Source organism: Porites lutea, chromosome 12 (genome assembly GCF_958299795.1).
Source record: "Porites lutea chromosome 12, jaPorLute2.1, whole genome shotgun sequence".
NCBI classification, from domain to species: domain Eukaryota; kingdom Metazoa; phylum Cnidaria; class Anthozoa; order Scleractinia; family Poritidae; genus Porites; species Porites lutea.
Window position 1 is genome coordinate 16577021 of NC_133212.1, and position 143824 is coordinate 16720844.

At 38.2% G+C, this 143824-nt stretch overlaps 8 protein-coding genes and 3 pseudogenes across 9 annotated transcripts; 5 read left to right on the plus strand and 6 right to left on the minus strand.

Moving 5' to 3' along the window:
- Positions 1 to 12666: 12666 nt before the first annotated feature.
- LOC140953781 (uncharacterized) lies at positions 12667 to 16385 on the minus strand. Its single transcript, XM_073403168.1, has 3 exons — positions 16363 to 16385; positions 14122 to 14176; positions 12667 to 13488 (listed from the first exon to the last, which is right to left on the minus strand). The coding sequence occupies exons 1-3, from the start codon at positions 16383 to 16385 to the stop codon at positions 12667 to 12669; spliced, it is 900 nt and encodes a 299-aa protein (XP_073259269.1).
- A 530-nt stretch (positions 16386 to 16915) lies between these two features.
- LOC140953782 (uncharacterized) lies at positions 16916 to 19354 on the plus strand (annotated as a pseudogene).
- Positions 19355 to 26187: 6833 nt separating this feature from the next.
- LOC140953783 (uncharacterized) lies at positions 26188 to 29685 on the plus strand (annotated as a pseudogene).
- A 1679-nt stretch (positions 29686 to 31364) lies between these two features.
- On the minus strand, positions 31365 to 33794 carry LOC140953784 (uncharacterized). Its single transcript, XM_073403170.1, has 2 exons — positions 33567 to 33794; positions 31365 to 32171 (listed from the first exon to the last, which is right to left on the minus strand). The coding sequence occupies exons 1-2, from the start codon at positions 33792 to 33794 to the stop codon at positions 31365 to 31367; spliced, it is 1035 nt and encodes a 344-aa protein (XP_073259271.1).
- A 5832-nt stretch (positions 33795 to 39626) lies between these two features.
- On the minus strand, positions 39627 to 44364 carry LOC140953785 (basic phospholipase A2 PA-9C-like). Its single transcript, XM_073403171.1, has 4 exons — positions 44274 to 44364; positions 43121 to 43268; positions 40826 to 40932; positions 39627 to 39739 (listed from the first exon to the last, which is right to left on the minus strand). The coding sequence occupies exons 1-4, from the start codon at positions 44362 to 44364 to the stop codon at positions 39627 to 39629; spliced, it is 459 nt and encodes a 152-aa protein (XP_073259272.1).
- Positions 44365 to 50406: 6042 nt separating this feature from the next.
- On the plus strand, positions 50407 to 58310 carry LOC140921652 (inaD-like protein). The gene is made up of 11 exons (XM_073371658.1): positions 50407 to 50473; positions 51219 to 51322; positions 52035 to 52118; positions 52432 to 52558; positions 52769 to 52844; positions 53308 to 53338; positions 53492 to 53608; positions 54173 to 54287; positions 55673 to 55867; positions 57289 to 57423; positions 57876 to 58310. The coding sequence occupies exons 1-11, from the start codon at positions 50407 to 50409 to the stop codon at positions 57884 to 57886; spliced, it is 1062 nt and encodes a 353-aa protein (XP_073227759.1). The 3' UTR covers positions 57887 to 58310.
- A 1002-nt stretch (positions 58311 to 59312) lies between these two features.
- On the minus strand, positions 59313 to 65426 carry LOC140922039 (gamma-aminobutyric acid receptor subunit gamma-2-like). 2 transcript variants are annotated; one of them, XM_073372069.1, is made up of 6 exons: positions 65363 to 65426; positions 63187 to 63398; positions 62616 to 62698; positions 60967 to 61089; positions 60343 to 60710; positions 59313 to 59624 (listed from the first exon to the last, which is right to left on the minus strand). In XM_073372069.1, exons 1-6 carry the CDS (start codon positions 65363 to 65365, stop codon positions 59313 to 59315), a joined length of 1101 nt encoding a protein of 366 aa, XP_073228170.1. In that variant the 5' UTR covers positions 65366 to 65426. The 2 variants fall into 2 exon arrangements, with proteins under 2 accessions (XP_073228170.1, XP_073228169.1); XM_073372068.1 differs by having other exon boundaries at positions 60958 to 61089.
- Positions 65427 to 74308: 8882 nt separating this feature from the next.
- On the minus strand, positions 74309 to 87335 carry LOC140921504 (tetratricopeptide repeat protein 28-like; annotated as a pseudogene).
- A 13197-nt stretch (positions 87336 to 100532) lies between these two features.
- On the plus strand, positions 100533 to 112470 carry LOC140921609 (pre-mRNA-splicing factor 38A-like). Its single transcript, XM_073371614.1, has 9 exons — positions 100533 to 100666; positions 104492 to 104651; positions 105585 to 105706; positions 106718 to 106803; positions 108314 to 108355; positions 108726 to 108791; positions 109492 to 109592; positions 111197 to 111235; positions 111850 to 112470. The coding sequence occupies exons 1-9, from the start codon at positions 100537 to 100539 to the stop codon at positions 112136 to 112138; spliced, it is 1035 nt and encodes a 344-aa protein (XP_073227715.1). The 5' UTR covers positions 100533 to 100536; the 3' UTR covers positions 112139 to 112470.
- Positions 112471 to 115457: 2987 nt separating this feature from the next.
- LOC140921138 (serine/threonine-protein kinase STK11-like) lies at positions 115458 to 125208 on the plus strand. The gene is made up of 10 exons (XM_073371102.1): positions 115458 to 115939; positions 116094 to 116177; positions 117413 to 117502; positions 118253 to 118314; positions 119172 to 119242; positions 119679 to 119815; positions 120418 to 120545; positions 121573 to 121630; positions 122492 to 122667; positions 124931 to 125208. Exons 1-10 carry the CDS (start codon positions 115599 to 115601, stop codon positions 125023 to 125025), a joined length of 1242 nt encoding a protein of 413 aa, XP_073227203.1. The 5' UTR covers positions 115458 to 115598; the 3' UTR covers positions 125026 to 125208.
- Positions 125209 to 134682: 9474 nt separating this feature from the next.
- Positions 134683 to 141530, minus strand: LOC140921704 (uncharacterized). The gene is made up of 5 exons (XM_073371716.1): positions 141436 to 141530; positions 140310 to 140508; positions 137476 to 137647; positions 136725 to 136757; positions 134683 to 136061 (listed from the first exon to the last, which is right to left on the minus strand). Exons 2-5 carry the CDS (start codon positions 140496 to 140498, stop codon positions 135835 to 135837), a joined length of 621 nt encoding a protein of 206 aa, XP_073227817.1. The 5' UTR covers positions 140499 to 140508; positions 141436 to 141530; the 3' UTR covers positions 134683 to 135834.
- Positions 141531 to 143824: the final 2294 nt, after the last annotated feature.

Below are 143824 nucleotides of genomic sequence, written 5' to 3' on the forward strand. Positions count from 1 at the left end.
TCCCAAATAAAGCAGGAGACCCCGCCTTAAACCTTCCCGAACTTTTCAATGCGTGTGATTTCAAGCTAGTGTTTTAAGCTTATGCCTTGCATTAGAAGCACCAGCATTTATCTTAACTCCTCTTCTGTTAATTCTTGTTGAACCTGTTTTGTTGCTGCCACTTGTTTATTGACGACTCTGGGCTGATTTCTGCGTATTGTATTGTAAATATCCAAAAAAAAAAAGCCTTAAAAAATTTGGCGTCTTTCGGCAGATTTATTTAAAATCTCGAGCGACAGGTGTATATATAATCATATTCATTGGTTAATCTTCTGCTGCTTTGGGTTTTGGCAAACACGTTATCGTTATAGCTAGAATGAATTATGATTCATTGACATTTCGCTAGACAGAAACAGCTATTTTAGTAAAACTTATCTCGTAAATCAATGCAAAGGCGCGTTCTAATTACTACACTGCCTTCGATATTGAATGTTGTTCGATTGGTAAAATTTAGAAATGCACCAATAAAAACTCTCCTCTTCATTTCAAAGAAAGGTTTTTTTTTGTTTTGTTGTTTTCGTTTCTTATTTTGTGGAAAAGAAGCAACAACACCAACAAAACAGACATGGAAAGGAAAAACTATCTTGCCTCTTGTCATTTCATGGCGTATCATTTCATCTAGCTCATCCTATAACAGTTCAAGTAAAAGGTGTAACCTTTGCCTCAAAGAGAAATTTTTAATTATCTGTCGTCCCAATCTATCATCACTTAACAAACGTAACGAACTTGTATCTTCTTGCCGCCACAGAAAGAAAGCGTTGCTATGTAACAATTAAACATTTAAATTTAAATTTTCCCCAACAATGTAATCTCAAAGTATATAGTCGATGGTTATGAATATTCTTATCATTAAAATCCCCTGAGGAGTGAGAGATCACGAAACAGGCTTGTCGGGATGAAAGTGTAGTAGTAGTACTTCCAATATTTATATATATATATATCTAGCCGGATTTATGAAAACCGTACCATCGGACACCAGGAGCCCACACACCTTAAACTGACTCAACTAAAGTAAATATGGCCAAAAAACTCAGCTCTTACCCATGGTTCTCTTAAGGTGACCCTCTTCTTGGTTCCTGATTAGCCAAAGAAACATTCAAGCATTCCATCAAAAAGACACTCTGGACTTGTCCATACACTCTAGCTGCTTAAAGGTCCTGAATGACGGAGGACGCTTGAGACTTAAGCAAGTTCTAAGCAGAGAATTCAAGGTTAAATCACCCCCCCTGACTTCCTACACCCCCCCCCCAGCCTAGCACGTGCTTGAGGAGAATGCTTCCATTGGCCAATGGGCCTCAAACGTTACAAGAATTTGACATGACAAACTAAAGGCAGACATGACCATTGCACTGACTCTCCCAGACCAGGACTAACGGAAGGTACAACGCTTTTGCAGCACCCTCCCCCCCTAGGGATTGACATGGAGGCCCCTTTCCAACCCATGGCGAGTTAGCTCAGGGACTGAACTTGTCTATGAGACCAACCAGGACAGCAAGCCTCCTATGTTTTTTCTCACCGCAGTGACCAGAAAGCTGGCTATCGCCAGCTTTCTGTGCGAATATTCTGGTCCATTTTGAGGTATGTTTTCAAAAATTCGGCTATATATATATATATATATATATTGGAAGTAGGAAAAAAACTACACTTTCATCCCGACAATCCTGTTTCGTGATCTCTCACTCCTCAGGGGATTTTAATGATAAGAATATTCATAACCATCGACTATATACTTTGAGATTACAATGTTGGGGAAAATTTAAATTTAAATGTTTAATTGTTACATAGCAACGCTTTCTTTCTGTGGCGGCAAGAAGATACAAGTTCGTTACGTTTGTTAAGTGATGATAGATTGGGACGACAGATAATTAAAAATTTCTCTTTGAGGCAAAGGTTACACCTTTTACTTGAACTGTTATAGGATGAGCTAGATGAAATGATACGCCATGAAATATAGTAGTCAATGATGAGTAGTCGGGATGAAAGTGTAGTTTTTTCCTACTTCCAATATTTATATCACGCTCTACTTTAACGTATCGAGCACTCTACTACGGAAATATCGAAACACAGACTTCCTATATATATATATATATAGAGAGAGAGACGAGATACAGAGATAAGATACTTTTTCCTTTTTTGTTATTTCAAATTGCATCTCCGCAATAACTAGTGCGTGAAGCACTGAAGTCTTATCCAACTTCACCTGAGTCATCTGAATATTGAACGGCATTTTCCACCGCGGGCCAATTCACTCAAAGCAAATGTAGAATAGGTCGATGGGCAGATATAAAATAGGATTTTGAAAATAACCGCTGCGGGATAAGTTTAGAGGATTGACTTAATTTATGACAAAATATTCTGGTCTATTTGCCAGCTACGAAGAGCGCCGTGGTAGACTAAGATATGTTCAATTTACCTTACAATGAGTATGCCCACCTAGTAAATAAAACAAAAACATAACATTTGTTATATTCAATTTTCATGAGCGTAGCCTTATTACATTTTTAATGTGGAATAACACAATATCAAATTTTTACTTAGAACTTTAAAGTTTAAGGCACTCTGCGGGAAGCTAAGCCTGGCCTGTTATTTACCCATTAGGATCCTGTTAAATATTTCAATTTCCGATGAAAAGCTGCCTTTATTACAGATTGTCTTACTACCAGACATCTTGGAGTGAAATTGAACATTAAATATCAATATCCTTTTTTATCACACCAGAAGTAAAATATGAATAGTAGGGCGAGGATCCCGCGTAGCGATTCTGGTCTTGAAATTTGATTTTCATTTTTAAGTTTCTACCATCTTAAATTCTGCTTCCGGCCATATCGCTGAGTGGATTTCAACCTACTTTTCCTAAATAACTTTATATTATTTCCACAGGAGTTGAATCTTGGTATTTTCTTCCCTTTCGCAACTTTAATTTACCCATAAAATAGGGAATGATGGCTTCACAAAATTGAGTATAAGTATATACCCAAAGTGCGTTGCAGGTCAAATCATTGACTAAAGCCCCGTTGTTGGGTTCTGGGAAATAAATTTTCAATTTGCATGGATGAAAGTCAACCACTCTTTGCGGGGCAAAATATTGTCCTGGTGCAGTTTTGATTGGCCATTTCCGAGTTCCAAAAACTGTCACTTTCAAAGTGACGCTAGGAGGAAAACCTTTGTTGTGACAATGAGTTGTATAATATATCCTAAATACTGGTCACTTGAAAGCCGACTGAGGCCGGTAAACAACAAGCAGAAACTGAGTTCAATCAGTTTGTCAACCTGCTGGATAATTGACAATTTTGATAAGATTTTACTCATATACTCTTATATATACTGAACACCTGTTATGTACGAAAACTCTCCATTTAACAAAAATTCAACTCTTAAGGAAAATCACGTTAAATCTATGGCACTAGCGAAGTACTTTCTTTTCATATCTTTATTTTTTGATATCTCCAGATTGACATCGACTGCATACTGCCAGACTGCGAACTGAGCACGCGTAGTAATGGAGAAATGGGTATGAAAAATCGTGGTATAAAAGGACACAGCTTTAAAAATTATACGCTGTCCAATGCATATGACGGCCATGTAAAATGCTTCCTTGAAAGATGTAAATGCCAAGCGTTCTAAATGAAACAAAATCTGTGCGAGTTGCTGGATGAAGACAGATTTTCTTCTCCTGAAGACTTTCTCGAGGAAGAAGGATACGAATATTTTGATATGAACAGAGAATACGTCGACCAGGTAACCAATGAATCTTGCCTTTTAATACCCGCTAAAATGACAAAAAATTGAATTGGAAGCCCAGAATTTGAAGCTTCTTGACGTTTTGACCTTCATCAACGGAAATAAAAGAACTGCTTTTTTTTAATCCGGTGGAGGTTAAGACCAATGATTGCATTTTACCTTTCCACTTTTATCGGCGCTGATGGTGAAGTACAGGATGGCATTGTTCTTACTGGTCTTTAACATTCCGGGGTTGAAATGCATTTGTGAGTTTTTATTTTCTCTTTAAGAATACGCCAAAGTTAATTTTTAAAAAAATATATACATCAGCCTTATATTAGTTTTTATTTCAAAAAAAAAAAAAAACGTTTTGCAATTTACCTGAAGACGGAGAACGGTTGATTCAGCGAAAGAAAAACTCAAAGGTAAGTTTTTGAAAAACATACAACATGATTTGTTTACACGCGGGCAGATGGCAGCGTACATGAACTCGGACCGATGACTCAACAGAAGGCAAATGGAAAATAATGTTTTTCTCTTTTGATTATGTTATAAAAGAAACGGTAAACGTTGCAGCTGTGCAACCATCGAGTTATGGATGCACTTGGGAGGTTTGCTAAGCACTCAAGAAGCTAGAGTCGCACTCGGCTATCGCTTCGTGCGACTCTTACGCTTTTTTCGTGCTTGGTAACCTCCCGCGTGCATCCATAACTCTATGGTTGCACGCTACACGTTTACCGTTTCTTAAATTTCATTCCATTTAGGAAACAAAATTTCAAAACGCAGAGCAACAATTTCACAAATCATGTATTTCGTTCAAATCGCTCAAACTCGACGCGGCGCAAACTTGACTCGCCTTGCCACGGCACTTGAAGCTCTGATTTTTGTCAAATAAGATTTTGATGTGAAACTCACAGAAATGTGAACACCAAAAATATTTAAGGAATGCTATTATGTTGCGGGGAAATAGCCAATAAGGTGTGAGAAAACTCAACTGCGAACAGCCACGGTTATAAGTTTGTGGTTTTGTGGTTTGCTTGCGCGTCCTGAACTATGATTGGTCACCACACAATCAACATTCCTGAAATTTTTTGGGGTGTTCACGGTTTTCTGAGTTTGACAGTAAAATCGATCGATTGTGTGGGTTGATGTTATGAACTGTTGCCCAGCAGCCTCGAAAAAGGCAAAAGTTACAAGGCGATTAGGGTTCTTTGATCCGCGTACAAAGGGATCTGGCGGTCTTACCAACGTAGTTGCCGAACGGTTAATCGATTACTAGCCAATTCTCACCTTTCGTGCATTTAATCTAAAATAACTTCAGAAACCAGTATGAAAGTGTACCTATCAAATTATAACTGTGATTTTGTAGCTATTCCCACGTGCACTTTTAACAGAATTTTTATTGGTGTTTATACTCTATAGGCAACTGCAGAAAAAGCTTGCGAAGAGCAACCGTGCAACCTTGACCGGTTTTACCGGCCATATAGCCACAGCGTAAATTATAACTCTGGGCGCAGCTGGAATTGACTGATGCATAACAATTTCAAGGTTAGAATAGTGAGACTTTTGGTTCAAACAAGACTTTCTTTTTGGTCACATGCACATCCGGTGTCTAAACAATTTACTTCTTTCATTTCTGTTCTGATCAAGGTCATGACCCTTGTATGGCTTTCCCCGAGTGAATCCGTTCGTCGAAGAAACTGATTTGTCGCTTGAAAAAAAGGATCGTCATGCCCATCAAACATCATTTCGGTAAAAGTGAATGGCTAAAAATAAACTTAACAAAGACCATGCACAGCTTCTGTCACATTGTGTTCCGCAAAGCTTATATTTCTTACATCATGATCAACTTGAACTGTAATCGCGGCTCTGTCTGACTGTGCCCCAGCACACAACAACGAAACAATGATTATTTCGCTTTAGTAGAAAGTAATCTACAATAAACAAGCACTACTTAAGAATGATTAAAAACAAAACTCACCTAAAATCGTTTCCGAATCCAGCCGATGATCTGATATCAGCGGTGCGAAGTTTTCGTTACATGTTACTCAAAAAAGCGATCGATTATGCTTCCTCAAAGTCGCGCAACAAGTGACGTTTCTTAAACTTTTGCGCTAAAGGTTAAAACATCTTTAGAATCCGAAGATTCTTCCTAAAATTACAATCAGAGCTAACAAAACCCAACACTAGCCAAGCCGTTAGTTTCAATTTGAACCGCCCTCAAACCGGTTTGCCTTGCGACCGCGCCTGTAATTCGAACATCACTGCTGACCATTTTTACAGCGTGAGCGCTAAAAAACGTTGCTCGCACGTGCGTTGAGCGGTTTTCTGTGGCTATCATACGTGGCAAAGATAAGCGAAACTTGCTCCATGTAAAAGTGCCGTGGTCTATCGGCTATCCCTTTCAAAATGGTTAGTTCACGACTTTCGTCCACACATACCGAAGAAAACGAACAATGAAAACAAAACTTTTCCCGAAAACGTTCTCCAGGGTGGAACGTTTTGAAAACGCTGTTTTTGCGTGCACGTGTGGACAGACGAAAACGGAACTCTTTGAAAACGTTGAGGACACACTATCAGTTCCAATCCACTCCGCGCAATATTAGAAACTTATTCAAGATGGCGGACGGGCGCTTCCCTTTCTTGTCTTTTATACTTGGGCTTATTTCTAACCTAACTGCTAGTTTCTCAAGCCAATTTTGCTTTGTTAATTCTTCAAGCTGATTATACCAGGTGGCAGAAGAGCATTATCAGGTTGTTTTCGCTACCTCTTTCAAGAGGCGGAAGTTTAGATCTCCCTTTAGCATGAGCCCATCAAATGGAGCCTCCATCTCCATTAATTTCTTGAGTCAACCCTTTCCCGAGTACATTTATAAATAGAACGACTTGTTTCCAGGCGCGAAACGTGTCATATTTCCTTGAGTCTCGTATGTCACTGGAAAAAATAAAGTTGGATGAAGACGAACTCGGGAGCCCGTCCTTCGACCGTTTTCCTTTTATACTATACGTCCATTTTTACGATTTTACAGCCGCTAGGATCTGGGTACTATGAACTGAAAGTTAATGAATTACCCGACTGAGACTGAGCATGAAGCGATGGGACAAAGGCAGCGACCTGAGGATCACTGAAAGGTTATCTTTGCGAGTTTTTTTTTTTTTTTTTCGCCGTCACACATTCCACATGTAAGCATGCACTTCGAAAAGAGTCGACGATTAAGCGTTCTGTGGACGATTTGGAACTTTCTGATGATCAGCGCCGACAAAGGGCCAGGATCATTTGATTTTTGTCATCACCTTGGTGTGGATTTCGCCAGTTAAGCACCGCGTGGTAAAAAGCGGTGACCTAAGTAGCAACTAACGAGGAATGCTTCAGCTGCGAAATTTGGGAGATTGCAGTCGTTCTTTCAACTGACAAATGAACTGACTTGTATTGCCATGATTATTGCCTGATAAAACTGGCACTTGAAAAGTGGAACAGAACAGAAGAGTTGCTCGACTGTGTAACGGAGAAATTTGTGACATCGCGCTCCAGTTCAAAGACCCACTTATCTCGAGAAAAACAAAATGGATTGTATCTGCGCCTAAAGAATTATGACTGACTAACAGCGGACGATTCTCAGCAGTTAATGTAGGTTAAGTTTAAGCTCAATTCTTCCTTCGAATTCGCATCTGTAGATCGCCTTTCGTGAGAAAACAATGTTAAATAGCTGGGCCCGGCGTTGCAAAACATAGCTGGGAATCATCACACTGACGGACAAAACAGCTACAAAGACTACAAGTATTTATTCAGATAAACGCATTTCGGAAAAAAACCTTTAAAAACTAGAAATTTGATTAATATTGAGTCATTTAGCCGAAATAAGAACCTTAACGCTTAAAAAACATTAGCTAAAGAAAACCGGTACTAGAATCGAATCCTGTCAGAACTACAGACTGTAGAAAGTAGTTAGTCATTGTACATGGAACAGACCAGCTTCATCGCCTCTTAATTTAAGACAAGCAGCCAAAATAAAGATTAACAAAGTCAAAGTTTAAAATTCTCCACAATATAATCTCCCCGCTAGAAAGAAAAGAAAGAAAATCTCTGAGGGATGAAAACGCTAAAGTCACGTTTCACTAGCTTATGATTGTGTTTGGCCTGTCAACACCGTATTCCCTGCTGTATGATGAAGTACAATAGCACTTTCATTTCGTCGTTGTGATTGGCTCTTTCCACTGTCGGCGCGCGAAGTCTCCTCTGGGAACTGTTCCAATTATAAATCTACTCGGGAAAGGGTTGTCTCCAAGGGCTTGTATGGGAGATGGAGGTTCCACTTGATGGGCTCCTGCCTTTGGTTTGTCTTTGTTTTTGCCCTGGTTCTGACATTTTAAACTGTTTCTGTGACTTTCAAGAACGTCCCAACAATATAAACCCACGCCAAAGAATTTCAAAAAGGTGGCGCCAATTTGTTATTTCGTGGGCTCGTAATAGCGAACACGTATGCGTTAAGCATGAGCAGTTGGGTAAGTTATCGTTTTCAAGTCGATTCATCGTATACGTGTGGACGGGCGAAAACGATGCGAAAAGGTTTGAGTGGACGCGAATTTGTTTTGAAAAGGGAAAAAAAAGTTGCGTTTTCAAACGAATACGGATACGAGTGGACAGAGCCTAAGTCGCATTCTTTCATTCACGAACCGCGAAAGCGGCAAATTCCAAAGCTTTCACGTGCAAACTGCTTGACAATACAAGTAACAGTAAGGGCCTGATCACATGAACCTGGGAAGCAATGCGCATGAACAGTGTGTTACCCGCTGTCCTGTTTCTTGCTTGGTTTATTCTCTGGGCCGCCCGGCAAGCGTGATTACTTGGAAAATTGCTGCCCGGGAACCCGGTATCACAATACAGGTATTCCAGCGAACCGGGCTGGCTGGGTTGTCATATAATGGCAAAGTTGATTTTTGTTTCGTTTAACCAAGGTGCCGGGATCTCTGCATGTAATCAGTCCCTTAGTTCTAATCATGTAATCACTCCCTTAGTTCTATAGCCAGATTTTACGCCCTCCCCTTGACCTCACCGATTTTTTATAGCCCCTGAGCACACACACAAAATTTCAGCTCCCCCTTCTCAACATCGTCATACCCCCCCCCCCCTCTCTATATTAAATGAACTTTTGGCCTTATCCATGTTCCCTCCATACAAATATTATCAAAATTAAGCGAAAAACAACCCTTACAGAAAGCCTAACAACGTCTCAAATAAGTACATGACAAGACATAAGTATGTTTTCGACTATTGATAAGACTTTTCACAACTGCCACTTCATTTCAACACACTGTAACTACATTATCCCATCATAACCAAATTATCACTTCCACAACTACCTCACTAAAACACCTAAAATCACTTTTACCTCCCACAATAATTATTTTTTGTTGCTTCATATTAAATTCTACGAGAAATAATTTTCACTGATTAACGAACTACAGTCATTATATTATTAATTCACGTCTAATATGACTCCACGCCTTCCACTTCACGCATCTCAACCAACCCCTAAAAATACAACGCTACTGCACTACTCTCACATCCCTATTAAATACACATGAAAAAAACTTCACACAGGCGTAGTACATCGACGCCCAAATATACGCTCCCACAGCGTCTTGTTTTACTTGTTACGATTTCTAGGGTCAGTACTTCTGTCCTTAAGGACGAATCAAGACGACTTTTATGCTCCCGTAAGCTTATTCTGTGCATCTTATCGGGCAAAGACGAACAGTTATGTGTAGCATTTAGATTTATACCTCACATTATCTGATAGGACATTTTTCTGTAAGGTGTTTATTTTCTTTGAGGGCAGACAGGAAAGCAAATAACCTTTTTCACTACAGGTAACTATAATTCTTTAACCTACACAAACTGTGCAGTACGCGTTAAGGTTTTGTGCAGTGCATTCACTCCAGGGTGGATTCACTGAGAAACGTGCGGTAGATTTTAATGCACTACAAATTATAAACGTTACAAAAACTTAAAACTTTTTGTTCAAAAAGCCAGACTCGGGCTCGAAAAGGCGACGAGTGTCGTTAGATGAAAGGAGAACTCTTTCATATTTTATGTAATTTTTTTCAACGAGGATAGAAAGTGTAAATAAACGCGTCAAACTTCATTCAAGCAGTAGTCCGGCCCCGAGTTATGGGAAAGAAAGTAGCTCACTGCAAAATTCTTGAATGGCAATGAAACATGTACTGAACAACAACACTTTAGTTATTGAAGAAATGCGAGTAGCCCGTCTGAACCGGTTCTAAAAATCTCACGAGCTGTAGTCTTACAACCGTGTTCGCATGAATGAACAATAGACAGATCAATTATTTCATGAAATCGTTTATTCAAAATCCCATAATTTAATGATCAATTGCAATTCGCCTATTACTATCTGGATCGTTGATCCCTTCACACAAGTAAAATCGGCTGAGTACATGGCAAAATTCAACATGAAACCAATCTCAAATCGGAGCACATTTTGTAGTTTTTCTTACACGCAGATGTCAAAATGTACAAAACGTCTATGAAACCCTATTAAGGTGGCTCGCTAGAGTATTTAGTAAAAACCTTTGCTATCTAGCATACGCTACAGAACGAAATCTAGTCACTTTGTCTTTGCGATTTTATTCACGAGATTCACCGCTAAGGTTACCCATACAAGAAGGCTCCTTTATCAAGTTTCATTTTCTGGATTAAGGTTGTTGCCATGGCAATATCGCATCCTTAGACAGGCAATAATTTTGTCAATTTTGATTATTTTTTCTTAATATTTCTTATTTCCCTCGGTGAAATGTCCTTAAACTTTGCCACTTTATATTAAGGATATTGCTTAACATTTTAAAGTGGAAAAAACATGGGGTCGTTAAGACGGTTTTGCCAATATTTTGAAATTTGTAATTTTTCTTAATTGAGGAATTTAGCTCTTGCAGATTTTAACAAAAAAAGGACGGTACAAAGGTACTGCAACTGTTAAGAAATGAGGTGATTTAAAAAAAAAATTACCGAAGGAAACGCGAGAAATTCACGGTTAATTGACTACGTTGACGTCACAAAAATCCGAAAAACACGCGTGGTTCGGGGTCGTATGAGCAAAATACGCGCGCGAGCCATCACGCCCGCATGCGCATAATGCACAAAGCTACTGAAAACATGTGGTTTTTTTGAAAAGTACGAAAGCCATTGCTTTGAAGCCGTTTATTAGTATTATTGTGGTGATATCTGGCCAGTTGAAAAAGGAGAGACAGCGGATTCAATTTTATACCTAACACAGGATGTTTTCTTCGAAGTACTTGACTATTGTAGCTATAATTTGAACCGTGGTGGTCACTAGTGAGAATGGGGATCGTCGGAGATGAAGACGGTGGTTGTGCAAGGATCGCAATAAGCCCTTCATTTCCTAATCTGCTGTACACTGTTTGCAGATCTTCAAACGTCAGCCCACTTCCGGATACTTTTTCAACCTTGTTCTTCTTTAGGGATAATTTCGACTGACTTTTCTTTAAAAGTTTGCTGTAAAAGATGGCGCCGATCTATAAATCGTACATCATGTCCTCAGTTACACGTACAAGACCGTAGGTCTCGACGGACAACTATTGCTTTCGTCAAGTGTCAATCTGTGAGTAAAAATTATTTCCCGTTGTGCAAAAACATTTTCTAGAGCATCTTGACGTGCGTTGGAGGACGTTTGAAACAAGAAAAAATACAAGGATCGATGTTGGTTCGTCGATGGAAAGGTTGCTTTGATTAGGATGCAAGTTAAGTGGTAAACCGTTTTTCTGATAAGTTTTTTAAACGATGTGATAGAGTCGGCAAAGCGGAAAAAAACAAATTTACACTCCATGTAATCTTGTCTTAAAGCCACTTCTAGAATTACTTAAATCAAATCAAATGTAAGAGAAATAAAGTGACCGAGGAGCTCCGCCAGTGAAGACAATTTTCAGTGTTTGTTCGGAAATTAGCTCGATCTTTCAGATCTTTCCGCTGACCGTGAATTGCTTCCTTCCGGGTTAGTGTACTTACTTCTTTGTTTTCTTAGTAAAGTTTCCACTCACCATTTACTTCGACTATTTAACGTTCATCTACTTTTGAAGCGAAAGAATTGATGTCTTTGGAAAATTTCTGCTTTGTTTTTACATACAATTTACTCTTATGGCGGAGATCGATAGTGACTTGTAACCGGTGTAACATTGTCTCCTCTCATAAATGTTTGACCTGCACTAATCAAACTTTTTGCACAATGAGCTTCAACAGAAAGTTAATAACTTTTTGTCGGGGGAATATTTCGAAACTGCGAGGCCATTTTTGTTTTGATTTTAGCGTGCACGTCGCGCAGATTTTAAAGCTCGCGCCATACTAGTGCTCAGGCTGCGCACGGCCAATTTACTCTAGGGAGCCACCTTAAATAAAAAAAAAAATTCTCTTTTTTAAACTTACTAATAGTTAATACTTCTCATGACCATAGAGTACAAAATGTACCTGAAATTTCTCCAGAAACTTCTCTGCCTTGGTTGGTTTCTAATTCTCTCAAAATTTCATAACATGCCGCTTTTTTTGCTTCCTAAGCATTCTATTATACGCAGATTAAATTTGCTATGAAGTAAGATTACTCCTAGATTACCTCGATTTATACCGTTTTAAGTATACGTAAAATGGACGACATTTAATTAATACAAAGTCGCGGACCCCAGGAGGTCATTAAATGCCGTCAAAATACAGTGCACGTCATTACGTCAGTCACGTTTTTCTTAGATTTTGGAAATGATGAGTGCATTATTCTGAGGAATTTTAGAGCCCGTATCGCGAGCGCTTTTGAAGTTATAGAGACTCCGCCCCGGATCACACTTAGCATAAAAAAATATCGGTCTGAATAGGGTCCAGCAAAGAGACTAGTAACGCACTCCAAACCACCACTGAGTGGTCGAATCATCACTCGATACACATTTGTGAACCGGATTGACTGTTTGATAGCATCCGAAGTCATCTTCGCCTCCTGGGGACTTAACTGCATCTGCAGATGCGCTGGTAAACTGACACTTTACCACCGGAGCCCAATACGAATCAGTATGCACATGGTAACCGTCCTTTTGGAAGAAGAAAGCCGTGCAGCCAGTGCAGTTATATCCTCTGATGCTGATGAATTCGACCGTTTTGCATCCTTCAGACCTCAGGCGCAGGACATTGATATCACTCAACTTGGCCCTAAAGTAATCTTTATATTGAAGTTCTTCAGTGTTAAAGTTGCACGTTGCTCGCACATGCGTTGACCGGTTTGCTGTGGCTGTCATACGTAGTAGAGATAGACGAAACTTGCCCCATGTAAAAGCTTCTTGATTTTTCGGATAGTCTTTGAAAAATACTTTGTCCTCAAATTCATTTTTATTGCGACGGCTGAAAGATTCGATAAGCGTCCAAATGAATCCTTCTTCAGAGATGGCATCACAGAAGACCTCGTACATGGTCTTAATCGTTGGGTCAAACAGTTGATACAAGCCAGACTTGCTCCCTTCGTTTTTCCATAGTTGCTCTTTGCAAGATGTTGCTCTTCGTTTTTGACAAAATCTGCCGTAATATCCCACTGCGCATGTACAGTTGAACTTGTGATCGGCGTCTGCACATATTTCAGTGCAGGTGCCTCCGTGAGCACATGGGTTCTGATTGCAGCACTGGTTAATGCATGGTTCCTCTTTTTCAGCATTCTTTGCAAATGCCTAATAGTGCGAGGGGAGAATATCTTAAAAGTGTACATATTGATAATATTATGATTTACGCGACCCTCTCTTTTGTATGTGTACAATTAATATTTTACATATTTTCAGATGGAAGCTCCCCTTTTAGGTTTTCCTATTCTCACACGCATGCAAACTCCAAAATATTTGCTTTACTAAACTAAATTCACTGCATTGTAAACCATGAAGAATATATGCATAGGTTGTGAAGACTGTTCGACCCTAAGAGTTCCTCTTTAATTCATTCCATGCTTCAACCAAAATAAAAATGACGAAAGATTCTTTTTCCTTCTTTTTTGTTTTGTAGAAACAAGAAGCCTCTTTTCCCGAAATAAGAAAGTGAACAGAGGAGTTATTTAAGTGAGTACCAGATATTGTTCATACATCCAAAATTTTTCAGACTGGAATCTTGTTTTATTGACAAGGTAAAAATGAATAAAGCCGAAATGAAATCTCGACGGAAAACGCCACTATGTTACTGTCTCCCTCTTTACGCTTTGCATTTGGATCTCTCTTCGAAGCATTTTACATGACAGTCATACTTTTTGGAAAGTGTATAATTTTTAAAGCTGTGTCCTTGCATAGCATGATGTTTGAAATTCATTTCAGCAATACGTCCTCTGCTTTGTTCGCATCTTCTATGACAGTCTGCGTCCACAATGATTTTAAACTGTAGATATCAAAAAATATAGAAACAATAAGGAAATAGTTCGCTAGTAACATAGTTGTAACGTTAACTATGGAACTGAATATTCTTCCAAGAGGTAAATTTGCTATCAAATAAACAATCTGTTTAGAATAAAAGGGAGTTTTGACAAATGAAATATGATTTGTATAAGAAAGGGAAATGTCATGTTATACAAGCATATATCAGTTATGAAGTAGTCTTCCCCAGCTTAATGGTAAACTGTTTGAACAAACCACTAACTCAGTTTGCGCTTGTCATTTCTCCCAGTCGGCGTTCTAGTGATTGGGATTCCAGGATAAAGAATCATTATCAGATTTTTCAGATTGCATTTATTAAAAAGGCACTAAGACATTAATTTATGAGATACGCTGAACATAATTAGCGAACGTTGAGCGAAAAGTCAATATCCTTGACATTAATAAAAAATTTGTCTACTTACACCCATTAACAAAACATTAACCAATGACTCCACCTGTCGCAGGATAAATGAAACATATACGTTACCTTGTAAAGCCATTTCAAATGTGGTAAAATGATCAAGAGCGCGAAAAGAGAGCGCAATTATTGCTGAAATGACAGTTTAAGAAATATTTTCAGCCGTATTTGATGTTTGGCAATTTTTTTAATGTTAAATAGAAATATAATTATATTTATTAAAAACACATTTCAATAATTCAGTAAATAAATAATCAAATTGAAAGTACTCGAAGTACCTCTAGGAAAAAAATTAATTCGAATGGCACACGAAGATATCAATTTTATTACCTTCCAGAAAGACGCGGCAGAAACTAGTCAGAGTAAATATTAAATTTTACGACTGGGGGACAGTGTTAGCCACGCAGGAGCTCCTGTTATCAATATTTCACTTCTGCGTTTGATTTCTCCTGCTGAGTTAATTAACTTTAATTTTAAAAATTATACAAAGGATATTGATATAAGCCGTGTCACAGCAACATAACTGGTTGTAATTTATCCTGTGATACGTCCGCCCCGTAAAATACAGTGTAAGCAGAGATGTTTCATCAAGGATCGTATGCGGAACAGGGTGAATTCCTTGCGCGGTGCTTCAAAATTCAGTACTATATCAGCTTATATTAGATTTAATAATTTGCTTGCTATTTATTATTTATACAATGTTTAAAACACGAACAGCAGTGTTTTATCACTAGTTAGAAATTCGAGCGCTTGGAGATCGAATTGTCAAACCGGTGATAAAATGAGTACGGTGGGTGTTTTCAACAGCTTCAAGAACGGCCCCGGAGTATTTCCTTTCTGTACAATTCGAGAAAATGTCAAACAAAAGCAACCAAAATAGAACTGAAATACTAGTCGGGTATATAGCCGTGCAAAAATTTAATAACGATGAGGCAATTCCTTTAAGCCTAATCGATATTGCTTTCTCCATTTCTGTATCTTTGTTTGTTGTTCTTATTATCCGTGTGGCAAATAAAGAAAACTAAGAGACAAATCTCGTTAACCTTTAAAGGTTAAACTTGAGTTTAAGCCAAAACGGTCTGGTCTATTTGACTAAAAAATACTTTAAAAATGGTTACAAATAATCTAATAATCTAATTTCGATTGGTTAAAACAGTTTTTTTTTTCGAAGAAGTTCTTATAATAGCAATGTGTTCTTGCAGTAAATAAAATAAAACCTTAAGGTTATTGTTTGAATCTAATTTGAAGCCCCCTGCATGAAATTTATAGACCCCGTTGCCCATACGATCTAGAGAAACAACGCTTTTTACTAGATTTGATTAGAGTATTACAAGCAGGATTTTGTAACCAGATATTTTGGCGTGAAATTGAATTATTTTGATATAATTTGCATTTTTATTTAATGTAAAGGTAGTTTACACAGCCGATATTGATAACCGGAGTACCTGGTTGGCTAAGATAGTAGTAAAATTTAATTTAATTTACCTTTGGTTCCTACCACGATCTTTAGTTATATGGCAAATAATTGATATCGTTGATAGAGGAGTTAAATTTGTACCTTTTCCAAAAAAGATGATTATATTTTCCTAACACTGGTGGTGAGTACAATCAAGGTTATTCGGTATTTATTTTGCTTGTTTTTTATAAATATATGTATATTTTGTATTTAAAAATTGCCAAATGTGCAAGACAGCTACAAAGTATGTCGTTAACTCTCACTCAACTAATCGTACCTTCTTATCGCGTCCTTGACCATGTTATCACACGTGAAATGACTTACCAAAATTAGGCATATGTTAATAAAGAGACAGATGAAGTCAATTGTTAATGTTCTGCCGTTGGTTGTTCAGTAGCAATCAAATTTTTAATAAGCGTGAGCAAAATTGACATTTGGAACAACACTCGCTTTATAATTATATTTAGCGTATCTCATAAATTAATGTCTGGGTTTTTAATTACGTGCAGTAGCCGGCAAATAAGCATTAAATGCATAGTGAAAATTAATCTGGGTGATGAGGATTCCCTATCCTAGAATCCCAGTCGCTAGAAAGCTGATTAAGAGAAATGACAAACACAACTGACAAAACTGATTTATTGAAACAATTTGTCACTAGCTAAGCTGTTTAAATGCTTATTTCCATAAATATCTTCACGTACATTAAATCTCCTTTCCATATACAAAGCAAGTTTCATTTGCGAAAACTTTCTTCATTTTGAACAGATCGCTTAATTGAAAGGAAACTTCAACTCTCGTTAGAAGTATTCTAACCCTTATCTTAAGTTAGTATGACACTGGCGAACTATTTTCTTTTCGTTTCGATTTTTTTTTATGTCTGCTGTTTGAAATTGGCCACAGAGAGACGGTGCGAAGAAAGTAGAGGAAGCATTAGTAAAGCGGGTATAAATCATCGTGCTATGCAAGGACACAGCTTTAAAAATTATACACCGTCGAAAGCGTACGACTGTCATGTAAAGTGCTTTGAGGAGAAATGTAAATGCCAGGCGTACCAAATAACACAAAATCAATGTGAGTTGCTGGAAGAAGACAGATTTTCTGCTCCTGAAGACTTTCTGGAGGAAAAGGGTTACACGTACTATGATATGAATAGAGAATACGTCAACCAGGTAACCGTTGAATCTAATATGTCTCCCACTTTGCCAAAGGTAGACATGAGAGTAATCATTGCATTTCGGCTTTCATCAGTTTTCCCTAGTCAAATAGTCAATAAAACAGGTTCCAATATTTTGATAGATCGAAATGGCTTTGCACGGTTTTGGAAGGTTGACGTTTTGAAATACTGGTAAATTAATGCATCTCAACGAGATATTCTGTTTTCTTGTTGCTCTCTTTTAAGAATGTGGTGATTTAAACAGGGGCACCCAACGAGAATATAGTTCAAAACCACTTAAACATAGCATTGTTAAACGTATTTTAGTATTTAAATGGTAGATATAGGGATATTTTTATCCCCTAAAAATTTTTCATCCGTTCGGATTTCCTAGCTGAAAGTTTATTGATCCGAAACTTATAGGGATCAAAATTTACCTTTTCGAAAATTTCAGCCAGAAAAAAGGCTCCCCAAAGTTCTAGGTGACCTTTTTAGGGTAAAAATCCGTTAAAGATGGGCAATTATACCTTTTTTTTAGATATTCGAAGAACCTAGGAGAGGCAGGCAAGCAAGAAATTTTACAACAAATGTTCCGAAAACTCTAGATCTCAAATCGTCTTCCGAACATATATTTTCCGAAAATTGACGTTGGGTACCCCTGATTTAAAGTCTTTGCCCTTTAATTTAAGCATCCTTTTTTCTTCCCATACTATGGTCTCTCGTTTGAAATTAAGAACTTTTGGTTACCCTTCCCCTTATAGGTGCAGTCTGTTCGAATCCTAGAAATTTTGCATGGATGAACAATATCTGTAACTCATTTCAAATGGCTCCCGTGTTTCCTTTCATATTGCGAGACAAGAGGCTTGTTTACGCAAAACAATAACGCTCTAAGCACTGAGCTCTTTACAAAACATGCCCATATTGTTGACAGTTTATAAGGCAAGGAATTGGTTTAATAGAGTAAATATTTTGGAGTTTGCTTGAGAGTTGGCAAGCCTAAAAGCGCAGCTCCATTAAAAAATAAGTGGGAAATATTCATAAAGCACACTATAAAAAGAGAGGTTCTAGCAAATAACATTATTTTATAATGCATAACGATTATTTCAACATGCACTTTCAACATGCTCTCCCGTTGTACTATATTAGGCATGTGCAAAGAAGGCTGAAAAACAGCAACCACTCATTAACCAGTGTTGTAATCAGAATCCATGCGCCAATGGAGGCACCTGCACTGAGCTGTTTAAAGACGCTAAAAACAAGTTCAACTGCACATGTGCTGTGGGATATTACGGCAGATTTTGTCAAAAACGAAGTGCAACATCATGCAAAGAGCAGCTACAGAAAAACGGAGGAAGCCAATCTGGAGTCTATGAACTGTTTAACCCAGCGAATATGTCCATGTACGAGGTCTTCTGTGATGCCATCTCTGAAAAGGGGTTTGTTTGGACTTTGATCGAATCTTTCAGCTTTCGAAATAATAATGAATTTGCGGATAAAGCATTTTACAAAGACTTTCCGGTAAATCAGGACGCCTTTTCTTGGAACAAGTTTCGTTTATCTTGGCCGCTTAGCAAACCGCTCAACGCACGTGCGAGCAACGTGCAATTTTAATACTGACGAACTTAAATACAGCGATTACTTGAGGGCCAAGTTAACCGATATCGATGTTATGCGCCTGAGTTTTGATGGATGCAAAAAATATGAATTTATTAGCGTCCGAGGATATAACTGTACTAGCTGCACTGCTGACTTTGTCCAAAGGGATATTTGGCATGCGCACGTTGATTCGTATTACGGTCCACGGAAAGGATGTCAGTGTACCAGGATATCCGCAGGTGCAGTGGAGAAACCGGGAGGCGAAGACGACTTCGGAATGTATGACACGGTTAATACGAATCACAGTTGTGTATCGAGCGATGATTCGACAACTCAGTGGTGGTTTGGAGTGCTTTACTAAGCTTTTTGATTAAGATAGTCTAAGTCAGACATTCTTGGAACATATTTTTTTTTATTAACCTAATAATCATTATATATTAAATGTGAACTTTCTAGTTAATTCATTTAGACTTTATTACCAAAACAGTAAGACAGTGAAAGTTCCCAAATAAATCAGGTGACCCCGTCTTGAACCTTCCCGAACTTTTTAATGCGTATGATTTCAAGCTAGTGTTTTAAGATTATGCCTTGCATTACAAGCAGTAGGATTATGTTAACTCCTCTTCTATTAATTCTTGTTGAACGTGTTTTGTTGCTGCCACTTGTGTATTCACGACTCTGGGTTGATTTCTGCGTATTGTATTGTAAACATCAGAAAAAAAAAGCCTTAAAAAATTTGGCGTCTTTTAGGAGATTTATTTAAAATCTCGAGCGACAGGTGTATATATAATCATATTCCTTTTGGGTTTTGGCAAACACATTATCGTTATAGCTAGCATGAATTATGATTCATTGACATTTCGCTAGACAGAAACAGCTATTTTATTTAAACTTATCTCGTAAATCAATGCAAAGGCGCGTTCTAATTACTACACTGCCTTGGATATTGAATGTTGTTGTTCGATTGGTAAAATTTAGAAATGCACCACTGAACACTCTCCACTTCATTTCAAACAACGGTTTTTTTTTTCGTTTCTTATTTTGCGGAAAAGAAGCAACAACAACAACAAAACAGACATGGAAAGGAAAAACTATCTCTGTAGATTATTTTTTAATTTGACACTTGCCGATTATAATAAGTTAAGGCAAGGATTAGTTAATAAGAGTAAATACAAAATTGACAAGAAAAATTACGTATATAGCTTCACCTATCCTAGAAGTGCTCAATGCATCAACATATGCAGAGCGAAATACAGATGAAAAGAATAGAAGTTAATGGAGTTGTAACTCGGAGTTTCACCCACTAAGTGTTCATCACACTAAAAATTCTGAAAACAGATTTCGGTTTTAAGGTGGAAATTTGAAATTCATGAACGGTTGGAGAAGCGTGTTCTGTGAGTTCTGTGATTGATAGATTGCTTAGTGCGTGAAACTCCGAGTTACAACTCTATTAACTTCTATCCTGTTCATTTGTTAGAGTAAATATATACATATCTTTTTTTTAATTTCAAATTGCATCTCCGCAATAATTAGTGCGTGAAGCACTGAAGTCTTGTCCAACTTAACCTGAGTCATCTGAATATTGAACGGCCTTTGCCACCGGGGGCCAATTCACTCAAAGCAAATATAGGATAGGTCGATGGGCAGATATAAAATAGGATTTTGAAAATAACCGCAACGGAATAAAATGTATATTAGAGCCAGGAAAAAAACACACCCACAATAGCTTGACCAAAGTGACTAAGTAAAAGTTGTGGAAAGGACGGCCAAGCCACAAGGAATTTGTGTCTTCCTTCATCCAGGAAAATTATTCCTTACTTGTGCTGAAGAAACTTCCATTGTTCCTTATTCAGACCGGGCATTTTTTGCTTCCTGCGACCGGGAAGGGGGTTCTGAGCCAACCTCTCTATAACTTCAAAATTGCTCATATTACGGCTACCAAAATTACACAGAATATAATTATACGGTAAAATTCCGTAAATTAGCCCGGGGTTATATTTTTCAACGGCCCTTTTTAAGGGGTTATTTTGGGAGAGGCTTATATTCGGACGGGCTTATCTACGGAGGGAAATTTGCGTCTCAAAATCGATTGGGCTAGCCTTCATATGTTCAACTGTTCTACAAACTGTCTTTGTCCTATTGCACTCTAAAGCCTGAATATCTTATTTTAAGAACAAAATTTCTCAAATTAAACTACAGATTAAGAGTTTTTTTTTTTTCAGAAATGAAATTCTTTTTTTTAAGAAAAAACAATCTTATGTCAAGGGAAAATTATTAAAATACGAAACAGGCCTTATTTTAAGTAAAAGCATTCTAAATCTTACTTTAAGAAAAATAATTCTTATTATGAGCAGGTAGTTTCTTAAATTAAAAAACTATTTAAGAATTTAATTTTCTTAAGTTAAATTTCTGCTTTTAACAAAAAATTTCTTTTTTCAAGAAGAAAAACTAGTCTTTATTTGAAGAAAAAGGATTCTGAAAGCTCAGAGCCAATCAAAGGCCCTGTTCAAACATCAAACTACTAAACTTGTGACAACATTGTTATGCACCAAATCAATGTTCTCTTTTATTCCTCCACATTTGAAGTTTGACATAATTACAAAACATCTAAAACCTTCTATTGTGGTTGCTCATGATCGATAGGCATATCACACCATCTTTGATTCTGTTTGTTTTATTTTTGGGAAAAAAAATAGGACTAAAAAGGAAAGAATGGTAATCCTACTTTGGGCATGGTAAAACAAAATAAATATATTTTTTCACAAAAAAAACCACCTGCCACAGGATAAGTTATATTACTACAAAACTAACACTTATTACAACAAAGATTGCACTGGGAATAGAACATCTGAATTTAAATATACTTATTCACAGTCCAAGCTCTCATAAGTGACCACCTTGGAAACTTGAAAAAGTGGTTGTGACTGCATGTTAAAATTCATTAATGATTCATTAAGAAAAATAAAGCAACCAATGGTTAATTAGTGTCTTTACATCTGATATAGCCACGGCTATGTCCTTTGAGCAAAGACACCCAGATTTAATAAGTTTAGAGGATTGACTTAATTTATGCCAAAATATTCTGGTCTATTTGCCAGATGCGAAGAGCGCCGTGGTAGACTAAGATATGTTCAGTTTACCTTACAATGAGTATGCCCACAGTAAATAAAACAAAAACATAACATTTATTATATTCAATTTTGATGAGCGTAGCCTTATTACATTTTTAATGTGGAATAACACAATATCGAATTTTTACTTAGAACTTTGGAGTTTAAGGCACTCTGCGGGAAGCTAAGCCTGTTATTTACCCATTAGGATCCTGTTAAATATTTCAATTTCCAATGAAAAGCTGCCTTTATTACAGATTGTTTCACTACCAGACATGTTGGAGTGAAATTGAACATTAGATATCAATATCCTTTTTTATTTTCATTCAAACTGAAGATAATTATCACAACCGAAGTAAAATATGAATAATAGGGCGAGGATCCCGCGTAGCGATTCTAGTCTTGAAATTTGATTTTCATTTTTAACTTTCTACCATCTTTAATTCTGCTTCCGGCCATATATATCGCTGAGTGGATTTCAACCTAAGTTTCCTAAATAACTTTATATCATTTCCACAGGGGTTGAGTCCTGGTATTTTCCTCCCTTTCTCAACCGTACCTATAAAATAGGGAATGATGGCTTTACAAAATTTGAGTATACGTGTTTACCCAAAGTGCGTTGAGGTCAAATCATTGACTAAAGCTCCGTTGTTGGGTTCTTGGAAATAAATTTCCAATTTGCATAGATGAAAGTCAACCACTCTTTGCGGGGCATTCGCTAAAATTAAAAAAGTATTCTCCGGTAAAATCTTGTCCTGGTGCGGTTTTGATTGGTCATTTCCGAGTTCCAAAAACTCTCACTTTCAAAATGACGCTAGGGGGAAAACCTTTTTTGTGACAATGAGTTGTATAATATATCCTAAATACTGGTCACTAGAAAGCCGACTGGGGCCGGTAAATAACAAGCAGAAACTGAGTTCAATCAGTTTGTCAACCTGCTGGATAACTGACAATTTTGATAAGATTTTACTCATATACTAAATTATATTTTCTTATATATACTGAACACCTGTTATGTAGGAAAACTCTCCATTTAACAAAAATTCAAGTCTTAAGGAAAATAGCCTGTGTACAGACGTCCCCCCTCCCTTAGGAAAAATCCCGATATTTCCTGAGGGAGAGGGGATGTCTGTACACAGGCTAAAGGAAAATCACATTCAATCTATGGCGCTAGCGAAGTACTTTCTTTTCATATCTTTACTTTTTGATATCTCCAGATTGACATCGACTGCAAACTGCCAGACTGCGAACTGAGCACGCGTAGTAATGGTGAAATGGGTATGAAAAATCGTGGTATAAAAGGACACAGCTTTAAAAATCATACACTGTCCAATGCATATGACTGCCATGTAAAATGCTTCCTTGAAAGATGTAAATGCCAAGCGTTCCAAATGAAACAAAATCTGTGCGAGTTGCTGGATGAAGACAGATTTTCTTCTCCTGAAGACTTTCTCGAAGAAGAAGGATACGAATATTTTGATATGAACCGAGAATACGTCGACCAGGTAACCAATGAATCTTGCCTTTTAATACCCGTTAAAATGAAAAAAAATTGAATTGGAAGCTCAAAATTCGAAGCTGCTTGACGTTTTTACCTTCATCAACAAAAATAAAAGAACTGCTTTTTTCTAATTCCGTCCGGGTTTAGACCAATGATTCCATTTTACCTTTCCACATTTATCGGCGATGATGATAAAGTTCACGACGGCATCGTTCTTACCGGTCTTTAACAATCCGGGCTTGAAATGCATTTGTTAGCGTTTTCATTTTCTCTTTAAGAATACGCCAAAGTTATTACTTCCTAATTCATTTTTTTAAAAATATACATCAGCTTTATATTACTTTTTATTTCGTTTTTTTTTTCTGAAAAAACAAATTGAAAGGAATACTTAAAGTTGGTTTGGTGAAAGTGCCTGTGAAAGTGAAACTCCTCATAAAAAAGGAAAAAAAACATAGAACATATTTGAAGTTTAGATGGTGAAACGAAAAAGAATTAGACAAAAAACTGATTATTTCATTCCATTTAGCAAACAAAATTTCAAAACTTAGAGCAACAATTCCACAAATCATGTATTTCGTTCAGATCGCTCAAACTCGACGCCGCGCAAACTTGACTCGCCTTGCCACGGCACTTGAGGCTATGATTTTTGTCAAATAAAATTTTGATGTGAAACTCACAGAATTGTGAACACCAAAAATGTTTAAGGAATCCTATTATGTTGCGGGGAAATAGCCAATAAGCTGTGAGAAAACTCAACTGCAAACAGCAACGGTGATAAGTTTGTGGTTTTGTGGTTTGCTTGCGCGTCCTGAACTTTATTGTGATTGGTCACTACAAAATCAACATTCCTGAACGGTTTTCTAAGTTTGACAGTAAAATCGATCGATTGTGTGGGTTGATGTTATGAACTGTTGCCCAGCAGCCTCGAAATAGGCAAAAGTTACAAGGCGGTTAGTGTTCTTTGATCCGCGTACAAAGGGATCTGGCGGTCTTACCAACGTATTTGCCGAACGGTTAATCGATTACTAGCCAATTCTCACCTTTCGTGTATTTAATCTAAAATAACTTCAGAAACCAGTATGAAAGTGTACCTATCAAATTATAACTGTGATTTTGTCGTTATTCCCACGTGCACTTTTAACAGAATTTTTATTGGTGTTTATACTGTATAGGCAACTGCAGAAAAAGTTTGCGAAGAGCAACTGTGCATTTACCAGTGCTGTAATCAGAGTCCTTGCGCTTACGGAGGCACCTGCATTGAACTGTGTGAAAACGCTAAATACAAGTTCAACTGCACATGCGCCATGGGGTATTTCGGAAGAGCAACATCTTGTAAAGAATTCCTGCAGTGAGACGATGGAACTGACCCGTCCGGAGTTTATCAACTCTTTGACCCACAAACGATTCCATCAATGATGTCTTCTGTGATTTCACCCCTGAAAAGGGATTCGTTTGGACTCTGATCGAATCTTTCAGCTTTTGCTATAATGATGAATTTAAGGATAAAGCATTTTACGAAGACTATCACTTAAACCAGGAAGCATTTACATGGAGCAAGTTTCGTTTATCTTTGCCACGTATGAATGCCACAGTAAAACGCTCGACGTACGTGCGAGCAACCTGCACCTTCAACACTGAAGAACTTAAATACGAAGATTACTTAAGGGCCAAGTTAAGCGATATCGATCTTATGCGCTTCAGTTTAAGTACTTGCAAAAAATTCGAATTTATTAGCGTCCGCGGAAATAACTGTACTAACGACACGGCTCATTTCGTCCAAAGGGATTTTTGGCATGCGCATAGTGATTCGAATAACCAAGAATGTTCCTGTACCAGCTTATCCGAAGGTGCAGTGAAGTTCCCGGGAGGCGAAGATAACTTCGGATGGTATAAAACAAGAAATCCGGTTCACAGATGTGTAGCAAGTAATGATTCTACGACACAGTGGTTGTTCGGGGTACAATACTAGGCTCTTTGATGAAGATCAATCCAGCGCAGACATTCTCTGAACATTTTCAACTATCTTAAATGTGGACCTTGGAACTTTTGCGTATTTTCTTTATTACCAGAACTGTAAAGGAGTAATAGTTCCCGGATAATGCAAGGCTTTCCAGGTGGTCCCTCCTTTATCCCACCTGACTTATGCATGTTGCACTGGATTCCAAGCTTACGTTCTCAGTGCTCTGGCCTTGCTGTGCAGCACCCGGAAACCTTGAGGCTATTCTTAGATTAGACGAGTTTTAATGCGCCTGCCACTTATGGATTCACCAATATGGGTTTATTTTTGCGTATTTTATTGTAAAACAAGGTTTAAATGAATTGGCGTCTTTCGACAGATCTTATCATTTGCGACAGGTGTTTCACGATATTAATTCAATTTTTTGCTGGATTGGGTGTTGGCAAACACATCTTGGGTTAGCGTAAATTAAAATCAGTATCATTGACATTCGTGAAACATGTAATTAAAAAGCCCTTCTTGTACATCTATGTCGATGAGTGTTTCAGTCACATACTGTAAGTAAAACGGTAAAGAAACATTAAAAGAAAAAGGAAGCATCCCGATTCCGTATCCTAGATTCCCAGTTACGAGGACTTTCCTAGAAGTAACAAGTGCAAACTGAGTAGTGAGTTGTGTAAATAATTTGGCACTCGGCATTTGGTAGAACTAATGCCATTTTCTAGTAAATGTAAACATTCATCATATAAATTTTTTCGTTTTTAAATACCAAGCATATATGGTATATGTCCCTGGAAGGAACACTCGATCCTATACCTTACGTTGGAACAATGACGCTGATGAACAACTTTCTTTTCGTTTTAATAGTATTTGATGTCTGCAGTTTGAAATTAACAGTCACAGGCTGTCAGAGAAGATGCGAACAAAGCAGAGGAAGTATTGCTGAAACGGGTATGAAACATCGTGCTATACAGGGACACAGCTTCAAAAATTATACGCTGTCGAAAGCGTATGACTGTCATGTAAAATGCTTCGAAAAGAAATGTAAATGCAAGGTGTACCAAATAGGAAAAAATCAGTGCGAATTGCTGGATGAAGACAGATTTTCTGCCCCTGAAGACTTTGTCGAAGAAGATGGATACGTTTATTTTGATATGAGTAGAGAATACGTCAACCAGGTAACCAATAAATAGTACCGACTTTCATTAAAGTCAGTAAAAACAAGTAAATTAGGGGCCTCAGGCTACTAGCGTTTCCATCTTTGACAAAACAAATGAAAGAATCGGGAGTCGCCTTGAGGTTGTCATAATCGCGTTTTGTCAGGACCTCATTGTTTTGATCGGCTAACACTTAATTGTTTAACACGCACCTCAGTTCTCATACTCATCTTTTTCCCATCTAAAAGGACATGTTTTCAAATTTTGTGTGTCCCTCTTAAAAAATCCGTTCAATTTGTTAATTATTAATTAAATCGTCCTCGTTTTAAACATAAGAGGCTTACAGTTCTTCACATGGTGCATGTTTTCCGAATTGCCAAATTTTGTAATCACCAACTATCTCAGTCATTTCAAGAACTCCTTGTTTAGCCTCTTCTCGTATTTTATAAACAAGAAAAACCAACGGAAAGGAAACAATACTTTCATAGATATTTTTTTTATTCTTGGCATTGTCAGTTTATTAATAAACGGATTTTTTTAGGCCGAAGAGTAAAATATTTCGGATTTGCATGTGTGTGTGTGTGTGACTGTTTGTTTGTGCGTGTCTATATTTATTAGTTATAAGAAGCTGTCTAACAGCTACATCTTCTTTGGGGACACATATGTTAGGTGGATTCATGCGTGAGAATTTTCTTCCACTCTTTTACAAAATTTTTTATCGACAGTTGACGGGAGCGAAAGCCGATTGCCTCTGTTTACAGTGCAAGATTTTTAGTTTGCTTCCATTTTTTCTCAGGCGTACAAGAAAATATATCCCACCATCAAACATGTGGTGCTTGTGATTATGTGGGAGGAGTGGGCGCATTTTGATTTTGCTATGTTAAAAAATCAAGATTTTGGCAAACCTTAAAGTTGAGCTCCCATAATGATACTGATAATAAAGAAACAAATTTAGACCGTCGCAGAAATGAGTGCCTGTAAACTAGCATGGATAAGCTAAGTGCACTTTCCACAATAAAAAAAGCCGTTAAACCTTTTTAAACCTTTGACTAGAGATTTTATGAATGAGATGAGCGAAAATTATCAAACTATTCATATCATTTACCATAGTAATTATAGTTTCTACCTGCACTTTTAACACACCTTTCCCTTGTTGTACGTCTAATAGACATCTGCAAAAGAGGCGTGCAAAGGGCAACTTTGCATTAACCAGTGTATGCAATCAAAATCCATGTGCTCACGGAGGGATCTGCACACACCTATGTGATGTAGCCAAACAAAAGTTCAGCTGTACATGCTCTGAGCGATATTTTGGCAGATATTGTGAAAGGCAGAGAGCAATATCTTGCAAAGGGCAACGGCAGAAAAAGGAAGGGAGCAAGTCAGGAGTCTATCCATCAACTGTTTGACCCATCAACTAACTCCATGTACGAGGTCTTCTGTGATATCGACTCTGAAAAGTGATTCGTTTGGACTCTGATCGAATCTTTCAGCCTTCGCAATAATAATGAATTTTGGGATAAAGCATTCTACAAAAACTATCCGATAAATCAGAAAGAATTTACTTGGAGCAAGATTCGTTTATCTCGCGCTCTTATGATGGCCACAGCAAACTCACGTTCAACTCACGTTCGAGCAACGTGCAACTTTGATTGTGAAAAACGCAACTACAGAGATTACTTAAGAGCCAAGTTAAGTGAACTCAATGTTATGCATTTTAATTCTATCGAATGCAAAAAATTTGAATTCGTTAGCGTTCGAGGATATAACTGTAGCAACTGCACAGCCCTTTTTGGCCAATCTAACCATATGCATGTTCACACCGATTCTTATTGGGGTTCGCAACAATAGTATGGAAGGAAGGAAGGAATGTCCCAGGAGGAAGTAGATCACCTTTTTAACGCAATAGTTTTACCAAATTTTTCTTACGCTCTGCCGGTTTATGGTGCCTCAGATTCCGACCTTTCTGTAATACAGAATTTTTTAGACCGATGTATGAAAAGAAAGTTTATTTCCAAGAATGTAAATATCAGGGACTTGCTAGAGAAGGCGGACAAGACACTCTACAAAAAAAGATCGAATGACCCCGAATGTCCGTTCTTCCAGTTTTTACCTAGGGAAAAGAACACGAGGTACAATCTTAGAAATACGTCAGTCTCTGTTCCTAGAATCTACACTGACAGGTTTAAGAACGTTTTTAGTAACAGAATAATTTTTAGATATGATATGTAAATAGTTTTTTGAGTTTATATTGTAACTTAGGATATGTAATTTTATCTTAAGAAATAAAGATTATTATTATTATTATTATTATTATTATTATTATTATTATTATTATTATTATTAGTATAAATGCCAGTTTACCAGCGCATTAGCAGGTGCTGTTAAGAGACCTGGAGGCGAAGATAACTTCGGTAGTTATGAAACAGTCAATGTGTATCACACATGTACGTTGAGTGATGATTCTACTACTCAGTGGTGGTTTGGAGTACATGAATGAGCTTTAATAAAAACCGTCACAATTGGACATGAACCCAATTATTGGGCCTTTCAGGAACCAGTTTAGGGTGGCTTAAACCAAAACGCGTTTGCGTGGGATAATTTTCGTTTATCATTATCCAGGATCACAACTACTGCTTTGCTTTCCACACACATGAGAGCGACCTGCAACTTTGACATGCATGGACTTAACTACACTGATTACTTGAAAGCAGCATTGAGCGAAATAAATCCCATCACTAGCTTGTCTTTCGATAACTGTCACCGATATGAATACATCAACATCAGAGGTTATAGCTGTAGTAATTGTACAGCCAACTTTTATCAGTCAAGACGTTTTCATTCTCCCGTCGATTCGTACTTCGGAACGTACATCGACCATTGTGAGCTTAAAGCGCCAGATGCGGTGGGTTCTTCAACCCGTGAAGATAACTTCGGATATTACAAAACATTTAATCCTATACATAGGTGTTCGTCTTCTGACGACTCTACCACCCAGTGGTGGCTTGGGGTACAATAAGTCACAAGTAAGAAAATATTATATCGTTACATCGTTTTTATTCACAGAGGTCAAGGGTTCGAATTCCGTACAAGCCTGAATGTTTTCAGGCTTTCTTTTCGCAACTGCAAAAGGTGCGTCTATAACTACGATGATCTTCTTTTATAAAATTAATTAAACCTTATTAAACAAAAAATTAACCTTTAATTATTTAGTAGAAATCCATGCTTGCTACAGCGCACGATATTTCTTGTAGACAGGCCTGGAAATACGCTACTGCAATCGGCTTTCATTAAAACTTGGTAAAGCGTTCTCTTCGAATCCTGAGGTGTGGTCGCTTAACGCCCTTATGGGGATTTCAAGAGGAGTACCCACGCCTAAGTAATAGGCTATTTCTGAGTTACCTTAAGCCTTTGTTTCCAATGGAGGCTATCTGCGACGCCATTTATTTGAAAACGATTTTTTTTATCTCCTGCAAATAAAACTCATTTTCACAAAAAAGGTTTCGCACTTAGCCTCGTTTTGAAAGTGAGGGTTTTTGGAACTTGGAAACAGCCTATTTAACACATTTAAGGCAAAAATTTCGAAAAGCTTAAGGATGAAACTGAATCAGAAATAAGCAAAAGGAAGAAGCACTGGCTAACTCTTCAGTTAGACATCTGTCTCGTCAAGTTTCCATTTTACAATTATTTATGCCTTTTCCCTCCTACTATATATTTAACAATTAATGAATGAGGCTGAGTATCTTGTGAAAAATTATGGATCGAGATCAAGGAGGGTGTTATCTGTCGAGGTCGTAGGCCGAGGCGGATAAAACCCTCCGAGATCTCCATAATTCTTCATATGTTACAAAAGCCGAATTCAATAATTGTTTTATTATTCATTCAAAATAATTCCTAGTTTAAAAACATGGCTAAAACATGCTTACCTCCATCGATCCATCGATGTTAAGTTCATCTTCGATAGTGCACGTTTAGGTTGGTCCAGCTCAGGAAGTATTCTCCAAATAGAAGATGTCGCCTTCGAGTTGTCGTCTTGCTGTTCTTGCCATGTTTTCAGCCATTTTTTCGCCTAGTTCTCACTCTTGAAACGAGTTTATCGTCCGCCATTTTTGTTTTCACAACTAAAATAGCTCAGCCTCGTCCCCAGGTTTTCTCGGTTAGCGGTGCATTAACCTGCAAGAAAGCTGCACTTTTGAAGGCCATGAGGACGAGAGGAGTAATTGTCTTAGTAAAATCCAACTAGTTGGTCAAAAATATCGAGAATAAAGAACTTTTAGCTACCTAAAGCTAGACTTTAATTCTTTTTTGCCACTAAAAACCCCGCGCTTTTCGCGACTAGTGGGCTATAAAATGTAGCCTAGTAGTAGCTCAACCAATCAGAACGCAGCATTGATAATAGACCACTAGTTGGATTTTACTAATAAACTTTATTTAAACCATTGATTGATCCAATGTACAGATCAGCACTGAGTAAGCTTACTTTTCTTACTGCGAGGCTATTGTACTATTATGACTATATTATGGCTATTATGACATGATATCACCATCCATAAAATTAAAGGGATCAAACAAACAAACAAACAGCTCATATTTACAGTTAAGCTTTGATAAGGCGTCTTCTACAGGCGAAGCATATTTTCATGTATGCTGATTTATAGTCTGCCAAACGGCGAGTACATTATGCTTTTGTTTCCCCACTTAAATGCTACACCTTAATTGTCCCAATAAAATGCCCACTCACTGAAATGTACGGGTTCATCATCATAGAGATTTTTTATATTATATAATCTTTTTGAACCTGGGGACTATGTTTCACCAAACCACCACTGCGTAGTAGAAGTGTTGTTTCTTGTGCATCTGTGAATAGGATTAACTGTTTCATACCAACCAAAATTATCCTCCCCTCCTGGGTGGGACCTCGCCTTAGTGCTCTTTAGCTCGCAATTCGCTATTCCGTGATAGGAATCAATATGAGCGTGCCAATATTTATTTTGTCCAAAGTAAGCAGTGCAGTTAATGCAGTCGTGGCCTCTGATATTGATGTACTCGAATTTTTTGCAACCGAGACCGCTGAAATTCATAACGTTAATATCGCTAAACTTGGCTCGTAAATAATCGGTGTAGTTAAGCCCTTCTGTGTCAAAGTTGCATGTTGCACGCACATATGTCGAGTGGTCTGCTATGGCCTTCATCCTTGACCAGGATAAACGGAACTTTTTCCACGTGAAGGCTTCTTGATTTACGGGGTAATTGTTTAAAAATGTTTCATTCCTGAACTCCAACTTATAACTGAAGCTAAACGACTCGACCAGAGTCCAGATAATGACATCAGCTGACCTAAAATCGCAAAAGACTTGGTAAAATGAGTTGGTTGTTGGATCAAACAGTTCATAAACAGCAGAACTGCTACGTCTGTCATTTTCTAATTGTTCCTTGCAAGATGTAGGTCTTCGTTTATGACACAATCTGCCAAAATATCCCGTGGGACAGGTGCAATTAAACTTTACTTTCGCATCACCACACAATTCAATGCACGTTCCTCCATGAGCACATGGATTTTGGTTGCAGCAATGATTGATGCACAGTTTCTTTGATTTTGCGTTGATAGGGATCTAAAGATAAAAAAACAAGTTTCGAATTTCGATAATAATTATTGTGATATATCATTAGCAAAAAAATACGATGAGAATTCAAGTCTGAGAATGATAAAAGGGTAGTAGCTTAACAGTGTAATTTAATCCTAATTCAGACCCGGAGCTGGGTTTTTGGAATTTCACAACTTGCAGTTTTTTTTTGTTTTTTTTTTTTGTTTTGCTTCCTGAGCATCCTTCTATAGAACTATCAAATTTTTATCACGATTAACTCTAACAAGTTATTTCATGATATTGGAAATGATCAGTATATTATTCTGTGTAATTTTAGTGGCCGTATCTTAATATGGAAGCCAACTTTTATGGAATATTTTTTAGTACACTAGCACGTCGCCAAGCAAAAGAATTGATTTATGGCTGCGTGCAAACGGACGCAACAACTCCCAATATTCTTGCGCCAACAATGTTCGGAGTTGTTGCGTGCGTGTTGGCAGTGGTGTGCAAACGGATGCAACAACTCCCAACAATGTTGGGACCTGCAGTGCATCGTGGGAAGAATACAACCCATAAGTCAAGCTGACTTATGGGCTGTTCAAATGGATCCAACATTGTTGTGCCACGCTTCGGCGATCACGGAACAAAAGAAATGTTGGGACTTTTTGTTAGGTGAAAAGTTTGACCGGTTTCAAACTTTGCGCAACAACACGCAACAACATCCAACAACATGCAACAGGGTGTGCAAACGGACGCAACATGTAACATCCAACAATGTTGCGTCCGTTTGCACGGGGCTTATGAATGGCACAAGGCGGCCATCTTGGGTCGGCCATTTTGTTTTTCTCTTAATTTGCTTTTGTTACCTTGTGAAGTCTATGATTAAAGACTTTACATTTATTTATTAAGCGTCAAAGCTGAATTTTTGGGCAAACATTCCAGTCTAGAAGATTAAGTTACTATAGAGACCTTACGTAATAAGAAAAGAAATCATCTGCACACTCAAAGGATTAAACGGCACGACTGAGTTCGATGGAAATTTTCTCCCTTTTTTTTTTCTTAATTATAAACGCTTCCAGCTGGCGAGGAAAAAATTACCGTCCCCCCTTTTTCATTTCCCTCTGATTGTGCTCCACAATTTCAGCCTGTATATATTTTTCCCCTCTGCTTGTCTCTTTCAGGTGATCTTAATGCAACTTTAATGATAGAAATCATCTTTGCTCGAAGGTGGATGAAAGGGTTTGTTTACAAAGAAATTATGGCTTTTCCCTTTTTTTAAAAGTCAAACACTTCAACTGGCTCGCTAGCCTGCAACCAAAAATGCGGTCCAAACTTTCTTCGTCGATGGTCTTTTAGAGGGTATCATCCTGATGGAAATTAAACTAAAGTAAAAATCATCAACAATTTCAGCGTTTGTCTTACCAAGTTAGGAAATTCCCGGTTCATATCGAAGTAGGTGTACTCGGCATCGTTAACGAAGTCTTTGGGGGCGGAAAACCTATCTTCGTCCAATAGCTCACAGCGTTTTTGCCATATTTGGTACGCTCGACATCTGCACTTCTCTTCGAAACATTTCACATGACAGTCATAAGCTTGGGACGACGTGAAGTTTTTATAGCTGTGTCCCAGCATGGCATGGTTTGTCCCCATTCGATGTCGGCCCCGACTTATCTCACATTTGCCTTGATGATAAGCGATTGTTAACCTCACAACACATCCGGCAACTATGAAAAATGAATAGCAGAGACAAAAAGATTTTGGAACTTCCATGTCTTGCAGATAATGAATCAAAACAGTTATGAGTACATGTTGTACAAGGTCCTTTTTGAATCTTGATTTTCCCTTGCCTTCTTGGTAGCATTTAACATTATTAGAATATTCGCTGTAGAAGTGCAGTTATGTATCAAGAATAGCGTGGGAAAAATTACCCCTTTTTGCATCTGCCGAGCATTGTCATGCTAATCTAAAATGCATAGAATTCGTAAACTGTGTTTGACTTGAGACGGGGAAAATGATGAGATAAGACCATTTCACCTGTCTGTCGACAAATTAGATGTCAGATATAATAAGAAAAGGATAAAAAATAAATGTCTTATTTCCTTAAAAAGGGGGAAAAATGAAAAAAAAAATACCGTTAATTACCGATGGAGGGGTCAAGGCTTTTATTGCTAAAGCACAGACAGGCGTTTGAATGATGAATCCTTCACTTATTATTATAGTATGTTTAGAAGTACTTTTATTTCTCCTTCTCTCCTTTTAAGATATATCACGAGACACTCATGGTCTTTCTTATTGTTTATTTTCCGCTTTCTTTCTAATTTTCGTTTTTCGCAGAATGGATGATTGTAAGTGGTTAATCGGCTTTGATGCCTATTGTTCTCGTGACATTTAATTTACTCGCAGTTTTTAAGTCCATCACATAGTTTACTTTCATTCAATAACAGTCACAAGCAGGAATATTCATTGTTTTATCTTTGTAACATATTGTAACTCTTTTACAGAGAATGAATTTTAATATCTTATGAAGGGGAATAATTAATTTTACGTGGTTGCACTTAATGTACAAGGAGCAGCTGGTTAGATTGCTTCTGTCACAGCTCACTTTTTTGCCCCTTTATATTATTTATGGCTCTTCAGTAAACGTGCATGCGCATTATTGGTTTATATTTATGCCCATTCTCGGCGACGCTGACCAAAAGAGTTGCAGTTCTGGAAACGAGAATTATTTATGCCGAATAATGAAGCGAATTCACTTAAAATCAGTTCACCAATATGGAATTCTAACAAATCTGAATTTTGCACTAACAAGATATATTTCTTATTTTTGACGACTACTTTTGTGAATTATAGAATGAACATATAGGCAGCAAATCTTCATTTTCGATTCTGAACATCACATTAAATATATTTCGCAAAAGCGTGATATCGACGTTAAGCAACCATAGCATTTTGTAGATTATAACGAAGTGCAAGGAGGCTTCAGTGAGTAGGCACTTAAATTAGGGAGGGGTTAAACATATATTTACTCCAACGACAATTTCAATGGACTGCTCAAAGTGAGATGATGATGAGATATATTTTAATTCTGCTCATCAACTGGGCTATATTCACATTATAAATACCGGATAGGTTCTCGTGCCAACACGAAACGAAAAGATATCCGGTATGTAATACACCTATCGGATATATTGACTCTCCACTTTGGAGAGCGGCGAGGTGCAGCATTTCTCGTTACAGAAATCGCGACGAAATCACCGTTCTTTTGTACGAACAGAAGTACTATCAGTCAATATAGCCTTAAAAAGTGACACTCGGTGTTCATTGTGCAGCGCGCGAGGTAACTTTATCCCGATTCTAAAAATAACTCGAGACGAATTACCTATGGAATAGGGTGTGTAGGGGGGATGCCTTCTCTGTCCCCTTTATCCTCTCTTGCTCTATCTTGTTTCTGTCAATTCTATAACTAAAAGTTATTGCACAGGGCTGAGCGAAATATCGTGTTTTGTCAGTGGCAAGCAGATCAATTATTTGCCGAAGGCGAATGTTGAGGCCTAAGTAAATAATTGATCTGCTCTCCACTGACAAAACACGACTGATATTTTGCGATAACCGAGTTCAGTAATTGTTTCATCATTCAGTAGCTAAGTTATTTTTTTTGATAAATATCTTCTACAAGCTGCCATTTTTACGAAAGAGTGATCGCAAGAGCAGAGTATTATTTGTAGCCAAATACAGTTGGACGTAATTGCGCATGAGTAGACCATTATTTGTAGGCAGTTATTTGTATGTCACGTAGTGGGCTCTCGGCCAATGAAAAGGGAGAAAAATTTGCATCGAATGATAATGCATTTTATTTTTACTTGAGATTTTCTAAATGCCGTCCGCATGATCATGGTGTCCTAAATAATATTGTGGCCGCAAGGTTTCAGTCAGCTGACTGTATAGTTATTCCATGCGTACTCCACTTCTTTTTCCACCATTGAAAAGGCCTTAAGAGTTTTTATGATTATTAGAGTATTATTTATAAAAGTCAATAAATGTCAAAGTATTAGAGCTTTAAAGGTGTCAACTTATAATTAAATTAGCGAAGTTATTGAACATATTTAAACAAAATAAAGCGAGACGTCAAGTTGGTACATTCCTTTGTCGAGAAGAGCAATATAAAAGCTTACTTTGACTCACAACATCTGACTTCGGTTATCACAACATTTGTCGTATTTGACAAGATCTTACCAATGCAAAAGTTGCAAAACTCAAGTTCTAAAGAAACTTTTTTTATGCTGAAAGTCTGCGACGACAAAATTTCAGTGACTCCTGTGCCCTAGAAAATGACTTTGACTAAAGGTATGTGTTTAGCTGAACAATAATTTGGTCTTCACGAGAAAGGCAAACGTAGCGGTAAGTAGAATGATGTATATCTGTTATGGATGTTTTTATACCACCCATAGTGACTTCCACATGATCATGAACCATTGGCATTGAGTAAATTGGACATAAATAATAGCCAAAAGTTCCAAATCAAATCTGCCGTATTTCGTGGTTATTGTATTATTTGAATCGTCCGAATTTATAGTTCTTAACTAAGACCTTAACCACTAAGGCATTTATCGATTTTCTACATGAAATAAACTATTGAGATTATACGAAAAGATGTCATGAGATCGATCTTACAGTTGCTCAAACCAAGCGACCTCTGTTCAAGCATCATGGACAACAAAGCATAATCTCAAACAGTAAATAATTCAGTGATCTCCTGTGAGATAAAGGGGACTGTATCTCCCCAATAAGATGAACATTTTTTTGCCAAACAAAATGTCAAATTAACACTTTTAAAACTGTTATTAAATTTGGTGTGTGATAGCCTGTTAAATAACGAGCCATTTGTATAATTTCTGTATCATTTGTTAAGGTGGCCCGAACCTATTTATATGCGTGTTGGTTATGTTTTTGATTTGCGTTTTTCAGAATCAAATTTCTATGATTTTTGGCATCCTTAATAAACAATAATGGAACTTTAAGAAAATATTAAATATTTTCTTGTAGGTATAAAAACCTGTGAGATATCGGCATATATTTAAGACCGTGTTTTTACGAAAAATGTAAATAACTTCGAAATCTCACGACAGATTTTTCCCGAGCCTCAGAGCTCCCCAGTTTTACATTGGCAAGTTTGAAGGCAATCGTGACCGTAGAACTCGCTGCACAAAATGCTGATCAAATTTAACCTTAAAATGCTATACTAACACATTTGTGAAAGTTGACACACAAACAGAGGAAGACTGCAGACAGACTATCTCCTATATGAAGCGATATTCCTAGCTAAAGCTTTATTGCAAGAAACAGAGTAATCAGAAACTTACGGCGAATACAGTTAGCTAGTGAGTGACTTCTTGACAGTTTTTCGTAGACGTTATATTTTGCTTTGTTAAGATTTGTTTCTAAAAGAGAGGGACTAATACAACTTAAGTTTGATGAATAGGAGTTCTTTAATATTACTGCGCACTCAGCGTAAAGTTGTTCGTCTTGTAGTGCTAACTATGTTCACCGTAGGTTTCTGATTACCCTGTTTCTTGCAATAAAGCTTTAGGTGGGAATATCCTTTCGGATAGAAGATAGAATTGTGAGTTCCTTGTTTAAATGAGAAAACTTCGTTTAAAGTGTTTATATTGCCTCTAAACCATCCGGCACTGCCTTTTTTTTTAATTTCAGTCTGTTTTTAAATTCTATTTCCAGGTTTCTGAACTCAAAGCATCATGCTCAGTTGAACTTTGCAGAAACCAGTGCTATAACCAGAGCCCATGTGCTCATGGGGGAACGTGCACTGAACTATGTGATGACCCCAAACGCAAGTTCAACTGTTTATGCGCCGTGCGATATTTTGGGAGATTTTTTCAAAAACGAAGGGCAACATCTTGTAAAGAGCAACTGCAAAGAAATGAAGCCAGTCTGGGTTCTACAAAACGTTTCACTAAGTCTACAATCGAGGTCTTCTGTGATTTCTACTCTGGCGATGACTCTGTTTGGACATTGATCAAGTCTTTCATCTTTTTGAACAAGGAAGATTTTGCAAAAAAGGATTTCCTCTACAAAGATGGACTTAACTATACGGGTTACTTGAGAGCGGCATTGAGCGAAATAAACCCGATCACGTGTTTTTTACTCGGAGGGTGTCACCGATACGAGTACATGAATATCAGCGGTTATAGTTGTAGTAATTGCACAGCCAACTTTTATCAGAGACGTAAAGTTCATCCTCACGTTGACTCGTGTTATTCAATGTACATCGATAATTGTACGTTGAAGACGCCAGGCGCGGTACCTTCTCCGCCCCGTGAAGATGACTTCGGAAATTGCGGAACATTGAATCCTGTACACATATGTTTGTCAGTCTGGGACTCTACCACCCAGTGGTGGCTTAGAGAACAATAGAAGACGTCGAAAATGCAATAACGTCACACTGTTTGTACTCAGATGTAGAAACGAGTGCACAGCGATTGAAAGCGGACTTAAACAACGAGCCAAACTAACAGAACATAGAAAGCAACGAGAAGAGGTGCCTGAGTTTCCCTGGTTAATTGACCCTCATCCTTTCAGGTGGGGTCCATTGAGACCCAGGTAATAATCAGCATGACAATTTCAAAAAAAAAATACATGCTTTAGTAGCGTATCGATAAGTGCGCAAAAACTGAAGCTGTTAGTAAAAAGTCTATAAAATTCGCCGACGTCACTGTTCGCAGATCAAAATAAGTGATGCTACTAGTCCCACGATCGTGTTTTAAGCTAATGCTATAAATAAACGAACTCAAAACAATAGACAAGAAAGTTTTTTCTTGAAAACTTTTATCAGAAACCCAAAAGTTAATCCTTAAAAGCAAGCGGTGGAGCACATGGCAAAATTCAACATCAAATCTATCTCAAATCGGGGCGTATTTTGTAATTCTTCTTTTGCGCCGATGACAAAATTTATAAAATGCATGTGAAACTTTTAAATATACATAAATTCCGTTTTAAAAACGTAATTTTCTCTTTGTCCATAAATTTTTCTCTTTATCCATAAAGTACAAAATGTACCTGAAATGTCGTTATTGCTGCCTTCGTTGCATTTCAAAGCAGGTTACTGAAAGTCCCCGAACGACAATTTCGTAACCAAAAGCTTTCCCAATAGTCCCAAAAAAGAAAACTGAGCATTCTTTTGAAAGTTTTCTTTCCATTTTTGTCTTGTCCTTCCAATTTTAACGGTGTATTTTTCAACCTTAAAATGTGGAACTTTGGTTTTGAAAACCACCGCAGGATGTGACAGATTCAGCTCCGTGTTTTATTCTCTCATAAACCACCCTTTTTCAACCAATCAGAGTACGCGTTATATCTGAACTTTATTAAAATAGGTGATTCAAATAATCAGTTACAGCATATCAAAGTACTCAAAATATACTCTATCATTTGTTTGCCTGTTTGCCTCTTTTCCTTTTACACCTATTTTATTTAATTACAACGACCTTTATTGGCTGGATTATAATGTGATCTTCCAAAGCAACGAGCAGCTGCCCCATCGCACTCACAAACTCGACGTTCACAATTGTTGTTTCGTGATGAATCTAAAAAAATATTTAAAAAACCAAAGATTGTTAGTCGTTTTTAAGACAACTAACTTACCTTTGTCTCAGAAATGATCTTCATTTTTGGCTTGAGCGAAAATTTGGATAATGATCATAAGTTGTTTACAAAGTTTTGTGTCACGCATTTTTTAAGACAACTAGGCTGTCTCAGTAATGACCTTCATGTTTGGCTTGAGTGAAAAATTGAATAATGATCACGAGTTGTTTAGAACGTTTGTGTCACGCATTTTTTAAGACAACTAGGCTGTCTCAGTAATGACCTTCATGTTTGGCTTGAGTGAAAAATTGAATAATGACCACGAGTTGTTTACAAAGTTTTGTGTCACGCATTTTTTAAGACAACTAGGCTGTCTCAGTAATGACCTTCATGTTTGGCTTGAGTGAAAAATTGAATAATGATCACGAGTTGTTTAAGAAAGTTTTGTGTCGCGCATATATAATATATAATATATATATATATAATATATATTATATAATTTGCACGGGCTCTCTTGCCAAGAGACGGTGTCTAGGTTCAGCATGCTTCCCATCCCCTGTAACGGAACCTCCCTTGCGGTTTCGCAGTGGAAATTAAGGATGGTACTTATGATTGGGTACCGATCCAGCCGTCTCAACCAAAACAAGCCATTTTCCGGACCGGTTTCGACTTTACAGTCTTCTTCAGCGGAATTTTACAGTTTCAGCTTGTCCGGTCCCTTAAGCGCCGTTGGACTTACTGCATTTACTATGTGTCACAACTCTTAATATACCTATGGCATCAATAGATTGATTAATGAGTTGTACTTATTTTCGTGCACAATTCTTTGGCGTTTTTTGTGTTAAAGCGGAAAACTTTAAATCTAAATGTCTCTCTATCCTTACAATTTGAGACTAGCTTGTGCTTCTTTTGAATAAGTCCAACGGCGCGTAAGCGACCGGACAAGCTGAAACTGTAAAATTCCGCTGAAGAAGACGGTAAAGTCGAAACCGGTCCGGAAAATGGCTTGTTTTGGTTGAGACGGCTGGATCGGTACCCAACCATAAGCAACATCCTTAATTTCCACGCTGAAGACCGGAAATACTTACCGCAACCAGTGCATCCAGATCGGTAGTAGAGCTCCCATTTAGGACCGGACCCGCAAATTCCTTCTCTGCTTATTCGATCATAACAGTCGATATGAACTTGGCAGCATCTGAAAATATCAAAAAAAAAAAACAGCTTGACATCCATAACTCCTCCTTATATACAGTATACTGGAAAGAATTGAGGCTGTTAATAGTTAAAGAATGTAGAGGTATTCTCCTGTTCGTTTTTGAATAAGAACACGGACATTTGTCAAAATTGACACTCGTTGTTAACAAGACGCCTAAAGTCGTTTCCGTGGGATGCGTTGGTCTATGGAAGCACAATGGCGTTCTATCTAAATTTGGAAAAATTAGGGAAACCGGAAAGATGTATCATGTTATGAGCATCGATGAGTAGGTTACCTGTATGGGTTGGTTTAATGTGCTTATGACTGAATTTATAGTAGCCTGCGTTGCAGGCTACTATTTCTCCCCAATCCACATCCCCTTTTTGCTTCCTCCCTATCCCCTACCCCTTTCGACACCTGCTACGCAAGCTAAATTTATAGTTGTCAGTGGTCGCAAGGATGGAGTTGATCTTGTTTTGATCTATCGCCATGTAGTTATTTTCGTAGCACGATTAGGATAAGAAAAAGAAGTTATTTTGCATCAAAACAAGGTTTACCCGTGTAACTTAAATTGGAATGTTAACGGAAACAAGTATAGGAGAACATGCGCATAATGCTCTCTGACTAACCTGAACAGGAACTATTGTATAAAGATATGTCATATCTTGCTAGTAAGTTGCCACAGGTAACTTTTTCAAAGAGAAATAAACATTGTAGTTTTAGGTTAATGAAACAAAACAAAACAAAACATCCGCTTGCTTTATCCAGGGTCAAACCCAGGGTTTAATACAAAGTTCGATAAAGTTCCAATGTTTTAATCCAAGATGAAAGTTTAATATTCCAAGATGCTCTTGATACGATTAAAAATTAATTGCAATGTGTTTCCAAGGTCTCAAAGTTAACATAGTTCCAATGATTATCCCTGATTCCAAGGTATAATAAGTTTACTAAGGTCCTGATCCGTGTCCCATCCACAAGTCCAATCCATGCCGAAAGCGAGTCATCGATTGACGAGGACAATATTTTCGCGATTTCACCGCCAATCGTCAAGGGTACGAGTTGAAATTTACGCGATTTAACCTCCCATCGTCAAGGTGTTTTCGATAAGAAAAGAAAAAAACTGAATTCTAGCTGTGCTCGGCAAAAACTGGCGAACTCCGAATAGAAAAATCTATCGGAAATCACGGCCAACAACCAGACGCTACTAAAACCTTATGAAAAAGCTAGACCTAAACAAAAAAGAATCATGAAGGGAAGAAATAATTTGGCTTAGGTCGCCTTTCGTGACTTGCCAGTATCCCGAAGGATTTCGCTGGTTAACAAGCCATCCTAAACCACCAGTGGGAAAACTCAAGGGCGACAAATTTGGCAAGGAACGTTCTGATGTCAACGTTCTTCAGAGGAAGCAAATCGATTAAAAATCGATACAGATTTTGTACAATCTGATTGGTCGGCTTGGAAGAAGAGATAATCGATAAAGATTTTAGGCAATCCTAGTGGCTGGCTTTGCAATTTTGGGTACAACCGAACCGGATTTTTACCGTGGGAGTGCCACAGGCATCCCACGGAAAAAATGCACTTCCCAGATCTGGATAGTGACGCGTCATCAGTATGGAATTTCTGCAGTCGTTGCTCAGACGTCATTTCACGGGGAAACCAGTTGTGGCGTCGCGAAATTTCGGCTCTTTTCTCAGGCCAGCTAAACTGAGAAGCTTTCACTGGTGGATCCTGACCTTCTGGTAAGAATCGTTTGGGCGGTAGGTAGCACTTTTCGGCCGAGACGGAGTAACGTGCATGCGTGCATGAGTCTAAATAAAAGTGGCGTATCGAGCCCCCCCCCCCCCCCGGGGGGGAGGACTCCGCATATGAAAGGTGTGGGGATGCTCGTCTTCTCGCTTAGGGGTGTAAATTTCGGATTTTGGTCTCACTTAGGGTGTTCTGGGCAAAACGCCAACATATTTAGCCGTGAAGGTCTCGTTTAGGGTTCCACGTGAAAAAATATAAAAATAGATATATTGTCTGTGTTTCAACGTGGTCTCTTTTAGGGGTCAAAAAAAGGTTGGGCCATGCCCAGATCGGTCTCCTTTAGGGGTTTAATTCAAAATTTCCGACGAGTATCCCCCCCTTTCAGATACGGAGTCCCCCCGCCCCGGGATCGGGCCTTCCATGCTCCGCTATTGCCTCTCACCTGTCTGTATCATCCACAGCGTTTCCACTTCTTCCCCAGCCACAATAACAGCCATAACCGTAGTAGTCTCTCCATCTGCGCCCGGTAGCACAGTTAACCATTAGTGCAAACTGGAGCAAGTCTCTCTTCACCCTCTTGGCAGTTTGGGCTAAAGAAATTATAAAAATAAAGATCAACCAACTTTCCAAATTCCAGTGGGTCATTTTCACTGGTAAAGGAGACTGCATAACATCAAGCCAAGTGCCATTAGTGGTAGTCTCCCTCGCAGCCGTTTTTAGTATCGTCACGCAAGGAGCGTTGCGTGACGATACTAAAAACGGCTGCGAGGGAGACTAGATTAGTGGGAAATCTGTGAAATCTGTATTTAAGGAACATATCGATAAATGATTCCCAAGAATTCTGGTCATATAAAATGGATTTGCCGTATTCGTATACTGTACCACAGTTCTAACACGCGTGACTACGTTGCGAAAGAAAGCAGCGGTCGCGTGGTGATGCCAGTGGGAGCGCAGTTACAACTGAGTCGGTGTTCTCAGGTTGTGCGTCGGTCACGTCTTATCTTATTTTGCCCTATAACGAGTTTAAATTTACGTTTACAAATAGCAAAAGTTCAATTCAAGACTCTTCACCCTTCATAGCTTTATTACTGGAATTAAGCTGTGTTAGTTCTTTGAAAATTTATCTGACATTCCTGAGAATTCTCGGAAATTTGTCAATGTCCTTGTTCCCGGGAACTGCCGAGAATTCCCACGCGAAAGAATTTTCCCGGAATTCCCGGGAATGATTTCTTGAGAAATTTCGCTTGGGTAAGACTCTAAAGTGTCCGCTTAATGTACGCTAAATGAAAATTTTATTTTTCAAAATAATAACAATAATAATAATAATACTAATAATAAACTGTAAATAAAAAAATAAAAAAATAAATAAAATAGATATGGCGAGAACAGTTCCAGACTCACAGATGCTTGAGTCCCCATAATATTTTCAGCGTCCTCTTAGTTTATGGGTTGGCATAAAAACTTTACAAAATGAAATAAATAAAAAATAAAATAAACATTTCACCGTGGTGTAGCACGAGGCGCGAGAGACGAGGTTGGAGAGAGAATAAATAAATAAATAAATAAATAAGACTTTTACATAAAGAACGTCTTACTTTCGTCATGATTCACTGGCCCTGCAAAACAGCCGCAACCGTTCAAGAAGATAAGCAGAAGAACTGCCTTTGTAAAGTAAGTGGTTGACATGTCTCTTACTACCAGCTTGGTTAACTGTGTTCTTCCACGATTAAAAATCAGTTTGTAATCTCTCGGCTAATCGGCCTTTACACACTGAAATTATTCTACTTTGCAGGCGTTATATATACTCGCGTGTTTTAAGTCTTAGTGGGCTCGAATTAAAGTTGTCGTGCAAGTTGTTTTGGCAGCTCATGTTTATTTCCTTGAGCAATAGGAGAACTCAAAAGATTTATCTTCATCACGTCGCGAGTCCTTTAATATACTGATGATACTGCTATCTTTGAGCCGCACACCAAGAAAGAATTTCACACAATTTTCACTATACTTTGAAGGTTTAAACATTTAAAGGAACGAAACAGAAAACATTACAAAGCAGTACTGCAAGCCTCTCTTTAAAAAAATGTTTTGACAAATCAGATTAATTTCGTTGAACCACAAGGGAACAAGAGATGAACGGGGAAGATTGTTTTTCATCACGTCGAACTTAATCCCGTGTTGCTACTTGGCATCACAAGCAGGCACGTGCTAAGCTGGTCAGCTGTCAGTCGCTGGAAAAAAATGAAAAGGGGAACAAAAAGCCGTTTGTTCAAAATGTTTTGAAACTCGCGTTAATTTCCTTGAACAACAGGGGAACGGAAAATGAACCCGGAAGATTTTTTCATCACGTTGCACTGAATCCTGAATCATTTTGCTGCTTGATATCACAAACCAGCAAGTGCCTGGCGTAGTGCTCGACTGTCAGACGCAGTAAAAAATATATAAATGAAAAAGGAAACTTGTAGAGAGCTTTTCAAATTTCTAGTTCCTGTCTTTACTAGAGGAAGTCCAAAATTAAGAATTCTTGTACCTCTCTGGTATTTTCTTGTTTTAGTAGTTTGCAGCCTGTGTACAGACGTCCCCCCTCCCTCAGAAAAAATCTGAGTGATCGGGGGACGTTTGTACACAGGCTACTAGTTGGGAGTGTTGCTGCTGGTTAAGGTATCACTTTTTCGAAATTTGCAATAATTGCTAGAAGATTATTAGAAAGAGCTCATCGAGAACTTTCTCTAAAAAAAATTCCATAAAATAATTTGCGGAGACTTGTGAAGCGCAAAAGATTCTTCGATACTATTTTAATTGATGGTTGACAAGTTCTGCCACACATGTCACGCACAACAGTCAAAGATAACACGCAATTCTCTGCAATCTACAAGAAATCGTGTCGTACAACGCGGTTTCTTGCTATTGTAAATGCCTCCAAAAAAGGGGAAAAGATTTCGTCCGTCTAGTTTTTTTTTAATTTCATTTTTTTCAATCTTCCATATCAATAAGGCGAAGCGAGATATGTCCAGGATGCGGCATAATTGTCAGTCTTAAAAAATATATATATATCAATATTTTCAAGTAGTATTCACAACAAGGATACACAACGTTTACGGAAAATAAGGATCCTTTTTGTATATAAAGAGATAATTTATTATACGTTGTGGCTATATGGCAGGTAACCGGTCAAGGTGTTAAAAACACTAAACTGCTAAATGACCGGCAGTTATCTATTTAATACGGAGAATATGTGGACAGCTGACTGAGCTTAGCACGTGCCTGTTTGTGATGCCAAGTATATAGAGGATTCAGTGCGACGTGATGAAAAAAAGAAACTCCGGGTTAGTCTTTAGTTCCCCTGTTGTTCAAGGAAATTGATCAAAGTTGTCAAAACATCCTGTACAGCTTTTTTTTTTTTTTTTTTTTTTTTTTTTTTTTTTTTTTAAGAAAGGCTCGTTTATTGCTTTGTACTGCTTTTTGTTTTGTTCCTTTAAAGGTTTAAACCACCATAGCGAAAATTGTGTGAAATTCTTCAGCGATTCTTTATTGATGTGCGGCTCAAAGATAGCAGTATCATCAGTATATTCATCATCATCATCATCATCAATCTTTATTTATACACGAAATCGTATCATTTTACATGGTCTTCCTAGGAATCGTGTTTAAAACTAGACTAAAATACTAAGACTAAAAGACTAAGGAACTATTGACTATAATGTTAAAAATACAAAAACTTACATTATGAAAAATAAGAGTTACAATGGGTCATGGTGTATTAGAAAAATCTTTCCCATGAATTGAAGTTTTAAAAACATTTAAACTAGGCAGTTTTCTAATCTCTGAGGGAATCTTGTTACACAGAACAGATCCTCTGTAGTGTAGGCTCTTTTTTGCAGACTCAGTTTTGGGTCTGGGGACATAATAATTTACCTCAGAATTTCTAAGATTGTGTGAATGTACATTTGAGGTGTTGGTAAAGATCCGCCTCAGATACGATGGGGAAAGATTATTATGGATTTTATACATTGTCACAGCCAACTGTTTAAGTCTTGCATATTCTAGCCTTTCCCAGCCAAGCTCATCCAACAAAACACTTGAGCGAACGTCATAGTTAGAAAAGGTGAGAATTCTAGCAGCCCTATTCTGCAGCTTTTGAAGTTTGTCTGCTAGTCCCTTATTGATATTACCCCAAACGGCACCACAGTAATTAAAATATGGCATTACCAGTGCATTGTACATGTTCACTCTAGTATCAAATGGTATAAAAGACTTACACGATAAGATAGCAATACCAGCGGATATTTTCTTTGAAATGGTATGAATGTGTGGGCGCCAGTTCAAAGATTCGTCAATTTGAACTCCAAGGGATTTATGTTTAATTACTCTTTCTAAGGGTGTATTATTGACTTTGACTGTGAAGTCACTATTTATTTGGGATAACTTAAATTGGCTCCCTATAAGCATGTATTTAGTCTTCTTAACATTTAAAGTTAATTTGTTTGCTGACAGCCATGACTGGATTAAATTCATATCATAATTCATTTTATGTTCAAAGACACATGGGTCTTCTGCAGATGTGGTAAGGGTAGTATCATCTGCATACATTCTGGGTTTTGAAAACAAATTACATGAAGGGAGATCATTAATATAAATAGTGAATAAGAGAGGGCCTAAAATAGACCCCTGTGGAATACCACACGTTATATTACAGAAATCAGATTGAACTCCATCAATGAACGTTTTTTGCTTTCGGTCAGATAGATAGGACTGGAACCAGTTAAGGGATTGAGAACTGACCCCATATAGTTTAAGCTTTCCCAGAAGGATAGCATGATCCATGGTATCAAAAGCTTTTTTCAAGTCCAGGAATATCACACCATTTAAGAGACTGTCGTCAATATTCCATAGCCGTTCATTCGTAGCCTCAAGTAAAGCTGTTTCAGTGGAAAACATAGGTCTGAAGCCAGATTGTGATTCAGTTAACAAGTTATTATTATTTAAGTATTCATATAATTGATTAAAAACAACTCTTTCAATTAATTTACTTACTACAGGCAGAACTGAGATAGGTCTGTATATTAAAGGAATCTGTATATTAAAGGACTCGCGACGTGATGAGGACAAATCTTTTGAGTTCTCCTATTGCTCAAGGAAATAAACATGAGGTGCCAAAACAACTTGCACGACAACTTTAATTCAAGCCCACCAAGACTGAAAACACGCGAGTATATCAGGGGCACCCAACGTCAATTTTCAGAAAATATCTGTTCGGAAGACGATTTATGAAGATAACATGAAGTTCGATGGATTTTTTTCTTATCTATAAATGCTTGTAGCTGGCGAGACCCCCCCCCCCCCCCCCTCCCTTTCACTCCCTTCTGTTTGTGCGCAACAATTTCAGACCGTTTTAATATTTTTCCCTTGTTTGCCTGAAACTACTAACTTTACTGATCGATATATACAAATCATCTTTGCCAAAAGTAGGTTAAAGGGTTTGGCTCTAAATTGTGGCTTTTTCCTTGTTTTGACACCTTAATTGGCTCCAGATAGCCTGCAAACAAAATGAGGGCCAGCCATTCTTCGTCGATGGTCTTTAAGGTGTTTCGATACAGTTTTTTGGAGACCATACCGATGTTTTTCAATCGCCTTAAAAGTGATTTTAAGATATATCACCAGACACTCATTGCCTTTCTTATTGTTTGTTTTCTTTCTTTCCAATATCCGTTTTTCGCAGAATGGATGATTGCAATCGACTTTGATGCCCACTGTTCGCGTGACATTTAATTTACTCACAGTCACAATTAAGCAAGAATATTAATTGTTTTATCTTTGAAACAATTGTGATATTCATTGTTTTATCTTTGAAACATATTGTAACTCTTTTAAAGAGACTGAATTTTAATATTTTATGAGAGGGCAGCATTTACGTGGTTTCATTAAATGTAAAAGGAACAGCTGGTTAAATTGCTTTTGTCGCAGTTCACTTTTTTGTTTCTTATTCATTGCTCTTCAGTAGACGGCCATGCGCACTACTAATTTCATATTTAAGCCTATTCTCGGCGACGCTGACCAAAATTTAGGATTGCAGCTCCCGAAACGAGAATGATTTATGCCGTACAATGAATCAAATATTCTTAAAATCAGTTCACCGATTTGGAATATTAATAAATCTGAACTGTGCTCTAACAATATATATATATATATATATATTTCTTATTATTGACAACTACTTTTTAGAATTATAGAATGAAAATATAGGCAGCAAATCTTCATTTTCGATTCTGAACATCGTATTAAATAATTTTGGCAAAGTGTGATATCGAAGTTGAGCAACCATTATATTTTGTAGATAGAGGGAATTCAGTGCTTAGTAGGCATTTAGATTAGGGAGGGATTAAACCGTATAGTTTACTCCAACGACAATTTCAATGGACTGCACAAGTGAGATGATGATGAGATATATTTTAATTCTGCTCATGAACCGGGCTACCGGACACCTTTTCGTGCCAACACGACACGTAAAGATATCCAGTATGTAATACGCCGGAACACCTATCGGATATATGTGACTCCACTTTGGAGAGCGGCGAGGTGCAGCTTCGCTCGTTACAGAAATCGCGACGAAATAACCTTTCTTGTGTGTGAATAGAAGCCCTCTCCGTTATGGTTTTCGTGCCGGCACAAAAGCTATCTACTATAGTATGAACACCTATCCAATATGTGACTCTCTACTTTCGAGATGGGCCCGCGTAGCTTCGCTGTGTTACAGAAATCGAGCCGAAATCACCGTTCTTATGTATGAACAGAAGGTCTATCCGTGAATATAGCCTTAAAAAGTGACACTCGGTGTTCATTATTAAGAAAGTTAGAAAATTAAATGGCTGAAATTTCTTTACCGGGACCTAAAAAAGAATTCGTGGTTCCATTATGAAGCGAGATTCTAAAATCTTGATACAACTCTACCTTGTTTCAGTCAATTAACAGTTATTGCACAGGGTTGTGCGAAATATCGTGTTTTGTCAATGGCAAGCAGATCAATTATTTGCCGAAGCCGAATGTTGACTGATATTTTGCGATAACCGAGTTCAATAATTGTTTCATCATTCAGTAGCTAAGTTTTTTTTTTCGATAAATATCTTTTACAAGCTGTCATTTTCACGAAAGAGTGATCGCATGAGCAGAATATTATTTGCAGCCTAACACAGTTGGACGACATTGCTAATGAGTAGACCATTATTTGTAAGGCAGTTATTAGTAGGTCACGTGGTGGGCTCTCAGCCAATGATCATGAAAAGGGAGAAAAATTTGCATCGAATGATAATGCATTTTATTTTTACTTGAGATTTAAATGCCTTCCGCATAATCATGGTGTCCTGAATAGCATGGTGCCCGCACGGTTTCAGTCAGCTGACTGACTGTATAGTTATCCCACGCGTACTCCACTTCTTTTTCCATCATTGATAAAGCCTTAAGAGTTTTTATGATTATTAGAGTATAATTTGTAAAAGTCAATAAATGTCAAAGTGTTAGAGCTTTAAGGGTGTCAACTTATAATTAAATTAGCGAATTTATTGTACATATTTAAACAAAATAAAGCGAGACGTCAAGTTGGTACATTCCTTTGTCGAGAAGAGCAATATAAAAGCTTACGTTGACTCACACCAACTTGCTTCGGCTATCACAACATTTGTCGTATTTGACAAGATTTTACCAATGCAAAAGTTGCAAAATTTCTAAAGAAACTTTTTCATGCTGAAAGTCTGCGACGACAAAATTTCAGTGACTCCTGTGCCCTACAAAATGACTTTGACTAAAGGTATGTGTTCAGCTGAACAATATATAATTTGGTCTTCACGAGAAAGGCAAACGTCGCGGTAAGTAAGAATGATGTATATCTGTTATGGATATTTTTATACCACCCATTTTGACTTCTACATAATCATGAACTAAAGACATTGCCTAAATTGGACACAAACGGTAGCCAAGGGTTCGAAATCAAATCTGCCGTATTTCGTGATTTGTATTATTTGAATCGTCCGAATTTATAGCTCTTAACTAAGACTTAAACCACCATGGCAATGATCGATTTTCTACATCAAAAAAACTCTTGAGATTCTACGAAAAGATGTCATGAGATTGATCTTACAGTTGCTGAAACCAAGCGACCTCTGTTTAAGCATCATGGACAACAAAGCACAAACTCAAACAGTACATAATTCAGTGATCTCCTGTGAGATAAAGGTGACTGTATCTCCCCAATAAGATGAACATTTTTTTTGCCAAACATAATGTCAAATTAACGCTTTTAAAACTGTTTTTAAATTTGATGTGTGATAGCCTGTTAAATAACGAGCCATTTGTATAATTTCTGTATCAGTTATCAATTGCTTTGTTTGGCCAGTGAATGTTTATGAATAATCTGCATTCTCTTCATAAAGCTTTCGAAGTTATATCTAGCACGCCTAATTAGTTCTTTTATTTGCGAGGTCAGGTCTTTCCCGTAAAGTATACGTGCAAGGTAATACCAGCGTACAAGACATCGCTTGCTTTCTGTTATTCAGATGATCCCGCTAAAATAAAGCCATTCACGGAGACTACTATTACGCTAACGAAGGAGACGGCAGGCCTTGGTCTTGGAATTGTTGGCGGATCAGATACTTACTTGGTAGGTAAACTACAGTCGCTACCGGTCCGTCCTTGGAGACCCAGGGGCAGATAGTAGGATCGAGAGAAAGTCCAAACGGGCGGAAAAAATGGCGGGAAGAAAAGTAATTTTCGCGACATTTTTTTTCTGCCGGTTTAGACTTTCCCTCGCCCCCACTATCTGCCCCTGGCTCGCCGAGGATGCTCCCGGTCTAGAATAGACGCAGTCTCCAATCTTGGGTGTCTTGATGCACCCTCGGTACTCCTAACCGAGTGAAGAGTACCGTGTGTACGCCAGTCTCACCCCGCCAATACGGACACAAAACTGGTCACAGACCTTAGACAATGTCCCGTATTAAGCGCTTACCGTCACAAAAATTAAAAAAAATGCTCCTTTTATTGTAAAGAAGAAGATTAGTATTGTCAAAAGCACTTCAGGGTAGCATTGTCAAACCAAACATGTCCAACTTATAAATAAATTGCATTTCTTCTTTGCACTTTGTCTCTTAGATCAGAACGGAGGCCAATTGTTAGTTATCTGCAAGCAGATAAATAACTAATCTGTAGGTTGCGCTGATTTCCAAATTTAGCTGTAGGCTCTTAGCCAATGAGAAGACAGATAATGAGTACAGTGTATAATAATAACTAATATCCTCATCAATGTCGTGAAAATAACACGTGGTGCTGGAAAAGAACTCCAAAAATGGTCATGCTGGGAATTACACTGATTGCAGAGAGAAGTTGTCATCAATGTTTTGGAGCCTGGAGGCGCGGCAGCTAAGGATGGAAGACTTGCTGTTGGGGACCAGATCCTCGCGGTGAGTCTATCAACGATTACTTATTTAATAAAGTCTAGTCACCTATTTACATTGGGGTGTTAAAACCAAAAAGCACCACAGTTCCAGTTCCTAATGCCCAGGTAGTGATGCAACGTTGGACAAATATCATTCGCACTGTATATGGGCATTTTTTTTTTTCGAATGTGTGCACCCAAAAATACGCAATTAACGGACACAAGTCCAAATCAGTCTATTGAAACAAGAATGAAAAAAAAAATAAATAAATAAAAGCAGTAAATAAATAAAAGCGACATTGATTAAAGAATCTTAGTCAGATCTCCCTTTTTCGCAGGTCAATGGCGAAAGTCTTCAAAATATGAGCCATAAAAAAGCAGTGTCCGCCTTGAGATTGGCATCGTCTCCTGTTAGGATAACAATTTACCGTGAAGATCCTGAGTCAATTTTCACTTCATCTGAAGGTAATGAGTGACTTCACAGCAACCTTAAATTTATCGATCTTATTGCTGGTAATACCTACCATCCGCACATCATAATTCCTTTTTGTTTGCTTGTTATTTTTTGTTAATTGTTACTTTTATTTTGGAGGATATATCTTGGACAATACCCTTATGTTCCTGGCATCCCATGATTCATGTCTTACACTTTCTTCTTGTATTCTGTCGATGCAGAACCCTCAGCAATATTTGAAGTGAATTTGGTAAAGTCTATCACCGATTACATTGGGCTTAGCATTCTCGCAAGAAAGTACGTATCATACAATGGACATTTTGTGAAAAAAACAAGTTTCTTAAGTTTCTTTTGTTTTTTCCTTCCTTGAAGACCCCCAGGCGAGATGAAGGATAAATGGCACGAGATATTCACTGGCAATTTCATTGCAACACCTACCATAAAAAGCAGGTGGAGGCCTCTGGATGACTCCTTTCCTGTTTTATATATATATCCCTAACGGTTTAAGGGATTTATAGAGATTCTGGGTGGGTACCTCAATAATCCGTTAGCTTTGTTGCTCCGGAAAAAACCCTTAAGGTTTGTTAAAGAAAACAAATAAGTCAAAAGTTATATTTTTCTAACTTATTTCCATTCCAAGAGCTGATTAGGCCCTATATTCTCAAGAGAAGATGGTTCAAAACACATTATTTTTCAACTGCTCATTCAGATCAGAATATCACTGTATTGTCTAACACCTTACTTCACTTAAATACTTTAGGGACAAGAAAGGAGTATTTGTCACTTACGTGGTAAGATGCAAAAATTCGTTCATGAAAAGTTCATTTTAGAGACACGCGGCAAAGCATATAATTACATACACGTACATTTGATTTCCTTGTGTACGTTGGTATGGTCTATCATTATTGACCATCTTTTTGTCTTTGTCGATCTTTACATCTTAGTCAGAGGACGGCATTGCTTACAGGGAGGGCTCAATTCACCAGGGAGACAAGTTGCTCGAAGTTAATGGCGTAAATCTCAAGAAAAGCTCTCAGGAAGAAGCGTGTAAAGCTCTTAGGGTGAGAAAAGGATTCTCGGCTTAAAAATAACCACAGGCGTCCCAAACTCAATATGTAAGCGCATGTTAAAAATTAACTTCATACAAATCCCATCCACTGAAGGAAAGCACTGGTTATTTACTATTCGCAAAACGTTTCCCAAAAATCTGGTTGGGAAGTGAACGGAACACGACTTTTGGGTCAGTACCTGGGAAAACTTCCAGGAGCAACGGAATATCTGAAAATTTATAGTCATAATTTTAAGTTCCAGACGGAATGTTCCAAACGAAAATTCGTATTCCATTTCCTCAAAGCCATCTATGATACATGAGTCTCAGGACTTCGCGCCGTTTTTGGTACATGCCGGAACTGATTTGTATCAATGGTAAACGCGATTCTGGGAAAAAATATTACCGGTCCTGAATTGTTAATTTGCTTACCATTTTCCCAAATCGTGAACCAACGGGTTTTCCCATGTCAGTAAATAAAGTGGTAAACAACATCTGTGTACAATTCCGTACCATGGTGTCATTTCTTTGAGAACCTCAAATCGTCCAGGGCTAATGAATTTTTACTTTTGTGTAGTGCACCTTCGGAAGAGTGAATATCAAGGTAGGGCGAATTCCGTCGCTGTACGATTCTCTCATTTCTTCCACAACCAAGCAATCCTACATAAACCATGGGCTTGAAGACGAAGGAGGTACGTAATCTTCATTTTGCGTTGTGCGAGGAGTTAATCATCCCATATAAGGGAATCCAAAACAGTCTTGAATTCTAGATTCCACGTCACGGATTCCGGATTCCTGGTACTGGATTCCAGTCTTTGTCAGTGGAACTTCGATTCAGGACTCCACATTAATCGTTTGTGGGATTCCGGATTCTTTTAGCCTGCGTTGCAGACGTAGTTTAACTCCGGTTAGTAACGTCTGCGAAGCAGCGCCAAAATCCTAGCCCGGGCCTCCAACAGACTCAACGAATTACCGGAAATGCGTTTCTAATTTCCTTTCAAGCTGATTGACAAATCGACTGATGGCTTTTTAGGCAGGCCAATCATTGCGCTTACTCAGATCCTCGTAGACAAGTAGGGCCCAGAACAAGGCTTTCGACGCTGTTTCGCAGACGAACTTAGCCAGAGTGTAGTTTCGTCTGTGGCGCAGGCTTGATTCTTTGAGCTGTATCTCGGATACCAAAGCCAAGGATTCCGGATTCTTAATGGAAATATTTCCAGGATTTCGAATTCACAAGTAAAAAAATTCCCGGATTCCGGAATACACCATTTGCACATCTCCCATAGTGCACCTTATTTGCCCCCCCCAAAAAAAATTGCGTAAGCAGTGTTTTCAATTTCTCTTGGGACGGCTGTAATATCCAGAAGAAATGAAAAACAGAGGTTATGCAAAACTTCACTGGGGGCAAATAAGATACATTATGGGAGATGTGAAAGTGGCGTATAAGGGAAAGCAGCAACAAGGTTAATTATACCAATGGAGAGGGACACCTTTCAAGATTCTGCTGCCAAATCATTTAATGCCCTTCCGGCAAATATTAGAAACTGTAGCGATTTCAAAGTATACTGTTGGGAAGTTAATGCTTACCTATTAACTAAAATTTGTAAATAGTTTTGTATTTTTAAACAAGTTTTGAACTTGTATTACTATTACTATTTCTTTTTTTTAATTTTAAATCTCTGTTACATTTTCATACAATATCCTTCCATAGGCCGATACTATTGCTTTTTATATTGTAGATTTCGTAATTTATTTAATTTGTAGTTTTTAACAGGTGAAGATAAGAGCCACTAGGTGGATATACTGTTAATAATCCATTATTATTATTATCATTGTTATTATTATTATCCGGATTCCCCTACATAATAATAGTAATAATAATAATAGTAATAAACAACAACAACTCTATTGACTTTATCTTCGACATGAAGATTTCAGTACCAAAACAGTCAATACAATGACAAATGAAACAAAAGAACAAATTTACCCAGGATGACTGCGTCATTTTAGAAAAATTGCTATCAATGCAAAGTAAAAAGATGAAAACGGTAATATCTCGCTTTGCCTTTTCTGATAGGACTTAAATCGAATTTTCGTCGATGGAATAGCTATGGATGGGGGCAAAAGAAGACGAAAAAGAGCAAAATACCTCGTGAAAATGGCAATGATGCCCCTTCAAGAAGAAGATCGCTAAGCTGCCGAGATTATGGCCGAGATTCTGACTTTGACTTAGAAGGACTGGAACGAGTTTCTTCTGAACGTGATGTAAGAGGTAATGCTGCCCGGATTCATCCCTGAGAAAATGTGTTGTTTATTCTCTTTACCTTTGAAGCAGTGCTTCAGATAAGAAGGTGTGCGACTATTAGCGAGTTCCGCTTCGCTGCGTGTGATGAAGTATGGTGAAAACGATATTGGTAACAACAATGGTGAAGGTATTGGTGAGAATACAATAATAATGATGATGGTGATCATGAAGATGATGGTGATGATGATGGTAGTAATGAGAGAAGTCATGGTGAGACTATATATCATTAGTAAAATCCAACTAGTGGTCTATTATCAATGCTGCGTTCTGATTGGTTGAGTTACTACTATGTTATAGCCCACTAGTAGCGAAAAGCGCCGGCAATTTGGTGGGCAAATTTAAAAGAGGCTGACGAGACAGAAACAAATGTGGAAAAAAAATTGAAAAGTTCAATCAGTTAAAATTAATATTAAGTCTTGATTTCTGAAATTCTCGCCATTTTGTTACTATTTTTTGAAACAAAAGCCCTTTTCGAAATGCTATATCTCCTAAAAGCAATTGAGTTTTTCAAAAATTTTCCACATTTGTTTCTATCTTGTAGCTCTCCTTCAAAATTACCTTTTTGTTACGCCATTAGTTCAAAGTTAAATTTTGCTTTCAATCTTGTGACGTCATTTTCCCGCCAAAAACCATTAAATTCGAAAAACAAAAAAAAAAGGATTGTTTGGAAAAAAAAGGTCTACCCATCCTGCAAACTTGAGCACAAACGGATAAAAACTGCAAAAGTACAGTTCCTGAGAAGCCACATTTAGCGTCCTGTCTGCCCACAGCGTGATGGAAACAAGCTAAGTTATTAAATGTCAGTCGTTTTATTATTTTGCGGTCGGGATAGGGCTTAGCCTCCTTCAACTAAATAACCATGCAGACATATTAAATTCTGCAAGCAGAATACTGCAATGCTGATCGTACTACGTGAAAATTAACTCTCCAAGAGTGTTCTCTCTGGTTGTTGCGCCATACTGACGAGCCCCAAAAAGGGCGCAACAGCTGTCTATGGCTACAATCCCGATCAGTTTCGAATTCTTTCGGTGTCGCGTTGATGTCTTACAGAGTTAAGTTTTACGTAGTACGATCAGCATTGAAGTATTCTGCTTGCAGAATCTATTATGTCTACATTATTATTTTTGCCGATCACGGGTCTTTTTATGATAGATCCTATGTTCTTCGGCATATTCGTTTGCGGTCCTTTGCAGTCCCTTGTGGTTAATGTTTGTACTAAATAACCATGTTAACTTTTCTGATGTGAAAAAGGTATCTAGCTATTCATGACGACAAGTCAAGATCACCATTATTTTGGTCATAGTGGTGCAAAATAAACGTTTAAAGATAAAGAAACTAAATGCAGCTCATTTGAACAATCGACTTACAGTCTTTGTTATTATTCTCAGGAAATGCTCCAACTTTAAAATCCAGCGCAAAAAATGAGCAACCGAAGGAGAGGTTTAGATATATACATCCGGACAGGATTGAATTGACTCTTGCACTGGATCATCAACAAAAACAAAAATCCTGTCGAAAGGAAGGTAAGTTCATCTAAAGCGACACCTGAAACGATCGGTACTGATCACGAGGCGTTTCTGTCTGACTGATAGAAATCCGTAAACATCTAAACTGTTTTAGCAATGCTGATTGTGTATTGAACAATCACAACAAAGATCAGAACACGAAAGCCAATCCTTAAAACCACAAAATAAAGTACCAGAAACCACCTTATTTCAACTCAAGGCAATGGTTGACTGTAGATAATCTGATTCAAACATGCTTTGAGCAATCAGCCTTTATCGATTTCATGAGATTTATACGCTATTGTGGGGCTCTCTTCTCTTTCATAGTATCATGTAACACTTAGTTTCTTCTCACATTTTCATGATGATAATGATGATGATGATGATGATGATGATGATGATGATGATGTTAATAACGATGATGATGATGATGGTGATCATTATTAATAACAACTATTCTTTATTCACAGATTATGTTTAAAGGAGGCAAATGAACTGGACGTTTGGTCATTCCAATTAGCTTTATCTTAAGTTTGCACACATGATACTCTTTATCTAGCTGCATGATTTACAATGTAAAATGAACTGAATAATAACGATAGTTTGCTCAGTTAATACATTTGATCATGGAAGTGAGGGCTATTTGAAAAGATCTAGCAGGTTTACAATATTTGTCTGTATTTTCCGTTCAGTGATTGAACTGGACTTTAACTTACCCTCATAATAACTAATCCTGAAGAGATAAACCGGATCTGAAGACGATCGATCTCTCATTCCCCTCATGCCGTGTAATTAATTCAATGAAATAATAGTTAAAAGAGAACCAGAGTTTATCCCTTTTATTATTTTTATTAGTATTTTTTACTTTGCCCAACATAGGGAAGCAACCATGAGATATTACTTTTATGTCTGTTTTGGAGCCATCTAAGCTTAATCGAGCTGGAGCTGTGGTATCTTAAAGCTAAGGCTAACTGCATGAAATACAATAAATTATATGAAATGTTAAGCGTGTTCGACATTATTATATTTTTGAAACAGCATATTCGCGAGACACGCCATTTTAGCACGATACTATTAAAGCACAAGTATATCGATGTGTCGCGAACCATTCTAGACAATGATTTTGTTTGTTTGTTTGAAGCTGATAGGTTCAAAAGCGTTTAAAAAACGGTCCTTTTCGCCAATGATCTAGGTCTATTAACCACCTCTACGTACCTCTGTTAAATTCCTCTGGGAAGTTCAAAGCAACAGTAGGGTCATATAAAAAAGGACACTCCCCGATCTCTCATAATTCTCCCACCCGTTTTCAAAAACTGCATGAGGACGGTGAGATGCTGGAGGCTACATTGAGTTTCTTTCCTTTTTTTACTGATTTATGAAGAAGGTTGAATATGCGTGGTATTTACTGATATTTCCTGTCGCAGCCAAAAGTCTCTCTCGATCTCTCGAAACCTTTGTTCAACGACCATGTTCAACCTATGTCCCGGAGTGAAGAAGTCCCTAATTCTATCTCACCAGTTGTTTAGCAAAATGCCAAAAATGATTGTAAATAAACTGAACAAAACGAAACAAAAATATAAAATAAACTACCGAAAGTCCATGTGCGACTAGCTACCTCAGCTCTCGTAAGGCCTTACAGCTGGTGTCTCACAAACGATCATCTCCTGTAAGCGACCGCGACCACTTTTCAGGGCTGACTGCTTGATAATTTTTCATTTTCTTTAATCTCTTGTAAGCGAATACTTCACACGCGGTCTGATATCTATGTTCGCTCGATATACTTGTGTTACTTAAAGTTTACGGAGAACTTTTAACGGTAACGTCAAACTATACATGTGGATATGTTCGGAACTCTTCTCAGAAGAGATTGCCTGTTGTTCGATTCTAGTAAGTGACAATCCCCGTATCTAGATCAGGGTATAGAAGTATCCAATGACGAATCCTGCATAGGTTAAGGGGAATATCACTCGTGCCCCAATGTCTATCTGGAGACCCAAGTTTGTCGTGGCACTGGAAGCCATCGATGATCGATCCTCCATGGATTGGCTGCTTTCAGTTTCTGATAGTTCTTGAAGAATTAGCTCTGAAGACGTGTTAACTCGCTGGTGGCAAATGAGAGAATCTGTATTCTGTAACCTTGGAGATTTTGGCACTGTGGGGTGAAACTGAGTTCCGTTGGAATGTTCCTTTGAACCGAGGATAGATCCATCTGAGTGGCCCTGAAAACAACCAAAATATGAGATAAAAGAAACATCCCCCTATGTAAGGTAATTAAAATTCTTGGAACGGGAAAATGTTTCTTTGTGGAATTCGGGAACCTAGCTCCAGTTGATCAAAAGGTGGATAAAGTGCTATCCAGGGGATAAATCACTATCTAACGGATATTGCAATTGGTTTCCCTAATACGTTTCCACTGGACAGTGATTTATTCAGTGGATGGCTTTATCTAACGTTTGAACAACCAGGACCTGGTCTTTGGAATCAGCAATACAGCTCACCAACAGGAGTTCTTAATATTTTTGACGGCCGCCAGGCTATCCGTCTCTGGTGTTAGAAGACTGATTTGGATGTGGATGTTGTCATGAGCGTTTTAACAAAAATGATTAGAGAACTTTTCTATTACAGGGCTAACCCTTCTGTACAAACAGTTTTGATAGAAAAAAATTAAAAGCAACAAAAGGGACAGCGGATAAGCTATAGATAGGTAACAAAACCCTAGTGATAATCAGAGAAAATGAGATTATTTATTAATTTTGATTATGTACAATTTCCCTGAACCAGATCGAGAAGTCATTCACTTCGTCATTAATTTTGTGTTCTTTGCCATTCAGAACTTGAATTAAGTAGAGGCTGCAAGCACGTGATCTCTAGTACTATATCAATACTATACTCAGCAATTTACAGCTATATCCTTTATATTAAACAGGAACCTCATACCTTGTCGCCTTTCTCCTCTCTTTCTTTGGCCTGCTTATTCCGTTCAATAGACAAATAGCTTGCCTTAAACGCCAGTGCCGATTCTAGAAGAGCCATGAAGATGAACCCGAAAGAGACAACGACATAAAGCTCAGCCGCCTTCATGTAACTGACCTTAGGCATCCCTTGGTTGCTAAACTGAAGCAGGAATATTTCTGTCAAAACTGTTGTTATGCCCAGTCCCGCTCGGTCACCGATAGCTGTTACATCCATCCAAAACTGGATCCAAGAAGCTATGGTACATACTGTGCAAGGAAAATAAAACTCCATGATGTAATACTGAAGGCGACGTCTGATTTGAAATTCGGCGATAGCTGCTGTGTGGGTTCCTAGAAATTTACAGAAATAATTGGAGTTAGCTTAAGTTCCACGTCGCGACTATTACAGTATTTCAGAGATCTACTGTTGTTTTTTCTTAAGAAGGAATATTTTTTAGCCTTACCATAAAATTCAATGAAGACTGAACAAATTATTTGTTTGTAATGCGCAAGGAGACTAATATGAAAATGCTCAATTTTGGCCTCACGACAGTCTTGAATTTTGGAATCCACACTGAAAGGAAGCAAGAAAATGTACCTGAGGTACCTGTAATAAAGGAGGTGGCCTCCAATCTGAGAATTTCTTTCACAACGTAGAATTCCGTCATATCCTTTTCTGTTAACGAAACTTTTGACCATCGATACATGACCTGGTTGTCATCATAACTGTCTGAGATAGGAGACACACGCAATAATTACGATAATATATAGGTTTAGCCAAGCCCAAAAGCGAATCTCTCGTTGGATCGTTTGAGAAAAGTCTTTCTGCATTAATTCAACATTTACCATTGTGGGATTGTAAGTTCGCTAATAGACCTCATTCACGATACCCGCCATCTTTGCTCGTGCTAAAGGACTGATGGGATAAAAGCAATGTCACGTGTTTTCTCAAGGGGGCAAACAAGCTATAATTTTGCCAGTGCAAGAAATCGCGATCGATTCTGTTTTTTTTCTAGACAACGGAAAATGAAGAACTTTTCACATTTACGTATAATACTTTCAAACAATGCCCCTCAGAATATAATTTGACCAATACAGTTAATTAAAGTGCAAGTGACAAACAGGCAGATGGGTGATGGAGGACCATAAGGCAGGCAGCCTTCTCTTAATTGTTAATATATAAACTATATATAGTTTTTTTGTGGACTTTGTCTTTCTTTTTCTTTTTATTTCTTTTTTAAAAACGATAACGTTACCTGTAATGAATTGTAAATATAACGTATTGTAATTGTTTGTGTGTGCGAAATAAAAAAATAAAAAAATAAATAATAATAATAATAATGGCATATATATTTTTAGTGGAAGTGATCATTGTTGCTAATATGGATACGGAGTAGCGACCGAAGATGTCCTCACAGCAAACGATAGTCAAGTAAATCTTGTCGAAACTGGAACTGTTCAATTTGCATAACCATTAACTCGTCATTTGGTTTTGATAGAATAAACAAAATCAGCTGCGATTTGTTTGCCCCCTGATATATCACGTGATATTGCTTTAAATACTCCCTTCGATCCTAAAGCGCGTGCAAAGATGGTGGGTATCGTGAATAACGTTAACCAGGAGCACTCGGATGGATTACTCTTCGTCTCGTCCTACATTTTTGTCTTTTTTTTTCTGGGGAGGAGGGGTGGTGGGGATTTCCACTGGCACTGTTTTGGGTTATTAAGTCGAAAATGACACTCCGTTCGAGTTGTAGTAGTACCTTTCCACTCTTTCAGGGCTTCAAACCGAAAAAAAACTGATGGGAGACTAATTGACACACAACTGATTTGTGGTACATGTCTCAAACTTTGGTGTTGAAAATTAATGGTAACTACGTCCTCAAAGCAAAATTCTGATACCTTTCAGACTTTTATTTTGGAAATTATCCGACCAGCAACCCCCTCCACGCCCCTTTTTATCAGGGACTGTTAACCCCGCCGGGAAAGTTGAATCCAGAGTTCTAACCTACGACTTTGGCATTGGGTGCATGCTTTATCAATAGAGGGCAAAGCCTGTTTATTACTTATTTAACGTTCATAATTATGTATATAAAGGTGCAAATGAAAAACACCGCAATAACTTCATTAAGAAACGCCTCATATAGAAATAGGTTTTACGATCAAAAAGAAGTTTACTCCCCCTCCCAGCTATTTTTTGCCAGAAAGGCAAAATGAATATTATTCATATAGTTATGAGTAAACCAATGAACACACAAGCAGCGAATTGGATCCTCAAGGTCTGGACATCCATGGGGTAGCTATGGAATTCCATATGGCTTGAAAGTGTTCCTTTAATCCTAAAAAAAATAAGTTAATTGATTAATAAGATGTTATCGCCTATCATGCAGAACACCAAGGTTAAATAAATAAATAAATAACGATTTACAGGTAGCACACACATGATCCACCTATTGAAGATTCTTCCTCTACTTGATTCCTGGTCGAATTAAAATTTGAAAATGTTGGTTTTTGAGGAGAGGGGGAAAACATGAGTATCCGGAGAGATAAACCTCTCGGAGCAGAGTCAATCCACATATGGCGTCGACGCCGGGATTTGAATCCGAGCCACACTGGTGCGAGGCGTATGGTTTCACCACTGCCCCACCCTGGGTCCCTCGAGGAGTTGCTGATCGAAGTGAAAAAAAAGAAGGTTTTGCAAAAAGTGAGACTAAATGTGGCCTCCAGTTGTAACAAACAGCAGCGCCGTGTTCAGATTATCTGAACCACATACTCTTCAAAGGCTCCTCAGCCTCGTTTGATAGCCAACTCAATCAATCAAACTTACCACTCAGACATGAAAATTGTACCGTCCCCAAAAAGGTAAATGGTTCTTGTCTTGTCGTCTACTTCATGTTTTCTAGAGTTTTCAATCATTGTGTCAGGATACCAAACCTTGGCCAGCGTGTTACCTTTTAGGCGGACAAACCATGAGGCGTTGCCATAAGCAAGTCTTGGATCCTTCCAGTTTTCTTTAAGCACGACCTCAACCTTGTATTCCTTTAACGAAAAAGTTAATACACAGAAAGGTGCGACAAGTCGTTAAAAGAACTTTGACATGATTTTAACAATAAGTATTTTGTGGCGTCTAAAAACTATCGAACTTTCATTTGCGCCACTCTCCGGTTAAGCGAAATTCGCAAACATTCAAATTTTCTCACTCAAAGCCCTGGGTCCGGTTGCTTGAAGCCTGGTAAGCGCTAACCGTCGGTTAAGAGGTATCAAAATGTATAGGTTTCCATGGTATTTAACGCTGGTTAGCACTAACCATGCTTCGAGCAACCCGGGCCTGGCCTATAATTATGGCGGAGCTCCACGTGCGCGAGCGGAGCCTCATAGCTAAGAAAATTTGGTAATCTATCCATCCGAGAAAATTTGGTTATGACGTCAGCGTACGACCTTCCGTCCTTACAGACAGGGGAAAGGGAGTTAGGAGTCACCGCCGAATCGAGGGAGGTGCCTGAAATGCAAAATTTCCCCTCAAAACGACTGATCTTTCATCTGAGCCCGCGAGATGGCCATGTGATATTTGTCAGCGCAAACCTCATTTTGACAGCAGTCAATTCATCTACATACGGGTGGCTTATATAACTGACAGGCTAGTGTCAATTTCTGCAAGATCTTATGTGACACTTGACATGGGCTTACAAGAAGGATAGCCTTCTTTTACGATGGAGCCTTAATTTATCATAAATTTTAAAGTAGATCCTTTGTATGTCGACGATGTAATTTCCATTTTCTTATTCTTATATTTTGATTCTTATCAATTTTAACTAAGAGTTTATAGATCTTTTTATCAATTCGCTCAAGTTTGTTTGGTAATAATGTTAGGTTGTTATGATACTCCTTTTGTAGTATAAATAGATCTATTGTTCAGGGCTCCTACTGACAATAGAGTTGGCCTTGACCCTGACAGGATTTTCCTGAATAAATAAATAAAAGTGTTTATCTAATCTTAAATGTCCGGACTTCTTCCCGGAAGAGACCTCCTGTTTGTTGATTCTCGTAAGCGAGCATTAAATCTTCCTATTTTAGTTGGTCGCTACGAGGTTTTAAAGTGTATTCTGAATTCAATTTAGAATTGTTGAAGGGAATCTTTTACAAGAGTTTGTTTGGCTTTTCTACCACACGAACAATTTGGATAGTTGACATAGAAGATTAACATGAAGTACAAACTTTTATTAAATTTCCTTTCGATTGCCTCAACATTTCCTTACGCGAAACAGTCCCTTTGGATTGCTATCTCATGTGCCTTGTCAGGAACTTTACTTATATTGTGGGTGGCTCCTCCTAAAACGTTCTACAATTAGTATAAGATTCTGGAGCCGAAGCCAATTGTGGAAATGAAAACATTTTGGGCATCTTACTGATGATAAAAGTTACGACTAATCGGTAGATTCTGTATTTCCAGCAAAAACAATTTGCCATCTGTCTGGTTCGAATTGAAAAGCTTGAGGAATTCATTTGGCAGACCCTGATAATGACGTCTGTTGTTTTAGGCTTAATTTTTTAATACATCAATTTTTTGTTTTGTTTTTTCTTTTACAGCTTATAACACACTCCTGTCCAAAATGGCCAATATCAGGCGTGGCATCTACTTTAGGGATCGACCACTTAACTTTTGATGGGGGGGGGGGGGGGGGGGGGGAAGGGTGGTATGGGTGATTTGGTTCGGGTAAGAATTTTTTCCCCCGCCTCGATCTGGAGACAGGTTTTTTCCCCCTGCATCTAACGGTGTAAGACTTTTTTCCAGCGTTATACGCCACGAGAGATAATTTTTTTCAGTGCAAGATAATGTTTACCCTGGTATTTCCTTGCAAGACTGATTTTTTTCCCCTTGAAATCGGTCTGGAGGAAAAAATCCACGTTAAATAAAGTATCTTATCTTCTCTTCCCATAATTTTGAATTACCAGGTTATCCTCCCGCGATCTTGAGTGATCAAGTGCAGAAACAACTTCCTTACCATTTGTTCTTCCTTGATGTCGTGAAAAGAGTCGATAACTGCATACAAAGTCACATTAACTGGGTTTTCTAAAAGAGAAAGTAAAAAACTTGGAGAAGTTAAAAGCACTGCTATCGTAAGGGATTAAACTTATAAGTGAAGTTCTCGTCGGGATTATTTAAGGTGCCTACAACGTAAAAACATTTCTTTATTTAAAGCATTGCCAGATAAAAACTCAAGCGGAGCTCCGTTGTACCTCGTGCTAGGGGAAATTATCCACCCTTCCGCTCTTTTTCTTTCCACTACTTATTTATTCTATCATTTTCGTAAAATATCACTTTTACCTCTGTAGTAAGGTCTGACGCGCTTGTCGTACCCTTTAAATAAGTTTTCAAGTATATATGTTTTGTTTGGTGCTTCAATTCTTCCGTTGAAAAGTTCCTCATGAGTATCTTTTAACCTACAATATGCAAAGAAGACAGAATTGAACTCTAGATTCGAAGATAAAGGCATTTCAAGCAGCGTAGGCGCTTTCTAGCCACCATCTCGAAAAAAAGCACTAAAAGAAAAAGCCAAGAAAAAATATATAATGCGTTGTTTCGGGAGCCCATCACTAGCTGTTTGTAACTTGAAGAATGAGATCACCCACCCCTCCACCTCCCAACCCCCGTTTTCATAGAAGCACTTTTGCTCCTTGTAAATCGGTCCTAAAGGTAGATTTCCCCTGCTGCGTCCTTTTTAAATGTGTACGCGTGTAAATTTAATGGATCGAATTATGAAAGGTCGCGCGCAAACGTAAAAGTTGAACCTCGCTTAATTTTTACATTTATGCGTGACGCTTTATACGTTGCCTCTATCTTATTTACGCGCATATACGGACTTAAAAATTACATCACCGGGGGAATCCACCCTTAGTTTAGTAGACTTGTGGCATTTCACTTCCCTGTGGGATTAGAAGTATCGAATCAAATTTGAATTACTGCGGTTCCTCATTTTATCCGGCATTCTTTTTAAGAACTCCACCCCTTTTAGCCCGTTAGCAATGGGCTCTGTTGTCCTGATCCAATGTACGTATCTAGCTTCATTTCATTTTTAGTTTTGTTTTGTCTTTTGAAAATTAAAAATAATGAACTGTTCCTCATTTTTCAAGTTCTTTTATTTTAAGTATTCGTTTTAACAGGGTCTCAGTGGGGTTAACCGTCAGCAGTCGAAAAAGGTTATTTTTTGCCGTCAACCGTCAATAGTGAAGATTAATTTTAATTGTCAAAAAGTTTCAAGGTATTTCGACTATTTCAAATCTGACTATTGCAGCTGATTTTCACTTTTCGACTTCTTATTCCAAGAGAATCTCTACGCAACTGGAAAGTGAAGGAAGCTCCCATACCTTACCTCTTGTTTATACCTGAAAATATTGTGAAATTTCATAAGTGAAAGACCAAGACAACAACCAAACCACAACATTTAATATAAAGTTATACAGAAGTTAAGGAAATTCAGTAGTACACAAGGAAATTCAGTAATTTTAATTTTAAGTGGACAAAGACCTTGAAACAGAATAATTTGAACAATCTGGCATTCTTGTTTACATTTTTCAAATGCTAAAGACGTGGCTATCTGTGATAACGCCAAAAACACATTTCTCATGGTAGTCTGAGAAAACGAATGTCAAATTTGAGAAAATAAATATCAAATTAAACAAGACACAGTTAAATTCTGAAAGTTTAATGTGTAAGATGTAATTTTGTGAAATTTGACATTCATTGTCTCGGGCTCCCAAGAGAAATTTTTTTTCGTGTTATTACAGATAACTAATCCATCTTTAGCCCTTGAAAATTGTAAAAAAGAATGCAATATGCTTTAAATTACAATGGTAAAAGGTTTTTGTCCACTGAACGTTAAAATTACTCAATTTCCTGATGGGTTCCGTCTTAATATTACTGTAACTGTTGGACTATTAAAAATAACTGTCAAACGTCAAAACCGGTCTGAATTGAATTTAACCGCGGTTAACCCTCAAAAGTAGAAAAAATTAAACGTCAACCGTCAAAGCTACCACCCCATTGACACCCTCTTTTAAAAGCTACACCCACTTAGCCCATTAGCAAATGGTTTCTCTTACTCGCACTTATTAGCCAATACACTTACTTTCCTTCCATTTTTCATTTTGTGTTGTGTTTTGTACATTGCAAACAATGAAGAGTATTTGGGATGGAAAAAGTGTAATTGCAATGAGTAATGGGAACGACAGACAAGTTATGAAGACGCTAGAATTAGCATAAAAATGGTTCTAAAGAGAACTAGAATTTCGTTCCGAAGCCCTGAATCGGCTCCAAGAAATAAAATTTAAAGGCTTAATACTTCATAAAAACCGTATACGAGAGTATCATTAAGAGGGCTGTTTTTCTCAATATTTTGGGGATATTCTAAGTAACTTTGTTTTATTGTTTGTTTGATTGTGCTCTTTTGTACTATAAAATTGGCAACTGAAAATTCACATCTTGATGGCTTGATTTTCTTTGCACATTAAGATAAATTGGAAAGCAGTGAAGTTCAAGCTTTTTTATAAGTTCACTGTGATAAAATACGTTTATGAATACTTTCGTACTTTCGCACTTTCGTTGTCAAAGAAAGGTCTAGTTCAGACGCTAAACATTTTCATGAGCCGAACCTAATTAATACATTAAATTAAGTTCATATGAAAGTTCGTCTTCTGAATCAATTGTCAAGGGTAGGCGAGACAATTTGGAACGGCTCAGCCGTTCATTCGAATTCCGCCTTACCCGGCCGGGAATTTCGACTTTGGAGCGACTTTGGAACGGCTTCAACTAAGGCGCCGAACTTTTTAAGTGCCAAAACTAACGCGAAAATCATTATAACGTATTTTGCGAGCAGTTTGACTCAGTGAGAGGTTTAGTTCGGCTGGAATTAAGATCGACGTCTGTATCAATTTCGCCGGTCTAAATAATTTGGGTTGGCCGCAATTCAAATTAGTTCGGCTCATGAAAAGTTCAGGTCTGAACCGGGCCAAAACCTTATGTCTGGAATGGTGAGGGAAAGTTCAAGTTAACGATTAACAAGTCAAAGTAAATTCTAGAAGCAATGATCGGTACGTTTTGGCGTATTCAGCACCCCAGGTTCTTCAAGTTAACCAAAATATATCCGTTTCAGAATTATATTTACTTCCTGTCATCGAAACGTCGTGTTAGAAAATGGCGATGAAAATTTTACGCATAAGTGAAGTCAAAGCCTTAAAACAACTACTCTGTTAATTTTATGCATCTTTCAAGATATTTAGGACATATTAGGAAAACAGCATTCCGGCTTTCTAAGTCTGCCTTTATGAATCTGTCCCAGAATCATATTCATTTTCACCCGTCCATGTCTTATTTAGCTTTCTTGAATTTGCTGAGTATTTGCTTACTTATTTAACAACATTTCACCCAAAATTAGCCGACAATTTCGTGGAGTTTAGTAACAAACTGTTCAGTGTTATTGGTGTGACTTCCTGTTGTTTGGTGCAATTCGAAAAGCGAGAGCTATCATATCAAGGATATTTCAATGCGCTCCTGCGGATAAGTAAATTGATATCTTAGTTCTAAATTTCGCTCTGAGTTTTCAAAGACATATTGTCTGGCATATCAATAGTTGTATCTTCCAGCTTCATGCATAACAGGAAATTGTATAGCAAATCTCTACAATCGACTTTGCCAGATCTACCACGGACAAACACACTCGTCTTCTGATAATGGAAAATCGTCACTTGTTGTAGTTAGCTTGAATAAGTTAAATTTCAAGGATCAAGGATGCCCTAATGGCCCTGGTATAAACAATCTTAAAGGAAAGAAAAAAATCTTAAATTGGCCTTAACAATTATGAATAGCAGACATAACATTAAAACTTTTCGAAAAAGTGGTAGGCAGTTAATAACCTTGGGGATTTGCATTTTTAAATGTCTTATCTAAGTAAGATGCCTTTTGGACAAATTTAGTTAAATGAGATGCTAGAAGTCAACAAGCTGGATTCACTAAGAAAAACATCTGTATCAAATCTTACCCCTGATTGTCGCTTACTTTCTCTCCAACAACACCCAAAACTACATTTAACATAAAGCATATAAAAAAGGCGGCGAAGATTCCAGATGGCATAGTTCTCGCAGAAAAGATGTTCCAGCTCGTAAAATCTCGAGGTTATTCTCCGAATACCCACTGAAGCCGGATCAAGTCATAGAAGTCGTCGACGACCTACGCCAAACTGCTTATGTTTCATAACAGTTTAACTCGTGGCATTTTAACCTTGTGTCTGGGCCAATGGCCTGATAGTTTCAAATCTGAATTATTAATGCAATTGAGATTTAGCATGTTCTGAACTAGAATAAATCTCGCCAGTGTGGCGTGTTGTAATAAAAGAGGTAATAGCTTTCCATCGTTTCTAAATGTAAACTGTTGATTATTGTGGTGAATAATAGCGTTAACAACCGTACGTTATGACGATTATGACTGACCATGATTCTGTTGGTATTAAGGAACAGCTACCATTTCAAATTTATTGTGAGTACTTTGCGTATTACAGAACATGAAATAAACAAGCCAAAAAGCGCTTCAATTATACACTTCGATACTCCTTGCAGTTATTTCCCTGCTGATTTCATTAATTGAAAGTAGCAGCTCTCTTAGACAGTCTTAAAAACTATTTTTTTGATTATTTTAATTCTCAAAGATATTTGCATTTTGTTTCACTGTTTTTGAAATACAATTTTGAATTTTATAAATTTTGTGTGATTTGAATTAAACGCTATTCATAATTAATAACACTCAATTGTGATCTCGCCAATATTTGAAGATTTTTTAACCTCTACTGGGGGCGTTCAGTTGTACGGAACAGCAAAGCCGCACGATCTTTATATCAACCAGCGATTTCAATGAACTGATCTCTAAAAAAGTGAATCATTAGCAAAAAAAGATAAAACTGAAGAAACAGCGGAAATGTGATCTTGACCAAAAAGAGAAAAACCTACAAACAAACCAATTTATTTTGTCCATTCATTTCTTCGATTCGAAACACAAACATACATTAGGGGGCTGAAGCTCTGAGGGCCGTGTGTTTTTGGTTTCTTGCATTGTTTTTTATTTCCTTATTCACCAAAAATATAAGCGATTTTTCATGTTATTTGATCTGTTTTAGCCTCCGGTAAGAATCTATTGCTGCTGTCTTCAACTAAACAACTACAATGCAAAAAAAAAAAGGAAAGATAGAGAAAAAAAGAACAATGACAAGCGTAATTTGATTAGCCAATAGTTGAATACAACTAAATGCATTTTAGACTATTAGGGAGGGATGCTGAATACAGAGGAAATCAAAGACAACTAAAGAAACATCCCTCTCGTCAAAAACAAATACACAAACAAAAGCAAAAACAAGTTAATTTCTTTTTTTCTCAAGTGTAGTATAAAAATTGGGCGTTTTGTCAGAGTCAAAGTACCATTCATAATTAATAAGTTATTATTGTTTTTATAGAACGTACGTGCAGTTAATCAAGAAGAATCACGATGAAAGCGTAAAAAAACGCTGATAACGACAAAGCGGAGTCTGGAAACAAGCCTTCAACGGCATCTAAATAATTTCTATTTCTCCGGCCTCCTGTCTATCTTTCATTAGTAAAATCCAACTGGTGGTCTATTGTCAATGCTGCGTTCTGTTTGGTTGAGCTACTACTAGGCTATATGTTATATAGCCCACTAGTAGCGAAAAGCGCCAGCTTTGAAAACCCAAACAATGGCGGCTGAATCGCGTTTTGCTAGCTAAAGTTGTTTTGTAGCGATATTTTTGACCAACTAGTTGGATTTTACTAAAACAATTATTCTCTCGCCCTCATGGCCTCTAAGTCAATAGCCCATGAGGCCGAAGGCCTCATGGGCTATTGACTAAGAGGCCATTCGGGCTTGAGGAATAATTGTTAAATACTGTACCTGGACAGCGCCTGGAATCTGGAATCCACAGCATGAAATTCAGAATCCAAGCCTGTACCAATGGGGTAACAAAATCATGAAGAAATGGAAAATGAATTTTCTTCTGTTACTCCAAAAGACCGTTTTCGTCGACCTCTTGACTCTTAAGGGGTGGACTATATTCCAAGTTCCGCACTGCCAAATACAAGATTCAATGAAATTGCATTCAGTTAGCGTTGGCAATTCGCCATTTGCACGTCACTCATAATAGACCTTGATTGCAACCTCCCCCCACGAGAAAAAGAAAAAAAAGAAGATGTAAGCATTGTCTTCATTTTCCCCTGGGAAGACGTTAATACCTTAAAAATTCCTAAGAAATTGTTTCACTTAAATGCGACTCATGAATCTTGGTGAAAATTCTTGCAGGTATCATGACTCATTGGGTTAAAATCCCAAGGGGGAGGGGTATGTGCCGCCCAATAGGGAGGGGCTTTAAGGATCTCCATCCTTAAATAGGGTATCAGTGTTGCCCTTGTTGGCGTTGTGTACCGAGAAACAAATCATCTGTTAAAACTAAACTTTACCTTAGAGTATTAGGAACTGCGTGTTTCCATTGAACTCTCAGTTTTTGTTTTTCTGTTGGACTGGGTCTTGGTGCTTCCTCACGATCTGCACTCTGCATCCAGCGGACTGCGGAGGACCGATACGTCATATATGATTATCATAGAGTACCGGTAGAGAAGCCTGGAATCTGTTTTCAAATCCAAGATGGCGAACCACACGGTTTCGGACGCCAAACGGTGAAGGGAACCAATCCCCAATATATTGTCCAGGGCGGATAAAGGTTGGGCGGTGAAACGAGCGCGTCCGAGCAAAAAGGTGCGATGCAGTGGACTGGGACTCTGCTTAGAAATGTCGCTTGTTTTCGACTTCAGTCAGGGCTTGCAATGTGGTTTGTCCATTAGACACTGCCGCTGTCACTGAATTATGGCAGCTTGATTTGTTTTCTTGCACTTCTTCCTCGTTCCTTTGTGCTGGTACGCTGTCTCCGAGAGCCAAATGTTGCTATTTTTCGCGGGAGATTTAGTTGGAGTAGACAAACATCTCTTTCAAAGGGTTTCTCTGATTACTTCCATGACTCTACCACTGAATTATATTTTCGTTCTACTACTTGCCAATGTCGATGTTATTCCAAAACAAAAACTGACTAAGTGCCGTCAAAAACACGAAGGAAAATGTCATCCATGGCAAAACTAAAAGACAGCAGATCGTGTGATTCATAACTAGATGACGTGCATTTTATAAATGCGCGCAGCTCGTGCAAGGTGAAATTATGCTAATTTCAATCACCATCATCCTTCTTTTTAATTTTGAAAAAAACATCTCAGACGTCTTCCTGTTTCTTCGAAACTTCAAAATTAGTTTCACCTCAGTTTTTTCTGTTTACCTTGTTTTGTTTTAGAGAGAAAAACGGAGAAAAAACCTTACAACTAACCTCAATAAATTTTGTTTACATGTGGTTGCCGGATTTGCAACGCATTGCGCTAATCGCCATTGCGCGTTGCACCCGAGAAGCAAAGTTTGAAGAAGTACAACGCCACTATATCAATATATATCAATCTAATTTTTTGTTATGTTATATAAAATTAATCCTTCTTTAACATATGTAAAAATTGAGGTTAAGAAGTGTTAAGCTTTTGCAAACGAAACGGCGAAAGACGATTAGGTGATATTTAATGGAAGGAGGAGGTATTCAACACTTTCAAATTAAACTCAAATTTTGGCATTATACGACCAACAAGTTTGACTTACAGGCACACAAACACAAACATATGAAACTGTTTATTGATATTGTTATCAAACAAATTTATCTTTTTAACATTGTAGCCTGAAATTACAGAAAGAAAATAGGATTTCCGGTTTGCAAAAAGTAAAATTTCGCCGGCCTTCAAGCGCACCGGAAGCGCGGAAAGAGCGCTCGTGCCAGTCCTACTCCGCATCACACATTAAATGAAGAGCGGAACGCTCGTTTCACCGCCCAACCTTTATCCGCCCTGATATTGTCAGAAAAATCATCCGTTCGCGTATTTATGAGAGCAAATATTGGAAGGAACAGTGCTTTGCGTTTTCAGGTAAGTTTTCTGTGTTCTTTTAGATCAAACTACTGTGCGTTGTTTGGATCATCCGAGAACTTAAGCTTACATTGTAAGCTCAGTTGTTATGTTCATTTCATGCAGTAGAGTAGGATGCATTTAAGATTAGCTTTTTGTAGGTAATAACTTGTTTCATAAAAGATGTGCAATTTTCTGACTTCCGGATTGTCCCCCCCCCCCCCCCACCCCCCCAAGTGGCTACTGCGGGGCATTTGCCAACCCCAGGGCCATTCCCGAGCTTTCGACACACATGCGGTTTCCTATTAGAATATAACTACACAGAAGGTTTTACTGGAAAACAAGCACATTGGCTCATCTGTCAAGGATAGCAATAAATTGTAAAGGGTTGTAAAGGCATGTTCTTGATTTTATGCATGCATTTCTTCATTGCCAGAATTACAGAATTACATAGTGAAATTGGAGCTATCGATGTGAATCAACGTTTTTTGGTTATTGAATCAAATTTCTGTTGATATTTTTTGAAGAACATCCTTTCATATTCATAAAACTATTCATAACATATAACTTAACAGTGCTCTATTAATTTAAATGTCAATAATTTTTATCAATACTAAAACCATAAACTGGAGAATGTTGTCACAGCGTGAAGTCTTAATTAGGATCCTAGCGCTATTACAAGGAAGACGTTAATTGAAACAAAAAATTGCACATTAACATGCTTAAAATGACACTTTCGACTGTGCGATCATGGAAAATGTTGCAGTGTTGACGGAGGACGGGGCATTTGCCCTCTTTTTTCATCCCCACTGCGGGAATTTGACAGCTCAAGAGTCCCCACCCCCGGGAATTTGCCATCCCATGCAAAAAAAGGGGTCAGCCCAGGGGAGGGCTGGGTGCAGGTAGAATTGACTGATGCATTATATTTTGAACATTATGCAAAAGTGCCGATAATCATATTTCAAACTTGGGCCACCTGTGCACGTACATGATTGTTTTGCCATGCAGCAGGCTAGTGATACTACTCAAACGAGTATTTCTTTCAAAATTTTGTGCCCTTTGGCTAAATCATGTGATGGACAGAGTCTTCCACCATCTATTTTGTGTGATTCCACAAAATATCCATACCCACCCCAAGAAGGGTCATTGGACTCATTTCATGAGGAGGATGGTCAAAAAAGCCAAATTTTGAATAGAAAGTATGAACGTAGACTGCAGCGTGCAAAGAAAGCAGTGTCCGATAGCCTGGGGCTAGTGGATTTTACTATCAGGCTAGTGAATTCTGTTCTTAACTTGCCCAATGGGCAAGTGAAGTATTTTGAGGTATTGAACTTACAGAAGAACTGTGAAATCAATTCTGCTCCTCAAAAAATTTTGGGGGCTAGTTGAAATGACATTAGCTAGTAAATGCTAGCTTCAGCTTGCCCGAATGGCAAGCTGCAAAAATGGCTTTCTTTGCACCCTGTAGACTGGAATTTGCAAAAGAGTTGGGGGAAACCTGAAGACCTTCACTGAGGGGAGTATGGATAATTTTTCTTGATCCACTCGTTTGCTTCCAACATAATTGTGCTTTTATTGTAAGCCACTTACATTATTTTGTGCGGTAAACAAATTCACAACGTTACATTAATTTATGATTTACCAGTACTAACCAGTCAATGTAAAACGCGGACTGCGGACTGCAGCTACCAGGGGTAAAATGCAGGCTTGGTGCAAAATGCAGAATAAAGACTGTAGACTTTTTTTGAGCATTTGTGCTCCTTCTTCTCAAAATCGGTGAAATAGCTACCCGGTATCAGTTACACACTTTGCTTGCTAGTCGAAGTGCATTGCCCATTCGCCAGTTTAGTTTCAATGAACATCCGAACAGCTTACGGCTGCGTACCTTGATTTGCAATACTTTCATAAAAGGTCATCCAAATTTCCTGCAGAACATCTTTCTTTGTTGTTGGAATGATTTACTCCCTTTTTTGTCACCATAATTCTTCCTGTACAGTATTTTGGGTCAGCAGCTTTCATTTCAGCGTAAACATTGTGGTGTTGTACCAATTCACGGTCCCTGGAAGCGTGAGGTCTCTCGGACAGAAAAAAAGGTTCAAGATTGCGGTTATGTTTTTGGGTCGTCGACGACATTCCAGAGAAGAAAGGAGTGGATTTGTGAATGCAGATGTCGTCAAGAAAGTGTTCCTTTAAATGTATTTGCGGGATTTTTTTTCCCCTAAACCCTTCCACAATTACATCCAGTTTATGCTCGCTCTGCATTTTACCCCAGCCTGCGTTTTACTCTCAGTCTGCAGTTTGCATTTTACACACAGTCTGCATTTTACCCCTGGTCCGCAGCCTGCAGTCCGCAGTCTGCATTTTACACTGATCAATTCACTAACATTTCAACAACTGATTACAATAATGAAAACTGCAATGAAATGGTTTTGAGAAAAATGTCACTGAAAAGTTCCAGTTGTCTGTACTATTATGTAAGCTTGCATGTATGCAAGCTTAATTGTAAAAAAAAAACAATAACATTAAGTACTAACTATCTAAGCTTGTTGTTCCAATAAATACTATGAGGTCAATGATCAAATGGTTTGTAAATGTTTCTGTTGTGGCCAGGCCGCTCAGGCTAACTTTAGTTCAAGGCTTATTTTCTTTCCAGTCAATCTCTTTGTCATTCATTTCAACATGCCTCCTCCTCCCAAAAAAATAAATAAGTAAATAAATAGATAAACAAAAATGATGATAGTAATCAAATTAAATTTTGTTAAACACCTAAAAATAAAGATAAGCGAAAAAAGTTTAAAACAATGTTTCGATGTCACCATGACATCATTATCAAATGACAAAGATAAATACTAAAAACTGACCTAATAAATACGATTTTCATTTACCTTTACAAACATGTTACTTTTGTTTTCTAGTTTGTTTTATCACTTTAATCCGTATATATAAGGTCAGTTTTTAGTTTTTATCTTTGTCACTTGCTAATGATGTCATGGTGTCATGGAAACGTTATGTTAAACTTTTTTCGAATAAAGACCCATTAAATTAAATACCAGTAAGGTATTTATAACGGTAATTAACTGCAAACATTTAAGTAGAAATAAGCCAGCAATTAGCTGCTCCGTATTAGAGTGTAATTTTGTTTTTTTGCTAAAATAATTTCATGATTCATGGTGCCAAATGTCTTGTTGAGATCCAAGAAAATTGTGTACTTTGATAAGACTGCTGATTTACATGTAAATACCAGCTATCAGACCCTTCCAGTGTGGAGGTTACTGAGAGTAATAGGTTATCTTTAATACCGCGTGATGACGATTGAAAAATATAATTTTTTAGTTTATATCAGATAATTCCTTCAAACACTTTATCCACTACAATAACTCAGTGTGGGTACTGCCAGTAAGCTAAACTTGTACGCCTCCCAGAGAAGGGTTAGTCTGGGCAAAGTCATCCCGAGCCACTTCCAAATCCAGTAGTGCCAACTATGGAGAAAGCGCCCCAGTACTGAGGACTTTTGGTGTCATCCTTTGATTGCAGAATATTCATGGCTCTCTGTAGCGATGACGCTGCATCACGGGAAGACTTGTATTCTTGGTGGAATGCTGCCATGAGTTCAGAGGCGGATTGATCGTCAATTTTCCATAGGGTTGTAATCACACAAGCTGCACCTGATGCTAGAAACGCACGTGCGAGACCTTGAAACAGAAGACAGTATTTTAGAATGGATCAAGAGAACGTTTAGCCTACAATGTTCTCAGAAGGAGTTTGAATAATGGTAGCGTGTCGGGGGTCGCAGGTTGTATGTCAAGGGTGCGGGTTAGAATTCGCGGGTGCGGATTTTGATTTTACGGGTGGGTAAAATGATTTTGCGTGAATTCAAATTAGAATTCTGTAACTTGAATTTTTCCCACCTGCGACATCCAACCCTCACCCACGACTTCCCAACTACACCCGCGACATAAAACCCGCGACTCGCGTCCATTAGTCACACATTTTTAGAAAAGGTTTCTTAACTAGGTGACAAGAGAGTATGGGTCACGCTTGTGGGGTGGTGGGTTATATTTTTCGTTTAATTCGTTTTCAGCGAAAGGAAGAAAACTGATTTTCAAGGCACAATTTTTCTTGAGAGTATATAAAGAAGTTCAATTTCCTTTATATAGATATTCATATTAAGATTAGATGTTCCTAACTGCATTGAAACAGACACAGTACTGTTTTAGTCATTATATCCCTTATTTTTGTTTTACACGTATACATTTGTGAGACCTGTTTCCCCCGATTTCTAGCGATAGAGTTTAACATAAATAAGCACAATCAAAGTTTGAATCCTTCTTTTTAGACTGTCGGATTACCATGGCAACGAGGCAGTGCTCATCCAAATAAGCAAACGTTTTAGGTTCTTAAGATAAACTGCTCGAAAATTATTGTAACTAAGGGTTTGCTTCATGAGTACTGTGTTCAGTGAGCCTGCTCACAGGAGATTGGACCACTTGACATGTATTCGAGTTTCAATTGAAACCGCTAACTCCAAAAGTAATGGCAGTCACTGGCAAGATACTCATAGCGCTTATAACAGGGAAAAAATTGTTTAACATGGACGCTTTGATTATGAGAGGCCCTCGATCTCTCGACAGAAAAGGGGTGATCTCAAGTAGAAACTGTTTTATTTGATTTATTACTCTTATGAATATGTAAACAGACATTCCAGGTGGCCAATTGAGTGCCAGAAAAAATCCGATGGAGTGAATTCCGTATTTACATTAAAAATGACACTTGAAACAGTCTTGATTACAGCAAGGAGCCCAAAAATGTGACCGCTTTTGATTTATTCACACTCTTTCGTACAGATTTAATCCAATCAGAAGCCAGCTGGAAACTGTCCTCGACTTCTGATTGGTTAATGTCTGGATGGGAAAATGTGAGTTAATTAAGGGAGGTCAAACTTTTGGGCTCCTTGCTGTAATAGCGTGATAAATTGTACTGAAAATTATATAAATAATAATGAAATTAACCGTAATAGCTCACCCAATATGCCGTCTCCTGTCACTTTACCCAGTCCAGTTTCACAGCAACTTAGTACTACCAGTTCGGCGTTAAGTTTCATCTCTCTTACTTCTTCGGCCTTGAGAATACCATCGCAGTTACTGTCGGACTTCGCCAGGACGATAAAGCCTGGCATGCTAAAATCACCGTGGGAATCCACGTTTTCAACAACAGCGTGAGTAGCAAAGTGCAGAATTGTATGCATAGGCATGGCAGCAACCACATTCCTCTTCTTGGCCTTTTCTCCCGTTAACACATCTGAAGCTTCTGAATTTATTATCTTGCTAATCAGGTGTACTTCGCGTTCAGCAAAGGGAAGCTGCAAATACCTTTCAAAGGGCATTTTGGGGTTTCCGACGGCCAGAAGGCTTAACTCTAAAGACGCGTTGTCTTCAGAGCTCTTGCAAATTGCACTGCTTAGTTCAAGCAAATGGATTGACGGGCTGGTTGAAATGACATAGTTTTCCATTAAATATAGATGATTTGCGTCTTCCCGCAGGGCAGCAAAGGGAACTTTCAGCAAGAAATCCTGAGGAATGAAAATAATTCGTGTCTTTTTATCCTCTCGCGGAAGAACGTTTGCAATAGGGGCTATAAGTATTTTGTACAGCTGGCAAAGCATTGGCTGCCATGGTGCCAAAACAGGGTCGTTATTGAGGTCATTACAGGTTTCCTGCGTCGTTGGTGGTGAATCGTCGTTGCCACGAGTCAAGAAAGCTGCAACATTTTGGCCTTTTTGAGCTTTGGTTTCACTTTGAGTGATGCAAGACTTTTGGCTTGTTTCACCAGAATTCAAATCTGTGTGATCAGATCCAGGATGATTGCCTTCCAAATCGTTATTACAACTTGATTGCAGGGGATCTTGCCTACCCTTCTCCGTTTCAGAGTCTGTTTTACGATCAGCCGGACAATCCCATTGAGGGTGGTAGAAGAACGAATTACCATTGTCTTTAGATTCACGTTTGAACCCTGGAAACAGGTCAAGTCCCCTAAGTGATTCTAGCACCTCATCAGTTTGAATATTGGTTCTAGGCTGCACTTGTTGTCCATCTAAAGGCAAATGAAGAGTATTCTTGCATGACATAAACTGGCTAAGCTCTTCCCGTTGAGATTGTTGAGCCATTAAGCTCCTAAGTTTAAAAATAAATTCATCGTTTACTTCAACCTTAAAATCTGTTCCACTTTGGAGAGGAGTTTTGCTGAAATCTAAACTCCCCGTCGGGTGTAACACCCAAGCATACACCCAATTGAAGATTGCCCCAGTGCGATCAAATTCCTTAACCAAAGAATACATGACCAAGGCCGTAGAAAGCTTGCGGCTAACTTGCAGAAGACTTTGGAATGACTGAGTAGTAAACTCTTCACGCAGGCAGTTTATGTCTGTTAGCGAGGAAATGGAGCCCCATAGCCGATTCCGAACAATTTCGGCTAGTGCTCTTCCGCGACTGGCATCAGCAAATACAAACGCCTCTTTATACTTCTTCTGAGCCACTAACACCATTTGCAACAAGTTACAAGCATCGGCTTAGTTCTTTTCAAAGTTAGAAAGCTTTGACTGATCTTCCTTTCCAATCTGGGAGCGTATCGACTCCAAAGTTTGAAAAGCATCGATGATTGATTTTTCCGCTTCTGGTAAATTTCCACTGAGAAAACAATCCATGGCAAGTTGATGTTGCATGATAGCCACCCCACCGACGTCCAGTCGTCTTTGAGCATTATCTCGGTACTTCAAATGACATTCAATTGCTTTTTTAAACTGTGCTAATGCTCTATATACGTTGCCAAGATTTCCCCAGGCCATTCCCTCACCGGCAACATTCCCAGCTTTCCGTGCTGTATCAAGAGCGACTTGAAACAACTCTGTGGCTGGGTCGTAATAACTGTTAAGAAAATAATAATTTTAAAAAAGAAATAGCATGTACATATAAATCTACATAATAATAATAAGAAATATAAATTTACATTTAAACAAATTAACAATGCGCCACTTTTTCTCATATATTTTGAATAATCAGGTGAGCCGCAACTCTTAGTTTGCATTCATGTTCCTGGCGCCAAAAGTAAATGTTTGATCTTCACCGATATATCATAGCACATGTGCAAATTTCCGTGTATCAGTGGACAGAAAGTAAAATAAATACATGCTGGTAAAATGAATTCTGAGTTTTGTTTTTTCCTTTTTTTTGTTTTGGTGTTGTTGTTGTTTTTTTTTCTTTCCGTTGTGTTCTTGTTTTTGCTTTTTATTGTTTCTGTTAGTTGGTTAGTTTTGTTTTGTGATAAGTAGGGTTTGCTAAGTGAAGGATAACTATCATGGTCCTGTTTTATAATAATGAAGACTTAGGAAGAACAGATGCCATACCCTAACGTCGTGTACAGCTTGCCAATTTTGTTGAAGGCTATTCCCATTCTTGCAAAATCACCAAGCTGTCCTGCTAGCGAGTATTCAATGAACTGATAAACCACAGAAGCGTCGGCCTCTTGGGGATTATAAAATTTCAAGAAACCGATATTACCGCAAGCGATGGCAAGGCCATGTATATCTCCTCTCTTTAGAGCAATGTTGCAATGTGTTCCATGAAGTTGCTCTGCATCCCAGTACCTACAAAAAGACATATTTCGATAAATCTCCGACCGTAAGAGACTTAGCTGCTAACATTAGGAGTTCCGTTCTCTTATCGTCGAACGCAACCATCGTATAATTTTCATTCATAGACCTCGATGTTAGTTACAATTCCTCAATTAGTAGAGGGGGCATTTTCCCTCAGCTACATCTTACAGACACGTTAAGTTTCATTTTTTCATTCATTGACTCATTCATTCGTTTATTGCGCATATTGGTTTTGTCAGAGGGTATTTCAGTTGATGACGGTGACGGTGATGATCGGTCAAGGTATGGAAGGGGGGCAGGGAGCTGTAATGTTGCCAAATGAAGCAACTGGGGGTTAGGAGAAGGTAAAAAGCGTTAGCTATAAATATTAACTCGACTGAATGATTACCTTCCTTCAGATCTAAAGACGTTACCAAGATCCCCACAGCAACTTGACACAAGCCCAGCGTCCTTCAATTGTTTTGCTAAGTGCAAAGCTTCACGAAGGTATTCTTTAGCTCGTCCCCAGTCTGCAGCGGATCTGCAGGCGTTACCATAATACTGAAGAAAAAGTGTTTTTGTGTAGTTGCTCATGTTGGATTTGGAAATCATAAGCTCTTTGAAGTAGTTTTCCATGGCTTCTTTTAACTCTCCACGATCTAACAAACAGAGCGCCAGATGTATTTTAGCAAGCATCTCTCTGTCAAGGTCTTTCATGAGGGTGGCAGATTCCATGGCCTTTTTGTAAAAATGTTCGGCTGTGTTAAGTTCTTTTCGTAGACGGTGTATTGACCCTAAATTTAGGGAGGCGTTGAATAGCAGCTCTTCTGCTGAAAAAATGCGTGTACAATCAAAATCACTGACTATCATTTTTTCTGCCAGCGAAATGAAAGGTACTGCTTCGAATTCATTCTTTTCATGTTGTTTATTGTTTATTGATGTATTTATGTTTAATTTTCTGTCGAAAAAACGTTATAGAGTGACCACAGTTGTTGGTGTAACATGTTTCGCTTGGTTAGTCCTTTGCTACATCAACGATAAAGTCAATATGACCAGTATGCATATATGAGACCGAATTAAATTTGCAAGCAGCGAAAACAAAGAAAACAAAAATAATTAAAAAACAGCGGCTCATCGCTAGTGGAGACAGAATATAATTAACGAAAGATTTTCCCTTTTCCAGGCTTCTGCTTGTGTCACTTTTTTTTGTAACTCCTCAGCGACTGAAGCAGAAGGTTTGATCTCATCACAAAGCTTACCCTCAACTTGCACGTTCTTTGTGGAGACCTCACGATTAACCGGACCAAATGTATGGCAAAACCCAACAAAAAATAGAAAGGAGATCCTTTCTTGAGCCGGGAATTAAAAAAGGTTTGGCTCCAAAAAGAACTTATTCAGGTCTTATTAGTTTTATGGGAAATTTGATTTCCCCTAAAAACGCAAGGAATGTCTAAAGTAAGCCCGATATCGATCGATGTTGAAACCTAAATTATATGTTGAAGAATCAGAACATACTTTAATAGGGGTAGATTCACACTTTCATCAAAAACTGAAACAAATCCTGGAAGACGGGGTATGTATTTTCAAAAATTATGTTTGTTTGATTTGACCATGGATTTACAGGTACACAAATTGATGAATAGTTGAAACCGAAATGTGAAATTTTTAATTATTTTTATCTGAAATAAATGTCAAATGGGCTTATGGATATGTTGTAGTTTAGTTTTATTCTCGGTTTAAATTTTCTTTTCTTTCCTTTTTGGGCATGGTAATGTATGATAATGATTTTGAAAGAAAAGAAAATAATATTTTAAACAAGGGTAAAATTGAACCACAACAGATTTTTGCCGCCACAACATTAAAGTTTCTGGTAAGTAGGGCAAACAAGTTAATACAAGCCTAAAGGTCTATCGAAAAAAATGTCCATGTAAATTACCGACCCAAATTTTAAGAGCAACCAATCATAAGTTATTTCTCCAGCACATAACCTCTGGTCTGTATTCACCGTCGAATTATATCCATCTATCATTGACAGAAACACAATCACTCTTATAAACTTGAACACTTTATTAGCTTAGCTTGTACAGTCGTCTCTTCAGGTCTTCCCTTCCAGACAGAAATTCAAGCTTTGTACATCGAAGGTGCGTAAAACTGGGCTTCGTTTTTGAAATTTTTGAAGAACAGTGAACTCAAAACTACCCACAATACCCTTCGGGGTTGTCGCGTGCACTTTATCAGACAACATTTCTCAAAATAGCTCTATATACGGCGAGCTGAGAACTATATACCAACTTTATACTTTGAATTCAATTGGAAAATAACCCTCTTAGCCAAACGTGTGAGGACAAACATTGGCAGAGCAACTGCCAAGACATACAATGGGGATCGTCATTTCCATAATGTGTGATATCGATAAGTGATTTTAGATGTGTTAAATTTTATTACTTCAATGTTTGTTGTCAAATTATGAAAAAAAAGACACTTCAATATAAAGTTTTTGCAACAAACCAGCTTACAGTATTTTACAGAGATGTATTGAAATACTGTACTTTTAGGGTTTTATTTTTTGGAAAAAGAAATGCAGGAACCATTGATTTCTTGTCCCTTATATTGTGAAACAATGCATTTAAAGGCTAAGAGAAAATTTACCCTTTTGGTTGCTTCTAACTCAGATTTTGTCTCAGCTAATGTAACACTAAACTGCACCCTTGATATTAGCCTGTGCCAAAGATGGAACTAAACTCTGGGTTAAGTCTGTCTGCAAAACAGCGGCACAATCCTAGTTCTGGTCCCCCCGTGTGTGTACTGAGGATTTGAGTACATGCCAAGACTGGACTGTCAAAAATGTCATTGTCCATTTGCCAATCTTGTTGAAGGGAAAATCAAAATGCTGGTAATTATTTGAGTACGTTGGGGCCCAGAACAAGAATATTACTGCTGCTTCGTAAATGTTACTAACCAGGGTTAGAATACATCTGCAGCACAAGCACAAAAGCTACCTTGATATTTAATGTTCAAAATATTAGGTAGCTGAGATTGTTGAAAATTTGGAAGACTAACGTAGATGTCTTCAAGACTGAATTAACTTATACTATGACATAAATTTGTGTCCCTAGAGAGAAAGTGTTATCAGGAGATTTCAATTTTGTATATGTTGTAATTAATTTTATTTCAGTTAATTTTGATTTTTCCATTGTTTCTGTGTATGGTCATGTATGCTAATGAATTTAAAACAAAGGAAAACCAAAAGTTAACTGAAATAAAAAATGAACTGCAACATTTTCACCTTTTTCTCCTTAAGGCGTCCAAATTCGCACAACATTTTGACCAAATTTTCCTAAAGTCGCCTTAAATCGCCGTAATTTTAGGCGACTTAAGGTCCCAGAGTAGGCCTCAGAGTTGCTGTTCAGCGTTGGCTCGATTGGTGAGATAAGCGGCGCTAGGCTGTTTCTCATTTCGGCGAGCATGGTAATGACTAAATTATCGTCAATGGTAGCCATAGAGTTCTGATGAGAACTGTTTAAAGTGCAAGACCGGTTTCGGAAAACCAATTAAAAGTGGTTTCCTTTGTCAGTTGCTGTAAGCAGTTTGTGCTCCTGAGGTGGCGAGCAAATGCAAGTGACTTTATCGCTGGAAATCAAAGCGCAGTGATACAAAATAACCAGTGAGAAGTATGGCATTTCAATCCGTTTCGCTTGAATATTCGCGTGTTCCTTTGTTAGCGGTAAACAATAGATGCTAACTGAAAGTGAACTTATGCAAATTTGCATAACTATGCTTGTTAAACTTCACGATGGTTTTTAACAAGTTTGCCCTTAAAAATTGCTATCAATTCTTGATTTAAAATAAATCTTAAGACTCAGTTATTGGAGTGAAGTTCATACCGTGGCAGTGTAATTTGCAAATCAAAGAGTAATAATACTGTCACTCGACCCTTACCGTGTATAACTCCTTAAAAGTTGTTGTTAATTGATGGTTTTCACAGTGACGTCATCAGATTGCAAAGTCAAAAAAGCCAGGTTTTACGAATTCCCCTGCCTTACACTAGGTTGGATATAAATAGAAAATAAATCTTTGTACAAGTTTCCATTCCCGAAGCGTGTTTTGTTTCGAAAATACAGCAATATGAACTTCCCAGTTTTCGCAGTGGGTGACACCAAAATAGGAATGCTGTCTCATGGAAAAAAGTCTCTCCTCTTGATTTTCAGCATTTTAACCATTTCAAGTATTAAGAGATGTGTTTATGCGCACGTATGCTAGCTCTCGAGGGAAAAGAAAGAGCTTTTATAGAAAAATTGAACTCCAGATGTTTTTGTTGATTTCCGGCGGCCAATTATTGCTGGACATTTCTGTCCACCAATATGGCGTCTCCATACAAAGATCTACGAAGGTTCGTGAAATGTTTCGGCAAATAACTCAGAAACTGTGGGCCACATAGCCTGCGTAGTTGGCAGTGTTGTGTGGGTGCGAGATTAAAGTTTTGGCGGCGGAGCCGTGTTCCAGAAAAAAGGGAGTAGGGACGAGGCGGTTGGTATTTCTCGCGGCTTCGCCGCTCGTGATGAGCCTCCCACGCAGGCGTTTTTAGGGGAGCTCGTTTTTCATCCCTCTCGACAAACGCCTGCTCAACCGAAGACAACATTCCTTTCCCAAGCTAAGCCAGGAATGTTGTCTTCGGTTAAGCAGGCGTTTGTGGGAAGGGATCTAAAACGAGCTCCCCTAAAAACGCCTGCGTGGGAGGCTACGCTCGTGACGGCTACAATCGACTACATTACAACAGCTCCGCCGCCAAATCTCACTCGACTACTACACAATACCGCCAGCTACGCAGGCTATGGGCCACAAAGACCTGAGATTTCGACAAATTGTTTATGTATTTAGTATTTAATAAATTTCATTTCCTTGGCTTCTTCCATTGGACGGTTTCCAATTTATTTCTTTGTGCCGTGTTTATTGCGTGACAGTGAAAACGAAGAATTGAGGAATTTTAGCTCTAATGAGAATCTTTTAGAGATTTTTCCTTCCAGTAAGCAACAATTGGGGCATTAGGATATATTTACCCGAGCGTGTTGTTGCCTGTAATAAGGTGCCGTATGAACTCAGAAACAGAAAACGAAAGCGGAAGTTCTGTATGTTTTCGATAGCTTGGTATGTGTTCAAAACTGAAAATGGAAGTCGAGTTTCGTTTTTCAGTTCTATAATTGAGACTATAAATTAAAAATAAAAGCTCAGCAAGTTATATGACTTTCATTGGTCATTCATGTACCTGACAATTATTTACTTCATGAAGCCAGAAACGTCACCCTCCGCTTTAGAACAAGGGTAATAGTATGCGTAAAAACGGCAGCTTGACGTGGCGGAGACGGACGAAACAGAATTTTTCCTTTTTTTCCCCTTTCTCTGTCTTCTTATGTTTCTTTTTACTTGCCAGATTCCGTTATTCTATCGTTTACCTGCTTGCGAAAACGTTTTGAGGTACCGGTAAAACGTCTCAGTTAAGGAAAAGCAAGCAAGTGTGTGGGCTGTCGTACACGCAGAGTCTAACCGGCCAAGAGAATTTCTAAGAAAAGTACATTAGCATGTAAATAAAGCTGTTTCAGTAAACAAAGCCGATTTCGCCTCGGCCCCGTCATTCTAGCTCTGTTTAACATCTGTAGTTATTTACACTAAGGCATGTAAACAAGCCTTTTGTAACAAACTCAACTTCTATCTCGTTTTTCTATTTTAAACTACACGATATTCTTCCGTTATACCCGCAGTTGTTTGCTCCTGTCACCACTTTAAAGTAAATTGGTCAGTGAAAAGTGAAAGAAGTATTGGTACTACTACCTTCGATTGTCTTCCTTTGATCCTTGCAATACTCCATTGTTTCGTCGTACATTTTCTTCGCTGTTTCAAAAGCGACATTCCAAGGCCCAGTTCGAACTTGAACGTGAAAAAGCTGGCTCATAATCATGAATTTTTGCGGTTTCGTGTTCTCAGCCTTTCCAATTAGTTTATCCCAAAGTCGTTCTGCTGTTGGCAGACTTCTATTTGTATACTCCTGTGCTATTTCGAAGAGGCAGGGAAACGAAAATTCTTTTGTTTTGACCATTTTCTCCGTAAAGTCCTCGATAACATTTTCTTCCGGGCATGGAAGCTTATCACGAAGCGTAAGGAGCCCATCTATAGCAGGACACTGGTGTTTTTTAATTAGATATTCCATGTTAGCGCTCTTGAGCTTCCTCACTATAATCAAAAGTTTCTTACGACAAGAGAAGAAGGGGAGGAAAGGGAAAGGCTTCGACGCGTTCTTTTACCGTAGCCGCCGAACACACTCAAGGTGGGAAGTCAAAACCGGTTTCGTCGAATGGAATGCTCGTGCCCTGTTGAGACTGTGTGCTGGAACGTTTTGAGCCCACAGTTATTATCGTTCAAACCGGTTCTGTAAGTTGTGTGGCACGTGACTAAAACGTTGCTGAAGGTTTCAAAAATGAGTGATAGAAAACGCCTCGGGGGCCGACAGAGGTCTCTCCCTTTTCCTATATTTTTTTCTGGCCGTGAGAGACCTCTCCTAGCAGGGTACAGTTGAGCTTACCATACATGCATCGCCTATCCTTTTGTGGAAACCCGATCTTTAATTATTGCCCTATTAGAATGCTTGGTACGATAAATGATTCTCAGAAAAATTAGAAGTCGATGATGTAATTGAACAGGGAGATTCCCAAGGAAACGATTCTACCAAATGCTATTATCTCAGCCCAAGTGATTGTCATGTGGCAGAGTTTTTATTGAACATGAATATTGTCAACTACTTTCGATTACAAATTTAGTGCAATTACATGTTTAGTTGGTGTGACTCGGACATTAGGCACGATTCAGACGCCGCACTTTACATTAGGGTCATACCCCTCAGTGACGGTATAATTTTGGGCATAATTCTACGGTCAGAGTATCGAGAATAATGCTGGCATAATGGGCATTTTTTGCATCATAAAGGGATGAATAACAATGATAACATTTAATATTTCACAAATGTCATGAGATATTTTCACTTTCAAGTACAAAACTTTTTCAAAGGCTTGGTTGCTACTTTCAAGGCTTTGTTGCGCCAGGAGAGTTGCATCGAAATAGCACTTTCTGTGCACTTTTGAGTATTATTTGTCATTGCAATTTGTAATTTTATGTAATAGAATACTGTGTTTCTGGCTTACGAAGGTATTTTTTTGTCTGCGGGGATGGAAAAGGGCATCAAATATATCCAAGATCAGTTGAGCATAATGCCACTTTTCGAGCATATTTTTAGGCATACCTGCTCTTGTTTTGAGAGTGACGCTCAAAAGCATATCAAATGTCCAAATTTTCGAGCATCATGTATCTAACCCTACTTTACATGAGTCGAATCGAATACGAATTTAGGCCGGAAACCAGTGATAGCGTTGCTGTTTTCTGAGGCTAACTCAAATTCATTTAGGCCGGCTGAACTGATTCGGACGCCGATCTTTATCTCAGCCGAATTAATCATGATAATCATTAATTCAAAGGGGAAAAATAGGCACGTTTTGGTAAACTACGTAAAAATTTGTGAATTCGGTTCGGCTTTTGTGGTGTTTGGCGTTTTTCTCCACAAGTATTTTTTTTTATATATATAGCCTGTGGATTCAGAATTTAAGACCCAATTAATACAAGAACGTAACAATAAAAAAATATAAAGTTTTCCTTGTTGTACTAAATGGGAAACGGCAATAAAATGAAAGTACCGTCGGCCTCAGGTTTGTTAATCAGATGACTATTTCGAGCTACCGCCGCAAAATATGGACTATTTCACGGCCTTTTTTTTACCTATGTCCGCCTAGTTTAAAGTGCCCTTGAGATGCATACGAACGCTGAACTGGTCTGAATCATGGTAAGTCTGTTTGCATATTTTTCTTCTCTCATACGCCAGTTGTTACGTCACGTTACCATGGTATCAAAATTTCTGGCCCCGGTTGTTCAAACGATGGACAGCGCTATCCACCGGGGAAATCGCTGTCCTGAGCCTTTAAACAACTGGGGCCTGGATGACAAACTTCATGGACCTTATTCAATAATTTCATTTAATTTATCGTGAATGTTGGTAAAAATTTCTGGGGTTGAATCCGAAAGGACCGTTTCTAAGTTAAGTAAAATAAAAGTTTTGTATTATGTTCATGCCGATGCGGTCATACGGCAAAAAAGCAATAGGTTTTTAGATTGACAAAACAAAAACTCTGCACGGTGCATCACGCTTTTTTGTAGATTTTTTTTGCCGTCACTGCAATAGGTTTAGATTGACAAAACAAAAACTCTGCACGTGCATCACGCTTTTTTGTACATTTTTTGGATCACTCACCGTTTCTGGGAACGGAGTCATCTTTCTACCGACGCTCAAAAATAAATAAATAGATCCTCGAATTTTCAAGCGGTACTTCAACACTCGACGAGGACGACTCTATTTTCACTCCAAGACTCGACGAGGACTCGATGACTCTGCGAGGATGACTCGGTGAGACACGGTTGACTCGACGAGGACGACTCAACGAGGCGATGACTCGACGAGGATGACTCGGTGAAGTTGACTCGACGAGGACGACTCAACGAGACGATGACTTGACGAGGACGACTCGACCAGGCAAGATGTGTCGACGAACACTACTCGATGAGTCACGGCAAGGGATACTTGAACCTAGTAGTCAGGGTTGTCGACAATTGAAAGGGACATTTGTTTTGCGATATTTCTTTTTTTCCATTATTTTAAATGTTAAATCTTTATTGAAATTATGGTCATTTATCCCATTTTTATTCGGCTGTTTTATTTCACTCATCAATCCATCGTTCTGAATACTAAAGTTTCATTTCATTTTCATCTATATAATTATTATAGGAATACACAGTACTAACGTTATTGGCGGTCTCATAAGCGCGTTAACACGTTGGATCAGCCTGTAAACCCAACATTATTTTTTCTCGCTTCTAAGAAATATGTTCTAGTGTTTCCAATGTACATGTTGCAGAGGGTTACCTATTTTCTGGCAGTAGCAGGAATAGTTGTAAGAAGTACAAGATTGGGAAGATTATCATTCAGAAAATACCTGCATGCAAGAATCTAGTGGTTTAAGAACTTTCTGGCAGAAATTTGCCATCCTAATACTCAAAAATATACTGAATATATAACAACCTTTTTAGTCCCAAAAACGAAAGCAATCAAGCAGGTTCTTAAAAAAGGAGTTTGAAGTTTGCAAATTGATAAGACAAGAAAATACTGTACCAAACTGTATCACTGTGAGTCTTGTAATTCCAGAACAAAAACAGGGTTATAAAAACTACAGATTGTAACTGTCTTCATGGACCTTGCTGAAAGGCACCAAACTCAAGTTCCTTTATAGACTTCAAAAGTGTAGGTTCTTACACGCAGATTTGTACTGTAACCGATATGATTTTCTATCAAAGCTTATACATTTTTTAAAATAGTATTGAAAAATCCACAATAATTAGTGTAATTATTGTAACAAGGCTGTGTTCTAGTTTATATTGAAGGGAAACCCAGAGCTCTGAACCTGTGAAATCCAGAGTGATTTTCCCATTGTTCAAGAGCAAAAAGAGGGCGCCAGGGGCTTTTGGATACTGCTAGAGCACAGCCCTGAATATTTATATAATATGAAAAGAAACTACTCAACTTCCTCCAATTTTTTCTTTTTTTATTAACAATTGTCTTCTTCTTTTTTTTTTTTTTTTTGACAAATTATCCTTAATACTTTAACGAGCACCCTGGGAGCAATTTTGAAGCAAAACTGACATTCCAGCACCAACGATATCAGATAGGTTCACATGCAGTATTTAGTCATGAATAATATTTAATGCAGTGAACAATTTACTTTTGATTAATAATAAGGGGGGAGAGGAGAGCTATTTATAGTGGGAGAGTTAGTTGAAATGCCGGGGGGGGGGGGGGGGGAGAGGGGCAGGAGGTAGACAGAGGATTTACAGTAAGAAAAGCTAATTTTCATTTTCTTGATGTTTTATGTTCTGCTGGCCTCTGCTCTGCTCCTGCTCTGTTGTGTTCTGCTCTGTAAGAGAAAAAAGAAATACATGTAGTTGCTTGTTGTGTTATGTTCTTTGCTATATTACAACTACAACTTTTTTTTCTGAACTATTCATGTAGCTCAACCAATCCCCCTCCCCCTCTTGTACACTTCTTATTCACTTTCTGAGGAGAGTGACTTCTATACTTTTTGTGGGTCAATACTACCCCTATTTTCAACTTTTTCAACAATAATTTTACAATTGTATTGAATGAATGTGTTCCCTGTGTAAAATAATTTTACAATTAATTTTATTGATGACTTGAGTATTTTTTTTCATGGCTATTGAAGCATCAAGTGTTCATGTCTTGAGGGACAAGTTTGAAGGCCATCATTTCTGAATTATATTTGACTGCCTTCTTTTCTTCTTCTTCTTCTTTTTTTTTAACTTCCACCTATGTTGTTATTTCACTTCTTGGAAGTTCCCTACGCTTGCTATATGTCTAATTATCTATAATACACTGTAAAGTGAAACCTGACTTTTCAACGCACCTTTAGACATTACTTTGAAAATTCAACTCCTTGAATGCCTCCCGCACACACCTGAAATGAAGAAAAAAAAAAGGTGGAAGTATGTCTTTCTAGAAAGACATACTCCCACCACCACAACAAGTGCTCATGGAAAGAATCCTATGCGAGGTTTTTTATTTCCTTAAATTTGCTTTCCTGTGTGAAACTTTCTTTTTTATTATTCCCATTTCAATTTATTCCTCCTATAATCTCTCTTGGCAAATGGTGCAGTTTTAGATCAATAGTAATAAACAGGTTGTCAAAAGATGAAGATTCATAAAAGTCAATGAGCCATTTAATTTCGTTTGATAGTTCGTTTGGAACTGAATTTGAACAGTCTACTCATGCACATTAAATTTCTTTATCATTATGTTACGTGTATATTAAAAATTCAGGTTACTTGATTTTCTTTGGACTTTTTCTTATATTGTCTATTTAAATGACTTTGTAGATGAAAGAAAGGATGATGATGCAATGGGAGCTGTAGGTATGATGGAATTAAGTTAATTCAATTTTCTGTATACCTTTAGCTGTCATTCCCACAGTACAACAAAACAAGTCAAACCATTTTCCTCACCATGACATCGTTTTTTAAAAATGCCAACGTTACCTAGTAAAGAAACTGAATATGTAGTTTTTGGTGATAGTATTTTTTTTTTTTTGGTATTAAACATTAAGGTCTACCTGAGGCAAAGAGACGAAAAGGGGAAACTGGTGTCACAGAAAAAGGTACAGTAAATGTTACTGGGAATTTGTTGCTAGATTTTTTTTTCTTTCTCTTCCGTACAAAAAAAATGGCACATTCGTTAGAATATTGTTTTTGTTTACGTTGTAGCTGGTTGTTGATGATCACAGTATAAATGCTTAGGACATGAAATGAGCGATTTATCAAAAAAAAAAAGAAATCAGTTTCTGTACTTCGTGCCTAGGGTTTCCTTCTTTCACTCTTAAGTATTCCAATGTGATGCACACCTACCTTACGCAGTCTCGAAAATCAATATTTACTGGTACTTTAGATTATTAAATTACAGTAATTTTTTATAGCGGTAGTGACCTATAACAGAAAGCTGGTTGGAGAGTTGGAAACAACCCGTGCCTTGGCGGTTAAATATGGCGATGTAAGATTAAATTTTTTATTTTTCATAGGGGAAAACAACGAAAAAACCAAGAAGAAGCGTAAAAGGAGGAAGAAGTCAAAGAATGAAGTGGGCACAGAATGATGCTTGGCAGTTTTTAATTTCCGATTTCTTAAGTGTTTAATTTTTAATAGGAAGAGGACAGAGTGGAGTCCAATTTGGTCTGTTATTGTACATTCAACTCACTATCTCATTTGTGATTGGCCGAAAGCGTGCAGTGAGATTTCGAAAGCAGCGCTTGGGACGTCATCTACACACGACGTCACGGGTAATCATGTCATGTATGACTACGGTGTATGATTTTTACCTCGACCTTGATTATCACAAAAACCTCATCCAATAATTGTTTAGTATGATTACAGACCGAATTAGACTACATGAAGTTCTCCTACCGATTAATCTTAACTTTAACAAAATTTGTGATAATATAAGGCTCTATTTTTAAACCAAAACACAAGAAATTCCAAGCAGTGAAAAAAAGGCCATTTAAGTGCGCGCGTACTGTCCTGTTAGTGCTGAAAGCATGGCAGTTGATTGCCAATCAGATTAAATTACCAATCAGATGGAATAGACAAATGAACAAAATGTGCGCTTAAATGATCTAATTAGTTTACGCAAGGAAACAGTTCCATTTTTTCCACTTTGCAATGAGTCAACAGCTTTGACCGTCGTTGTTTTTCGTTTGGATGACGACTGATTCCTAGATGGTGTTATACACTATTTGTCGAGTTGCTAAGCTTGTTTTCTTTTTCCCTCAAAGAACCGGGCGCGCGCGAAAATTTCCAGGCGTTCACCTTTTTCTGAGTTTGACAGTACAAGAAGGTGGGGGACCCGAGGTAGGTGGGGTAACCCGCTTGGGTGGGGTTAGAAAAAAACCCTCCTCTACATGCAATCTTACCACCCGTTTAACACGTGAACAAGAAAAATGTTGGCAAACCACGTGTTTTGGCTTTTCTGCTCTCACTTGCTGCTCTTGCTGCAACTTTTAGTCCTGTTGCTTTCTATTGTTAATCAAATTAAAATGAGAGATTATATGGGCAGGCGGGTTACCTCACCTTCCTGGGATCCCCCCACCTTCATGAAAAAAGGCCCTAAGAGTTCAAATTTGACATTTTGTCACTTGCCTTTCATGATTACAACAGTATAATGCGTTTCTGATTTGAAGTGGGAATTTTGCAAAGTTTACATCATAGTTTTCGCATGCACAACTAATGCCATCTGTATGATCATCGTCAAATAAATTAGAAAATGTATTAATTTAAATACATAATCATTATCATGGCGAAAGAGCTTTCCCCATTAGGTTCTTGGCTAATTTTAACTTGCCAATGAACTTACTTAAAAATTAGGGTTACATTTTTTTTTAATTTAAGGCAAGCTTAGTTTTTTTCTTTTTACAGGTATAGTACAAACAACATACAGATCGAAACATACAAACACTACCAAATTTACAACAACTACCTTAATTACAAAAAACAAAAAAAGAAAATAGAATAAATAAATAAAAAGCTACGCTGCACTACACTACAAGGCTTACATAACTTATTCGACTTGAACTTAAAATACAGAGTAATACAGGGAGTATTAGAAAAACGAAGTTTGGATAACAGCTACTGTTGTATTAATGGGAGTAACGGCTTCCATTTTTTATCATGGAAATGGATTTTGTTGTTTCTTTTCGCGATAAAACGTTCGGTTTGAAACGTTTTTTTAAATTTATCGACTAACAGACTTACACATAAACAGCCCTTATTTAACTTACAGCGGTAAATAAAATATTTGCTTTCAAGAAGGATGTAATTGACTAGAATGCTTATATTATCTGTATCTAAGATCCCAAAAAGGACATTCATGATATCAAACCTAATAGTTATATTAAAAGAATCAAGTACAGACTTTAAATCATTCCAAAACATGCTTACTTTTGTACAATGGAAAAAGAGATGTTCTATGGTCTCCAACTCCTTTTCACAAAAATCGCACAAGGGAGAATCTACTTTTTTGAACTTAAACAGCATCTCGTTCGTGTATAAGATCCTGTTTAATATCTTATATTGGAATTCTCTTAATTTAGTATCCAATGTTGTTTTGAAGGGCAGTAGATATATCTTTTCCCAGTCCAACTGAAATGTGTGTGTGCTGAAAGCTTCGTTATATTTCTTTTGCGCTGTTGGTATACTGGATATCTTAGAAACAAAACTGTCATATAATGACTTTGATTTAAGATTTTGGAAATTGACTTTTTTCCCTTCAATACGTAACTTGAAATCAGTTTGGATTAGATCATGAGTTTTTGAAGAGATAGAGTTTTTATTTGTTTTTAATATTTTGCGCCATTCTTCAGGAAAAGCATTGAAGAGACTGAAAAGTAGAAAATGTTCAACTGGTGAGAGAGTTGAATATAATGGTTCCTTGTTCGACTTGAAACCTCCCCACGTGTCGTAGAGGTCTCCAATTTTTACAATTCCAAGATCAATAAGCCTACTGTTATAGACTGACTTTGATTCAATGCAAATGAACTGGTTGTTCCATATGACCTGATTTGCTATTTCAGAGGATGACTAGTTCTGAGCTGTTTACTTCCATATTTCCTAGTAGAAGAATTTCCGTTTTGTCGTGATTGACCTTCAATCCGGAGTATGTACTAAACAGATCGATAGTATCAAAAAGGGTGCGATGCGAAAATTTGTCCCTAACAAATGATGTCATATCATCAGCGAATGTAACTAATTTGATTACGGAACCACCCACCTCAATACCCTTAATTTGATCGTTATTACGTATGGATAATGCCAATAATTCAAGTACTATTATGAAAAGAGATGGCGAGAGTGGGTCGCCCTGGCGAACACCCCTTTAACATTGAAAGAGGGGGTGGAAAAACCATTATTGAAAACACAACTTGATATATTATTATAAAACGTCTTGATCCACCCCAAGAAGGATTCTCCAAAGCCAAAGAACTCTAGCGATTTGTGGAGGAAGTTCCAATTTAGAGAATCGAAGGCTTTCTCAAAATCAATTGCGGTCATTATACCTTGGTAGTCTCGCATTTTAGTAAATTCCAACACATCGGTTATCGTACGAGTTGCATCAAAAATTGTTCGTCCTTTTACAAAGGCATTCTGGTCATAATGGATAATATGTGGTAGAACATTTTCTAGCCTTTTAGCGATAGCTTTTGAGCCAATTTTAACATCAACATTTACGAGAGAAATCGGTCTCCAGTTTTTTATCCATCTCCTATCTTTGTCCTTTTTCTCAATTAAAGTTATTACGGCTTGCTTTTGCGAATGTGATAATTCACCATGAAAATACGCATAATTTAATGAGTCCACTAGAAATATTCCGATTTCTGACCAGAAGAACTTGTAAAATTCTATAGTGAGCCCATCGTTACCAGGAGTTTTATCGTTACTAAAGGTAGACAGAACCTTGAAACATTCGGAATATGTTAATTGACCCTCGCACGTTTCCCGCATTGAGTCGGTTAACTTAGGAGATGAGAGGGTATCTTCCAGAAAAGGACAAATCGAATAGTCAGTTTGTATTCCCGACTTTTCGTCATAAAGCTCAGAATAAAAACTGTGAATTTCGGTCATAATAGTGTCCGGAAGAGTAGTCTCTTCTCCATTTGCTCGAATAAGTTTCCGTATGCAGCTTTTTTTCTTATTTCTGTTTTCCAGATTTAGAAAATACTTGTTGTTTCTTTCCCCTTGTTCAAACCATGTAGCGCGGGAACGAATGATTGAGCCTCTTACAATGTAATCATACTCTTGTTCGTATTCTGTTTTGACCGATTCGAGGTTGGCAAGGTTTTCTTGCGTCGGTGATTCTGCTATTTTTTCCTCACATATTTTAAGCCTGTTTTCAATTGTTTGAATTCTATTTCTCCTTTCTTTAGCTTTCAGTTTGCTATACGATATACTTTCCCCGCGAATTTTGTATTTCATCCAGTCCCATTTAATTCTCGAATCATCGCAAAAATTAATTTCGTCTATCCACTTAGGAAAGTTCTCGCGTAAACGCTCAACGAAAAAAGCGTCATCCAAGAGACTGTTATTGAACTTCCAAAAAGATGGGCCACGCTGCTGATCATTTAGACTGTCAATTTCTAAAGTTATTGCATGGTGATCCGTTCTTATAGCTGTCACTATGTCGACTTTAGCTACGTCATCTTGTAATAGGTCACTAATGAGCCAATAATCAAGGCGTCTTTGAATAATTGGGCTTTTTTGTCTCCAAGAAAATTTCTTGCTATTAGGATTACGGATTCTCCAGATGTCAACTAAATCATAATTCAGCATAATGTCCTCCACACACTTAACTGAGTCTTTTAACACAGGGTTTCCACCCGAACAATCTAGGTCTGGGTCCATAGTTACGTTCCAATCCCCTCCTAATATAATTTTGTAGTCAAAATGATTGTATCCCTCATCATAGATAAGCTCAGACACTGTTTGGAAGAACAACGATTGCTTAGTGGTGGTATTGGGAGCGTAAATATTTATCAGAAGGAATGGAACATCTTGAATAGTTGTCTCTAAAATGAGGTACCTCCCATCCTCATCCGATCGAATTGATTTCAATTTGAAGTCAAAGGATTTACGTATAAGGATTGCGACCCCACGACTATGGTTAGAGCCATGAGCAAAGTAAATGTCCCCGGACCACTGCTTTTTCCATTGATTTTCAATCTCTTCAGTGCTGTAAGTTTCCTGCAGAAAGCAGATGTCTGAATTTTGCTTGTATAGCCAGTTGAAAATGGACTTACGTTTTTCAAAAGAACGGATACCCCGAACGTTCAGCGAAAGAGTTTTAAACTTTAAGTTGTTGAAATCCATTGAAATTTGCATACGTGTAGTGAAAAAAAGACAACAACAGTAGCTGTTATTCCCAGAAGGGTCACTGTTACTCGAACAATTAACGCATTCCTGATTTTGTCAAGTGCAAACTGAATAAATATAGAATAACATACATAACAAAACAAAAGAAACGAGATGAAAAACGTAGCCAGTGTAAAGAATTAAACTGTTGAAGCTACGCCTGGACGAGATCAAGTGTTATACTTTTGTTTAAATCGAACTTCAGAAGAGAACTAAGGAATATGCTAATCGATAGCTCCCAGTAGAAACGAAAAAAATAAGAAGTGAACTACTTCCTGCGAATTCTAAAAATAAATAACCTGGAACCTATTTATTTATGATTTTACCTCCACACCGTCAATAAAGAGTTTATAGGGTTCCGTTCTACTGAAGGCTGCCCGTTTTCCATCTTTTCTTGCTTGTACCATCTTCGGAATAAGCCTCTTCCTCATATCAATCACCTGCTTAGGTAGATCTGGGCCAATACCGAAATTCGACTGGCTATCGATGTTGCGTCGGCAAGAAAAGAGGTTTTCTCGATCTTTAAAGCGAAGACAGCGTGCTATGATGGCCCTGGGTTTTCTTGTGTTTCGGTCCTTTTTACCGACGCGGTGAACTCTTTGGAACTCAATAGACTGGGCGTTTTCCACATTTAACTCTTTCTCCAAGAAAGCTTTCAAAACGGGTTCAGTATTCTCTTCCCCTTCGATTTCTGGAATGCCGTAGAAACGAAGATTTTCGCGGCGGCTGTACACTTCATAATTTAAGAGTTGGAGACGCAAGTGATCCAACTCCTGTCGTGACTTCTCTTCGTCATCTCGGAGTTTTCTCTTACTGGTTTCCACTTCATCATTCAGGAATTTTACGCTTGTTTTAAGCGTATTTGTTTCTTCGACTGTATTTCGTACGTCTTCCTTTAAGCGGTGGAATTCGCTTTGAAGGTTTGCGACCGTTTGATTTATTCGATCCACAGAGTCCTGTAAAACATTTATTTGTGTGCCGATATTTTCCAGTTGACTTAACTTTGATAATATTAGGTCCACTTTGGAGGCGAAATCTTGTGCCATATTGAGGGCAGACAGAACTACGTCTTCAGAATCGTTCTTCGACTTTGGTGGCGATACAATGGCGGGTGGAGCGTTCGCTTGGTCTTCTTTCACACTCTCTTTCAACCGCTTCGTTTCGGGGGAAATGGTCTCGCTGGTCGGTGAATTACTCCCTCTCGTTTTCCGTTTAAACAGAGATGAAAGTGGCGATGAAAATTCCATAAAAAAATATCAGAACGCATGGAAGAGTGCGACAAAAGTTACGGAGCTAACAATCACACGTCCTTACTCAGTCATGCTCAGTCTCAGTCTAAGGCAAGCTTAGTGCTAAATAAAGGAAGAACAAATTATACCGTCTATGTGTCTATCCTGAGTTTAATTCACAAATGCGACGAGGAAAGCCCATGACCTGATAGTAGAAACTGAATAGATTGGGATTTTATATATTATAGTAAGGGTAATTTTTCAGTTTCATTTTGTTGCAAGTTTCACCGTTTGGAGAATGGAGTAAGTTGAAGATATATAATTGTATTGTATTTACAGGTTTTAAAACCACAAAATTTTATCCCACTTTTAGATCCTAATCCGCGGACAATGTCAGACCCTTATCTGACAGATATTCTCTGGTACAGAAGCAATAGATAAAAACCTTCCTGATTTCTGTCTAAATGTTTTTCACCTTTCTCCATCCGTTCCTCTACTCCACATGTTATTGCTTTGTTATTTATACCCGCTTTTTCGTGTTTTGAGCAGTTAATTTTTTATGTTTCACTCGATTTGGCTGTAAATTTGGCGACACAGCTCTTTTAAATAGTGACTCTACTCATTCTCAAGATTTTCGGGACTCCCATAACCGTTAGTACTCTCTCTCTCTCTTTATGAATAGTCTTTTGTAAGCATTAGAAGGTGGAAAAATAAATTTGAACGCAAGGAGAGAAAGCGCATGAATGTTTATGCCTGCAGTTAGTTGCATTGAACTGGTGATCTTGAAATAAAATGGAGAAAACCATCAACACCATTATCATTCAGGTTACAAAATTGGCAGGCAAGAAGGCTGACAATATAATTATACTAAATGAAATGAAATGACATGCGTCTATAATAATAAGAACAATGGATTGGCAATAAATGTCATTAATAATAGACTGAACATTTCAAATGATTGAACAAAAATAAATAAATAAACTCGTCAACAAAGTTCGCAAAACAAATGTCCCTCACAAACAACCCTGACTACTTCTGGGATTCTGGTTATGACTCAGAGTAGTCTCGTCGAATCATCTTGCCTCGTCGTGTGATCCTCGTGTAGTCGTCCTCTTCGAGTCATCCCCTCGTCGAGTCACCCTCGTCGAGTCACCCTCGTCGAGTCACCCTCGTTGAGTCGTCCTCGTCGAGCCAACGTCAAGTAATGGTGCCTCATCGAGTCATCCTCGGCGAGTCATCCTGTGTTATAGAGTAGTCATAAAGTGATATCGAGACGTCCTCGTCGAGTCTTGAGGAGCCTTCGCGTCTATTTATTTATTTTTGAGCGTCGGTAGAAAGATGACTCCGTTCCCAGAAACGGTGAGTGATCCCATTTTTTTTTGCCCTCACTGCACGACTACGACGTGAAACTTCCTAATTTCGCGTTCTTAAGGAGGAACTGGAAACACCCATGACAGCGATTTTCGTTTCGTGAATTTAGATACAGTCCTTTAGAATTCAACTCCTGAAAAAAATCGCCAGCATTTGACAAATTTTAAGAGTTTCAGTTTCAGTGCAGTTTGAAGCAGCGCGAATTCGATTCGCAGCGGTTGCGGTCACGTGACTCCTCTTCTTTCGGATCCTGGGAACGAGGTTGGAAATGCTAAGGGACTGGAAATTAGTGTCCATATCCAAAATGGCGAACCGCACTGTTTCGGACGCTAAAACGGTGAAAGGAACAAATCCCCAATATCTTGTCGAAAAAATCATCCGTTCGCGTATTTATGAGAGTAAATATTGGAAGGAACAATGCTTTGCCCTTTCAGGTAAGCCGTTTGAGTGTTTCAAATTTGTTTTCTTTGTTTTACCCAACAATGTTGTGCTTTTTGCACAGTTCTGTAAACGTAACAGTTTGCAAGATTTTTTCAGGTTGAGCATTTTGATACCCTCAAAAAACGTTTAGCAGGTGCTGTTTTCATTTAAGATGAAGAGAACAAACGAGACGAAAGCTTTCTTGACGACTTAAAAATGCCTTAACCAGAGCAAATCTTAGAAACGTTTCTCAGTGTTATGTATCGGTCAAATCGAAGCTCCAACATCCCCCCTTCCCCCGGGCATACCCCGGGCATTTGACACCTTTGCCGTCCCGGGAAGGAGGGAACTTGATTATCAGAGACTTCCAGGGGGTGGGGAATTGGATCCCCGTGCGTTAGGGGTGGGGAATATGAATTGCACCCTCGATTTCATGTGAAATCTTTGGCGTGGTGAGCTATCAAGGGGGGCGCGGTGTTGGAGGGTTTTCGTCAGGGCGGATAAAGGTAGGGCGGTGAAACGAGCGCGTCCGAGCAAAAAGGTGTGATGCAGTGGACTGGCACTATGTTTAGAAATGTTGCTTGTTTTCGACTTCGGTCGGAGCTTGCGATGTGGTTTGTACATAAGACACTGCCGCTGTCACTGAATTATGGCGCCTTGATAATTTGTTTTCTTGCACTTCTTCCTCGTTCCTTTGAGCTGGTACGCTGTCTCCGAGAGGCAAATATTGCTATTTTTTGCGGGAGGTTTAGTTGGAGTAGACAAACATTTCTTTCAAAGGGTTTCTTTTATTACTTCCATGACTCTACCACTGAATTATATTTTCGTTCTGCTACTCGCCAATGTCGATGTTATTCCAAAACAAAAACAACTAAGTACTGTCTAAAGCACGAAGGAAAATCTCATCCATGTCATCCATGGCAAAACTAAAAGACAGCAGATCGTGTTTCATAACTAGATGACGTATATTTTATAAATGCGTGCAGCTCGTGCAAGGTGAAATTATGCTAATTTCAATCACCATCATCCTTCTTTTTAATTTTGAAAAAACATCTCATACGTCTTTCTGTTTCTTCGAAACTTCAAAATTAGTTTCCCCTCAGTTTTTACTGTTTACCTAGTTTTGTTTTAGAGAGAAAAACGGAGAAAAAACCTTACAACTAACCTCAATAAATTTTGTTTACATGCGGTTACCGGATTTGCAACGCATTGCGCGAATCGCCATGTCGCGTTGCAAACGAGAAGCAAAGTTTGAAGAAGTACAACGCCACTATATCAATATATATCAATCTAATTTTTTGTTATGTTATATAAAATTTATCCCCCTTTAACATATGTAAAAATTGAGGTTAAGAAGTGTTAAGCTTTTGCAAACGAAACGGTGAAAGACGATTAGGTGATATTTAGTGGAAGGAGGAGGTATTCAACACTTTCAAATTAAACTCAAATTTTGGCATTATACGACCAACAAGTTTGACCTATAGACGTACAGACACAAACATATGAAACTGTTTATTGATATTGTTATGAAACGAATTCATCTATTTAACATTGTAGCCTGAAATTACAGAAAGAAAATAGGATTTCCGGTTTGCAAAAAGGAAAATTTTGCCGGCCTTCAAGCGCACCGGAAGCGCGGAAAGAGCGCTCGTGCCAGTCCTACTCCGCATCACACATTCAATGAAGAGCGGAGCGCTCGTTTCACCGCCCAACCTTTATCCGCCCTGGTTTTCGTGGAAAAGAATGTGCTTTTGTGGCCAATTGGTTACAAGGCAAGGGCTTAAACAAGCTTTGTGCCGTATTTGAAGGTACTTAAATTTTAATATTTTTAATATTGGATTCAGGCTTTGAATATGAATGTATTAAGTTGTGTTTACAATGAAATACAATACCTATACTGGTGATTCAATACAACGATAAAAAGCTTAACAGAGGTCAATAGGGCTTTCTATTAAATTGACGTCACAAATTCCTGGTCCCTGCTGTGACTCAGACATTAAACCTGACCAGTGTAAGAGTTTAGTATGGGAAAGACTGTATGATTGCGAGATGCGGTTCGCTAGTCCAATCCACAAAAGTGACCCTTGCTCGCCAACAAGTCCTCAGTAGCTCAGAGGTTAGAGCATCTGATCTAGAACACGGAGGGTTGTGGGTTCGAATCCCATCTGGGGTTTCGGATTATTTCTGTGTCCTCTTATGGTTGATTCTTTACATCTCCCTTTATTTCCTTTATAAAGTCACGTTTGGCAACAAATTTTTGTCGTCTTTGTGGATGTTTATCGTCAAAGGAAACAAAATCTAGCCTGAATTTCATCCGATTACTTCGAGTCGTTATTACTCCCCCAGTAACGTCTGAATCGACCGGCCGTTAATGCCATCCACTGACGTCACTACTCCTTGACCTTTGCTTTAATTCATGCAAAAAGTAAAACACGATTTTCAAGTGGCAAACCAAGAAATATCGTTTGGAAATGTCTGCATGATACAGAATCGCTTTATTTTTTTCGATCGTAATTCATGTTTAACATTCAAACTATCAACTGTATGCAGTACAACTCTGAACCGGTTGTACTGAAATCTATAATCACACTCGGTTGCGATCATGCAATGAAATAAACACACACATGAAACACTTAGTTCAAAAACACAAGATTTGCTTTAATTGAAAAGAAGCTATTTGGTCCTTAATGAATAAAAAAAGCAAGTAAACCAGAAAGAAAAGCTAACGGAATCATTACACTTGATGGTGAAAATAGCAAGAAGGTCGAACTATAACTCTACATTGATCTCAGAAAACTTCGCATAAACAAAATCACCGGTCGCCAAAACCACAAAGCGGCTCTAAATGGAAAACCTACTGACTGTCCGCAATGATTCTTCATTCGCAGAAATTACATACAGTGTGCACATTGTGTAGGTCACATTTGATTTCAAGTAAATTTTGATTTAACCTGGGATGATTATCTATGACTGTCTTTGTCTCCTAGTCCCAGAGAACAAAAGAAATTGAAAATCAACTGACAGTGTAGGTTACAAAAACTTTAGCATGAAATCCAAATTAATTTGACCTGTAACATCTGTAGAAATGTATATTAAAATTATTATTCAGCATAACGTGTACATGTATGTCAAGATTAAACATTCTGAAAAGCATTTGCATCCTGAAGTTTAGCCTGAGAAAACAGCTGACATTTTTGCAATGCCACCACTGGTCTCCCAAGATGTCTGAGAAACGAGAACAGAAACTCGATGCTGATGACGTGTCATGACCAAGATCTGGGTAGTGTTTCAGAGTGGTTGAAATTTTGCTTCAACCAATAAGAAGCACTACCCAGATCTGTGTAGTGACACATCAACAGTATGGAATATCTGTATGGAATATCTTGTTACTTTTCAAGGAAACCAGTGGTTTTTTTAGGAAATGTTGGCTGTTTTCTCAGGCTACATGAAGTTTGAACGTGTGGTTATTCTATCATATTCAATTCTGGACACGGTGCCAATATTATGTTGTTGTCTTTTGGGCTGTGTGCGAAGACCTAATCAAATTATTAGAATGTGCAGGCAGTGTTTTCTACCAAAGCGGTTTGTGAAGCTGGTTGTAAGCAAGTTGGCCAAAAATTACAAAAACTGATTGTTTACAGAAAGAGTGTTGCATACATGTACATTGTGTACCTAAGTTTTCCTTTTCCTTGCATAGTGCTCTGTGGAAATATTACTACGTGCAATGCTCTTCTTCACACTGATTTAATTTATCTCTGGCCATCCTGCATGTGCAATGTACATGTACCAGTACATAGTGTTAGGGTGCTGATTTTTCTGTTCTTTTTTTTAACACTTAGCTGAGTTATTGGTAGACAAAGCCATGGAGATAGACCATGTTGGAGGCACATTTGGAGGAAACATTAAGCCAACACCTTTCCTTTGCCTGGTGTTGAAAATGTTACAAATTCAGCCTGAAAAGGAAATTGTTGTAGAGTTTATCAAGAATGAGGACTACAAGTAAGCCAGACAACAATATTATTACTTGACTGTATACCCATTGAGGTGTAGTGAAACACATGTGGATGGTGCAGTCTCTCCTTTCATTCATGTTTTAAATACTGCCATTAAATTTTGAAACATTGATCATTAAAAAGTTAACATAAATTAAAACTTCAAAAAATTAATGCTGTATGAGGTGTCAAACTGAGCTAAATTCTTCTTATTGTTAGGAAACAGTATTCTAAAAGTCATTTCTTATTTCTAATGATTGAATTAAGCAATAGAAAACGTTTTCTGTGTTTGCATAGCCTGATATAAACACGAGGGGAGTTGGGAGAATTCGAAACAGTTATACAAACCCGAGACGAAGTCGAGGGTTTTGCATAACTGTCGAGAATTCTCCCAACGCCTTGAGTGTTTATATCAGGCTATGCAAACTCAGGAAAAAAGTTTTCTATTGGTTTTATAAAATAACTTTCCCAAGAAAAAACGCAAAACTCTTTGTATGGCTCTGATTAAGAGAGAAATTCTTACCAGTTGCAAAGTCTTGTCCCCGATGTCTTGCACGCGTAATCAGTTCTTGTTTTACAAAAAGATGCTTTCCAAAATACGGATTTTCTCACTTAAAATGTCAGCTTAAGCGAAGAAAAAATGACACACCTTCTTTGTAACGATTTCCCAAGTTTCAGCCGGCGAAGGAATGGGTAACTAAAGTAAAATTGTGGAGTTTTGAACTTGAAAACTTTTTCAAATTCGTGCTTACGTGATTAGCGCACGAAAAGCAAAACATCTTGATGCCACAACCATGTTTACATACTCTCATGCAAACACTCCTCTCAGCCAATCAGAGCGTGCATACTATCTTATTTATTTTATAAAATTTGATATAAAATTTACTTAGTGGTGCCTTGAATATTCTTTGCTTAAGTTTGATACTGTGTAACTCTTTAGATATGTGCGAGCTTTGGGAGCCATGTACATGAGACTTGTCGGGACATCACTTGACTGTTATAACTATCTGGAGCCACTCTACAATGACTATAGGAAAATCAGAAGAAAGGACAAAATGGGAAGTAAGTAACAGAATGATACTGTATATTGTATAAACATGCCATAAACAGTTTTATCATCATTTTTATTGCAGTAGAGGTTACTACATGACTGTATTACAACCTGATGATGTAAATTAGTAGCAAAATAATAAATTTACTGAATAGTGTCACAGTTATAAAACTTGGTTAATCTTTTGGAGTTACATGTTACTACTACAGTGTATGTGTTATATTGTACAGATCAAATTTGATTTCAGGTTAATTTTTTTTTACCTACACCTGTAGCAGGGTACAAAGAAAGTCAGTTTTACAGCTTGCCATTTGGTTCGTTTATTGTACATGTACTATTTGCCATAAATTGTACTAATACATTTACTGTGAAAATCACAGCTGAATAGTGGCCTTCATTTGGCCCGTTATTTTGAAATCCTAGAAAGGATACCATAGTAACATTAATACAAAGTAATATTACTGCGAATTTTTTAAAACTCATTTTGGATAAGCCTGATTTTGAGTAAACAATGAAGTTATGTGAAACTAGAACTCAGATTCTCCATCATGGATGTTACAAGAAAACGCAAATTTCTGTGCAACCCTCTTTGCGAGGTCCCAAGTTAGCAGGGCTTGTTTTATGGCACATTTCCTCCCGAAATGACGCCTGACGAACGTGTGTAGAGCTTCTGATTTGATCGGTTAAAGCAAATGTGGCACAACCAGAGGGACTTCTTACAGCTGGGTAGTGACATTATCATCAGTTTGGAATTTCTATGTTTGTTCCTCATACGTCGTTTAGTGAAGAAGCCAGTGGAAATGTCACAAAATATTGGCTGTTTACTCAGGCTACAGAAGATCCCTTTTGTTTTTCCTTTCACATCTAAATTCGGAAATCCCTGTGAGGTTTAAATAACAGTAGTCCTACAGGAAAGCAAAGAAAAAAAGGAAAACGCTAAAGGATTCTGGTAGTAGAAGTAAAAAGGCGTCATCATGCCAATTCCCTGTTGTTATTAAACTTCTGCATTTTCAATTTAAAAGAAATGGAGCTATCGCACATGGATGAGTTTATTGATGAGCTGCTCAGGGAAGAGAGAGCCTGTGATGTGATTTTGCCACGCATTCAGGTAACGGTGTTTAGTTGTTCAGATACTGGACGCACCCATCCATAGTAGAAATGCACATACCTTAAGATAAAGTCATCATCTGCATTCAAAATGATTCATTGGGTGCTGTTTTAGCCACATGTTTACATTGTACATTGTGTAATGAGTTTCACAATCATGCACTTTATCATAGGGTACAAATCTGCATTTAAGTAGACCATTGTGAAAAATGTTAAATATTCCATTTTTATGCATTACGCACATACAAGTTAATTTTTTTCAAGAGGACATGTGAGGAATGGTGTTGCAGTAAACGATTTGGACCATAGTTCTGTAGGTGTAGATTCAAGCATTAAAGCCATCATGCTCTTTTGCTCAAACAAACAACACTTTGCTCCACTCCACCCCTCTCCACCTACATTTAGGTTAATACAGTGTAAATGGGTACCGGAATGGACAAGCATCAAGTCCAGGGAGAGTGACAATTCCAATAGGTGCTTCTTGCTGCTTAACCCGTTAAGCCCCAGTATCCACATACAAATTCTCCAAAGTGATCTCCATACATTTCCTTTAACAATGAGTTGAGAGAATTTGATAAAAGATCAAGGCGTTTTTACTTGGGTGATCATTTTAATAATTCTCATAACTTATCTGTTGACAATGTATGGATATTGTTAGGAGAAAATTGATCTTGGTCACTATTGGGACTTAAAGGGTTAAACCAGGGCAATCCTTCCTATTACACTGTACATGTACAGCTATTTCGAGAAAGGTTGTCGGAGAAAAATGTGCACGCGACAATCCCGAAAGGTAATATGGGATATGATCAACACACTGTTCGTGACACTGTAGCTGTCGAACTTCGTTTTGTTGCTTTCCTTTAGCACTTTCAAACATAAGTCCATGGCCTCTAGTGCCATTTTTCCAAATTTCTTTGAAGAAGAGTGAACTCAAAACAACCCACAATACCTTTCGGGATTGTCGCGTGCACTTTTTCCGACAACCTTTCTCGAAACAGCTGTATATGTGCCTCACTGGTCCAAAGGGTACCTTTCCTAACTTTCTTTCTAAAAGTGTGTCACTCTGCAGTTAGTATAGAAAGAGTGTGCAATTACTAGCTGATTCAGAACCATTCGTGAATTGTGTGGTGGTTGACAAAAAACATAAATTGACCCTCAATCTCTCAAACAATGTTTGGTCAGATTTATAAAACAAAACGGGTTTAGGAAGACGAAGGAATAAAGACATTTTTTACCCTCTGGTATGATTGCAAACGTTAGCTGTTATTGCCTGACATTTGTGAGCCTACACTGTAGCTTTTCATTGTAATTGGAGGTTTCCAAACAATACATTTGTATTTTCTTTGTTTATGAAATGCCTCTATAATAAGTTGAAAATCAAAAATAAAAGGTCATTCATTTGATAAATACCTAAAATCTGAACGTGAAATAATCCTTTAATACGTTTAGCAGCCTGAACAAAATTCTACAGTTTCATAAACAACTTATCAGCTATGTATTTGCTTTTTCAGAAGCGGCAGGCACTGGAAAACAATAACCAGCTGGAACCAAGGGTAAGTAACGGTAAAATACACCTAATTGCAATGAAAAAACTGGAAATTTTCCAAGAAATAAAAGTACATGGAGGAATAAAATCAGGAACACCGGCACATCAGGCAGACCACACTCTGTAAATGTGTGACGGTTGTTGTTGTATAAATCAGAGCATCGACTTTTTGAACTCAAAATTTTTACGCGAACTGGTAATCCCAAATGATAATAATAAAACAAAGATTGACGCATTGTGGTTGTACAATAGTAATTTTGTACAATAGTAATTAAAAGACGCTATCTAACCATGCGGTCAAGTGTAGTTGTATATAGAGGTAGGTGTACATATATTTTGATAGGTAGATAACTCTGTTTTGTCTTACGTGCACATAGCGAAGCCTTCTTGACGATGATTTAGAAGACATGGAATCCGAGTCAGAGGAAGAGGAGGAGAGACAGGTACAATGGATGTTCTTTTTAGACACAGTATCCAGTGGCGGATCCAGGGGGGCCCTCCCCCTTATTTTTAGTACAAACTGAGGCCCGAAGGACCGAATTTGTTTTTTTTTAAACCGCCTACCCACCCCCCCTCCCCCGCCCCCTTTTATCTGAACGCCACTGGTATCATTACTCCATGTCAGATTTCAGTGCTAAATTACCCGCAGAAATGTTTGATTGCTTATAGCATAGAATTTCTTGTAATAAAGTATTTAAGAAAGAAACATTTGAGGAAATATACTGAAGGCCCCCTTTAAACATCCCTTTTAACTCTTACAAGGGTGTGCCTTTATTTCTACCTGTACATTCACAACATAATTTTCGCCTTTAGCTGTTCGCGCCTTGGCGTTGCAGGGAGGCGAAAGCAAGCGCGAAGCGAGCGGGGTCTGAGAGAGCTGTGCGACCAGGGAAGGCGCAGAAAAAACTAACGTTTTAAAGTATAAGAAAGGTTTACATTGACTTGTGAAGTTACACGCAAAAAAGGGCTTATTTATGAACCCCAAGCAGCTTCAAACAGCTGAGGGTTTCACTTTTGCTAAGGGGTCAAATGTACTCTCTCGCTTGATTTTCATTCAGTACTCATTAGTTAACCAGCCTTCTCCTTTTGCACTGTTCATATCGTTTTTAGTCACTCACAGTGATCTTTCCATGTTTTTTTAAGTCCCCACGTCGAAGAAGCAGAAGTCGCAGTCCTTCACCAAAGCGTGGATACCGTGGTCACGACAAAAGTCGGAGACGAAGCCGATCTCCAGCGCACCACAGGTACAGTGTACATTTAGATGACAAGGTGACTGCGATAAGTGTAGAGTAACAGTGGTGTGGGCACGCTTTACGGTTATTTCGCCCCCAAGTCAATTCGCCCCGTTTACTTATCCCCCTATTTTAGAACAAGGAATACCGTCCCCCCCCCCCCCGGGGGGTTGTACTTGGAAAATTGCCCTCAAGTACAAAGTAAAACAAAGCAAAAACGGTAAATTTACTTCCAACTATAAGGCTAGCCCAATCGATTTGGAAACGCAAATTTCCCTCCGTAGATAAGCCCCTCCGAATGTAAGCCCCTCCAAAAATAAGCCCCTCAAAAAGGGCCTTTGAAAAATATAAGCCACGGGGCTTATTTTCGGAATTTTACGGATTATATTTGAAGCTTGCTTGTCATAGTTCATGGCTTTAAGAACGCGGAATATTACATTTGAAGGGTGCTTGGTTTGCTTTACGGCTTATAGAACGAGAAACATTACATTTGAAGCGCGCTAAATGATTCGAGAATGACTTAAAGGGGAAGTGACCGGTTACCGTCGGCACTCGTAGCGCGCGAGTGGCAAAGTCTTGATGGACCTGTGTTACGAAATTTTTCAAAATACAAACTGTGGGAACTGCTTTCAAGTAGAGTGAAACAAAAAAAAAATGCACAAAACATTTACATGTAGAGAAGGTAAGAACAGTTACAAAGGAAGGCACAACTGGTGAAACCTGAAGAAGATTGAAGCGGATTGCAACTTGTTTGTTTTTTGGTTGTTTTGTTTTGCTCTTGTTGTTTTAACTTTTCAGCTCAACAGTTTTTCAAAGTTAGCATTTTTTTGTTTGTAACGTTTGATAAATTACTTTGGAGACATATTTCGAGACATATTTTTCTCAATTACATGAAGTTGTGATTTTTTTTCTAACGTAAAGCTCCGTTGGGAACAAGAACGTGTATTAGCAGTCTTAAGAAAATGAACTAGACAGCCGTGAATAAGCTTCTTTAGGCACGGGAAACGAGGGCGTGGCTAAGCGTGACGTCATTAGCCCTAAGAGTGATCAGCATCAAATTTCTCCTTGCGATATCTAGTAATATGTGCTTTGTAAAACAGTGGTCATGAGAATTGCGGACATGATCAATCAAGGTGAATTTGCTTGATATTTCATCAACTTCTCCCGACTCCTTGTGTAGGAAGTGAATAGGGGCAACAAATGAGAATTCCAATTTTGATCTTAGGGTTTAAAGGGTTAACCTTGAACTAAAGGAAGATTCCTTGGTGTAGCAGTTTCAGACTGTACAGTACGTCGTCAGACAAAAGATACGCAAAATAGCGAGCTTTTATGCTTGGTCATTCTTATCCAGACTGCAGGAAGTTAGTCTGCTACACAGCCGTTTTTAGTGTCGTCACGCAATGCTCCTCCAGTGGGGAGGAGCGTTGCGTGACGACACTAAAAACGGCTGTGTAGCAGACTAGCAGGAAGTAAGCTGAGAAAGAGTTGATACTAATGACACAAATGATTCTTAGGCTTTCCCATTATACATGTAGTCACCAACGAATCGAGTGTTCGAAGATTTACCTGAAAAGTTATCTATTCATTCATTGCTTGTTTGTTTATTTTCCCGACAGACGCAGTCGGTCCAGATCACCCCGTCGTCGTCGACGAAGGTACGTTACAGAGTTAAAGGGGCTTGGAACCCATTTGCTATTTTCTTGTGCAAATTAGGGCAGCCTGCAGTGCAGGCGTTTTCTTCGGTTTCGCTCGCGAAAGTGCCATGTTTAAACTTAAAAAGAGAGGAGGAAATAACCAAAGATGCAGCTACAGCAATACGAACATCAACAAACAGGTTTCGCCCGCCCAAAATACGCCTGCACTTCGGGCTTAAATTAGAGCTTTTTTATACCTCAGCAGGGTTGACAAATTGAAACAGGAAAGCAAAAACGACACGAATTATCTTGGTAGTTGTAGCCAGATGCCGTCAATGTGAAGATGGCCTATTTGTTGTATGGAAATAGTAGGTAAATTTGCATAAGCGGGTGGGGCGGGAGGGGCTGGGGTGCGGCAGGGAGAGAAAGTAAGGGAAGATAGGACTGTATAAGACTCCAAATAAAGCATTGTCTTGTCTTGTCTTGTCACTTCTACTTCTACCGCCATACTTATTGATTAGTTAAGAAAGAAATTCAGGAAAACGAGAGATCGCTCAGTTAAGACATAATGAAGTAACCATTTGTATCCGATAATTGACTTATAAATTGATTATTTGCTTCTTTTATCATTTTAGTGCTTCTCCCAAAAGGCGTGGACACAGAAGCCGAAGTCGTTCGCCGCATCGTCGCCATTCCAGGTCGCGCTCTCGGTCGCGTTCGCCCCATCGTCGGCGTCACCGTTCAAAGTCGAAGTCACGATCAAGGTCTCCGGAAAAGTCGTCAAAGAAATCGAAGAAGTCCGAGAAATCCGACAAGAAACGAGAGAAGGAAAGCGAGAACAGTGGGATGAGTAAAGAAGAGTTAGAGATAAAAGAAGCAAATGAACTCAGGGCTAAGCTTGGCCTCAAGCCCTTAAAACCTTGAAAGACTTCACGTAAACGTTGAAGTTTTCTGTATTTATCCGTTGAGTTACTAAGCAGTTCTTACCGAACTGTCTTAACCAATCTTGCTGAACTTTTCACCTTCAATCCTCGCTGGTTTCTGACGAGAATTGAAGAGTTCTTTACACGGAAGTGCGACGTGCTCTGACAAAGAAAATCCATGACTGATTCATACTCCTTAGGGCTATTGAGATTAGGATTAGCCATAACCAGTTGCGAGACCGTTTGTTGCATATCAAACAAAAGAGAATCCTTGAATTGTTGACAAATATTTCTTTAATCAGTCATTATTTTAACAATATCAGAAACGCTGGATTGTTCTTGTATTTTATTGTTTTTGTCAGCGTAGCACAGAAAGGTGTTTTACTAACGTTTTTTATGACCTAATACAGAAACTTACGGATGAAAGTTTACAAAGATGCGCAGCTTACCCCTGATTCTATATAAAGTTCCACGTGCTGTGCTAAGAGATGTTTGATTAAGTTTACTTGTCTTACGTTTGTATCCATTGTCGTTTATTTGCTCGTCAAAACCATAACCTGCGAGCAAGCGCACCATTTCGAGTGGCGAGCAAAGCTGGCCGTGAGAGAACGCGTGAGTGAACGCGTGAATCAGGGGCAGGAAAGAAGATACACCCTCCCCCCCACCCCCCTCCTATCACTGGCGGCTTATTTCGCTTTCCACTTTCGTGTGAATGAATCAAAATTAATATTAATAAAACCACAATTTTAGCGAATTTTACTTGGCTCCTTTCTCACAGGCCTACAATAAAAGAAATATTTCATCTGAAAAAAACCTTCTTTTCTGTGGTTGGAGTATACGTATACGGTTTAGAGCTATTCTTTGTCGAGTCGTTTTTGATTAAAAAAGAAAGTCAAAGAGTATGTTCAAACAAATCGTTTATTATTACATGATGCCTCTTCTTCTTCCTGTATTCTTCTTCGCCTTTTTCTATTACTTAAAGAATCTACTTTACCTAGAATTTAGTGGGGATCTTTTAAATAGCTCAGCCGAGCCTGCTGGTCTCCCGCCTACGGATACCACTCTTCTTAAATCCTAGAGGAACCTTTCCCGATAAGGGACTAATGTATTTGAACATTAGTGTAAATTTTCTTCGAGAAATCTCATTTGGGTTGGGCTGCACTTTTACCGCCCTCTAAGTCACAATTTGAAAAGTACGATCCCACGTTTTTCGTGGTTTCCAACTTAGCATTCATATCCGACAGAATTTACTAAAATCTATCGTGATTCATGCAGATCACTTCCCTGCCCCCGTCGATTGCTGCACTTAGATAAATTCCTTGCGGCATTATTTTTGGAACACGGAAATCCCACAAAGCGTCACTCTACAGTAAACTCTTGGTAAATAAGGGCGCTTTCTTCAGTTTACATACACATTGCCCTTGCAGGTCGAAATAAAATTCCCCCTTAGGAAGTTCTGGTTGTTGTTGTTGTTTTTCTCCACAAGACGTCTTGTTCTTCTTGTTTGAAAGCTTGCACATGACTCTGAATTCTGACTGAATAAGGGTCGACCATTTGACTTTTGAGGGGTGGAAGGTGGGGGAGGGATATGGGTGATTTGGTTTGGGTAAGATTTATTTTCCCCAAACCTCTGAAGATAGAATTTTTTGTATGACTTTCCTGTGTTTGTTTTGTTTGTTTGTTTGTTTGTTTTTTCAGCATTATACGCCATTTTTTTTTTTTCAGTGCAAGAATTTATTTCGTCGAAATCAGTTTGCAGGATATCATTTTTATCCTGAAATCACCCATACCCCCACCCCACTCAAAAGTCCAATGGTCGGCCCCTAAGAAGACTTTAGTAAATCGCATTGCAATACCGAGCATAGCCTGCGAACAGCAGACGTATTTCCGATGGTCGGCTTCTCTTTATATTATTTTTCGGACGGAGAGAAGCGACGACCGGAAATACGTCTGTTGTTCACGGGCTATACCGAGCATAACTGTTCGAGGAATTAGGAAGTTGTCCAGGAACCGCTTAATGAGTTATTGAGGCTTAACCAAAAGAGTGATCATTCTGTTGGTAAGGAATTATTGAATGTGTTTTGTATAATGCAACGTCTCCACCACACACTCACACACATACACACAAACTTTGAATATAAAATAATTGCCAACGAGCCATCCGAGCGAAGACGCTCGGATGGCGAGGCGGCAGCAGAATAGAGCCGCGCGAGACTGGGCAATAGGCAGAAAAATTCTCGATCGAGCTGAAAAAAGTGTAACCCAATGTAATGTAGATTCCCCTGAGACCAAGTGGTCAGTTGTGAACCAATCAAAAGGCAGTACCTGGCACACGGGCTCAAGTTGAATAACAAACAAAATTTCACACACTTCCCGCCGTCGCGACTTCCTGTGTTTCTTTACCTAAATTTTTTCGTTAAACCCGGCCACCGCAGCCAAGAGACATGAGCACTTGATATATTCCATTAATTTTAGGGGCCATAATGTTAAATTTTAACGAAGAGAAGTTTGTAAAACAGCAAAAGTGTTCTATGTGCAGCAAGCAATATTCTCACCACTAAAAAGGATCAGATTACACGAGGAGATAAGGAAAGCTTGACACGAAGAATGCAGTCGCTTCTGTTGGAAAATCTGGTGTTGGGGAAAAAATCTAACCAGCAAACAAAAACGAATTACAAGCCTAAAGCAAACGACAAAGGAAAAGAAAACAACGCCATTTTTTTCGAAACGTGGCCGAGTTCAGTATAAAAATAATGAACTAAAATTAAATACCGACGTGCCGTACATCGCTTGTCCTTGGAAACATTTCAGATAGCCCAGCGAATCATTTTAAGTTTCAATCCGATAACAAAAAGACTCGGGAAATTTGAAAGGAGGTGTAAATGATTAAACTGTGCAAATATTTATCAACAATGTGAAACCGAACCGACAGCAGATTTGTAGCTGGACTTAATAATATTCCCGATCGCTTCCTCTGCAAAGCTGACTTTATTCTTTCAAGGCACTTCACAATTTTACATAGCAGGTTTGTAAAGCCACCATACTGAATCTGAGAACTTTTCAAGAAAATAATCCTTGCAACACGAAGGGACCAAGAAACGGTCAAATGGGAAAAAAAAGGAATTTTATTCCTAAGCAAAATAAGCATGATTTGCTCGTTGGCACTCTATCGATAGGTATACCTAGTAAATAAATAAATAGGGAAAAGGAAGAAAGAAAATGGACAAAATTGTATTGATCGGCGCGTCGTCATGGTCTCGTTAGTTGAGCGTAGATTGGGCACGAATGACGTCACAGCTTGTTCCTGACGCAACATCCAAAACAAAATGGCCGCAGAAGAAGCAGCGGAGATTGCAGTTCCGGCGTGCAGTGGTTGTATACTTTAGAGAAGAATGAAGTAATACAATGACTTGTCACTCACAATAGTTGTAGTCTTTGCTCCTGGAGACCAATGCATTCAAATGGTGGATAGTATGGTTGTAGAGAACGGTGTTGAGCCTTTATTTGTAGTCGGCGGCAGTGATGGATTCCTCTCGGACATGGTTGACAGTCCTATGTTGTTTGGACAGGGTGACCCAGATATTTTCTTTCATCGGGTTGATTCGGATCAAATCATCTACCAGCCACGGCGAAAGAGAGCTAAGCTTATAGGAAAATATTTGATGGGCGATGCCTTAGGCGAAGGATCTTACGGAAAAGTAAAGGAAATGTTGGACAGCGAGAATCTTCGTCGATGCGCGGTGAAAATTATGAAACGAAGAAAACTTCGAAGGATTCCAAACGGCGAGCAGAATGTTCAAAGGTGAAGGCTCAGAATTGATTTGTGCAAACTTTGTTTCCAAGTTGATCTCGTTGCTGCCCTGGAAAATAAAGTTATACAGTTGTTAAATAATAATGAGTTTAATTGAGTGTGATTAACACCATGAAATTTCAAGTATTTGTCTTCTTGTCAACAGAGAAATTCAACTGCTAAGACGTCTTCACCATCCGAATATTATAAAACTGTATGATGTGATTTACGACGACAACAAACAAAAGATGTATCCTTTACAGAAAACAATCACAGGAAAAATACAGATAATATTATGTATTGGTGATAATATAATATCCGACGAGTGTATTCTGGCGCTTTTATCTGCACTGTCTTATACATATACAGAGGTTTACTCTCAGCTTCTTTTAAAATCAACTCAATGATTTGGATTTTGTCATGTTTCTCAAGTTATTCTAAATTCTGTTTATTTATTTGCGGTGGTTGGTTTCGATACCTTGAATGCTTTAACAATGTAAAGCGGTAGATTATAACAAACTTAAACTAATTGGTTTGGTAATTGAATTTCTTCACATCTTGACATGAATAATCTTGTTTATTTGGGTAGCGTCAAAATTTATCCATACAACATCACGGCTTTATCACATGATTGTGGGATTCTGAAATATCCTTGCTTGACTAGTTTTCAGTGTAATACCCAATTAACCCTTAAACTCCCAAAAGTGGTCAGAGTCAAACTCAACAAAATGTCCAAATTTCAGTTTTAAAATGCTGATATGCAAATATTACCTTGGAAAAATTGTGCCAAAGAGGTTTTATTTGAATCTTCACACCACAGGGTTTCCTCCACAGACTTAAAAAGTTGGAACCACCTTCAAACAGGCAAGTCTCCATCATTCACCCCGGGGATTTAAAAAGGTTAAGCCCACTTGAGGAAGGCTTAACTTTTGTGAGCTGTTTGAAGGGGGTATGTATTGCTTAAGGAAAAAAAGGGAAATGACTGTACAAGAATCAGAATACCCTTTATAAGGTTACCAGATGCAATTTTGTTCAAAGTGTTATTTTCTGATCCAAATGGAGGTGGGCGTAATCTTTCATCAGCCTTATGAGCATGGGATATGTGGAAACATTCTGTGTGTCAAACTTCTGAAAATTAGATGAATTTAGTGTTGTTCAATTATTAGAGAGAAGTAGAACCACACCTTTGTAGAGATTTAGAATGCCATTACCCTGAGAATGGAATAGCAATGATCTTTTGTTTTTGTCCATTTCTTTGTTTTTGGAAAATTTCAGTTGTTACTTTTCAAAAATCAGTCTTTTAATTTTGATGACAGAGCTCAGCAAATCACTGGGGAACTGGGCAACCATGAGTTGCACTAGTACACGAGAGCTTTAAAATGGTGGGAAAAAAATAGAGACGTTGCAGTTACTATGCATGAGAGTCAGTGGTAACCTAAATTAGTAATGATATGATTTACATTATTCAGACCTTAACAAGCTAAGGTACATGATAATGGAATACTGTGTGGGTGAATTACAAGAGATGCTGGATAAAGTTGAGCAACATAAGTTTCCCATTTGGCAGGCCCATGGGTAAGTAATATTTAGGGCGAAATAAATTAACTAATTAATTTAAAAAAAAAGGTAATATTTAGAGGCTGTTTACTTGTAGGGAGGAAGATCCTAGCACTATGAAGATGCTAGTAGGCAGATCATCCTACATGTAGCACCATATGTTTTCTGTATTCAGTTTATGCACAAAGTTATACTGGTTCCTGGTGCTAGGACCTTCATAGCTGAGAGATAGGAAGATCCAAGCACCAGGAAGATCCTAGCACCAAGTAAACTGCTTTTGCTAGGAAGGTCCTTCTACTAGGGACAAACCACACAAAAATGGTGGTAGGTTGTTCAGTGGGTAATCTTTCATCTTTAATTCCTTCTCTACTGTTAACCACATGGACTGAAATTTCTGCATGTAAACACAACGAAAAGTAAAAGTTGTCCCGTCTTCTAAGATCATCCTGGTGCTAGGATCTTCCTCCCTCCATGTCAACAGCCCTCCAAGTGCAGTCAGGCCTTCTGATAGGGTGTGGAAAATATTGGAAAAATATTGCAGTGTTTCCAGTAGGTTTTCTTATGTGCCAGAAAAGGACTTCACATTCAACACTGTCTTACTGCCATTAGATAGACAACAACATAATGATTTCAGAGGCACTGCTTTCAGTGCTAATTTACAGTGAAGCCTATAATACCAGATGTCCTGAAAATTCAGTTTTTTGCTGGAAATGTTATTGCCACTTCCAGATTAAAATATGATGTTATTTCTTTTCCTGTACGGTCTAGATATTTTTGCCAGTTGTTAGATGGTCTGGAGTACTTGCACTGTCAAGGAATAGTCCACAAAGATATCCTTTTGCAAGTTACATGTAAACTGTTGTTCTGAAAGAACTTTCTCCTTCAATACAAAGGGGCAAATTATGTTCTTGACTTGCCTATTCAGGGTCCGAAATTAACTTTTTAATATGGGTGCCAACTGGTGAGCAAGTATAAATTTTTGGTCACCAGGGGGCAAATTATGGTCGCCAAAAATTCCCCTTGGCGGCTTGGAAACGTTCAACTGGTATTGATCGTAGCTGTTGTGGAGGTATATTTATAGGAAGATTCGTTTCACTTTTAAATTAAAAAAATATCCGCAGGACGAATAGTAAGACACGTGTTGGCAAATAGCTTCGAGGTTTCAATTCTTAATCATTTTCTCCGAACGTGAAAGTCTACAATGACAACCAGCTTTACGAGGTCGCCAGCTGGGGACCAACTATGAAATTCTGGTCGCCAGAACTGAATTTTTGGTCGCATTGGCGACCAGGAAGGCACAATTTCGGACCCTGCCATTAGTAAGCTGTAAAACTGACTTTCTTTGTATACCAGTCATTATATTTTTGTCTTGCTCTGACAGACCTCTACTAGCAGAGAATCTGTTCAATAACGCTGTGTGACATTTGAGCAACTCTACCACTGGACCCTGGTGGTTCAAACATTGGATAGCAAAATCCAGTGAATAAATCACTAGTGAGAATGAAGCAAACCAATGTGTTAAGGCTATTATTGAACGGTCAATGAATTAATCATATTGAATGAATATTCACGAGTTCAGGTTAACTTGCTTAGTGACATTTAGGACATATGTCGCATGCATTAGAGCATTAAAATTTGGCTGGAACTGTCAAAATTTGTAGACTTTGGTTACCTTGACAATATCTACATATCAAGCCAGGAAATTTACTTTTAGCCACAGATGGAACACTAAAAATATCTGATTTTGGAGTTGCAGAGGTAAGTAAGCATACACATTGTAAAAAACCTATTTTCCCCATTAATTCCTTTTAGACCCATGTTAATAATGTAATATACAAGTAAACTACAGGAATTAAAACAAAAGTCTTGAGTTGACTTTTGCATCGGTTGCCCACTAGAAAAAAGACATCGCGCATAATATGGTTAGGCTCGACAATACCAGGCGCTGTTCTAGAAAATGAGCTCATACTCCTAAGACCAGGCTTGGGAGACCGCAGAAATCGAGCCTAATAACATAGTTAATGTGGAGATTAAATAGCTTTGTCAGAAGCAAAGACCGATAACAAGTTGATATAAAAAAAATTTTGACAATCATTTTTTTTTTAAATTTAATCCTAAAGAGTGCCGAAAAGGTACATTTATTTTGAAACAAGAAGCATTTAGTTTTGTTTTCTATCATATTTATTTTTTGTAGAGGTTGGGTCCTTTTGCAAAAGATGATACGTGTAGAACAAGTCAGGGTTCTCCTGCTTTTCAACCTCCAGAGATCGCTAATGGTCTGGAAACATTCTCAGGATTCAAAGTGGATATCTGGGCAGCTGGAGTTACATTGTAGGTGTCATTAATGCCCCATTCACACCAAAGCATGTTTAAAAGCTGTCTAGTTAAACACGGTTAACTAGTTTAACAAATTAAAATAGTTAAACAAATTAAAATTTGGTTACGTAGTATACAGTTAGCTAGTTTAACAAATTAAAATTTGTTTTCTTTGTAAAAGCTATACTTTTATCATGGATAGTTTATCGCATTTACGTAACACGTTAAATTCATTTGAATTATGTGGAAAAGCCTGTGTTCCATTTTTTCCATGACTGTTTTTCATTTTTTTTTTCAAATCTAATTTAATTAAACATGCTTAGTTGGTATGAATAGGGCAATAGTTTCATATTATTTGTTATGGTGTTTTGTTGTCGTTGTTGTTTTTAACCTTGCAAGTGGCTTGTCTGCCAACAAAGCCGTCTCTCCGGAGTCGCTCCTCGCTGAAGAGACGTCTGCTCTGAGGGACAGAAATGCCATACTGTTTTTTTTTTCTGTTGTCCTCGGAACCTTACGTGAACTTTGCAGAGTCTTCTATCTTGAAGGTAGCCCTACCAGAGGAACTAGCACACCCTCCTGTGGTTAAATTGCATTGTTATCTTTTTTTCATTCCCTAGATACAACATAACTTCAGGAAAATATCCCTTTGAAGGAGAGAATATATACAAACTGTTTGAAAACATCGGAAAGGGCGAGTTTACAATCCCTGAAGGAGTGGACGATACCTTAGCTGATCTTTTGAGAGGTACTTCGGAAAAAAATGACTGATAGTATTTTTGTTTTTTTTTTCTTTATTAGAGACTCTTAGATCCTAAGACGAGGGCGACTACGAGAACGAGATTTTTTACTGAGTTAGTGACTAAGTAGTGCGGGCGCTTGAACCAATGTCTTTTTGGCGGGAAAATAGTGATAGCCGTCGTCACTCTATTACGGGTTTTAGAAAAAAGTCGTAGTGACCGAAACAAGCTACAAATGTCAGAGGTTTATTATGTGATCGGAAGAGTTCTTTACCACATTCAATAATGATTACCGTTTGAACGTTTCTGCTGGAGAAAAGCACAATGAACCTTTCCGGGGTGATTATTTTGCGAGACTACTTGAAAAAAAAAAATTAAGTCAATACCTCGTCTTAGTCGCCGTCCTCGTCATCGAATCTAAGTTCTGTGTTCTTTATTTCAAGTGATAGATTTAACCCGTTTTGAGATATAACTTACAGCTGTAGGCCTTTTTGCCTTCTGTGGCGGTTTGCAGCTCTTGATGGGCCCTTAAAGTTAATGTGATCTACCAGGAGGGTTGGTGTCATGGTGACTATAACGGAAAAGACATAAGGCAAAATGGAATCTGTGAGGCAGATACCGTAAACGTAGTATAGTCAAACCTGTATTAAGCGGTCACCCTCTATCAAGCAAACACTCACCAAAGGCTCGGAAATCATTTCTCTTATGTAAAACTGACCTGTAATAAGCAGTCATAGTCTATTGAGCGTACGCGTCATTTTGACAAGTTGTACCATTCTCGAGCAGCAGATACAATGTGTACCGAGTGTGTATAGCGTTAAGTAGTCTTTCATAATCTGTATTATTATTTTTTATTATATTTTTCGGTACAATTAGGAGTAGAAATGGTTTGATGCCAATTTGTCTGGGGTAGATAGTTTGTTTTTTTCAGCATCATTTTCAGAAGTGTCAACCTGAATAATCGGACAATAAGCCATTCCCCAGGGGTGACAACTTAATACAGGTTTGACTGTAACCTGTTATTCATCCTCATAGGTATGCTAAATGCAAACCCAGATAACAGACTTGCAATTCAGCAGATACGCCGACACAGGTAAGGTTGGCTATTGGTACACTCAGCATTTCTTCGGTTATTTAGGGCGTGGTGCGACACGTGTAGGAGTTTACTTCCGACAGCTGCACACTTACTGGCGTGTCTACTCACGTTATATCTAAATTCTACCGAATAGCTTCTCGTGCCGACATGGAAAGCTACCGGGAACATTATGAAGGATAGTATTAAATGGCACCCATCTCTTTGCCCTGGCCCATAATGGGCGGCAAGGCGATTGGGGATGGGGCGAAGTAGCCTGCGAGCAAGCTCTCCTATTTGGGCGAGTGAAACGAGTCTCGCGAGAACGCGCGAGGGAGCGGCGAAGCCGCGAGGGGCAGAGGGAAATAAATAAATAAATAATTCTACGCGCCCTCGGCTGTCTAAACTTACATGACAGGCGGTTGTCACTTTTCTAATCAGCGGCACGTTTGCGGTGACAGTTTTCACGCTTTGCGGAGTCGCGGGGTTTCCGGGTCGGAAATGAAAATGTATGAGATATCGTTGCAAGCTCTCCTTTCCTCGGCCCCTTGCTCGGCCGTTCTCACGAGGCTCGCTTCGCTTGCCCAAATAGGAGAGCTTGCTTACCTATTCTTTGTTTGCTTCCAATTTTAATCTTCCAGATCCCCGTTTTAGTAACACCTAGCCACAAATTCTCGTGAGATATTTATCTCACTTCTGATTGTGATTTTCCTCCTTTGGACGCGTGTAAGTTTCAAGTATGAATTTGGTGCTTGTTATTTTAGTCGGACACGAGCTATGTTATAACCAACATAGTGGTTTTCCACGCAAGCACAGAAGATAGTTTAGCAAGGTGACAGTGTCATAAATAACATCGAAAGGTTTTTCATTTTCTACTCATAGATGGGTTTGTAAGAACCACCTTAAAACCAACGATTTCGTTCCAATTCCTCCGCTTGTGGAAGACGATTTTCTCCGAAGCATGAGTGTTGTTCCATACCTTGAAGATCTGCATAATTCAAGCCCCGACGAGGTGACCCCCGAGCCACTCAGTTATAATGAGGAGTCCTTTTCAGCAGGTATGAAAATGATTATCACTAAAGGCTGTGTTCGCACTTGGTGGCAGGTGCCCAAACTCCAGTGCCTAGGTGGCGGGAAATTTAATGGTGTTGTGTTCACACGTTTAATACTTATTATGATGTTGCTGTGTACGTTTGGTCCATTTCTCCCCATCAGATGCCGGAACGTTAGCGTGGAAGAAGGTTATGGGTATACAAAGTAGTTGATTGTCAATTCATAAAAATAGAAAGTGACTAAGTTGGGATCACGAAATTACATATTTACCCAAAAGTGACTAAGATGGGGTCTATAATTGGCCAGAGAATAGACTATAATGGGGTAGGGGCCCTGAAGGGCCAGCGGCACATACCTAGCAAAAATCTACCCGAGTATTCCTCCCCCCCCCCCCCCCTCCGGGGCTATCCACCTTTTGAACAACTGAGGCCAGGAGGAAGAAATTCAAAAGTACGCTTATGCAATTACACTTCAGGGTACCTCCAAGGCTGTTTAAAACATCAGTCATATCCGACGTTTGAGCAGCCGGGTGAAGGAAAACAAATCCTCTCTGCGTAATCCGAGAACTGATTTTGTTTTAAACCCATTTGCGGTGGGGGGGGGGGGGGGGGGGGGTGGGGGCACCGTTGTGATAAATCTTCCACAGATTGTCAGAGCCATCTTTAAACCTAGAGTTGTTGTGGTGTGGTAGCTGCGATTTGCAAATGAGCCACTCACTCCCTTATCTGTAGACATGTTCGTAATTACATTAGCCGGACGAGAGCGAACGATAAAACGACAGTTCTCGCAGAAAGCGACTACTTACGGAATTTGCATCAAAAACCATGTGCTCTCCAGACTATTTGTGGACTCTCTTTGGTTCTTAAATCTAGAGACCGTCCGACTTGGAAACGATATATTGTCCATGTTACCAAAGTGCGCTGTCATCAAAGCAATTTAGGAGTGCATTCATTTACGCAAACTCATGACACAGTTCTCACTCACGGCCACTGCGATCAAAGGCCTTTCTGAGTAAGCATCAGCACTTGGTGTTGATTCTATAGATGGTGTAACGCTACGAGTATCTTGATTTATGCATGAGCCCTGGCAAGGTTTAAATTTCCAGAAAAAGTGACAAAGGAAGAACGATGCCGATAAGTCGCGCTATTAACGTGTTTTGTTTTGTTTTGTTTTGTTTTTTTTTTGTTCTTACCTCAAACTTCCTGTCATTCTAGCGAGGAATGGAGGAATGGATTACCGCCTGCGCCAAAAACCACCCCAGTAAGAGAATCCAGATTCCAGAATCCGGTAAATTGTTGTTCCTGGGCTCTGAAATCCTAAGGGGGTGTCCTTGAAACGACTGCACACCTTCCTTACCCTTCTCAGCCAATTTCTGTTTACAGTCGAACTTTGCTTTTTAGTGAAGTGGATCTTACACTTGCCTGCTAAAACAGCCTTTTCTCCTCGCTCCTCGCCGCTGGGAACCTTTCGCGTGGAGGAACGCCTGCGTCTCAGCGACAGATATTTCATACTGATGACATAAATAATGTTACATAACAAATCCGTTAGTCATGGGGTTCCAAAGGCAAATGTGTTCAATTTTACGTTTCCCTTGGTCGATTTTGGTAAAGTTTTGTGTTCATCTGGAAACGAGCTCCAGCAAAACTCAAATGCTTCTTCTAGGGAAGAATATATTCCAGAAATATTGACTGTTTTGTTATAGATTCATGGCGTTTACATTTGACCTTTGTAGCCTTTTGTCTTTTGTCCGTCATTCGTAAACAATAGCTAAAACAATGTAACTACTCCGTCTACCAATCAGCGCTTCTGACCGGATTTCGGACAGATTTTACGTCATCAGTATGGAAACGGCTGTTTTCGCAGGCTAACCTTACACAGGTGTGTAGGTAGGGTACTTTGGTGAGTAATTGTTATACATAGTCATCGTTGCAACCTAAGCAGTGTTACTTTGTTTTGGTGATGATATTTGACATGCGAACTCTAAAGTTCAAAAGCCGCCTTCACAATTGCGTTTTTCGCTGCCGTCAATCATAATTACGATCACAAGCAACGAACCTTGAAACACAGAAACACACAAAACGGATCGAAATCCACCAATCACAAATCACAAACCTTGACCTTTTGAACCCGTTAAAGTAAAGTTTTGTTTCCTAAGAGGTCCGTTAAGGTGATTGACGGCAGCGAAAACGCAATCGTCAGTTGGCTTTTGAACTTCAGAATTCGCATGTTTGTGAAAAGCGCCGTAATATGTACATTTCTTTTCTCCAGATGAGTCCATCAATAATATCAACTCACCATCTACTCCAAGCAGGAGAAAATCGGTTTTAAAACGACCCAGTTTTGGATCCTGCAAGGCCCAGTAAAATGGAAACATTTAGCTTAAATTTAAAGTGACATATTCAAATACTTAATTTATTGTGACAAGTCAGTGTAATGTGTATATTTATAGAATTCAGTTGGTGCCGTGTTTGCTTGTTCAACGGTTTCCCAAGATCCCCTCTTACATGTTCTATCCTCTTTTCATTGTAAATAAGATTAATGATAACCTTCAATGCAGATTAACGATAACCTTCAATCCATACCTCTGGATTGGTGTTTGGTGCCTACCAATTTTATATACGAGTATTCAAGTGTACCAGCAGGTTTTTTTAATTAAAATATTTGAAGACCTTCATTGAAATACGAAAACTAAATCCAATTTTAGGGAACAACCATTCGATTTTTGAGAGGAAAAAAAAGTACCCTTCAAACAGACTTTGAACAGAAAAACTTACCTGGAGGTAACGTATGTATATTTACACCGAAAGTTTAGAGTAAAAATTTTCGCATTTGTAGACTTGAAAAATTATTTGTCCAAACCGAATCACTCAGCGCCTTCTCCAAGAGTCAAATGGTTGGTCTCTTAGCCAGAACTATTCAGAAATAATGACTTTACTGCCCAGGCGAACTGCCAGTGGTTACCAAGAGAAAATGATGGGATAGAGGGGGAACTCCCAGTCTAACCCAGACGTAGTTAATCGATAAACCGATAATCGATAATAACCGATAGTAATCGATATCAATCATCGATGAATATCAATTTCCGATATCGATCGGTAGAAATCGATAAAGAGAAAAAGTTGCGACCTCGATTAATATCGATGATTTTCCAATAGAATCGATGAGGATTCTTTTATCTACTGTTACCGATTAGTATCGATTTTGTTAATCAATAATTATATTTGCTGTGGCTTTGATTTCTATAGATTTTCGATGTTAATCGGCGGATTAAATCGATTAATATCGATGATACCGATTGATTTCCGATGTCGATTTTATCGATTAACTACGTCTGTCTAACCCTGGGATTATGTGAATTTCACCAAATTTATTTTTAGACCAATTAAACACCTAGGCCGAGTTGTTCGAAGGCCGATTAGCGCTTAACCCGGGGTTAAAATTAACCCGGGTTTGTTTTTCGCGTGTTCTAAAGCATTTTCTCGTATAATTTTCTGTGCTATGTTTAGAGCTTCCAATCATCAACTTGTAGACAAAAAGAATTAAAGCTGAAATGCTTTTTAGGTTTTCAAATCTGAATTTAAATCTCGCACTAACCCTGGGTTATCTTAACCCAGCTTTGAACAACTCGGCCCTGGAATTAATCGGGAGTTGGTTTCCGAAGAGGTCTACAAAGTTTTAAGGTGATGTTACAAGAGACGATTCCCAACGACGATTTTTAGCGCCACACAGCGTTGCAATGTTGTAACCATTCGAAAGAATGTCGCAACAATGCTGTCAAGAGAGAACAATGGGAGACTATGCTCTCTTGGTTTGTCGCCATTACAATATTCTGCATTGTTTTGCTTTCAGGCGTTCGCGCACGCGAATTAGACTTCAGTGTAATTACAACCTCTAAATATAACTTTCACATATCCCGGCGAAAAGATTCCCCCTCTGTTCCTTTATTCCCTCTTGGAGTTACATGACGATGGAAACAGAATAAGCAACAACAGACTTAACAGATCTTGATGCCTTGAAGACAAAGAGACTTCAGCCATGGAAAAGTTCTGTCGTTTTTTCAAGATAATTGGGCGTTTCCCGAATAAAGCGTGAATCTTGACCTTATCTAAATTTTTACTTCTTTCAACGGAAAGGACTGGGCAATTTTGTTAGTTAATTAAAATATTCCATCAAAATTCCAGGCACTCTAAATTTTAAGTATGTGGGTGATATCCCATGGTGTGACCATTCAAATGAAACCTCTTTAGCAGTACTTTCACACGGTACTATTTATTTAGTATGTACATATAGTTCTCACTTTAGTATGTAGATCTTTCACTCGGTAATATTTGTGTAATGGAAAATGAGATCTAGACGTTTTGTCGTCTTTAAAGTGAGAAACCAGTCAGTGGGTGTACGTCACCAAAAGCCATATCTCCTAGCTTCGGTAAGGGTGTGCTCAAATCAGTTAATAGAATACAAAGGGTAAAGGATAACATGGTGTTAAAATAATGGCAAGAGAAGATCGCGGATATAATAAGACTGACCAAAACAGTAATAATTTAATAATTCTGAAGAGAATGCTCTAGAGTTATCACTTGGTCATACGCAAGAGTTGGAAAAAACTACCTTCTACAGTATACTGAACAGTATCAAAGGAAAATACAATCGACTCCCGATAATTCGAACCTTCCAAAAAATTATAAAGAAAATTATTAAAGAAATGAAGATTGCTTCGAGTTAGCGGGAGGTTCGAGTTACCGAGAGTCGACTGTACTGCTCAGTCGCTTTTATTCGAGGTATCACGCTTACGGATTTTATCAACGGACTAGAGAGAAGAACCACTTCAATTCGTACAGCGTAATTGCAAGAAAGCACTGCTCAGTGGTTTAGATTGAATGGTCACACGATGGAACTGCCTAGTACATAACTCTTAAAATACAGAACAACCTTATACAGCTTTTTGAACCCCAATTTAGGCAGGATAAATATTGTGAATTGAAAAAAAGGGGGATCAAGTAATTGCTATTTTACAAAAATGTTCGTGAGTGAACTTCAAGGTATATTTGAAATAAAATCAGATTCCATGAACATACTTCTTATTCGTGACACTTGCACTTACGCTATAACCAAATACACATGAAAGGGGTTGTTTACATGCGGGGAGGAAGGTCCTACCCCCAGAAAGACTGTAGAAGGCGGATCAACCTAGCGCAATGTTTTATGTGTTCAGTTTACATGCAAAAATTAAAGTTGTAGTTGTAAGGAAGATCCTAGCACTATGTAAACTGCTTTCGCTAGAAAGATCCTAGTATTACGGTCAAACCACGCAAACATGGCGCCGGTGGTTTGAGTGAGTAATTTTTAATATTTAATTCCTTCTCTACTGTTAACCACACTAGTGACCTATATTTCTACATGTAAACCCAACGAAAAGTTGTTCCGCCTTTTTAGGATCTTCCTTGTTCTAGGATCTTACTCCCTCCATGTAAACAGACCCTAGACAGAATCACAGAAACGTACTCTCCATCACCTTTGATTACAATGGTGACGAAGGATAGGTTATGGTCCCTCCGCCGTCAAACGTCTAAGGCGTTTTTGTAGGAATTTGATTTGATATTATTTTGAAACCATGGGTAAGGATGGCCAAGGGTGTGTGAAGTATAGTTAATGTAACCACCTTTTTATTTTGTCTAAAAAATAATAATTTGCTTCTTTACGTTGACAATCCTTGGTACCCCAAAAGGGGCACCTTTTTTAGGCTTTATGGAGAGGGTAGGAAATTCACGAGTTGAAGCATATGAGAGGGTGGTAAGGTATTTAAAAGGGCCTTTAATTAAAAAGTTTCGAGAAGTCGAGCCATATTGTTATATCATTGTAATTCATCAAATGTTACACGAAAATGGCATGAAGTTTTCCTATTTTAGCGGCGAATCCCTATCTAATCCGCCAGCTAATAAAAGGCAATTTGCAAGGGCAATAGAATATTCGATCACTATTCATTTTGGCACTGTTCCAAGCACTCGTTTAAATATTGATTCTGATTTAAGTCGGACCATAAAGTGAATGATTTTGTTTTGGAAGGTGGTTCTAAAGTTTGACTGTGTGGTTAAAATCCTATTGTGTATGGTATTCGTGTGATGTCATCAGTGTGGAATTACCTATTTCGTCCTCAGACGTCATTTCGCAGGGAAACCAGTGGTGGCGTCGTAAAATGTCGGCTGTTTTCTCAAGCTAAAATAATCTTTATTACCCATCACCGCTTATTCATACTTTACAAGCATATTTTGAAAGCTCTCTGAGAAGGCCTAGTACCTATTCATTAGCGCTGATCTCATATCATGCTATATAAACGACCATCTTGTGATCAGCCGATAATGGGTAGTATCATCTTTTTGTCTTCCTCCAGGTGTTGATAATAAACATCCAAAGTGTGAATATAGTGATCCAGCATTTTTGCCATACACTTGTTGTAATTGTCTGCCTTTTTATAACAGCTGATGTACTCGCTCGCTGCGGACAAGAAATCCATCGATTTACCTTCCTTTATCAAGTTTTCGGATTCCAACATGCATCTCCGCATCGTAAGTCCAACGCAATCATGCCATTTGTCATCCTCTGGAATCAGATAAAATATTTATACATATATACACGTTAAAGGGCACACACTTGCTACAATAATGGCCAAAAACACCCCACAAACAAGTTAAGGTTGGACGCTTGTATCTAGAATTGTTCCCGAGTTTCAACTGTTTATGGGGGGGGGGGGGTGTGGGGGGTGGTGGGGGGAGGGGAGGGATATATATTTTCAGAAAGGTTGCACTTCTTTACGAGGGTACCCTGAATTTACAAAGATTTACAAATACTACATCACTGTCCCAAGGGCTTTTGTCCAGGATTGTAGTTGTGCAATAATTTCGAGTGGCATACCGTGGAATATCCCAGGAGTAACTTGATTTTTCTCAGTTTACATACACAGTTTTATCCGTAAAACATTCAAATCAATAATGGGATATTCGCGGTATAACAAGAGAAAGCATTACATGACTACAGTCTAACCTCATGTGCGACCACACCTCCCATGCGACCACCTAACTAAACCAAAATGTTCCCAATCAAATCTCCGAGTAATCAAAATCTTTCGCTGAAACGACCACCTCACAGGAGCGACCGCGACCACTTCTTTTTGGCCTGACGATTTTCTTGTTTTCAATATTGTTTGTGAGCTCTTGTAAGCGGTCAGTTGAAGCATGAAGTGGTATCTGCAAGGTCACTGCATGTACTACGCCACTCAGAGTACACGAAAGAAGCTAACACAAAACTAACTCGTTTACGGAACTTCGAAATCGCATGCAATGATTTCTCTGCCACGAAGTAGATGTGTCGGGACCTCTTATCGGACGAGACTACCTCTGGTTCGATTCTCGTAAGCGACCACCTCCCGTAAGCGTCCACTAAATCTTTCGCCTGCAGTTCGCGTGGTTCGGCTCGTTGAAGCGAGTCAGAATGAATCAATCACTTTATGCCTAATGTTTATATATGTGCTGGATCCTATCAAGATTCGCTGTCCTATGTAGAAATGAAACTTCTTACCAACATTCGTCAAATTTTCTTTCTCCATTATACCTTAAACAAGAGAAATTATTTGACATCAAAATAGATCCTTGGTTTTAACCCCTCCCGAGGGTAAAAGAGAAGGTAGCCAGGGGTGGTTACGATATATGACGTTGAAAGTGGTGACAATTGGGGCCAACAGAAATGCAAGTTTGCATTTTTGTCTAAAAAAAAAAGTTTTAGGACAGTAACAGGTTAAAAGAGTAAAATGTTAAATAATAACCTGTTTTAGACCAAAAACAAAAAAATGTGCTTAGTCTCTATACTAACCATAAACAATTGGCTATTCAAGATGGTGGCTATTATTTGAAGGATATCAATGATAGGCCTTTCCCGATTGTGCTCGGCAACTTTTGAGCAACTTTTGGCGTTTTTGGAGCAACTTTTTGAGGTTCTAGCAACCTCGAGCAATTTTTGCCTTTCTGAGCAACTTTTGAGCAAAATATAGGTTTAGAGAACATATCAAGCACGAAAAAGTCAACGATTTCGTAGAAAACTTCAATTCATATGAATTTCCTGAATGTTTATCTTTGTTTTTTTCTTTTTAATTTGTAATTTTTTCTTTATTTTTAAAATTTTTTGTCAATTTTTTTTTTTTAAATTAAAAATAGCTAAGTTTCCGGCTATTTTTCTTGACCGATGTTAATAATTATTGTGAAGAACGAAAAATAAAGCTTTTAATTAACTTTCATATAAAAATATCAAGAAATTTAGTTGGAAGCTTTTGAAAGTTAGGTTGGAACTTTTTGGCATTCTAGTGAGCAACTTTCCAGCATTTTACGACCACAGTCGGAAAGGCCTAGTCACACAACCCCAACAGCGACATAACTCACAATTCTGAAGACCTAACAGGGTACGCAAATGTTTGATTTTTGAAAAATATTACACAACATATCAAAAACTCAAGAGGGATTCCAGTCACACACACCCACCCGCCTTTGGCCCCTCCCTTGAAGCATACCGTGATCCAATGCGATCTTCTTCAGCTGTTCTGTCGGCATGTTGTCACACAGTCCAGCCATCTCTGCTATGTACAGACGCTGCCATTCGCAAGCGGCCAAGAAATGGACGATATTGGGTTCGGATGAGGCGTATTTAGAGGGGTCTGTATTTACAATGCAACGAACAAACTCCTGTCAAATAATAATAATAATAATAATAATAATAATAATAATAATAAGGTTAGTAAGCGTTAAAGTATAGAAAAGGTTAACAGCTCATCGAACATGGTGGCTTCTTAAAATGTTTTCTCAAATTTACTGTCTTCATGAAGATTAATCAATACATCTAGAGTTCAGAACTTCCATTATCATTATAGCGTTTTCAAACCATTGATATTGTGGCAACAAATAACTCTGTGGTGTATTTTTTTTTTAATGAGTTTTATTAAATAAATTCTTCTGAGTATTAACCCTAATCGGCAAGGGTTTTTTTATTTTTCTTTTGAGGGAAGAAGGAAAAGACCGCAAGACAAGCTGATGTATACTGGTGAGATATGAAATCAATACTCTGTAATGCTTACCCTTAGGTAAATGCAAGCATCTTCAAGGATCTCTTCCTCGGTGACAGGGCCTAATGCCAGAGCATCCACGTCCGCTTCCCATCCTTTCTTAGTGCACCTCATGGCTACTTCAAAAGCAGATTGAACCGTACTGCTTTCAACAGAAACTAAACCCATAGCAAAAAGTCAGGGACCGCGGAGGGGGAGGGGCTGGTAGGGCCGCGGCCCCACCACTTTTTTGCGTCCCCGCCCCCACTTTTTGCGCTAAAAAGAAAAATAATTAAAATAAAAAAGACTTGAAACAGGTTTTTTTCCGTCTATATTCCGCTATATTCTCTGTATTTTCTTTAATTTCAAACGCTAGGCATTTTGTGGGGCTCCTGTGCTTTTCGCGGTAATTGTGCTCTGGGGCCGACTTGCCCCTTGATCAAACGCCATGCCTTGGCCACCCCTTCGCTTCTTTCGGCAGCGTGTTGTGTACTTCCAGCTCCGGCAGAGTGTTTTATCAGTTTTATCAGACGAAATGAAGAAAATTACTAGCTTTTTCAAGCCAAACGAAGGTGAGTAGTTATTTTGAGTTGATGAAAGTTTTATCTTTTGTCAGTTTCTCCTTTCGAATCAATGAAATATTCGATGGCAAGAAGAATTACATTACTTGAACAGTGAACGGCCATAGTTAGAAATTTTTCAGATCACTTCAGTGTAGTATTTTCTATACTAAAATTGTAATCGCGTCTTTTCTTGCATTGAATCTGAACTGACCGTGTATGTTGGCCGACCTATAAAGAGCAACAAATACACTGGATAAAGTATGCAAAGTCACGCGACAGAAACAAATCAAATACTATGATTTTATTCCTTTTTTCGGTTTTCAATATGAAAAAATTATTTTCAATTGTCAGCCCCGCCACTTTTTACCTTGCTCCGCGGTCCCTGTGGTACGGTTTAAATTTCCAGACAACATGACAAAGGAAGAACGATGCCGGTAAGTCGCGCTATTTTCGTGGTTTATCTTTCTCACCCTAAACTTCCCAGTCATTCTAGCGAGGAATGGATTACAGTCTGCGCCAAAACCGCCTCATGTAAGGGAATCCGGATTCTGGAATCCGGGAAATTTTTGTTTCTTCTATTCGGAATCCTGGGCTTTTTTGAATCCGGAGTAGAAATAAAGGAATCCAGAATGCCTCTGTGTGTAATCCGCCGATTTCCTTGTACATTTGAACCTTGTTTTTTCAGTGAGGCGGATCTTACACGGGTGTGTAAGAAAAATTATTTGTCCAAACCGAATCACTCAATGCCTTCTTTAAGAGTCAAATGGTTGGTCTCTTAGCCAGAACTATCCAAATATAATGACATTTACTTGTACTGCCCAGGCAAACTGTCAGTGGTTACCAAGAGAAAATGGTGGAAAAGAGTGGGAACTTCCAGTCTAGCCCGTGGAATATGTTAATTTCACCAAATTTATTTTTAGACCAATTAAAGCCCTAAAATTCGCTTTCTGTCCCATTATTCCCTTTTATGGAAACAAAATAGCCAACAAAAGACTTTACACATCTTGATGCCTTGATACTGTTGGGTTTCAGTACATTAAGACACAACCGTGATAAATGGCGTTTCCCGTATAGAGCGTGAATCTTGATCTTATCTAAATTTTTATTTGTTTCAACAGAAAAGACGAGGCAATTTGCTAGGGAAATAAAATACTCCATCAAAATTCGTTTGAGGCATTTTTCCAGGCCTTCTAAATTTCCCCAGAACCCAAATCTAGACTGGATATATATTGTGAGTTGAAAAAGTACGCCATCAAATAATTGCTAGTTTACAAGAATGTTTGGGAGTGAGCCTCAAGCTTTATTTGAAATAAAATCAGATTACATGAACACACTTCTTATACGTGACACTAATAAGCTAGAACCAAATAGACATGAAATAAAGGGTTATTTACATGCAGGGAGGAAGATCCTAGCACTAGAAAGATTCTAAGATTAGACGGGAGACTAGCTAGTACTAGGGACAAACCACACAAACATGGCGGTCGGGGGTCGTTTGTATAGGTAATAGCATGATTTGTAGTAATATTGGGCATAAATACAACGAGTGATATTTCAAAATCGTTATACGCAATTTCACGAGCCGCTTGGTGAGTGAAATTTTAGACAATTTTGATCTTATTTCATCTCGTTCCGGATCATTCAATGAGGATTGATCATGCATAAAATCTTTACGGGAGAGATATTTGTATTTCAGAACATCGGGACGAGGATTAGAATTAGACACGAAATAATTGATATGTTCTATCACTACCTGTGGAATGGCAAGGGGACAGAATCAAGAGATGAATTATGATCAATAAAAACTGAGTATGGAGGCCTGAAGATGATTGATCTCTGCTCTCTCTGTTCGAAAAACTACGCATGGTACTCATCATAACAAAAGTAAAAGCACGTTTTTTGCATCAATACCAAGGAGAAGGTTTCTGAGTAGAAAAAAAAAAAACTTCAGACTCTGGGCTTTATGTAGTTTGTCCTTGACATTAAACAACATCCAGGTTGTAAAAAAGACTGAATTGCGCAAATGGTTTTGTTTTTGTTTGTTTGTTTGTTTGTTTTTTTTCTTTCTTTCTTTCAAAGTAATAGGACAATTGCACGATGACGCCATTTTACTATAACTACCAGAATCCTTGAGTTTGTTGTTTTCTTGTGCAAATTAAGGCTATTGTTCTTTAATCCTTAGCGGCATTGACAAATATAAATAACAAAGCAAAATCGAAATGAATTCTGGTAGTAGTAGTCAAATATCATCATCGTGCAACTGTCTTATTGGAGAGAAGAGAGTCAAGGATTGTATGCCTGTACGTACAAATTAAGTCCACCGAGGAGGCACAGTTGGTGAAGAATTCGAAAAAATGGCGAAGTAACTGCAAACACTGATTTCTACAATTTATTTGGTTCTTTAATTCATTTCTTGATTTAACACCATTTTTATAATGATTATAATAGCCCATCACCGTTATTTTGTTTATTCTTTAATCCATAGCTTTTTAAACACCAATATAACTTATTACAGCCAGAGAAAACAGTTGACATTTCGTAACACACCACCACTGAAAAAGGAGTCTGAGGAACGAGCGAAAAAATTTCACACTGAGGACGTGATACTAAGCAGATCTGGGTAGTGCTTTTGATTGATTGAGGCAAAATTTCAGCCAATCAGAAACACTACCTAGATCTGGGTGGTATTCGTGTGATGTCATCAGTGTAGAATTACCTAGTTCGTCCTCAGACGTCATTTCGCAGGGAAACCAGTGGTGGCGTTCTGAAATGTCGGCTGTTTTCTCAAGCTAAAATAATCTTTAATACCCATTACCGCTTATTCATACTTTACAAGCATATTTTGAAAGCTCTTTGCGAAGGCTTAGTGCCTATTCGTTAGCGCAAATCGTATGTCATGTTATAGATCGTTTTCACTATCACGAAACAAAAAAATTTAATTGGAAACCGTCCAGTGGAAGAAACCAAGAAAATGAAATGTTATAAAAGACTATTATATAAACAATTTGTCCAAGTCTCAGGTCTTTGTGGCCCATAGTTTGTGAGTTAGTTGCCGAAACGTTTCACGCACCTTTGTAGAGCTTTGTATGGAGACGCCATATTGGTGCACCGTTTTGGTGCACCAATATGGCCGCCGGAAATCAACAAAAACATCTGGAGTTTACTTTTTCTATAAATCTCTTTCTTTTCACTCGAGAACTAGCGTACGTACGTATAAACATATCTTCTAATACTTGAAGTGGTTATACTGCTGAAAATCAAGAGGAGAGACCTTTTTTCAACAAGACAACATTCCTATTTTGGTGTCAGGCACTGAGAAAACTCGGAAGTTCAAATTGACGTATTTTCGACATAAAACATGCTACGGAAATGAAAACTTGTACAAAGATTTACTTTTTGTTTATCTTCAACCTAGTGTAACTAAGAATTTGTAAAACCTCGCTATTTTGACTTTACAATTTGATGACGTCACAGTGAAAACCATCTATATAAACGACTATCTTGTGATCAGCCGATAATGGGCAATATCATCTTTTGTCTTCCTCCAGGTATTGATAATAAACATCCATAGTGTGAATATAGTGATCAAGCATTTTTGCCGGACACTTATACTTGTCTGCCTTTTTAAAACAGTTGATGTACTCGGTCGTTGCGGACACGAAATCCATCGATTTACCTTCCTTCATCAGGTTTTCAGATAGCAACATGCATTTGCGCATCGTAAGTCCAACGCAATCATGCCATTCGTCCTTCTCTGGAATCAAATAAAATATATATACATATATACACATTGAAGGGCAAGCACTTGCTACAATAATGGATAATAATAATGGAGGGGAAAGAGAACTGCAATATATTTTCAGAAAGGTTGCACTTCTTTACGAGGGTACCCTGAATTTACAAAAATTTACGAATACTACATTACCGTCCCAAGGACTTTTGTCCAGGATTGTAGTTGTGCAATAATTTCGAGTGGCATACCGTGAAATATATCCCAGGAGTAACTTGACTTTTCTCAGTGTTCACAGTTTTATCTATAAAACATTCAAATCAATAGTGGGATATTCGCGGTATACGAAGAGAAAGCATTGCATGACTACGGTCGAACCTCTGGTCGCTGCATCAGAGTACACGAAAAAACTAACACAAAACTAACTCGTTTACGGAACTTAGAAATCGCATGCAATGATTTCTCTGACACGAAATAGATGTGTCGGGACCTTTTCTCGGAAAAGACTACCTCTGGTTCGAGTCTCGTTAGCGACCACCTCCCGTAAGCGTCCACTAATAAGCAGTTCGGGTGGTTCGGCTGGTTGAAGCGAGTCAGAATCTGAATCAATCCCTTGATGCCTAATGTTTAGATATGTGCTACATCCTATCAAGATTCACTGTCCTATGTAAAAATGAAACTTCTTACCAACATTCTTCAAATTTTCTTTCTCCATTACACCTTCAAAAAGAGAAATTATTTGACATCAAAATAGATCCTTTGTTTAAACCCCTCCCAACGTTAAAAGAGAAGGTAGTCAGGGGTGGTTACGATATATGACATTGAAAAAGATGACAATGGGGCCAACAGAAATGCAAGTTTGCATTTTTGTCTAAAAACGGTGTAGGGCAATAACAGGTTAAAAGAGTAAAATGTTAATGACAACCTATTTTAGACCTAAAGCATAAATATGTGCTTAGTTTCTATACTAACTAGCCATAAACTATTGGCAAATAAAAGTATATTAGGGACCGGTCATTATTTATCGCCTGCGGGAGGGGTGGGGGAGGAGGGGGGGGGGGGGGGCACTTGATTCTTGGGAGAACAAAAGGGGGAATCAGTCGTAACTGAGAACCCAAGAGGGGGGATCGCTGAAAAATTTGGAAGGATTCGGAGGGGGGAACCACTCAAAATTTGCTTGGAAAATGAAGGCATATGAAGCAGGGGATCGCGAAAGTCATCAAAAGTTATTAGGGGCGATCACTTCACTGAAGAAACATTCAAAGGGGGGATCGGCTAAATTTCACAAAGTTTAGCCCAAAATCCTCGCCCCCCTCCACCCCAGCAGCGCCTTTAATCCACAATAATAAATTAAAGGCCTCACATAACATGTCAAAAACTCAAGAGAGATTCCAGCCACACACACCCACCCGCCTTTTGCCTCTCCCTTGAAGCATACCGTGATCTAATGCGATCTTCTTTAGCTTTTCTGTCGGCATGTTGGCACAAATTCCAGCCCTCTCTGCTATGTACAGATGCTGCCATTCGCAAGCGGCCAAGAAATGGACGATATTGGGCTCGGGTGAGGCGTATTTAGAGGGGTCTGTATTCACAACGCAACGAGCAAACTCCTGTCAATAATAATAATAATAATAATAATAATAATAATAATAAAGAAGTTTAGCAAGCGTTAAAGTATAGAAAAGGTTAAGAGCTCATCGAACATAGTGACTTCTTAATATATTTGCTCAAACTTACTGAGTCTTCATGAAGAGTAATCAAAGGATATCAATGCCATCGAGAACTTCCATTATCATTATAACGTTTTCAAACCATTGATATTTTGGCAACAAATAACTCCGTGGTGTATTTTTTTATCATTGTTATCATGGTTTGAAGCCCGCTTCCCCGCCCCTCCCCCCACCCCCACCCACTTCAAACTTCAAAACCGTTTATGCTATGAAACTTACTGACTTTTCCTAACAATAGATGGTTTTCATTCTGACGTCATCAAATTGTAAAGTCAAAATAGCGGGGTTTTACGAATTCTTATTTACACTAGGTTGAAGATAAACAAAAAGCAAATCTTTGAACAAGTTTCAATTTCCGTAGCATGTTTCATTTCGAAAATACAGCAATAGGTCATTTGCACGATGACCTCATTTTACTACCACGACCAGGATCCTTCAGGGTTTCGCTTCCTTGTGCTAATTAAGGCTTTTGTTATTCAAACCTTACTGGGATTACAAAATTTAACTATGAAAGGAAAAACGAAAAGGATTCTGGTCGAAGTAGTAAAATGACGCCATCGTGCAAATGGCCTATTTGAACTTCCGAGTTTTCACAGTGCGTGACACCAAAATAGGAATGCTTTCTCGTTGAAAAAAGTCTCTCCTCTTGATTTTCAGCAGTATAACCACTTTAAGTATTAAGAGATATGCTTACGCGTACGTATGCTAGTTCTCGAGTGAAAAGAAATAACTTTTATAGAAAAAGTGAACTCCAGATGTTTTTGTTGATTTCCGGCGGCCATATTGGTGTACCAAAACGGTGCACCAATATGGCGTCTCTATACAAAGCTCTTCAAAGATGCGTGAAACGTTTCGGCAAATAACTCAGAAACTGTGGGCCACAAAGACCTGAAACGTGGACAAATTGTTTATATATTAGTCTTTTACAACATTTCATTTTCTTGGTTTCTTCCACTGGACGGTTTCCAATTTAATTTTTTGTTGCGTGACAGTGAAAACGATCTATTATCTGTGAACATTTTAAAGTCGTCCTGACGTATATGTCAACATTCACAACGTTACTATGGAAGCCGAGTTTTGACAGCCAAGTTTTTCAAGATTTACTTTTTTCCTATAAAAAAAAGATTTATATCTATTTTTCACATATTGAATTATAGCATTAACCCTATTTCATCAATATTTTCTCATATTTAATATAGGCTTTTTATTGAATGATTTGAGAAAAAAAAAACATGAATTTTAAAAAATGACCAAATGGCAGATGCTTGGTTCAATATTTTACAGTGTTAATTATTCTCGGAATTTCATAACTTGTGGATTTTCTTTTTATATTATTCCTAAGCATTCTCTTATACACTGATCAATTCTTCAATCACATTTGGCACGATTTGAACGGGTTTTAAGTAGAATCGAATACATTTAATTCAGTAATTCTAAATGGCAGATTCAAGATGGTTGATGATTCCAGATCCTTCTTAGATAACAACTGACGTCATCATGACATCACTGCTATTGTGAAAGATTATTTGTGTTATCGCCTACTCCTTGATTTTGCCAGACTTCTTACATTATCGTGTGTAATTTTGTGGCCGTATCATAAGCGATTTTGAAGTTACAGAGTGGTAGCCTCAGAAGTCTCCCCCCGTTCGCAGGAAGCAACTTGGTCAAAAGATATCTGTTTTTATTTGAAGATGATATACTTTATGTTTTCTCTTCCAAACATTTATGTTTCTCCGTGACAGAAAACGTAAACTTTTCAAAAAGTTCTCCTCAGCAAAACCAGTTTATGTACTCAGACTGGGCTAAGCAGTGTCAGTGGTAACTAAGTTTTAAGCTAATAAAACTGCTTAAAAATTAAGGCGCGATATGTATAGTTTACTATCGAGAAAGTAGGTTCAGTTACACACGGCCAGAAGCGAGTTCTTTTACTGCTCTGAGCTTTAGGGAAAGGTTTCAATGGGGTTAAGAGTCAGCCGTCAAACGGCCTAAAATTGAGAGTAATATTAACCGTCAAAACGTTTCAAGGTATTTCAAGTCTCACTATTTCAGCTGATCTTCACGGGCAGTTTTGGCTCCTGACGAATCTCTTCACTTGAAAATCCACTGGCCAGGTTATATAAAGAAAATTACATTACAAGACCTTACAATTTTCCTATATCTTAAAATATTTGGAAATTTTATATGTGAACGGTTCAAAGCAACCTCCAAAACACAATACTTAAATATTAATTTATACAGAAGTTATAATTAATATTTACTTTAACTCGTGAACTAAATTTTCACTAAATAACCGTCAAAAGCCCTAAAGTTTAGCCGTCCACCGTCAAAATTGAACTGACTGAAAATTAACCGTCAGCTACAAATCCACTCTGACCCTCTTACAGCTTCTCAATTACCTCCTCGCCTTGTCCACCGGCTGTAAGTTCTCACGCCATCAAAGGTTTTTATTTTTTGTTGTTGTTCTTCTTTTCAGGAAAGAAAGAAAAGACCGCAAGACAAGCTGATATATAGTGGTGATATATAAATACTATGTAATGCTTACCCTTAGGTAAATGCAAGCATCTTCAAGGATCTCTTCCTCGGTGACAGGGCCTGATGCCAGAGCATCCACGTCCGCTTCCCATCCTTTTTTAGTGCACCTCATGGCAACTTCAAAAGCAGATTGAACCGTACTGCTTTCAACAGAAACTAAACCCATAGCAAAAACGATGGAGAATATCGCTGAAAACATGTTGGACAGACTGCAAAAGAAATAAAACTTTCAGTAAAAAGTTTTAAAAAAATATGCTTACTTTGTACTTATGATCAACAATACGGCATATAACGCAACTGGGATGTCAAACATACTTCACTGGTTGCAGTCACTTTCTGTTATCTTTTCTCTTTTATACTGAAAAACTACACAAAAGGACAAAAAAGATGAAGAATATACAATTCAAGAAAGCTTTCCTGTGACTCACAGTTGACTATGACAACTAGTAGTTTGAAAAGCTCGCCTAAAATCTAGAAATTGATCAGCAAAATGTTGAACCCAGCTAAAAAACAAGCAAGAACCAAAAAAAAGTGCGCTAAAAAAAATTAGGACGAGCAACAAGGAATATATTTTTGTACAAAACGCAAGATGCCAAATTTCTTGTTAGTGTTTTGAAAGTTTTCCACTGAGTTATCTTTTTATTTCTTTAATGTGACCCTATCAGTTTTTGATGGACATGAGGCACTGGGTATTTCAAAATCTAAGTACTGAAATATACGTTTGGTTGCCTATGCTGATCTATACTCAGTCTGATAAATGAGGAACGTCAGTATTGCTGCATGGAAACTTGAGAAAGAAATAACATTTCTGTCATGAAAAAAAATTGAATTAAAAAAAAAATTCAGTAAAATAATAAACCGTCATAAAGCTCAACCTTGCAATAGTCACAAAAGAGAGTTCCGAAATGAAAATCTTCTGATAAATAGTCGTTAGTGAAAACTCGTTAGTGCATGGAAACCGGAGAAAGAAACCACATTTCTGTTATAAAATAATATAATTTATTTTAATAAGAAAAGGAAACAATAAACCGTCATCAAGCTCAACCTTGCAATAGTAAAAAAAGGATTCCGAACAAATCTGCTGAAAAAAAAGCATTAGTTAATTTCTTTGTCATTGTAAGAAACACTGTCCATACCTGAACGAGACCAGCAGGAACGTAGTTTTGAAGGACTTCGCGTGTTTTGAGCGTTAGTTTATACTTTCAACAATATTTAAAAAAATCTAAACATGATTTAGCACTGTCATTGACATCATTGCCACCAAAAATGATTTGATCAGCTGTCAATCTATGTAAATAAATCAATTTTGCAGTAAAACCATTAAGGAGGTTTTGTTAAATTACTAAGGTGATGCCTTTTTTGCAAAAGTATTAGGGCGAATAACTTGAATTTTGTAATCGGTATTTTACTCCACAGACTCTACAGAGATGAGGCAAAAGAGAGAGCTGTTCCTTCCATGAATATTTCACTCCCAGGCCTGCATTAAATACTTAAAGATAAAATACTAAATAAAAACTCTAATACATTGATTTGTCCACGTAATCAATCTTGGCCGCAATATTGAAAATGGAGAGCCAGTTGTTTAAGTAAATCCATCACTCGAGCCATTTTGGAACGTGATTGTTTTTAAAATACCTTCGTATGTTATCAATGTCATGAAAATGCGATCTCTCCTCTAAATCTCAGTTTGACCCAACATGAAAACATACACAACCATAGGGTGCGGCTCGCTTCAAACCAAGCGCTCGGTTTATTCTCCGAAAAGACTAAAGGATACATGACATATAAAAGAAAAGTAATATAGAATCCAAGTAACATTCAGCTCAAAAGAACTAAATCACGAGCTAACTGAAGTGGGGTCGTGGACCAACAGCAGTAGTGGACTATTTTGAAAATTAACCTCGTTGGTGCGTTCCCTTTGCGTTCCGTGTGCGTTCCCTTAATTAATATGTATAAGAGCCTGGTCAGTGTCTTCCTGCATACCAACTCGGTATAGGTTTACTAATGAGCGTCACTCTACTTCAATAGGAACAATAGGCTTGCCTAGACTTGCCCGGTAAATAACTTGAGCCCGGTTTTCAGACCGTCTATTTAAAAGCAATAAGAGAAGCGATCACCTTGCAACGCGAGAAACGGCTTCCTATATCTTATTTAGCGCTAAAACTCAGATACACCTAATTGCAATAAGGTTGTCATAGGAAAAAGCAAAAAGCATAAAGTTGAATAGGAATTAATTAGCATGTAATTATCATAGCTTGCAACATTCACGACACAAACGCTTTAATATAGCTGAATATTAATCACGTAATATGAGAGAAATCATTTGCATCAGTTTCTTGGTGTCATTCTAATGCAATTCGAGGCTGATTCATCTAGCGAATTTCAAACGTGGTCGAATTACAAAGGTTAATCGGATAACTACTAAAGAAATAATGGCTCCATTTTTTTCAATAAATAGAGCCTGGGGTAAATTCCAGGAACGCGACGCGTGTTTTAGATTAGTGCTAAATAGAAAAGCGAGTCTGCGTATGGCTGCAGTGCACAACAACATCTGATCACAATTTTCAAGCAACAAATCAGGGGTGTAGGCAGGACTTTTCATCGCGGAGAGGGTAAGGGGGTCCTCCGCCAGTTCCTCACCTGAGCCACCAAGCAAGCTTCGTGTTTCAGGACATAATAGATTGGCGACTGAAAGTGCGACAACTGAGACATAACATTGCTCGGGTCAATTTACCTTTTCCTTTTTCGAATTGTCGACTTCTGTTGGTGGAGAATCTTGGCTCTAAAATAACTATGGCGCCTGTCTATGTTACAGCACGGAGTTGCGAATGAATTCTTAAATAATTGTTAAATAATTAAAATACGCAAATGTAAATCACATGGCTGATTTATTCCTATTTGGCTTTTTGCTTTTTGCTTTTTTCTATGACAACGTTATTGCAATTAGGTGTATACATAAACAAAACACATACAGAAAGTGGAGTTGAAAAGTCTTTATTTCAATTTAGTTTACGTCTTCTTATTTAGCGCTAAAACTCGGATATATATATATAAACAAAACATACACAAATTGGAGCTGAAAAGTCTTTATTTCAAGTTTGTCTGACATTTTCTCTTTCTATCTCGAGGAAATGAAAGTCTTGTCATTTTCACGCACGGTTAATCAGGTAATTATGCGAGCTCGCAAGCCCAAAGTTGAATACAAATTAGCTGTTTTAAACAACTTTATTCAAAAACAATGACAAAAAGAGTCAAATACACAGGAATAGAAATTAATTAATCTTCATCTTCGCCCATGGAGTACTTGTAAGGTTTGAGTTTCTTATGCCGACGTTTCTTCAGCTGTTTGCCATGAGATTCATGATCATCCAAATAATTTAGAAATTGAATCCGACGCCTTTTGCGCTTCGGGCCTTGTTGTGATGGGGTTTCTACTGTGGGAAGAGGGGTCAGGAAAGCAGGATTTAAGGGTGGTGAAGGGGTGAGGCTTTCATTATCAGGTTTTTGAGAGATAGCCGCTTCTGT

What these genes read in the sequence shown, in the direction of transcription:
- LOC140953785 (XM_073403171.1), bottom strand. Translation starts at nt 44,364, where the DNA reads ATGTCAACCACTTACTTTACAAAGGCAGTTCTTCTGCTTATCTTCTTG. An exon ending in GCTGTGGATGATACAGACAG is followed by an intron (nt 40,933 to 43,120) that starts GTGAGAGGCAAT and finishes TGATATTTTCAG; the next exon opens with ATGCTGCCAAGTTCATATCG. An exon ending in ATCTGGATGCACTGGTTGCG is followed by an intron (nt 39,740 to 40,825) that starts GTAAGTATTTCC and finishes ATATTTTTTTAG; the next exon opens with ATTCATCACGAAACAACAAT.
- LOC140953781 (XM_073403168.1), bottom strand. Translation starts at nt 16,385, where the DNA reads ATGGTCAAGGACGCGATAAGAAG. An exon ending in GTCAAGGACGCGATAAGAAG is followed by an intron (nt 14,177 to 16,362) that starts GTACGATTAGTT and finishes TGATATCTACAG; the next exon opens with TTTAAAATCATTGTGGACGC. An exon ending in ATGCGAACAAAGCAGAGGAC is followed by an intron (nt 13,489 to 14,121) that starts GTATTGCTGAAA and finishes TCGCACTATTAG; the next exon opens with GCATTTGCAAAGAATGCTGA.
- LOC140921138 (XM_073371102.1), top strand. Translation starts at nt 115,599, where the DNA reads ATGGTGGATAGTATGGTTGTAGAGAACGGTGTTGAGCCTTTATTTGTA. An exon ending in CTGATTTTGGAGTTGCAGAG is followed by an intron (nt 119,243 to 119,678) that starts GTAAGTAAGCAT and finishes TATTTTTTGTAG; the next exon opens with AGGTTGGGTCCTTTTGCAAA. An exon ending in TGAGGAGTCCTTTTCAGCAG is followed by an intron (nt 122,668 to 124,930) that starts GTATGAAAATGA and finishes TCTTTTCTCCAG; the next exon opens with ATGAGTCCATCAATAATATC.
- LOC140921652 (XM_073371658.1), top strand. Translation starts at nt 50,407, where the DNA reads ATGCTGAAAGTCTGCGACGACAAAATTTCAGTGACTCCTGTGCCCTAC. An exon ending in CTTAGCATTCTCGCAAGAAA is followed by an intron (nt 52,845 to 53,307) that starts GTACGTATCATA and finishes TAAATACTTTAG; the next exon opens with GGACAAGAAAGGAGTATTTG. An exon ending in TTCTGAACGTGATGTAAGAG is followed by an intron (nt 55,868 to 57,288) that starts GTAATGCTGCCC and finishes TATTATTCTCAG; the next exon opens with GAAATGCTCCAACTTTAAAA.
- LOC140922039 (XM_073372068.1), bottom strand. An exon ending in ACAATTTTCATGTCTGAGTG is followed by an intron (nt 62,699 to 63,186) that starts GTAAGTTTGATT and finishes TATTTTTTTTAG; the next exon opens with GATTAAAGGAACACTTTCAA. An exon ending in GAGAGGAGAAAGGCGACAAG is followed by an intron (nt 59,625 to 60,342) that starts GTATGAGGTTCC and finishes GGTTGTTTTCAG; the next exon opens with GGCCACTCAGATGGATCTAT.
- LOC140953784 (XM_073403170.1), bottom strand. Translation starts at nt 33,794, where the DNA reads ATGGGGACAAACCATGCCATGCTGGGACACAGCTATAAAAACTTCACG. An exon ending in ACCGGGAATTTCCTAACTTG is followed by an intron (nt 32,172 to 33,566) that starts GTAAGACAAACG and finishes TTTTATCTTTAG; the next exon opens with ATCCCTATCAACGCAAAATC.
- LOC140921704 (XM_073371716.1), bottom strand. Translation starts at nt 140,498, where the DNA reads ATGTTTTCAGCGATATTCTCCATCGTTTTTGCTATGGGTTTAGTTTCT. An exon ending in GAAGATCGCATTAGATCACG is followed by an intron (nt 136,758 to 137,475) that starts GTATGCTTCAAG and finishes CTCTTTTTGAAG; the next exon opens with GTGTAATGGAGAAAGAAAAT. An exon ending in AGAAAATTTGAAGAATGTTG is followed by an intron (nt 136,062 to 136,724) that starts GTAAGAAGTTTC and finishes ATTTGATTCCAG; the next exon opens with AGAAGGACGAATGGCATGAT.
- LOC140921609 (XM_073371614.1), top strand. Translation starts at nt 100,537, where the DNA reads ATGGCGAACCGCACTGTTTCGGACGCTAAAACGGTGAAAGGAACAAAT. An exon ending in TGATTTTGCCACGCATTCAG is followed by an intron (nt 106,804 to 108,313) that starts GTAACGGTGTTT and finishes TTGCTTTTTCAG; the next exon opens with AAGCGGCAGGCACTGGAAAA. An exon ending in CCCCGTCGTCGTCGACGAAG is followed by an intron (nt 111,236 to 111,849) that starts GTACGTTACAGA and finishes TTATCATTTTAG; the next exon opens with TGCTTCTCCCAAAAGGCGTG.